Here is a 144,179-nt window from a genome sequence, read left to right on the forward strand (position 1 = left end):
TGCTGTTGCACTGCCTTTATTATCACCAGAGTCACTGCCATAACTGCACTTTCAACCTCTATGCCTGCCTTAACCGCTGGCACTATTACTAGAATGATTATAGCAGCACTGACTATTCTGCCCTTTTTTCCCAGCCTTGTCTGTGACATGAATTTAAAATGGTTTATTCTGCCTGCATCCAGGCAAGAGCAGGCACTTCCCTGTAGCGGAATAAGAAGCCCAAGCCAGCTCTTGGTTTCTTCATATCATGGCCAGTCTGATGGAGGATCAAGACAAGGCACAGGTATTCCTATGAGTCTGTCTTCTTCACTGCTTATGGATCAGGCAGGGCACAGCTGAGCCAACACCTTCAATTACCGGTTACTGATGATAGTACTGGAGAAATCTGCAGAGCAAGGAGGAACTAAAGGATTAATTTCAAGTTCACCATTAAGCATGTAATGAATTGCTGAACGAAGCATTATACCACCACCTTTAACTTAGGTTATGGGATTTCAAAGGTGTGCTTGGGCCCATATGGTGCAGAAATATGAATTTCAGTAACCAATGGCACAGTGGGAAATTGTCACTGGAAACACATCCAGCTTTCTCTGGCTCATCAGTAGAGTATGACTTTATCTGTGTGCCATACAATCACAGTCTTGGTTATGTGTCCTAAGAAAAGCTTGAAGTCTTATTTAACTCTGCAACAAGAAATCCCTAATCCTCTGTGAGCATCCTTCATCAGACAGGTATAGCTCACATTTAATATTAATATTAAATTGATTAAATTAAATTAATATTAATAATTAAATTAAATTAATATTAATATGAAATATATTTATTCTTCCAAAGTTCACACCCTTTAGACTTCTTCCAGTATGAATGAAAACATACACAAGAAAGATTAACCCATCAAACAAAGTGAAATTTGTTTACCTTGCTTTATTTGAGTTAATAGTAAGGAACCCATGAAAAAGAACAGCTTTGTTAATAATATCCCATAAACAGGTAATCATAAAATTGTGCCATTTTAATGCTCAGAGATACCAGTCAGTAAAATACAGAAATTAATAAAATTGGCAGTTTGATGTGAAAATACATGAAAAAGCATATTAATTTGTTAATATCCTGTTGATTGCTTAGAACAAAAAATACAGTTACTTAATGTAATTTGAAGTAGTTTGAAGACTAAAGCTTTTTAACTTGGTATTTGAAAGAGGAACATATGAATAATAACACACTTTAACATTTGTGTGGGTCAGTTTTCACCTCTGATTACGAAGAACCAAAAAGAAACAAGGACTATTTTTATGTGAAAAATATTGTAATTCTGAGACTGAGATGGTAATCTGACTCTTGCAGTGCAGAGAGAGACATTTTTTGGTTGCTTGCTTGCTTTTCCAAAGCAGGTTAAGCGCAGCAAAGGACAGGTGCTTCCCCCTCACCCCACCCCCCCCCCCCCCAAAAGATGGATATACAGTGCACTTCAGGTTTTTGCTAAAAGCCAGTGTAGAGTTTCTAAAACTTAACTGATAACTCTTTAAATCCTGTGGATTAAAACTTTCAGTCCTTCTGATACTGGCATATTTTATCACAGGATCAGAGCATTAAAAATGCAGAAAAAGCTATTTATGCTTTCAAAGCTGCTTTCCATCATAATCTTTCATGATGTACCTAATGGTAGGCCTCCACTTCTTTTGCCACATTCACTGTTACTGCAATACTAACACATTGCTTCCATTATTCTCACAGACATCCCGGTAATTTTCAGGACAACCTTTAGTTCACTTTTGTTCTCCTGTATGTCTTTCCAGGAGGGCCACTCCTGCTAATTTTTAATGAATTATCTATGCTTTAATCATAAATGAGTTGAAGATAACTCTCACATACCTATAATGATTGACTAAAGAACACTATAGATGAACATCTCACACAAATTCATTTTTTACTTGTATATTACAATTTTTTCTTCTGTGTTACAACTTCTGCAGTCATCCTTTTTTTTTTTTTCACTCCAGCTGTATGTTTCTAGACAGTTTGTACCTTTGTATGTCATTCAGAGCATGTCTTCCAAGAGAAACTATCTCAATGGCACACAAATATTCTAATCACTGCAAGAGCAGTACATATGTAAAGGTCATCATACACATTCATGATGTACTAAGAAGTAATAATCTTTGTACATCATGTTACTTCGGAGACCATTATTTCTATTTTTCATAACAGCTAGTAGTAAAAATATGTCAACAGTTTGGAAACACGTGGCAATGTTTTCTGCTCTTTCACTCATTTTCTGTTTCAACTCCTCAGGTACCAGCTCTGTTACCAACTTGCTTACAGTATGGACTGCATAGCTGTTTAGACTGAGGGATTCCCAAGTCATGGTAGCACTGCCCAGAATTTTTAGAAGATAATCTCATTACTCATTGATTTCTGAGGCATGAGCACTCTCCTGATCGATGCCAAATAACAGAGGTTGCCATAGTTTTGTCTCAGCTGACATGAAAATAACTAATGATCTTATTAAGAAAATAGATTAAAGGTGGTGATAATCAGTGAGAGCTTACTCTGTAGTGGCATGTGTATTGATGCATTTCTTGTGCCTGAAACACTAGAAAATTTTCTTTTATTAAATGGAGTTAAAAGAGATTAACAGTATCCTGTTTCCTTAAATGTGTTTCAGGGAGCTCTTTCTAGCACTGTAAATGGCACGTCAAACCCAATATTGTTTTCCTAACCAAATGTTATTAACACTAAGTGTTTCAGTGGTAGAGTACAGCAAAATGTGTTTCAGTGATACAGTACAGCCAGATGTCTGAAGGGCTGTGCTATCTATTTTATTTTCAATTTCATTTTCCACTTATAAATAAAACATAGCCGGAAGCTTTTCTTTATCTTGAAGCTGATTACATCATTTTATCTTCTAAGTACAAAATCATTACCTTCTGAGTGAACCACAACAGTGTTAGGTGTAGGGCTTTGGTATGTGACTAAGAGCCACACATACATTCAGAGTGTGAAAAATAAAATTATCTGGAGAAATTAGTTTGAATGTTGCCTAGACATTTGGGATCTCTAAGGTCAAGGGTAGTAAATGCACAGGCTAAGATCACAGCTTTGAATGAGATACATTCAGAAATCACAATATTCATAAATTCTGGTTTTAATCTCTTGTAGTATCTGCTCTGACCTTCAGCTTCAGCCATCACAGTTGACTCAATGCATTGCCTGGGAACAAGCTGAGAGCTCTGCCTACAACACTGTGACATTAAGCAGACTTCCCTTGACTTTTCTTCATAAATAAACGAAAATTGGAGATGTAATATAGCTTGAAAAAAAAGAGTTAATTTAGTAGTAAGGACAGTTCTCTTATGGTAACAGAGCGACTAGCCAAAAAAAGGAAAAAAACAACAGCAAGTCATCCTGCAGTGAAATCTTAGATTAAATTTACTTTATTTTTGCCAGAAAAGCTCTGATATCCTCAAGAGCCCCTACAAATACAAATGAATTTATAGAAATCATACACTAAGAAATACAGTAATACAACCCAACCCCTAGTAATATTACTAATTCAGGGTCATCTAATTAGTTACGGAGGTGGACACACATTATTGTAGTGATAACCGCTGGACCCATGACATCTTAAATTCTCATATGTTTCTTGCTAGAACATTATTTGGCAAGTAAAGCCTGGTTTCTGCTGAAATAGTACTTGATGGTTTATGTTCAGTATATCAGAAATGATCCAGTGTATCTAGTGAATGAATTGTGCAAACTTTGGTAGATATGCTCTTATGAATTGTTAGCAAAGTTCAGCTAAATGTAATTTTAAGTAATGTCAGTCTTCACATTTACCTTTTAACTTACAGCAAATAACTCAAGACATGATCATTTAGTTTTTGTGTCTTTGCTACTCATCACTGTAACAGATAGAGGTAAGGATAGCAAGAAGGCTATGAGTAGCCTACAACAAAGGAGAGCATTTTCCCATCTCTGATCACAGCTGACACCTTAGGAAGAGTCCCAGCTCTCCATTAAGACCATGTAGATGAGTAAACATTTTTGTCATTACCAGGAAAAGCAACAGGCTTTGCACTGACCTGGCTGTGCCAGGACCTGATACTTACCTGTGCCTCAGCCTGAGCTGGTTGTAGCTTGGTTTAACAGCTGTGCAGTGGTCAGTGGCTGCTGCCTGACCTATTTTAGCCTAAGCCCTAGGAATACCCAGTGTGGTAAAGGCCTGAGAGGCAACCACAATGCAACAAACAGCTCCCTGATTTAACAGGGCTGGGGGTAGCCCACAGGGCATCTTTCAAACTTCATCTGGAAAGCAATGAGAAAGAAGCAAACTGTTAAGAAAATGGATAAAAAGAACCCCTGTAAGATCATATAACCAAAAGGAAGAATAGGATATCAATCACTCTGCTTTACTGAAAGAAAATACAGGTACAATTCATACGTGGCTGGTCTCTCTCAGAAGAGATCGGAAAAGAGGAGGACAAGACATTCAGAGCATTGGGACTGCAGGATGAAGCACTACGCATATCAACAGATAAGCCTACAAACAGCCAGACTGACTGAAAGAAGGAATTCACTCCACATAAAGATTGACCTGCATTCACTTCAGTAAAGGTTTACCTTCACTAATTAGAAAACTTGTTTGGAAAGTAGCTCCCTGCTTATTAAATGGAAAGAGACAAGTAAATCTGACTTTGTCTACTACATGACAACATGAACACCTTCCCCAAGGTCACATAGAAAGAATGAACTGAACCCACCTTTTGAAGTCCTCTATAATCATACATATCATACATTGGTCTACCTTGACTTCAGCAAAGCGTTTGACACGGTCTCCCACAGCATCCTTGAGGCTAAATTGAGGAAGTGTGGTCTGGATGATCGGGTAGTGAGGTGGACTGTGAACTGGCTGAAGGAGAGAAGCCAGAGAGTTGTAGTCTATGGGGCGGAGTCTAGTTGGAGGCCTGTAACTAGTGGAGTGCCTCAAGGGTCGGTTCTGGGACCAGTATTATTTAATATATTCATCAACGATTTAGATGAGGGAATTGAGTGTACTATCAGCAAGTTTGCTGATGACACTAAGCTGGGAGGAGTGGCCGACACGCCAGAAGGCTGTGCTGCCATCCAGAGAGACCTGGACAGGCTGGAGAGCTGGGCGGGGAATAACTTGATGAAATATAACAAGGGAAAGTGTAGAGTCCTGCATCTGGGCAGGAACAACCCCAGGTTCCAGTATAGGTTGGGGAACGACCTGTTAGAGAGCAGTGTAGGGGAGAGGGACCTGGGGGTCCTGGTGGACGACAGGGTGACCATGAGCCGACACTGTGCCCTTGTGGCCAAGAAGGCCAATGGCATCCTGGGGTGTATTAGAAGGGGGGTGGTTAGTAGGTCGAGAGAGGTCCTCCTTCCCCTCTACTCTGCCCTGGTGAGACCTCATCTGGAATATTGTGTCCAGTTCTGGGCCCCTCAGTTTAAAAAGGACAGGGACCTGCTGGAGAGAGTCCAGCGCAGGGCAACTAAGATGATTAAGGGAGTGGAGCATCTCCCTTATGAGGAAAGACTGAGGGAGCTGGGTCTCTATAGTTTGGAGAAGAGGAGATTGAGGGGTGACCTTATTAGTGTATATAAATATATAAAGGGGGAGTGTCACGAGGATGGAGCCAGGCTCTTCTCAGTGGCAAACAATGAAAGGACAAGGGGAAATGGGTACAAATTGGAGCACAAGAGGTTCCACTTAAACCTGAGAAGAAACTTCTTCTCAGTGAGGGTGACGGAACACTGGAACAGGCTGCCCAGGGAGGTTGTGGAATCTCCTTGTTTGGAGACATTCAAGACCCGCCTGGACACGTTCCTGTGTAACCTTATCTAGGTGTTCCTGCTCCAGCAGGGGGATTGGACTAGATGATCTTTTGAGGTCCCTTCCAATCTCTAACATACTGTGATACTGTGCTAGTGTGATACATCATTTAATGAACTTACCATCTATGACACCATTGTTCATCATTCACTGATGCTGTAACTGCTGCTCAGGGGTGTTAGTTATCATCTTGTGAAAATTTCCCACTTTCTTTCCTTTCTTTAGTTGAATACCACTATGACTCTGTAGAGCTCAGCTATGTACAGCTGCTAAAGCCTTGTCTCTGAACAGAGAATACTCAAATAAGCAGAAATCTGTAGCAACACAATCTTTAATTCTGAAACTCCACTGAAAAGTCTTTGCAGTTTCATCTTATTTGTGAAAAAAATCCCAATCAACATATTGTGCATGGGTTAGTTTCCTTAACATCTTTTCATACGGGTGGTACAACAAATTTGACAGGCTGGACCTATGTGGTTTAATTATGACTATTCTCTCCTCATGCAGCTAAAATAAAATAGATTTGCTTAAGGGTTGTGCTGGAAGTCCCTGAGGTCAGCCATAACCCCATTCTAGATTTATTTAGGAGACAGACACATAGCTGCCAAAAAGCAGCTAAATTCTCCTTGACCTGAGACTGCTCAGCTAAGACTAGCCAGGCTGAAATTCTTTTTCCATAAGACTATAGGGCTGCTAGGAAGGCTCCTCTCTTGCAACTAACCTGTAGTGCCCAGATGAGGTAAGACATGTTGAGAAATCTATACAAATCTTGCCTTTTCTAAAACCAGGTGATTGTTTAGAGACACTGAGGATGTCATAAAGCAGTAGGATGTTCCTAGCAGGACAAACACATAAGAGAAGGTAAGATTTTTAGATTTTTTAAAATAAGCTTCAGTGAAGTAGCTGTTTGCACTATCCTATGCCTTTACAACCTACAGAGTAAAAAGTTTTTGCTTCTATTCCCCATGCATGCACCATTTTGTGAATCTGAAACACATATAGGCAGGAATCATGCTCATTTTGGAAAGTGACAGAATACATGGCTTGAAGGATACTGAGGGAAGTTAAACAAGCAGTCTGCATTGCTCTAACTTTGCTGTCTCTGTTCCATGTCAATCACCATCTGATACAGAAAGATATGAGAGTAACATCATAACGAATGATGCCCCTCGTGTTATGAAACTTATTGAATCACTTGCTTACTTTTCTAAAAATGAGGTATTCAGTACTTAACCCCATGACTAATTATCTTTGGTGTTGGAAAAAAATTTCTGAGTAGCAGCTTCAACATGAACATATAACTAAGAGCCAGGTGGCTTCACCTCAGCTTATGAAGTCCACACACATAACCCTAACTAACTCTAGTCTGGTCCCAGAGGATAACTCATCATTAACTTTTACAAGCCAGGATAGGCAATAAGGCCTTTCAAACAATCTGGGCTAAGATTCGTTACTATCAAAACACCCCTTTCTTACCTTTCTGCCATGTTTTAAGGAAACATGGCTGAGCAACACAAGCTTCTGCAGTTTTCTGCAAGGATCAAAAACTAATTTCTCTCTTTTCTCAATAGTGGATGTAAAAGCAGCTATCCTTGATTTCTCTATGGCATTGGCATGTTCCTGGCTCCAGAGTGTGCCCCCACTAAGGTCAATAGTTCCTCATTCAGCTGAGCTGCAGTGAATTGTACATGTTGAGAAAACACGACATGCCAGGTGAATTCAGGAAAGTGCTGAGCAAAGACTCCAAAGTTTGGTTATCAGCGTTAACTTATAAAAATGTTGCATACAGTGAGAATGTATCAAACTGCCTTTTATTCCTCTGGCTACTATGGCCACAGTCACAGGAGTCCAGGGCAGCCACAAACCTAATATAGGGAAAGAAGCCAAGAAGTTTCTATGATATTTCAGAGCCAATATGCTTATATGTATGAAACAAAGACTTTTAAAAAATATCAACAAAGAATTGAGAATATTAATATTGAAATAAAATTTGTGTGAAAAGTCATTTCATCCGGGTACACGTCATGACAAGGGGATTCTGGATGTGACCAGGGATTTGTAGTCATACACACACTTGCAGTAAAGTAGAATTAGTACTAGTACCTAGTACGTAGGTATTTTCACAGTTTCCTAAACAACAAGTTTCATATATTGTGTCTACCACACCTATAACCCCATTCAGCATCAAGAATTAAAATAGACAGTGAATAGAATTAAATGAGAACATTGTGTCAAAAGGGGACTGCAGTAAAAGTAAGTAATTTCCTTTGGAATTCATGCCTACTTGAATGTGTAATTTTGCACAGATGGAGATTTGCTTGAGTTTAATAAAGAAGAGCTCCGTAACGGTGATCTCATGAGGAACAAAAGAAAGCCAGTGTGGTTTCCGTGTATAGAAATTAAATCACTAAAATACTGAGCAATAAAAATTTGCATAAGCTGTGGGTAGCACAGGTAGTTTACCATTTCTTAGGTTTTTGTATGCTGTTTCAGGTCTTCTAATCTTCCTCACTTAGACACTCTCACATGGAGACGACATGTGAGCTTGTGGCATAAAGCATTAATGGCACCAATGAGAACAGTTGTACAGAAGAGCATACGACTCACACTTAAAATCTTTTGTCTTTGTCCCTGGTTCATGAAGTGACATCCCCATGTTCTTAAATTCAACTTTATTCTGATCAGTATTTAAGAATGCATTTCACTTTAAGCATAAGCTTGAGTAATATTGAACTTGAAAAATTTAATTTGTATGGTCCTAAATAGAGATGATTTTCTGACTCTAGTCGCAAGTCTTTAGAGTAACAGCTCACAGAGGTCTGTCTCTGCCTAACCTAAGTCACGAACTGTCTGTAAATCACACCACAAATCTCAAGTGCACAGTACTGTAGAAATACAAGTTCATGTTCTGTATGTAATAATCTATTTTGCTTTGCTATGTTATCACCAATACCTAAAACTGACTTCAGTTATCTAAGGCTTTGTAAAGGCAGCATTCCATGGACTATTTACTCTCATGTGGTTCTCTTCTACCATCCTGAAGCTGCAATTTGAGTCTTAGGAAGTCAAAAACCACAGCTAAAACTGCTCAAAATATAGCTTGGCTATTTTGTTCCAATGATTTTTCCATAGCTTCTTTTAAAAGCAATCAGGAAATTTTCTCTTTTAGTGATGCTCTTTCATCCTACAAAGGAGAGAGGCAGGTGATGAACAAGGAAAGTAATTGTATTAAAAATTTGTCATTCTAAATATGAAATCAACTTAGGGGCCATTTATATGGCAAAAAAAAAAAAAAAAAGTTCTGTTTTTTCTGGAAGCCCCAAAATCAGTTCTTGTTGATGCACAAAAAATGTTTTGCCTTCAGACCTTACTCTCTCCACTAATTTATATATTTATTTTATATTCTTCAAAGTCATGCATGTTCACTTATGTTGCTATGTTACCAGTGTAATATATGTGGTTACTAAGGCAACAGGTAATAGTACTGTGTCTATAACACATTAATAACATCAACACTCTAAGCACAGTATTGGAATGTAAACTTACTTTAAAAAAAAATCCAGATTTTTACCATTTTTCATCTTTTCAAATTATAAATATTTTACATCCAGGTGGTAATTCACATCTCAGACATGAGATTACCATCTAGGGCAAAAAATCATCTGTATCATTCAGTTGAAGGTGAAGATGTAGAATGTCATGTAGACCAGTAGTTTCATTATCCTAACTAAATTTACTTTACAAATGCACCACTGCAATTTTAATTTACTGCACAGAGCCAGTGATCCAACCTTCAGAAAACAAAAGCAGAGTGAGAGTAAGCCTGAGAAACAGAAACAACATCCTACCACTAAATTAAATTTGATCCAACAACAAAGATATTCATGATACTCTGATGAATGTCTTCATCAGCCTCCTTTGAGGCGCCCACCTACTCCACCATGGACTCCCATGGGCTGCAGAGGAATCTCTGCTTCAGTATCTGGAGCACTTCCTTTCCCTCATTCTTCACCGACCTTGGTGCCTTCAGGGTTGTTGCTCACATATTCTCACTCTTTTCTCTGGCTGCAAGTGCTGTTGCACAGCTCTTTTCCTTGCATCTTTTATGCTAGATGCACTACCACCATCACTGATGGGCTTATCTTTGGCCATTGGGAAGCTTTTAGCAACTGCTCACAGAAGCCACCCCTGTAACCCCCTTGCCACCCAAACCTTGCCACACAAACTCTATACAAGTAAACAGAGTTAATCAGTCTAATAACTGGCCTCCACTGTCCTTCATTATGTACCCAGATTAGAAAGCTCTATAGTAAAGAGACAACACAGGTTATAATGCAGGTCTTAGTTTTGGATATTAGCCTGGAAGTGCTGTTACAACTTCTAACTAAAAAATGAACAAGCAAAAACAAAACAGTGAAAATATGAAGCTGATCCATTTGTCTCTTGATACTGCACAGATACTGAAAATAGTACCTTTCCCAAGTATTTTTTTCCCTAATAAATACTGTCAGAATGCACTTGAAATAAGTTTAAAAATGTCCTGAATTTTGTAAAAGATTAAACAGACTGAGAAATCAGTCTTGGAATATACTTAAATTATTTTTCCTTCACCTAATTTTTCTGACCATGAGAAAGATGTTATTTTCAATTTACATCTGAAGTTAGTCTTAAAGATCATCCAGTAAACACCAGTGGACTAGTTTCACCATAAAGCAACATGGGAAATACTTTGTCCTCTCAGAAATGGAGCATGTATAATTTATCATTTTTTTCTTTCTAGGAATAAACCATCCTGGCTTGTTTTCATCAGCATGTTGATCTTTTGCCAGTAGGATGATCTAATTTAATAGTGCTTGTCACCTGCTCATATAGCTGAGAGGTAATTGAGAAGTAGGACTGTGTTCTGGACATGGAAAGGCTCACACAAAAGGTTTAAAAAACATCCGCTAAACACATTTCCAGATATAAAAGCATATAATGTACAACCACAATCAGCTCTTGTACAATTTGGCTTGCATTCCTCGAAATACACAGCTCAAACAGCAAAATTCTGAGCTTTTTACAAGAAGAAATATGGGAGTGACATAATACTGTGAACATGTGGATCTGTACATGCATTCTTATCTCCTGTGAAATGATGATTACCTTTGCCCTGGTTTAGAAAGAAAAGTCAGTTGCCAACTTTGTACAACTGCAAAATGACTGCCAGAGTCTCGGGGGAGATTTTGCAAACAGAACAATCAGGGCTGAGAGAACAGGATGAAAACACTTTCCATCTCAAGGCAAACACACAAGGAGAAGTTTGTGGAGGCCCATCCATTCAACAGACTGTCACTAGACAAAGTTTTAAGGTAATGACTGTGGAACTACTGGCAGATCCTTCATAACTGCAGGATGAAATGGAAGGGGAGGAAGAATATGATAACAGTATGGAAAAATAAAATCTATAAATATTCTAATCCAGATATTTATTCATTTGCAGGACAGGAAAATCTCCCCTTCTCTCAATGAAAGTGTGTTTATTACAGAAAAAATGTGGTTATATTTTTTGAAAGAGGAAAGGTATCTGACTTGGACACAAGTGTCCCCAAGAAATTACTCTCATTTTTCACTGCAGATTTGGGTTGTTCAAGCATTTCATTACATACTGACAATAAAGAGTACACTCTCAGAACAGTATTATGGGAGAAATGGCTATTTGAAAAACCAGCAAATACCAGGGGGAACTATAAATCCCCAGGATATCTCTGAATGATGATCTGTGTATTCACTTCTTAATTATACTGAAAGATGTATGAAAACTCATCTCACCTGTATCTATAAATTTCAGTATTGCCTAGACAAAATTCGCTTAGGCTCTGAAATATTCCTTTTGGCAAAGGTATAAAATAAATCACCTTCCATAAACTGGTATTCGATCCATCTGCTACAGCAACACGGTTTGAGACAGCTGCACATACTGTCATAGATGATCTATGCCCTCTTATTTTTGAGATCAGTTTTCACACACCTGAGAAATATGCAGAAGTCTAAAGGATGACAAAAATAGTAAATCAACAGCAAAGGGCTATTGTCAGCTCTGACACAAATTACTTCCAATTTTGAAGATCTGAGGCTCTGTGTCTGGCAGAAACCTAAGTGAGTGAATAGTGTCTCATTCATCAGCACTACATTCATTAGGTAGTTTAAATGCCACAGGTGGCCTGGGTGCTTTCCAGTGAATGTATGAAAAATCAATGTCTTCACAGGAACAAGCGAGCACTGGGCTGTGTAATTTTAGACTCTAGATCAATTTGTGGATGTGTATTTAAGCGGATTGCAAGGAAGATATTTACAATGGTATAGCAATTGTTATTATGATCAACATAAACAGCTGATGTGACATTCACAGGAAGAATATCTTAGAAAGTTCACTTACCAATTTAAATAAATTCAGTGTTGTTTTAAATTAACCAGGTGGCAATCTTTAACCTGTGCTTCAGGCATGGCATCATAGAGCCCACATCAAAAACAGGGACATGTTTTGGGTCCAATTTCTTGCTTTTTGATCACATTTCAGTTCACCAAGCAAGCTATGATTGCAGAATGAACACTGCTGTGTCTGCACTCATTCTTCAGCTAAAATACAAAATTACAAGAGGACAGAGTTTTAAAAGCTTTGTGCAGGTTGACAGTCACCAATGCATTTCTGAAACAAATTTCTACTTTTTCCATTTAGTTTTGTTGATGTGCTACTCCATGGCCTTCTGATTCTTACAAACTTCTCTTCTAAAAAGGTATTGATAGGATAATGATTCTATCTACAGCAGCTTAATTACAGGTAGTGAGACTCAAAATGCTTTATCTTATGGTGAAAATGTATCATGAATGAGCACTTATATGGCCATAATTGTTACAAATTCAACTAAGTTATATGATGAACTATGTCAAAATTATCCATATTATTTAACCATTAGCATATCCTCTGGCATAATTTTGGCCCATGACAATGCTCACAAGCAATGCTTGGACACAGTTCAAGAGAGAGCACATCTGGTGGCTGTTCCCAACAGGCAATTTGGACTTGGCTGTCCTGTTTGGAAGCAGAGAGGGGAAAAGAGTGCCACTTATCCACAGGGCTAAGGGACAGTCTCTCAGCAATACTAGTAATAAAAATAAACATGGCTAGATTTAAAAAGCCAAACTTCCCTAAAGCACAAGTCCTACGGGACTGAGACTGTCTTTCAGAAGACAATCAAGACAGCAGAATAACTGCACAACTCACAACATACTGTAGCAGCCTCCAATTCATTCAAAAACATGAGACTGAAAAACAAATCCCTATCACATAATGACTGCACAGCCAGTTTGGGGCACCCATAGCACCTAGGAGCAACGACCAGAAGATCCTGCAGCCCAGGGAGGGGAAAAGGCTAAAGTGACCATAGATGGTCACTTGACATTGGGTGAGAACCTTGATTCCCCTCAAACCAGTGAGCAGCCTCCTTTTAGGAAAATTAACAGATCCCTATAGATTATTTGAGTAAAGGAGGTTTTCTTCTCTGATTAAGCCCCTTGTACCACACCAAAAAGAAGCCAAAAAGGTTATTTGGAAAAGAAAACTTCAATCTGACCCAGCATTCTAGTTTTTAAGGGTTTCAGTTGGGAGAAGGCAATCCTAAAGTTCAGGCTTTGCTGCTTGAACAGCTCATCAGTTACATGCAAACTCTAGACTAACGCAAAACACCAAAGCAACCTCTGTAACAGGCACAGGTTTCTGTCATATGCCCCTCAGGGTTCCCACATCTTCCCCAGCCTGGGTGAACCACAAAGATATATTTCACAGGCTTCTTTCTTCTCTCCAGCTCTTTGAACACAAACATTCAAAATATCATTTCAGGAAAGCAAGACAGTAGATGTCAGTTCTCCTGAGCAAAGAAGGAATTAGGGATGAGGCTTGTGTCTCTGAGAGCACCACTCCACCAGCCTGCCTTGGTGACAGAGCACAAAGTTGATCCTCACAAGAGTGCTTTGGGTTGCACACACATCCTTCCCTTCCCTTCCCTGCCCCAACATCCTAACCTCCTTCAAGAGAGACACAACTGAGCAAAACGCCTGAACTTTTTTATTTTGTAGCTCATGATGACGTCTGACACTGCCTTGGGTTGCCCTGAGCCCATCCAGTGAAGGGCAGAACTGCCTGCCATGCTGGCACAGCAGCTTGCCTGCCTCGTGGGGCAGCCTGACACTAGGACACGGCACCCAATTATCACCAGAAGCAAAGTGCAGACTCATTTTGAAACTATGCCTATGCTGCCAGCCTTCATTCTCCTGCTTTGCAGAGATTTGCAGTCAGTTAACTCGATCAAGGCATTGCAGTTTTTGCTTTCCTTGGGAATTGGGCATCCCTCTTGCCCTGCACCACTCTCAGTATATCTCAGCTTTCTGTTCCCCACATTTTGGCAGTTTTCCAGAGTTGCAGGAAATCACATTATTTCCACAATGGAACAGTAGCAGACTGGAGGAGCAGCAATGGGAGGCGAGGTTCCCTGGGGAGAAGGGGGGGTGAAACATGGACAGAGACCTTGGTGTGGTCAGGACCCAGACAATGCCTTCAAAGCCCTAAAACTCACTGCTGCCTGGGCATCTGCATTCGATTTCATGGTCTTGCATAGGAGCAGCATTACCAGTAAGAGATACATGACCTTGCTGGCAATGCAAATGAGGGAGGGAGCAGCTGAAACACTTTCACATTTTCCACTCTTGAATGATCTGTTGAGGTTGAGACAAAAGCTCTCTGGAGGAGAAAAAAAACAACCCTTACATGTAAAACTATATTTTCAAGGGAGGTCATGGAGTTTCAGAATACTATTTTATGAAAACAAAGTGAAAAAGATGTAGCAATGTGCACAACTGACTCTGTGTCAACAAGGACAAACCAGTTATTGGAATCTATCACAAGGGTGCAATAAGTTCCAGAAAATGCCAAGTACTTTTGTGTTGAATGCACCATTTGAAAATTTTGGGATGAAATAGTGTCCTGGAAGATGTACCTGAGAAATTCCCCAAAGCAAGAAGTAACTCTCTGATCCGTTACTCGTCACATGGCTTGATCAGCTGCAACCACCTCACATCCCTAAGGGTGCATACAATCTGGGTGTAGTCACTGCAGTCACAAGGGATCAAACTTTTTTGGGGGTCCACAGTATAGGAAAAAACTGCAGTAAGTCACCTCTGGCGGGCTATAGATAAGCTTAGATGAGTCTGTCTGCAGGTGAGCAGCACAAATGCGATAAGAGCATTTTAATCATAAACTGGATAAATTGTGCATGTATACAATGTGATGCACAAAATGTTGGTTTGGTTATATTTTTCTCTTAGACAGTTTTTCAGTATACTAGCTATAATGCTTATAAGTTCAAGATTTTTTTTTTTAGTGATTCTTTTTTTTTGTTCAAAATATAAGAATAATCAACTCAAGAGATAAAACAAGCATTCAGATGTTACAGAACTTCTCCCACCCCCTCAGCCAGAACTACGTAATTTTCTTTTCAAGATACTCTGATCAAATTTCTGAGTTCAGTTCATATGAACCAAGAGCAAGAAACCAAATATCATCACTATCTGCTTTGCTGGAAGGGGGTGTAAGGTTGTATTAGAGGTTGTAAGAGACACAATGAACAAGAGAAAGAGAACAGCCTGTGTTTTAAAATAAGACTAAGAATAGTCACAGAGCAATAAATGGCACAAAAAAGCAGTATGTCAAAAGGGGGACAGAAAAAGAAATGCCAACAGAAACACACACTAAAAGCCCCCTTAGCACAAAAAGAAAAAGCAAAGGCTGAACTTGACAAGGCTGAAAATAAATATGACAGCCTTAGACACAAAATGGAAGATGACCTCAGCTACACTGATTCGAGTAAGCAGTTGTACACAGATGGCCAAACCGAAAAGAAATCTGTGTACTTCCAAGTATAAAATATTCCTGGGACTGTAAAGACAGCATTTGCTGATCATAAATGAGGTCTGAAGAGTCAAACTAGATGTTGCAATGTAAAAAATGCCAAACATTATCTTCAGAAAACAATCTAAAACGTCTTATCACAGTCTAAACACACAAAAAAAGGTGTCACTGAGAAGATATCCAGCCATAATAACTGATATTCAGAGAAAACGAAAAGTAATAGAGCTATTGTTATTAAAATCCTTGGTCACCTTTGGTATAATAATAAAAAGGATATGTTTGAATGACAGTGAAAATTTTATCATGCATTATATCTCTTTCTGCAATTGAATTAATGCAGGGAAACTACACAGTAGCATTGGAGGCATTATGTATTCATTTTTTATTAAAAATAATGATTTAGAATAAAGCAGACTAATTGTAGCAGTTTACAAGAGAGGGGAGGGGTTTGACTCCTGGACCGCTGTTCTAGGTGTCCTCAGCTATGAGGTACGTGAAGTGTTTTGTCTAACCTCCCCAGCCTTGCAGTGATCTCACTGGGCAGTTTTCTTAAGCAGCACTATAAGCCATGTTTTCTTTTGAAACTGCAGGAATACTCAAGTGTTTCTTGCATGTCTCCCTGCTACATCAAACTCATCACCAAGTCTGTTTGGATTTTAGAGGCCTTCCATAAAAGAGGCTTTCATGTTGCTCAAGTTGTCATCAGATAGTTAGATCAGCTTCAAGATAGATGGGGATACAACTGCTATTATCACATTGCCTGGAGGTGTGCAGACTTCAAATAAATTTGGAATCATGACTTCTGTTTTTCTCCCGTCTACCGAACTGCAAAGGGCTTTTTATGTTGGAGAAACATTTGACTTACAGCTTTCATTTATTAATTAGAAATCTGCAAAAATAAGAGGATCATTTTTAACAATCGGTTTGCTGAATACTACTCCATAGTAGTGAGCCCTCACATTTAATCATTCATTATATTCTGCTCATTCAGTCTGTGGATAATGTGTTTATTTTTCCACAAGAGTGACTTGCATTACTAAAAATGTTCAAAAGAAAAAAAAATCAATTAATATTTCATCTTACATGTGCTGTTCATTCTTTCTTTAAAAATAAAAGGTAAAAAAGACTGCAGAAGTTGCATACTGTGCAAGTATTTTAAACTTAATGGAACGTTCAAGAGTATATCAGAAGCAATTCTGCTTTTTCTTTGATAAAAACTCATGAAAATTTTTTTGGGTCCCTATAACAAAAACTGAAATACTTTTCAGTACAATAACTGACTTTTTAGGTCAAATTCCTTTAGATTTATTTGTAAGGCAACTTTGCATCATCTGTATGTATCAATGGTATCATCAGTTTAAGCTCTTGGCCACTGTATCAGAATTCTTTCATTTGTTCAGTTCAGAATGAAAAATACTTTCAGCATGTTTTCCATTTTAAAATCTATTTCGTGGTGACTTAATTAAACTTTCAATTGTGTTTTACATTATAATTCTAAAGCTATGCATTATTACAGTTGAAATGACCATGGCTAACCACAGCTTTCCAATTGTGAGTGATGAAACTGCAACTGCTGCAAAAATCCACACCCTGCAGATAACTAAAAGAAAATAATGTCTTCAGATGTCAAACTGCTGAAGGGTCCTGGATAACCTTCCCCACAGCCCTACCAGATGATATGTTTCTGTTTAAAAAAAAAAGACTCTATCAAGCATTTAAAGCACCTGGATAGAGATTATTAGAACATAATAATGGTAAAAGACCTGTACTTTTCCTACAGCTGATCAGGCTTTGTAAAAGGAATCACAGAGATACACATACATGCATGCTTGCACCAGAAAATAGTACAGGTAAGGGTTAGTGCTAGTTCAAACAGAAACAGAAATGAGAAGCATGGATAAATACCAATTATGGAGCCTATGCAAAAAAATAAAATTAAGAGAAAATCATACAGTTTGCTGAGTGGGTTGACACCTAATCCTAGTGGCAAGATGTCTGGCAGTATGATATGAACATTCTTACTGAAATGGCTCAAATCAAGATTTCTGCCTCCTTATTCTTTCTTGGGGAAAAGAGAAGAGGAAAACTGAGGACAGGGTAGGATGGGGAGGAGACAACTACTATTAAAGTTCCGTGTCTGGAGGATCAAAGCACAAATGACATTCTGTATTGATGTGAGCGTAACACTTGCATTTTGAGAGGAAAAGTGGCAACAATGGAAGTCAAAACCAGAATGCCACACATCTGTAAGTTCTATTGGATTTTGCTGCTGTTAATTATGACTATGCATTTTTTTAATGTATATCGAGAACTAAAAATAAAAATCATATTTTGCTACTCTGGCAAACCCTCAAACTTCTGAGATGAAAAGCTGTGGGATTTGGCAGGGGGGTGTCCCTGTAATTCTTAACAGAATGTTTCTTAGGTCTAAGAGCTTTCTACAAAACTCTATTTGCTATAAATTTTTACATATTAATAAACATATTTGTATCACAAATTAAATATTCTTGTAATTATTTCAGTGTTTCTTTTTATTTTTACCATCCAGGGACAGAATTTCCTAAGCATTCTTGTGCTTTAAATTCACAGATTAGAGTCTCAGTACTTCTCATTTTGAATCTCTGTTGCTGTTAATATATTTGAAATTGCTTCTGCTTTTGCGAGGGGCTTTCCTACAGGTCGAAAGTCCAGAGGAGTTTGTAAGGAAGTTCTTTTGGCTGTAACAGTCTCCTACCCAGCTGTCATTCTCACTCTCCTATATTTTTTGTTAACAAACAGAGATCAAAACACATTCAACATTAGTAATTTCTCAAAAGATAATAGCTGTTTCATAATGACATCTGAACATAAAAGTGGAATGCTGTAACCAATGTTTGATAGTACAACAAAACATTCAGTCTGTCCATGACTGACATTTCTGATGGTTGGGCCAATTTCTGTATGTGAAAGCTATGAGAAGTTACTGTCCATTACACATTTTCCTTTAAGAGAAAAAAAAAACAACTTTACTTGTATCCAATAATCTAGATTTTCAAAGCATAAAGCTGAATTTATTTAAAAAAAAAAAAACACTTTTTTTCAAGGTTTGCTGTCATACTTGGGTATATCAGACAGTTTTGTCTGGCAAGAAAAATTTAAGAAGAATGACCTGCTAAAACCAATTATTGTTATCTAATACAAACTGTTCCTCTTCAGGGCATGAGCCAGCCAAGTCACTTTGAATAGGAATAAACATTCACTTTGGGGTTTCTGTTTCCTTCAGCTAAACATCCAGATCCTGCTCTTTGCTCATGACAGTGTCTCAAATGGAGACATTCCATGTAAAATACCTGTCTCATAAGCAAATGAGACTGAAGAGATAGTGAAAGTTCTTATGTTTGCTTCATATGAACTTATTTCTACCTCTAGTTGAGGCAATGAATTCCAAAGTGTAATTAACTTGTGTATTTATTTGTTTAAATTGTCACTTATTTACTGAATTGAGCTTTTCTTGTACTTTTTGCTAGAATAAAAAGGAAATTAGGGTCACCTGATTTATCTTATTTGTATAATCCATACCTTTGTAGCAATTGAGATCTAAATTAGAAAACCACAGTTGTGTATTACTTATTACATGTTGTATCAACGAAACAAGGGAAAGATCATGTTTCACTACCCATGCTAATTCTGTTCATTCCAATATTGCCTGGAAGACTTAGCGCACCTCATCTCCTTGTTACCACTGGGCCACTTGTACCTAAATCAATCCTCTTTTGATCTGTCTGAGAGAAGAAAATGAACAGTCTATGTAGGTAATTATATATAATCTCCTAGATAATATAATACAAAGATTACATAAACACATACATAAAACCAAATGAATACATATATTCATTTATATATATCTATACCTAGGCAAGAGTCAAAATATGTTGTATGGCGATACACAGACACATGAAGATACATAAGATACTCAAGAACCAATGAAGATTTGCTTATTCTTGAAAGTCAATTAATAAAGTAGTTTTTTAAATCACAGTAAATAAGTATAAATGGCGCATACTGCAAAATTAACTCCACTAGGAATATCCAGAATTTGGAGCTACAAATGCAGTGACACCCACAATGTACAATATCTTCTCCAACAGCACTAGAAAGGCAAAAAAATGTAAAGATGTGTAAAACAAAATAGAAAGTTGAGCTCTAATGACAAAACTGACTGCCTAACCTCTTTTCAGACAGATGCACAATGAACTAAACCATCTAATCTGCCAGCTTTGGGAAACGCGGTAATTAAGACGTATGCTAATTGTGTGTGAGAAAACTGCTTCACACACAGCTCTTAAACATATGCATATATACCTCTCCATAGTTTTCCACTGAGGAAACTGAGCTACTGAAAATATCCATTGTGTAATGAATATTTCCAACTCAAAAAAGGGAGCTTGTCCTAAGAATTTGATTATTTCCATTGGCACCATCAGAGGCTTTATAATCTCCTGTTTCTCAGGGGTTTATTTACTTTGCAAACCTCTGAACAGATCAGAATATGACATTTACAGAATGACTTCAATGAGTCATTCTGCAAATCACTTCTTCTTTCAGCCTCTCTAAGATAACCCAGCCCTGCATTCCAGAAGGGAAATACAAAGAAATAATCAGCTGTGTTTCCTGTCATTGTGATGTTGACGTTGACTGCAGTTCCACACAGAGGTCTCAGACAGTGATTACAGACCTGTTTTACCAAGCATTTACCCAGTGTAATACACTAAAATGTATTTTTACATTTTTCTCATATAAAATTAGTCTTTTTGTTTCATTATGAAGCTACCTAGTATTCACTTGCCTTTTTATCATTTGATGCAAAAACAAAGAGGAAAACAAACAACACAGTGTTACCACGGACTGAAGTGTCTCTATACACACAAGAAATACCGTGGATGTACTCTGTTGTCATTCTTTGCCTTGCAGAATATAATTCACTTATTCATTCACCAGGATTAAAGGCTATGAATGTCTTTTCTGCATTATCTGTATCTTACTGCATAGAAATATCCCTTTGAACATAGAATAAAATCTTCCCTTTGTGGCCAGAGCCATGCAATTACATATATTTAATGTCTGAATTCTTAGAGTCATGCTCATTTCTAATTCTCCAGAAAATAGGATAAACATCTGTAACATTAATATCTGTTATCCACCTTTAAAAAATAAGTTCTCATTGACTACATCCATTCAAGCACTGACTGGAACTTGCAGCAAGCTTTATTTATAAAAAAAAAAAAAAAAAAGTCCCAAAATAGTTTAAAAGAAATAGTGGTTTCTGTTGGAATCCTTTACATTATCTTTCTATTTCTGAAATAACCATTTATAATACACGTCCCTTTTCTCTTGTTACCTTTTCTTTATATTTGCCTCTTCATCTTCCCAGTCGTTTCTCTTTTCCTTTGACTTCCACTCTTCCAGGGTAACATTTGTTGATCTGATTCTGCCCTGATTTAAACTTGTGGTGGCCTTGCTTCTTTTTATTCAGGATACAAAGCATGAGCATCACAATTCCACAAAACCTGCAGGGAACAGCCTGCACTGCAAAGTGACTTGCACTGACTAAAATACAGCTGCTGGGGAAGGGGAGGGTGCAAAAATTGCCCCTCTTTTTTTCCTGCAGCAAATGTTACTTTCTTAGATTCTGCACTCAAAAGCAGCATCTAATATCTCCTTATGTCCCTTGGTCTGGGTGCAGCAAACATTTAGATACTTGCTTAACCTTATGCACACAGTTTTTCAACGGAGTGCTTTATGTACGCAAATTGATTCCTCATTCTTACATAAACATTCTTAATTACTTGTGGCAAATTACAAGTGCACGTATCGGTATTGGCTGAGATTATGTGTATGCTCCTTCTTGGGAGCTGCCATTTCTTACCACAATTAATTTAATGGAAAATTGCAATCTGAAACAACTCACAATTTCATATTGCAGTCAATGAATTATTAAACTTTAATTACAGTTTCTTTAGCTTTTTTAATCATTCAAGTAAATGCTTGTAGTCTTAAGTGCTACACACATCTTAAATATTTCATCTGTTGATAGCTCAAATTAACACTAGAGCTAAAGTCTTCTAAGGCACTTTGCGAATTTTAGAGCATTCATAACAGAAATTACCTAGAGGGCTAAATGTGTCGTTAAATCCTTTATGCGTTGTGCCTGTAGCTGAGAAAACAGCATGGTGCTATTTCTCAGAAGAGGTTTCAGACAATGCTCCTGTCGGAAAAAGAGGCAGTACCATAAAATTTTCCATTATTTTTCTCTCTGACACAGGAACAGAAAAAGTCATGGCTAGAAAGTAATGCATTCTACCAGTCTTTGACAGTGTTCAACATGCTTTGATCTTCACAGCAAACTGTCAGCTTTGCTTTCTTTCCTAATATCCAGCAAGTAGTGCTCTGGCCACCTAGGGATCAAACCAAGAAAGTAGACTTTCTCCAGGGAAGCCTACTAAAGCTTGTTTTAGATCATGCAAGGCTTAAAAAATAGTCAGATAAAACAAGAATTTTGAAACCTCAGCTTAAGGTTTCTCTTGATCTTGGGCTTTGTGTCATCTTTATCTGCTAGACCTTGTCCATCTTTGTTACAAATCCTTCCATTTCTTTTGATCCTCACCTCCCTACCCTGTGGAAAGCCAGGGCACTACTTCACCTGGTGTTAGAGAGAGTGAGTCACAACAGAGATCTCTCTGTTTCTCCAAGTCTTGAATCAAAATCCCTGCTCCAATAGAAGGTAGGATTTCAACCCTAGTTTGACAATCTTCTCCCTTGCCACACAATAAATCCTGAAAGTGTTAATTGTTCGGTATCTTCAAGCCAATGACCTTCATGGTTTAAGTACTTCCTAATGCTTCAAACTGTGTACAAATATACTTCCTTTACTACCTTTTGTGTAATATTATTTCCAGTCAGTGGCCAGCAATCCAGATGTGCTTAATATGCAATATTTAACATAAATTTCATTAACACCACACAGTAAGACAAAGGTATCCTCAGATGTTAGGGCTCTCTCCTCTGTGTTCTGAAGGAGACAGTGTGGTAGGAAAGAATAAAATAGTGCAGAAAGCTGCTGCCTTGGAGAGGAAATGAGAAGGAGTATTTGGCGCAACAAGGAAAGGTTCAGATTTCTTTGTGCTGTGAGCTATGCTAGTCACAAAGGTTTAAACTACACTCCTTTTGAAACTCAGCTGCGCAGTCAGACCTGAAAGTAACTTGAATTGAAAATGTGAGGTTAGTCCAATCTTGCTAGGATGGGTGGCTAAATTATTTAGAATTTGCTTTTCCTAAAATTTACAGCCATGGCTCCTCAAGACTGCTAAAGTAAAAGCTATGGGATTTACTTTCTCCTCTCTTGTGAGAAAAATGAAAGATGCAATATGACACAGAATCTGGAGCTCCAGATAAAATACGAGAAATTAGTCAATATAAGTTTTTACATTCACCTTTCTTCTCCTGTAAAACTAGTATTTAAAGCCTTTCCTTGCTGATTTTCCAAAATGAAGTAGTTCATTATACAAACTACTGCACTTGCTTGAGAAAGTGTGCTACTTACTCAGCCCCAACACAACCAGTCAAAGTGGCAGCCACTTCACATCCCTGGTGTAGTAGTTGAAACAGGCTGAGTTCAATTGAATAAGATGGTAGCTCTTCTGGTCTTAGCACTTCAGCTGTGCCTGGGAGATATGAAACATATCTGAAGCTGTTGCAACAGACTGTGAACAGAAACAAGATTACCAGGATTAACAGAACACTGTGGGGTGTTTTCCTACAAAGTGAAAATTCTCATTACAAAGTGAAATGTTTTCTTTCTGTTCAAGTGTTAATTAAAGAATTCACAAATTACAAAAGTTGATATTATACTGAATGCATGATCCCCAGGGAATTGAAACTGGTCATAAAATAGACTTAAAGAAGATAGCATACTTTAAGGTGAACTCATCTATGACCATTTCATGTTTATGAAAAACAACACTATGTTCCTTTCACTTCAGCAAAACAGTGGAAAAAAACTCTTTATAAGAACAAGATTTTCTTGGTTTCAGTTGGGGAAATTATAAGTTCTGTTGACCGTTTTAATGCCTGTAGAAATGCTTACAACTTTATTAACTAAACTGAAAAGTAAGCAGGAACACCATAAGCCAGAAATATCATAAACCAGAAAAAAATATATCCCAAACCCCTCCCATGCTTATATTCAGTATCTCTCTAAGATTTATTCACTAGAATAGAACACTTGCACAAAAGCGGGGATGTAACACAAAATGCTAGTGCAGTGTTGTTATCTATTCAAACTCAGAAATAAGAACATAAAAAACATAGAGGTCAGGCCACAGGCAAGAGTTTTAATCCTTGCAATGCCCTGCAATTTGTATCATGTAGCATATGCTTCAGGTGACAGGGACAGCCCTATGCTGATGACATTTAATGATACAGGAGCCCTCCCAAGAAGGTCAGGTCCCTGTTCCTCCCCGTTCTGTGAAAGGTCAGCAGCTTCCCTCAGCAAATTACCCTTTTGAATCCAAAAGACTTTTTTGCATATTTAATAAATGGTCAGAATGAAAATGAAACATATTTGATTTACCAAATAAATTTGCTAAATTTGCACTGAAGTTTGACCTGAATATCCTTTTTAAGTTTGGTTCATGTGCCAAGGGATTAACCCAACTATTCATACTGCTTTACTGAAAGCAGTTCTGTTGTTACCCTAGTTGTAGAATCACAGAATGGTTTGGCTTGGAAGGGATCCTAAAGATCATTTAGTTCCATACCCCACCACATGTAGGTGGCACTTCCTCTAGACCAAGATGCTCAAAACCCCATCCAACTTTTCTAAAAATAGCAAACAAGTATCTTTTGCCTCAGTTCCAAAGACCTGACATAACCCCCACATTTCATGAGAAACATGCATGTCTTTGATTTCTACGTGATTCCCAGGATAATAAGGTACATGTTCATTATGGAGATGGAACTACACATCCAGAGCAGGACCTCAAACCATAGAGCCATAGAACTGGACCTCCGCAAACATTTACCAGAACTTTTTAAAGGCATGTCAAGGAGCAACTAATTTTTTAACTAAATAGTATGAGCTAAAAGGAAAAACATGGTTTATACCCTTCACATTTTCTTTCACTTCTACTAGCCCACCGTATTCTCTCCTGATCCTAAGTTCCTCCTCCTGCCTTTATTTGTACGTATTTTTAACAGAGTTTGGTTATAACCAGGACACTCGGACCTATTGAGACAGATACCCTGTGTCAGATTTGATAAAGGGCTTATGTACCTAAAAATCTGTCCAGATTTTGGGAGTACATCTGTTCATCCAACAACGTCTATCAGACCATCTTACAAATCTCACCTCTTTTACATTATCCTGCCATAATGTTCAATATGTAAACAAGAGATAGAGGCAGGAACCAAAAACTTCCTTTGTCTCCCACTGGCTTAGGGGAACAAACTTCTCATCTCTTCTCTACCACACTCTGCTTCACAGTGACCTGCTGCAATGGGCAAGAGAGCATTTCTTCCATGACATGTTTAGGACATACCTCACAGAAGTAGGCCACATGATTTCCAACATGTTCTGATTAGGAGGACATGGATCCCATTTTCCATTTTCCAGATAGGTTCTCTGATCCCAAGATTGCTACCTATCTATGAGATGGCTAACTATTAAGAAGCAGCAGAAAGTCCGGTTTGTGACCAGGGAAATTTTAATGGGATTCTGTCTCCACAGACAGGCTTTTTAAGTTTTAATTTTTCACAGTTCTTTGACAGTTCCTCATGCATGTGTAAATCTTGCTGCATGTGCCAACACTTGTTGTTAAACATATGCATCGGCTAAGAGGCCCTCAGCTTCAGTCATGGCAGAGGGACTTGTAAAGCACTCCAACTTTGTTTGTCAATTTGTAAGTAATGGGAAATCAGTTCCATCCATCCCTGTGTATGTGCATTTGAGCAGCATACTTGCATATGCAAAGCCTCATAGTCTGATCTTGTCAGTGCAATGTTTGTTTTCCTGTAAAGCAGTTTATTGGGTGCTCAGAATTTTAATTAATCATTAACTGTCTTTTCAACTCATTCTCTTTCACAGACACTTCAGTAACCTTTTTGATCGTGCTAAATAGTAGGAAAGTTTTGTCCCCCAGTGAACAACTGCAAAAGAATAGGTATTCTGTATGCCTGTTATACTCTCAAGAAGCTATTTACTGATCAGGGCAATCAAAGTGGATTGATTAAGGGGTTTAGATTACTAACATTTAACTGAAACAGTCAGTTCCAGCCACAGAAATGAAATCCAACTAAACCTGAGACTGCAGAATCACGGACTGAATGTGTCTGGACTGTTTATATAATTTATATTATTAATTATAGACAAAAAGCTGTCTATTAATAAATGCACAGGACGCATCCCACCACAACTGTGATCTACTATTTCAGTTTTCGCAGCCTGAATCACAGGTGTCTCAATATTTGGTGTTGCTTTGAAAGCTGGAGTCCTGGTGTGAGAACTGCTCCCATAAGAACAGTGCACAAGTAGTGCCTAGCATTTAGAGTTACCAGGTAAAAATGTAAACACAAGCATAAAAAGATTGTAAATTAACCAAATTCAAAATGAAAAACAAAAAAGTAATATTTTGAAACCAACCTCAGTATTTTGGTGTTATTTTTCCAGTGTTGTAATAAATGAAGAAATCTTCTGCCCTATTTTCAGCCTGTCTTAATCTGCCATTCTGCAGGATTACGAAAAAATACCTCATTTTAAGTGATATCCTTGAAAGTCATGCTTATTCAAGCTAAAGTTTTCTACCCTAGTAATCAAGGACTCCCTACATGCCTCAGAGTGTCTTCAGGAAATTTGGTGCTTCCAAGTTAAAACAGATTCCAGAAACATCAAAGAAATCCAGAAAGGATGAAAAGTCTTTTTTTCGTATATATTATTCCTGTCATTGTCCATTAAGATTTAAGAAATGAACAAAGAATTCGGGTATTTTAAATTTGTAACTGTTTCTTCCAGTATCAGAGAAAGAAAGCTAGGAACCCAAGGAGTGATGGACAGCAGAAAGGAAAGGAAGTCTGAATTTTCTGGATATATATGCAACTAGATAACTGGGTGAACTGCTCCTTTTTTAAGCAAACATGATTAATTGTAATTGGAATATGATCCCACATTTGTCAAATAAAATATGAATTCATTAGTTGAAGGACAGCTTTTTGTACTGTGTAGCTGGGGAAGATTCAAATAGACTGTGTGTTCTATAATTCCCAGGGATTTGTAGGGGAAACAGATATCTAAATAGTGAGAATTAAATTACCACACTTATAATTGCCATCTGGGTTTCTATCTCATGTGATCAGAAAGACTTCAGAAAAAAGCTGGCAGCTTATCTCATGGTCTACAGATGCAAGAACTCTGACTTCATTTACAAAAACGAACATTCACACAAGCAAACACAAACCCAAAACCTCAAACACACATAGCACCTCTTTTACAGAGCTTCTTGGGTCTTATGAGACAGAAAGAACAGCAGCCAACACACATATAGTCCATTGTTTGTTGTGAAAAACATTGGGTTTGGATTTTATGCAGTTTTTTGGTTCATGTAGATTTATATAACAATAACAAAGTAAAACAAGTAGATCCTTTGGAATCACTTTGATTTCAAGTACTGGCATTCAGTAGGCTTTGTATTATCATTCATATCTCTTCTTATCATGACGATGCTAGAGAAAGCAAGGACAGGTGGCCTGGGAAGAGTACAAGGATGTTGTTCGGGAAGCTAGGGACCAGGTTAGGAAAGATAAGGCCCAGCTAGAATTAAACTTGGCTAGGGATATTAAGGATAATAGGAAGGGATTCTACAGGTACATAGCAAATAAAAAACAGATTAGGGAGAACGTAGGCCCCCTCAGGAAGCTCTCAGGTGAACTAGCTACACAGGATTTGGAGAAGGCTGAGGTTCTGAATGACTTCTTTGCCTCAGTCTTCTCTAGCAAAGGCTCTGACCGCACCACCCAAGTCTTGGAAAGCAGACGCAGGGACTGTGAGAATGAAGATCTTGGGCCCACTGTAGGAGATGAATTGGTTTGAGACCATCCTAAAAATCTGAATGTGCACAAGTCCATGGGTCCTGACGAAATCCATCCGCAGGTCCTGAAGAAGCTGGTGAATGAAGTTGCTAAGCCGCTGGCCATCATATTTGAAAAATCATGGCAGTCAGGTGAAGTTCCCAACGACTGGAAAAAGGGAAATATAACCCCCATTTTCAAGAAGGGATGGATGACCCGGGGAATTACAGACCAGTCAGTCTCACCTCTGTGCCTGGCAAAATCTTGGAGCAGATTCTCCTGGAAGGCATGCTAAGGCACATGAAAAACAACAAGGTGCTTGGTGACAGCCAGCATGGCTTCACTAAGGGGGAATCCTGCCTGACCAATTTGGTGGCCTTTTACGATGGGGCTATAGAATTGATGGACAGGGGTAGAGCAGTTGATGTCATCTACCTGGATTTGTGTAAAGCGTTCGACACTGTCCCACACGACATCCTTGTCTCTAAATTGGAGAGACATCAATTTGATGGATGGACCATTCGGTGGGAAAAGAACTGGCTGGAGGGCCACACACAAAGAGTTGTGGTCAATGGCTCAATGTCCTGCTGGAGACCAGTAATGAGTGGTGTCCCTCAGGGATCAGTGTTGGGACTGGTCTTGTTTAACATCTTCGTCGCTGACATGGACAGTGGGATTGAGTGTGTGCTCAGCAAGTTTGCCGATGACACCAAGCTGTGTGGTTCAGTTAGTACACTGGAGGGAAGGAATGCCATCCAGAGGGACTTTGACACGCTTGTGAGGTCAGCTGATGCCAACCTCATGAAGTTTAACCATGCCAAGTGCAAGGTCCTACACCTGGGTCGGAGCAATCCCAGGCACAGCTACAGGTTGGGCAGAGAAGGGATTCGGAGCAGCCCTGTGGAGAAGGACTTGGGGGCATTGGTCAATGAGAAAATGAACATGAGCCAGCAGTGTGCGCTTGCAGCCGAGAAAGCCAACCATATCCTGGGCTGCATCAAAAAAGGGTGTGACCAGCAGGTCGAAGGACGTGATCCTGCCCCTTTATTTTGCTCTTGTGAGACCTCACTTGGAGTATTGTGTGCAGTTCTGGTGTCCTCAACATAAAAAGGACATGGATCTGTTGGAACAAGTCCAGAGGAGGGCCACGAGAATGATCAGGGGGCTGGAGCACCTCCCGTATGAAGATTGGCTGAGAAAACTGAGGCTGTTCTCCCTGGAGAAGAGAAGGCTGCTTGGAGACCTCATAGCAGCATTCCAGTGTCTGCAGGGAGCCTATAGGGATGCTGGGGAGGGACTCTTCATTAGGGACTGTAGTGATAGGACAAGGGGTAATGGGTTGAAACTTAAAGAGGGGAAGTTTAGGTTGGATATAAGGAGGAAATTCTTTCCTGTTAGGGTGGTGAGGCACTGGAATAGGTTGCCCAGGGAAGCTGTGAATGTCCATCCCTGGCAGTGTTCAAGGCAGATTGGACGAGGCCTTGGGTGAGATGGTTTAGAGCGAGGTGTCCCTGCCCATGGCAGGGGGGTTGGAACTAGATGATCTTAAGGTCCCTTCCAACCCTAACTATTCTATGATTCTATAATTCAGTGCTTACACTGCCTGTACAAATGCCACCAGAATGTCAGATAAGCTGCAAGCCGTAGGACTGTGTAGAGGAGGAGAGATCAGGAGAGAAAGATTCCAATCTTTTTTAAAACGTGCATATGATTGCCCCTGCAGTTCTTCTGGGAGAGAAGTTATTTGAAAGGATTTTCTTTTTTAGCACTATAGCAATGGAGTTTTCTTAAAAAATAAAACCCTCTTTGGAAGACTGTGAAAAGACGGGGATTTTTTGACAAGAAACATGATTCATGTTTAAAATTCTGATGTGATTTCCAAAGCTGAAATATGCAGGTGGATCCGGTTGGCTTCTAGGGAGAAAAAGGGGGATAAATGAGGCAGAGATAGGAACAGCTTATGGCAAAAGCATATCCCTCATAAAAAAGAAGAACTGCAAGATAGAGGGGGAATTATTTTCACTGAGAAAAACAGCTGTAAGATGCAGCACATTTTAAAGTTACAACTTGTATCATATGTCACATGGCTGTTACTACATTTCTTCAAGTATTTATTTATTACATTTATTTACAATCATTACATTCACAACACTGTGAAAGGTAGTAAGGATCCCCAAAAGCTTCAAAAAGCTTTTGAAAAAAAAAATCTCAAAAACTTAACAGGTATAAATAAGCCATCCAAAATTGGTATTTAAAACTTAATCTGGTATTAATGTACAGTGAATTTAAGAAAGTTCCCTAGATTCAAATAGTTAAAGACCAATAACATGCTTCAGGTCTTTTTACTGAGATGGTTATTTCCAAGGCATTTATCAAAAGACAATCGTTTTAAACACTCCATTACAGCAGCCCTAAAAAACGCTATTCAAAATGTAGTTTTTAAGAATATAGAATCATAGAATCATAGAATGGTTAGGGTTGGAAAGGACCTTGAGATCATCAAGTTCCAATGAGAACACCTGTGTGATTAATTTTTCCAGACTAAGCCACCATTCCAGTAAAGTTTAAAAAGTAATCACCTGATAACTCACACAGTCTTGTAGCCAGATAAATCTTTAGGATTTCCTTCTAATACTATGAATGTTACATTTCTGAATTGTATTACTAATTATCTTTAATCATGCATAGTGAAATTTATTCACCAAAAGCCCTCAAAACCATCCATGATTCACAATTTTATGTTCTTAAACTAATTTCAGTGCTGCTGAATCTCGTGAAATTATCAGAAGTCCCATAATTATTTTTGTTGTTTCTCTTTATCACACAAACTTCTTTAGGCATAGGAATAGGTAAAGGGTATGCCTATAAAGTAAATATTACATTAGAGCCAAGGGACCCACAGGTACTTCCAAGCTCCCACACTTTGGAAGCATAGCACAGGTTATGTCAGGATGAGACCTGTGGACCAGCCATTCCCCTCCTACCTGCTCAAGACCTGGTCCTAGTCTCAAGTCCAAGGTCTCTCTGTCTTATTCAAAGTTTCTTCACGTTTTTAAAGATGAGGAAGACTTGACATATGCATCATTATGTTCAATGGGGCATTAAACCTCTGAAAAGTTTTTAACAGCCATCCCATGCACAAAGGAAAATCTCTGAAGTTAGGTTTTCAGAGAAGATGGCTGTCCTAGGTCAGATACATAAAATATCTTGGTGAGATGTGGAGACTTTGAGCTAATTCCCTTCATCCAAAAGTTATACCATACTTAGTGAAGTGTTTAGCATTAATTTTTAAAGCTTACTTCAGTGTACTATCCAGGTGAAATTGAGCTGGTTCAGTCAGGCACCTGGCTATTGACATAAACTTCTTAATTTCCAAATGCAGTTCAGTTATCAAGTACAGAAGATATGAAAAACATGTATCTGAGGACATATGCTATATCATCCAGGAACGGATTTAATTATCTCTTCTCTGAATTCTTAAAAATGTTTCTTGCACTTAAATGTACTGTAACAGCTAACAAATGTTCAGTTAAATGAACATCCAACTTCTTCAGCCAACACAGACAAGGTCAGATGAAAGACAGAAGCTCTGCTGAATAAGTAATGATGAAAGTTTGTGTGCTGAGAAAGATAACTGATAAACTACAGATAACTGAAAAGAGACACTTATCAAGCACAGCTCATGGTTACTTGTGTAGGCAGTGGGGAAGGTTCTGCGCTGTAGGCGTACTGGTGCAGTGCAATTTAGTGTCATGAATAAGCACCCAAGATCTGAATAAGCACCAAAATAAGCAAGTGATAGTTCTGTTGCATCAGGACTGTGTTGAATAGAGACTAATTAGCCTTGCTATTCAGCGAAACTAATTTACTCTGGAAGAGCGCTAAATTGCCCCTGGCCTTCAGGGGGGGCCTTTGCAGCACACTGGACAGCCCATGGCACCAACCAGACATTCCATCTCACATAGACCTGGCTCAGGGATCATTTATAGTAACACAGACTGCAGCCCTGTCCTGTAATACAGCAGAGCTTTTATAAATCATTATATTGATGCCACTTTGCAGCATAGAGAAAACACGGTATAATGTCTTGCAGAGAGAAGCTCTGGCCTCACCAAAGGTAGAGGTGAGCAACTCACTGGCTTGAAAAAGGCCAGAATTTCTCTTTCTTTATAGTGAGTCCCAAGCTGTTCAACTCAGCATCAGCTACTTTTATAGTCATTAGACTTTACCTGTGAATTCGCTTCAGCTGGAATGTTCTGCTTAATATATATGGATCATCTCAGTCACATCTGAAGTGCTCTGACTCTTTGGGTTGAGAGGCCACAACATCCATTTCTTTCTTACGGCATCTCAAGGCTGGCTTTCAGACAAGAAATAAAAGGAAAATTTTTCAAAATAAATTTCAAATAAAAGGTAGATGAGGAGAATGAAAATGAAGCCCTGGCTGAAATGTAACTGAGGCAGTTCAAGTTGGCATCTGTATGTTTTGAAAAAGTGCCAGAGGAACCACAAAGCTGTGGTGCTCCTTATTGTGCTTCCTTGAATGTTGAACTTCCATCAGCAAAGTACAATTTGTACTGCTACTCTTTCATTTTCTCTCTGCATTATATATGTTTATATATTTACTTATATAGTCAGGCCTCTGTATTTTTTCTCTATTTAAAGTATTGCTTTTTCTTGTGCTTATGGAACAGTTAAAAGTCCAAAAGTCTGCAGTACTTCATCTTCTCCTTTTGCTTGCCTTATTGTATGTTTGCATACTTCAACTGCCAAACTGTATTTAGCCTTCACAGACCATCCCTTTTCTTTATTCTCATCAGTAAATTTTTTTTTTCTTAAGCTCTTTCATCAATCTTCCCTTGAGCCATAAATTTTAATCTTTTCTACAGTTTAAAATTGTACTGGAAGGGCCAATATTTCTACATGTACTGCTTAACATAAGCATCCAGTTCCTTCTAACTCTCTCTGATATCAAAGAGGTCTGCCAATCTCCCATTTTATCTTTAAGAAATAATTATTACAGTAGATACTTATTTAATCCTCTCAGACAAATGTTTTTGCTATGGTGTTTACTGTCTCCATAAACTCATATGGTAGCGGGTAAGCAACTCAGCCTCTCAGGTATAAGGAACACTTTGATTTAAAAAAATGGTCTTTTAGTTGAGGGTGCTAGTACTAGGTGACAAAGTGATGACAAATAAAAGTGTAGAAAATTGAAAGGTTATTTAATGTAGTTGTCTAGGCTTATATTCTTACACCTGCATGCAATATAGAGAGGAGGAGTTTATCAAAGACCACAATGACTTTACCAAATAAAAACTATGCAGTCAAAGCTGAGACCTAACAGACACACTGAAAATCTGACTTTCCACATACATCACTCAGGTGTGGGTTTTTTTTCTTTTTTTGTAAGTCAGTTGTCAATAGCATCACCGTCTGCAACTTCTGTGCCTCAGGTGAGAGCTGTTCACAAGCAGGCTGTGAGGCAAGCAAGAAGCCTGCTCCCATCTTTGGGTAGCTGCTTCATAGTCCAGTATTAAGAAATGTTTAGCATTTATTAACAACCATGTTGTGATTGAAAATTCAGGGTTTCTTGTTATCCCTTAGAGGGCTCATATGCATGCATAATGTGCTTACCTGAGACTTGTGGGTACAGCCAGAAAAATAAACACATAAGTAATAATGGAAATTTGCCAAGGTGGGTTCCAAACAAGATTTTGATGGCATTTTCAAAATGTCAACTATTTCCTGCACTAGGAAGTACACAGTCAGGTGTTCCTTGTTCAGCAAAGTGGACAGAATAAAAAAAATTATAATTTATGAATCAAAACATTACCATTTTTTTGCCTGAAGTCTTTGTAGAATAAAATCTGCATTTAATAATGAGAAACAACTGAGCAACATCAAAATTTAAAAAGAATGATTCATTAAAAAAATATAATTCTACAATAGTTTGATCTATTCAGTGGCCTGAAAAAAATGACACTTCTTAAAATAAAACTGAGTTCAAGTGGTAGGAAAACCAACTTTATATAAAATTAATATTTTCTTAATATACCTAATGAAAATGTCATAATCTTCTAATTAACATTTCCAGTAAAAAAAATAAAGAACATCCAAAAATCCACTTTGTTTTATGCTTACCTTCTACCCCACGAGCCTAACCACAGAACACAACAACAAAAGCTCATATACTGCCATATCTAGAAGAGTTAGCAGGTACATTGATTCAGTTATCATCTCTCTCAGTACTTAATCTTTACTTAGAGATATTTTTTTTTCTGTATGCTCCTCATATGCTTACAAATTTAACAGGTAGTGTTTCAAAGCAAATGTTGTCCATAGATGTTACAAAGCTGGCTGGGCTATGTATTCATTCTACAAATTGCCATGACCCCTTTTTCCCTCTTTACCATGCTTAGAAAAGCCTTTTGATTTGTGGGTAATGTTTCATACACTAAACATTCATGAAATGAAAAACTAATTACCCCAACCACTAAAAATGTCTTTGACTGTGCATTACAAAGAAGATGTTTAAGCAATGCTGAACAAAGCAGCAGATCTATTATTTACAAAATTGATCACAGCATCTGAAACACAAGTCCACTATTCATCTCTGATATATACTTCAGTAAAGTAGCAGCAGCTGATTTAATATTGATAGTTTAATGTGCATTCTTATGCTATTTTCTGAAAAATAATAAAAATATATGGACTAGTTATTTTCTGCAAAAGATGCCAACACATGCACATGCAGAACTTGTTCATTACCCTTTACATTCATCCATCACTTCTCTTTCATCCTAGTAGAAATAATCCATTTTATTACAGAATTGCCTATTTTATAATAACCTAGAAAATTTATTCATTTCTTTTGTTCCTCCAATCTATCCTAAGGAAACATAATTGTACCTCTATTTGAAACACATTTTTAACTCATCAAAAGCCCTTCACTGCCCCTTCAGCTGTCCTTAAAACATTTTTCAATCCTGTACATAGAGATGAACAAAACAAGAATCAGAATCACAAGAGTTAGAGAAGTGAGCTGTACTCAAAGAGTACCCATCAGTACCCATCAGGTCCAGACACAGATTTCTTCAAATATGGGGGAATGTCCAGCATGTGATGTCAAGTTCAACAGTTAAGCTTAGTCCATTCATAATGATCGGTTATACTGTAACACTTGGTATTACTAAGAAATTACATTCTTAACAGCATACTAAATCCTTTCCATTAAGTTCATAGGATATAACCTAGATGTTTGGTAGAATAAATCAAACATCACGTGTTAGGTATGCTACGAAGTAACCTTTTGCACTGCATCAAAATATGCACCAAAACCACAGCTGTTTTGGTGCCACATATGTCTGCAAGCAATGAGATCTGAAAGCAATTCACTGAAAAAAAGTGTCTCACTCACTAGGAAGGCTTGAGTCATTTTGCTGTGGGTATCTCCTGTGTTCAGACAATGCATTTAAGGAATATGAGTTATCTCTCCATAATCTTGTCTGTCCTAAAGTATTGTAGATGGTCATCACAGTGTCTTAAGTTGCTGTGGTTTAAGCCCAGCTGGCAACTCAGAACCAGGCAGCCGCTCGCTCACTCCCCCTTCCTCCCCACTATCCTGGAGGGATGGGGAGGAGAATTGAAAGAATGTAACTCCCACGGGTTAAGAATAGTCCACTAACTAAGGTATAACACAAGCCCACTGCTGCTACCACCAATAGTAATAATGATAAGGGAAATAACAAGGGAAGAGAGTACAGCCACTCACCACCCACCAACAGATACCCAGCCCAACCCAAGCAGTGATCTAACCCTTCCAGGTAACTTCCCCCAGTTTATATAGTGGGCATGACGTGCTGTGGTATGGAATACCCCTCTGGCTAGGTTGGGTCAGGTGTCCTGTCTGCTTCCTCCCCAATTCCCCTCCTCCCTGGCACAACATGAGACTCAGAAAGTCCTTGGTCAGAGTAAGCATTACTTAGCAGCAACTAAAAACATTGGTGTTATCAGAGCTGTTCCCAGGCTGAAAGTCAAAACCACAGCACTGCACCAGCTACTAAGGAGAAAAATGACTGCTGCTGCTGAACCCAGGACACACATGTGAAAAACACAATTCGGATTCTCTCCATCAAAGCACAGAAACAGCAGCTGCAAACATTCCTATAATTACCTAATGATAAAACAGTGTTGTTATTTACTTTGGAGACTTCCTTCAGCCAGGCCAAAGCAAAGAAGTGTAAAAAGGCATCATAAGTGATAGTCTTGAAGCAAAGAAAGAGTAAGAGACGTACTTCAAATAATCAGCTCTTTCAAATCTCAATTTTAATTGCAAGATTAACCTTACCTATCTCTTTTCCACGTGTGCTACTCTCAAGGTAATTTCATCTATCTTTATTCTGGATACTGTTGATAGAGTTCATTTCAGGAACAGAAAAGCAGTGCAAAACACTGGCATATCATCTGTGGCTTGCCTGTTGAGGCTGCTCTCAGGTTTAGAGTATTTCAGCAGTGTACATTGACCTTAGAGAAACCGATGTCAGTGACAAATTGTTTACAAAGTTCTGTGTTATACCTAAAAGGGAATGCCAGAAGTTCAGGTCAGATTTTGCCAAACTGAAGTTCTGATGGAACATTTGGCCTACATTTTTAGTTTAGGAGATTTACCCTTCATCTTGTCTTAAGATTTACATAGTATTGTCAGTGCCACACACATGACAGGTGAGAGTCAGATCTCTGAAAATAATGGAAAAAAGTTTTCATATCAGGAGAATTTTTGTCCAGAAAAACTGCTTTCAAATACTAATGGTAGCTTGTAAGGCTGTAGGATTGCCATAAGTCATGTTTTTCAGCTTTTTTCTCTGCAACCACAGGAGACAGAAATGTACTTTCTATGTACAAAGGTGATCTTCCCACCCAGACCTATTCATCTAGCAGCTGCAGCTTTCAAAGGAATCTCAAATACAAAATATTCTGTAGAAAATTAAAAAATAATGCATAGTACAAAAATCTATAAGTCAATATCAACTGTATTTATAAGAACCCTATGAGTTATTTTTTTTACCAATGTTTTGTCATTAGGTAACACCAGGAAGCTAACAAAGATGAGTTTCCATTGTGTTATGCATAGTAATCTAAGAGTACAGAAGTAACAGAAAGAGTTGCAAAAGAAGTGATTTTTGTTGTTGTTTAATGAATAAAAATACTCCAAACTAAAGTTCTGCTACCATCTTCAGAGGGTTTTCTACTTTTTCATTGCATGCCTCCATAACCCAAGGTAAATATCCATTTACTTAGTACCATATTGAAAAAAGTCTTGTAGTAGGCAAAAGCTGAGGCACCACACATGCACATTCAAAATATATTGCCAGTCCAGCTAAACAATCTAACAGCTTAATAATCCATGTGTTCCTATTAACACAGAAAAGCTTCATTAATAACACAGGAAAAAATGCTGTAGAAAGAAAATAGGTCTTCTATAACGTAATCCTTTTCTTAGGTGTGTGTTTGTCTTTCCCATGTTCCCTTGAGTCCTAAGGTCAATGGTTTCAGGCTTTCTTGAGAGGCTTTCAAGGGGAGTAGTGTGGATAGGCGTTGTGTGTACAGCAGTCATCAGCATCATCAGTCCTTCACTAGGAGGAGAGTATGATGTTCATGGTGGGGATCCCAAAGATCCACTTGAAGTTATCTTTTTATTCTTTTTATCATAGTCTGCTTCTTTCTCTTTGCTTCCCAGCTGAAGTTTGAAAGATGCCTCCTCAGCCCTTTTACCTCAAGCAGCTGTTGTTTGTTACACACTGATTCCCTATGGTTCTTTAGCCCTTACTGCAAACAGTTTTGCATTGCTCAAGCTACAACACGTCAGAGAGAAATCACTGACCACTGCGCGGCTGTTAAACCAAGCTACAACCAGCTCAGGCCAAGACATTTACTGAGCTAGCAAAACTAACTCATGTCTTTATATGACTCATGCTTAGGCCTATTTTATCTTCTCTTTATTCTTTATTCCTTTCACTTTATTATGATTTTAAAGGAACTTGAGGAACTGCAGGGAAGGAAAATAAGTCCATAATAAAAATTTTTGTGTTCTGCAGGAGAACGAAAGGACTAAACCAGCTAAAGAATGGGTAAGAAAAATAAACACACAAATATTCCTCTGATGGTATTTTAAGTTCAAAAAGACACATGTATTATAAAAAAAACCCCAAAACAAACAAAAACCAAACCCATGATTTTGTATCATTGTTGATGAACACAATCAGCAGCTGGAAGGAAGATTTTTCAGTCTACCTCCCCTGTGCAGGCAGAGCCAGTTACACAATAGTGTAACCTAGCCCTAAATACTTCCACTGATGGAAGTTCCACATTATTCTCAACTGTCCCCTGCTTCACTCTCTTTACCCCAGCCAGTTTTTCTTGCTTTAACTTAAGGCCATTAGTTCAATTCACAAATATCTCTAAGCCTTTGGTTTGTTCACTGATGCACATAAAGAACATCTCCTTCCTGACTGGTGCAAGTTTTACTAAGATCATTAAGCACTTTGAAGCAATAGAGTTGTAGTGGAAGAGCAAGATATTATTTACCTTTCTGCTTCTTGAGAACCTGTAGCACATAGGACATAAGCACGGTCCCCTTTGGTTGCATTCTGAGCAAATGCTGGAGATTAATAGCTCAGATTGTAATCTCTACCCAATGGCAGGACAGGGACATGAGCAATTTACTCATTTTAAACAATCTCACTATGGATTTCTCCAGGCATGACAATCTGACAAAGAAATTCTTAACTGCTATATTCTTGGTCGTGAAGGACCATTTATATATTATTAAAATACAGTTTAAGTTTGCTTTTGACTGCGAAGCACGGTAGTGTGTGAGGGCCAAGCTCACACATAGCTCACCCAGCTGAGGTTTCCCCCAGTTCTGTGACTCAGGGCCAGACGAGTGAGCCATGCCCAGCTGGCCTCAAGCCAAAGCACCCGAGTGAACAGATGTGCTCAAGGCCTTGACTATGGCATTCAGTGCTTTTGATGCCTATTTATTAAAATGTGAAATACTATGGGGTTCCACAGGCAGTGAACTGTGGGCAAATAGCCTCGCTTATCTTGATTTTGTCAGTGTTCATGTCCTCCTCTCTCATAATTTCCCTGTGCCATGCAGAAAAGTTGAGCTAAACATACCTGCTGTCTTTACTCTCAGAATTCTACAAATGAAGATACTAATTTAATTATTCACTGTTATTTATCAGCTATAGGAATGAATGTATCCTTCTTAGGTGTACTAATCGCACTTACTTTAATCAAAGCTATACTAGAAAAGGTTCATTTCCCTGCCATAGCTTTCAAACATAAAACAAATTAGAGCAAAAGTGCCACCTAGTGAGAAAACTACTGAAAGTTAGTTTAGAATTCATGAAAATGCTTCTCTTTTTCCCTGAAATTTTAGCTGAACATGCAGAGAATGTTAAAGAAACCAGAGGCTTACTGAGAGCCATACAAACCTTTCTGCAAATAAGCAGCACAGCTTTACTACAAAGAAATATACAACCTCTTTATTCCATCTCTTTTTCATGTTTATTGTTATTTCAGTGCTTCCACAAGCCTATTCTGCCCATCTTAAAATTTTAGACTCTTGTCTAAAGTTTTGGATTATATGTGTACTCCAATACGAATTATGTGGTTTTTTTAACTATTCACCACAATTCTTCCAACAAGAGAGCTCATAAAATTAGAGGTATGAAGTTAATGGCATGAAGTCAGCAGCAGCCAAATCCCAGGAAGCCCAGAAAAAAGAAGCACCTCTAAATCTGACATACCTTTGTCTTTTCCCTTCTAGACCATCTCCCCATCCCTCATGGGATGCTCCTCACTGCTCCTCCCTCCTTCCCCAGTCACACTGGGTGATCTTTTGAGTATGTTTTGCTCCTTACTCAAAGTGTTTGTCACAAGTTCAAAACCAAAATGCTCATACTTACAGTTACTCAATGATGAACCATGTAGAGAAGAAGGATGTTACTCATGGAGCAGAAAAGCTTCAGGAGTGCTATAGATGGCATTTGCGTAAAAAGAACCTTTCCATAAGCAGCACTCAACCAACAGGAATAACTGAAAAAGTGATGCTGTACTAGGGACAAGCTTCAGGGAGTCTACATCACACATTAACATCTAAGAATAGTGGTTTATAGTGATTTCTCAAATTTAGTAGAAATAGCAATTTCCTCAGATGTCCTAAGTACAATCATACCATTCTACACATCTGCCCTTGCTGTTCAGAAAAACCAAGCCATCTGATGTTAATATTTGAATAAACTCAAGAGAGATTTTTAAGATATACCTCTATGTGTCTTTGTGTGTGTGTGTGTGTGTGTGTGTAAATTAAGTAAGTGTAGTAAATCCTCAACATAAAAAGGACATGGAACTGTTGGAACAAGTCCAGGGGAGAGCCACGAGGATGATCAGGAAACTGGAGAGCCTCCTGTATGAAGATAGGCTGAGAAAGTTGGGACTGTTCAGACTGGAGAAGAGAAGGCTGCATGGAGATCTCATAGCAGCCTTCCAGTGTCTGAAGGGGGCCTATAGAGATGCTGGGTATGGACTATTCATTAGGGACTGTAGTGATAGGACAAGGGGTAATGGGTTAAAACTTAAACAGGGGAAGTTTAGATTGGATATAAGGAGGAAATTCTTCCCTGTTAGGGTGGTGAGGCACTAGAATGGGTTGCCCAGGGAGGTTGTGAATGCTCCATCCCTGGCAGTGTTCAGGTCCAGGTAGGACAGAGCCTTGGGTGACATGGCTTAATGTGAGGTGTCCCTGCCCATGTCAGGGGGGGTTAGAACTTGATGATCTTAAGGTCCTTTCCAACCCTACCTATGCTATGATTCTATGATTCTATTGACTCATTTTGCAAATGTTAAGATCTGCCTTAAAATTGCAGGCTGCTGCTAGGTGAAAGCCATGTAAAAACCCCCTCTGAGGTGAATTTGTACACTTACAACCCTTTAGATTTAAACCATTGTCCAAGTTTGAGAGTAAGACTAGAGGTTGTCACACTTAGGCTCTGTTGGTACTTTAGAAAGCAAGGGAGTCTATTCTGAACCTCATGACTCAACAGGAGGATTTCCTTTTTCCCTGCATCTCTTCTATTAGACACGCACCATTGACCAACTCTGAGACTAAGATTGGACTCAGCTGCACCTAAGCTCCACCAGGAATTTCAAAAGCAGTGGGGTCCACTCTGAACCTCATGACTCAGTAGGAGGGTCTCCCTTACTCTTTCACACTTTCAGTTTCTATACACATAATTTTAGATTGATGTTACCTTGATTTCCCTTTGGTCCATTCCACTAGGCAGGAATCTGACCAAGTCTGGGGTTATGACTAAACCTAGCACACTTAGGCTTCATAAGGAGCTTAGAAAGCAAGGGGGTCTGTTCTGAAACTCACAACTTAATGGGAGGTCTCCCTTACTCTTCTGTGTCTTTGGTTTCTGTATTAGTCATTTTAGCTTGATTTTACCTCAATTTTCCTTTGTATGTACCATCCATAAGTACTAGAGTGAATCTTAGAATCATAGAACCATAGAATACTTAGAGTTGGAAAGGACCTTAAGATCATCAAGTTCCAACCCCCCTGCCATGGGCAGGGACACCTCGCTCTAAACCATGTCACCCAAGGCACTGTCCCACCTGGACCTGAACACTGACAGGGATGGAGCATTCACACCTTCCTTGGGCAACCCATTCGAGTGCCTCACCACCCTCACAGTAAAGAACTTTCTTCTTATATCCAATCTAAACTTCCCCTGTTCAAGTTTTAACCTGTAACCCCCTGTCCTATCACTACAGTCCCTAATGAAGAGTCCTTCTTCATCATCCTTATAGGCTCCCTTCAGATACTGGAAGGCTGCTATGAGGTCTCCAAGCAGCCTTCTCTTCTCCAGGATGAACAGCCCTTGCTCCAGTCCCCTGATCATCCTCGTGGCCTTCCTCTGGACTTGTTCCAACAGTTCCATGTCCTTCTTATGTTGAGGACACCAGAACTGCACACAATACTCCAAGTGAGGTCTCATGAGAACAGAGTAGAGGGGCAGGATCACCTCCTTTGACCTGCTGGTCACGCTCCTTTTGATGCAGCCCAGGATACGGTTGGCTTTCTGGCCTGTGAGCACACACTGCTGGCTCATGTTCATTTTCTCATCGACCAGCACCCCCAAGTCCTCCTCCTCAGGGCTGCTCTGAATCTCTTCTTTGCTCAACCTGTAGCTATGCCTGGGATTGCCCCAACCCAGGTGTAGGACCTTGCACTTGGCATAGTTAATCTTGCCATTGAACTTTTAAGTAACTCATTTATGAAATCATATTAAAACTACTGTTGCTAATACCTTTGATGACCATTCTTTGAGCAATCCTAAGCCTCTCTCCTTGTGACAAGTTGGTGTAGTTGGCAGGATGGCAGGTGGTATCACTGATTGCTTATAAAAGCAATGGAAAAAATCCAAGCCCCAGATTCTCAGAATAATGGGCGCATGATAACTGGCATGATTGGAAAGCTGCGGAAGAGCAGATCTGAGAGAAGAAACAGAAGGCAGAAAGGGAGCCAAATTATTACTATCTTTGTAAATTGAGCAGCTGCAGAAACAGTTACAGGAAGAAGAAAGAACTAACGTTGGAAGAACAGCTTGTATGATGCTCATGAGCCTCCCAGTTCCCCTGACATTGTACAGATTAGGAAATGAATTGTGAAGAATGGGATGGGAACATAAGGGGTGATCCCAACAATAGCAAACTGTGGGAGGATGATTCTTTGTTTCACTCAGATTCTGCTCAGTGTGAGGTTAGAACTATCATTAAAGCAAAATACATTCCAATTCCACTTAGGCCTCAGTGACAGCTGGTAAAATTCCTCATAGGTGTGGGAGCACAAATTTCAGTATTAACACAAGAGGACATCAAGATGCTGGGTGTATAATCTGGACATCAAAGAGTTAAAATCACTGGCATAAAACAGAGCAAGTGTTATCTGCCAAACTGCGAAAGATAATTTATGGCTCCTGGGCAAGAAGTGCATGTCATCTGCTTGTTTCATGGTCAAAGGTCACAATGGAAATAACTTGGTTGTTCTGTGAATAACCAAACCTGGCACCTTACTGATGGCAGCATGTGGTTTTTTGGATCAAATGTTGACCTTAATCCTAATGAAAACTGGGAGGCAATGATATACCTGCTCCATGCAGCACCTGCACTCTCTGATTCGAAGATTACAGGTGTACCACAATGCCCAATTTCTGCTGCAGCATGAAAGGGAATTTTTGAAGTCATAGCTGATTTGGAGAAATGACAAATCATCTCCAGAGCCCACTCCTCATATAACTCACCAGTTTCACCAGTCCAAAAACAGGATGGGAGATGGTGACTAACAATTGATTATTGGTGCTTAAATGCCAATATAACCCCCCTAACAGCTGCATTATCCAATATTGCAACCCTAACAGCCACACTACAGGAACTACAAGCCACATACCCAACGATGGAAGTGCTAGATGTAAAACGTATGCTCTATGTGATCCTCTAACAGAAGGATAAAAGAAAATTCACTTTTACTTGGGGCTATATACAGCATAGAATCATAGAGCCATAGAATAATTAGGGTTGGAAAGGACCTTAAGATCTTCTAGTTCCAACTCCCCTGCCATGGGCAGGGACACCTCGCTCTAAACCATCTCACCCAAGGCCTCGTCCAATCTGCCTTGAACACTGCCAGGGATGGAGCATTCAAAATCTCCCTGGGCAACCCATTCCAGTGCCTCACCACCCTTACAGGAAAGAATTTCCTCCTTATATCCAATCTAAACTTCCCCTGTTTAAGTTTCAACCCATTACCCCCTGTCCTATCACTACAGTCCCTAATGAAGAGTCCATCCTCAGCATCCTTATAGGCCCCCTTCAGATACCGGAAGGCTGCTATGAGGTCTCCATGCAGCCTTCTCTTCTCCAGGCTGAACAGCCCCAACTTTCTTGGCCTATCTTCATATGGAAGGTGCTCCAGTCCCCTGATCACCCTCGTGTCCCTCCTCTGGACTTGTTCCAACAGTTCCATGTCCTTTTTATGTTGAGGACACCAGAACTGCACACAATACTCCAAGTGAGGTCTCACAAGAACAGAGTAGAGGGGCAGGATCACCTCCTTCGACCTGCTGGTCACGCTCCTTTTGATGCAGCCCAGGATACAGTTGGCTTTCTGGGCTGCGAGCGCACACTGCTGGCTCATGTTCATTTTCTCATTGACCAGCACCCTCAAGTCCTTCTCCACAGGGCTGCTCAGAATCTCTTCTCTGCCCAGCCTGTAGCTGTGCCTGGGATTGCCCCAACCCAGGTGTAGGACCTTGAACTTGTCATAGTTAAACATCATGAGGTTGGCATCAGCCCACCTCACAAGCATGTCAAGGTCCCTCTGGATCGCATTCCTTCCCTCCAGCGTATCAATTGAACCACACAGCTTGGTGTCATCGGCAAACTTGCTGAGGGCGCACTCAATCCCACTGTCCATGTCAGCGACGAAGATATTAAACAAGACCAGTCCCAACACCGATCCCTGAGGGACACCACTCGTTACTGGTCTCCAGCTGGACATTGAGCCATTGACCACAACTTTTTGTGTGTGGCCATCCAGCTGTACCTTTAACAGACTTTCACAGGCATACAAACATTCACCCACAATTGCTCATGCTGCACTTGCTGAACTTCTTTCTACAGTCTCACTTCTTTAGAATGTGAAACTGTACCAATGTATAAATGATATTCTAGTTGGAGGAGGTTCCCCTGAAATGTATGGGAAGCAGCAACATCAATGTGGCAAGCACTCCATAAAGCACAAGTTGAGATCCCACCTGAAATATATGAGGAACCAAGTAGAGAAGTAAAATTTTTAGGTACTAGGTAAATTGCAGTTAATGCAGCAATTCCACCAGACACCCTAAATGAAATAGAAGACCCACAAATGTCCTGGTCTAGGAAAGAAATACAACAAATTACAACAGTTAATGGGAACTATAGGATATTGGAGGAAACATGTACCTGCATTTTTTTATAATAGCTTACCTACTGTAGTCACTTTTATGAAAGGGAAACCCATGGAAATGGAAGACAGAACACGAGTAAGCAGTCAAGACCCCATACCACTAACTTCACAATACACTGTACACGTCCTCTGGGGGCAAAATTGAGCAAAGAGGTGACTGGGAGACAAAATCTACCAGTTTGTAAAATCAGTGGGAAAAGGAGTGGAATTACAGTCATGAGGCTGAGAATTTGGACTGGTACATCCATGCAGAGCAGCAAATCATAGCAGAGGTGTATGACAATAAGCTCAAGTCTGAGTGCAGCACATTCATGTTAGGGCAGCGCCTTGCTTCAGACAACTCTACAACATATTAGCACACGAAAAGCTGAATAGCCTGTTTCTGCATCATACTTCATTAATCTTCAGTCCCTGGGATACAGTGGCATGGACCTGGAAGGGGTGTCTGGGGTGCTCCATCATGTTTTTAGTTCCAGGTGCCCAGATGAGTACCTACCATTTGGGCTTGTCTTTCTTCCACTTGCACTGATTTCTGTTGTTTCTTCCAACTCTTCTCTCAATAACTTACTTCAGCTTTATTGCTTATCATCTCCTCCTAATCTTTTCTTGCAAGCCCTGTGCATATAGTACTCTTACTTCGGAGTCATCATCTGCCCTTACTGGTCTTTACAAACAATCCAGCTTACAAAAAAGTGGGAACTGAGTCAAAATTCACTAATATCACACTGTGATGTGAAAAGAGCATCAAATATATGAAGGGTGACTACAGAAAGTGAAAAAAACCAAAAAACAACGACAACAATAAAAGCCTAACTTCTCCTCCGCATGTTTTCCATTTCCATGATATTGGAAGTAGCACAAGAAGTTACTAGAATTAAACTGCAGGAAAGATTATTTAAGTCAGTGACAAGTGAAAACTTTGTAGGCGTAAAGATCATTGAGCATTGGAATAGCTCGTACAAGGTGACTGTAGAACCTCTATTGCTAGAAGCTAGAGAAACTCTAGTCATGAATAACATAGGGGTTCTTGATCGTGCATGAGGGCAGGATGGTGCACTACTTAATCTCTAAAGACCTTGTCCATATGTCTTTTCTAGGATCTTTTGAAAATTAAGAAATAGGTCTCACAAGAACATGTCTTGTAACATATAACACTCCACAGTAACTCTAATATGCCTATATATATCTATAACATGTCATACAACAGAAAGACCACATGAAAAACAAGTAATTTACTATTCAGCAAATGTTTGACTATAAACATGTAATACTTAATATCTGCAATTATTGTTCAAAGAGGCAAAATAATATTGGCATCAATTTGAAGTGGAAATGCATTTTTAAGAAGTCATAAAGCAGATATTTCATCCAAAAAAATGAGCTAGCAATAATTTTCCAAATAATTTTCTATACATACTGGAAATTTGGCATTCACATTTTAATTTAACTGCATGAATTCTCCTACTATGAAGACCACCACCATGAATTATTTTCATTCCATCCAGTTCCTTATTTTTCAGCACTTAAGATGCATTTTTCATGACAGTATGTCCTGGGTTTAGCAGTAGCAGTCATTTTTCTCTTTCTTGGTAGCTGGTGCAGTGCTGTGTTTTGACTTTCGGGCTGGGAACAGAGCTGAAAACAATGATGTTTTGGTTTGGCCAAGGACTTTGTGAGCCTCATGCTCTGCCAGGGTTGAAGGGAAGCCGGGAGGAAGCAGAGACAGGACACCTTACCCAAACTGACCAAAGAAGTATTCCATACCACAGCACGTCATGTCCAGGATGTAACTGAGAGTTACCTGGAAGGGCTAGGTGGACTGCAGGGTTGGAGGAAGTATTGGTGAGTGCTTGTTTGGGCTGGGGGGCGAGTTATCGGTCGGCTGGTGCTGACCGATAACTCGCCCCTTTGATAACTCTCCCTTTGATAAATATTTATAAATTTATCGCATTATTTATTTATAAATTTATTGCATTATTGATAAATAATGAGCTATCATTATTTATCAATAATGATAAAGGAAATTCCCTTGTTATTTTCTTTATCATCATTATTATTGGTGGCAGCAGCAGTGATTTGTGTTACACCTTAGTTACTAAACTGTTCTTATCTCAACCCGTGGGAGTTACATTCTTTTTGATTCTCCTCTCCGTCCCTCTGGGAATAGGGGGAGGTAAAGAAGGGGGGGGAGTGAGTGAAAAGCTGTCTGGCTGGGGTTAAACCACGACACAGTAGAATTACAGTTTTCCACAGAACAACTGAAACTTTCCCCAGGAACAGCTAAGTTTCCTTTTGCATATTGCTGTCATGAGGTATACATCTGAGAAGCAAGAGGGAGCTTGAGGCCTACAGGATGTTGCTGAGCTGCCATTCCTCTTCATTACTCCAACAGCCAAAACCTGAAAAGCTGCAGAAAACAAACAAACAAAAAAAAAAGAAAAACAAAAGAAAGAGAAGGGAAGATGGGGGCAAAAGAGGGGGAAGAAAAAAGGAAATGTGTGCTGTATGCATTTCAAAAAGAACCTGACATCATTATTATAAGAAAGCATGAAAGGTTATTGGTTTGACATTGGATATGCTCTTTTGGCAAATATACAGCTTGAGTATTGGCAGACAGATATTTTGGATGGTCTCCGGATGATTATTTAGAGAGTTTCAGTCTCTGTTTTCATACTGAAGCAATTCCTTTGTTTCTACCGCAGCGATTTTTCAGTTCTATTCCTTTCCCATGAGGACAGAACTACATTTGAATGCCAGGAATCTTTCTTCTTTTGCTGTGTTGTGTTTTGGAGGCTTTTTTTTTACTTTTTGCTGTTCTTTCTCAGTCTCTTATTTGAGTCTCTAGGTTTTTGACAGCATGTCTTATGTTTGCTGATATTTTAAACCAGTTGTGGATTAAACAGGGCATGGAAAGGATATCAGCTCCCACCTTTATCTCCTATTCTGCTTCTGTAGTGCCAGCAAAAGCTCCCAGCACAGTGATATGCCCTCCCTCTCCCCCTTGATCCAATCCCCACTTCGCATGTCAGACTTTGCCTGTTGGCTTTCTGAATATCCACAGCCTGCACTGGGATTCCCAAAGCATGAGATGTTCAGCACTGCACACCACTTCTTGATGCAGTCCTCCATCCCCAGGAGCCTAACGTAGGGTGGAGGGAAGGTAGGACCCTTCTTTCCCAAGACATGCTTGCAGCAACACCATTCTCTCTCCCGTCTTGGTGCACTTAGACTGGTTTTATCCCTGCTTTAAATTTTCATTCTTTAAAAGACAACCAAACAAAACCAAATCCCCAGACTTTGAATACAGCTTTGGAATTTCAGGTGTGTCGTTGACTGAGGTCAGCTTAGTACTGTACACCCTGAGAAGCACTCTGACCTCAGGGGCTTTTTGGACAGTTAGGCACAAAATCAACTGTTTGTAAGCTTGCGGTTGTGAAATTACATTTTTCCTCAATGTTATTTGCAAAGAAAGCATCAAAAAAGATAAACCAAGAAGTCTTTTTCAGCATCTTGATTGCTTTCTCCCATAAGTTTTATATGTTTAATTTCAAATTTTTATTACCTCATTACTTGTAAAACCATTCCTGCTCTTTACCTCCACAATATACCGAGGGTGACAGTGTGGCAATTATGAATAGTAATGTAGATGATTAGGAAACAAGCTCATTAAGACTGGCAAAGACAATGCCACATCCTGCACCTACCTTTCTGATACAGTGTGAAATGCTGCTTCCTTCTATTGGAAAGTAATGAATTTTTGACTGATAAACCCAGGACAGTTTCTTACTGTTAATATTGGCCACAAAACATATTTGCTACTTGACACAAAATAAGGAGAAAGGATAAAAGGGAAAAAAAAAAGGAGACAAAGGAAATGGAGAAAGCTGTTTCTTTAATGAAGGACAGCTAGGGATCTGGGAAATAAAAATATCTTGTGCTAAAGAGCAATGACATATGATGTCCCTAAAGGGGATGATTCTTTTATTGACTTTCTGGATATTCTGCTCCAAGGGAACCTACGTTATCATTCTTGCCACAGAAGTTTCCACAGATGTTCGAATAATGTTAGTGAAAGCACTATTAACATACTTGCAAAAGTGTTGCTGAAGAGCTTGCCTAGGCCTCTGCTTTTGTTTTCTCAGTTAGTACTGACACATTTTTGGTGAATTCCATGAAGAAACAGGGTTTATACAACTGTAGAGACTTCTTCACGGCTCATCTTCCTTTATGCAAGCCCCTTAGTAACTTTGCAGCCAACTGTCCCATTTCAACCAAATTCAGCCAAGGGACAGAAATCTCTATCACTGTGTCCAAACGTCAGAAACAGTTTCCAGCTCCTAGGTCCATACATGCCCTGCAACCTCTTCTAGTCCCACTTTATGCTAACAAGGACAGAAGAAATCTATAGTTCAGATATATGGGGTTTTTTCCTCTGCCGAATCAGTGACCACAGGGTTTATTTTTATTACTGCTTTTTATTTAATAATGTCAAAGTTCATTCATTCCTGCTTTCCTAGTTTTTCAGTCAAGTCTCTTACATTGCAGGCTAACAAGAAATACCATTTACAAAATCTAATACACTTCATCACATTGCTCCTAGGCTTATTTTTCCACTACCTCCCGTTGAGTCAGTCAGTCATTCCCATGCTATGCAGTTTTTTCTAAAATCCAGTCTGAATACTCAGCAACTTTTGTGTAGACACCTGGCTGCCTGCGGCGAGCACATCCTTCACCCCAGCTTGTGATGCCCACCAGATACCACACCTCCTCATGCTTGCATGACAGCGGCCCTCCTGAATCCCCCTGTGCCACAGGAGAAAAAGACACAGAACACAAGGAAAAGCACTCCTCAATATTTCTCTCTCACAGAAAGCCTTAATTAAAATCAGCATCATTCAGTGTTAACACCAGCATACCTGCCTAGATTTCAGTCACTTTCGCTTTAGACTAATTAAAAGAGTACTGAAGCATTTTTTCTGTTTTTCTAGTAAATTGACCCCTAAATACTTTCCAGTTCTTGCAATAATTTCCACTTTCCATGAAAGGTTCAAAACTACCTTTTATTTTTTTTCTTTGTTGGTTTGAATTTTTCTACATACACTGATTTAAAACCCAATGAATACTACATGCGCAAGTGAGAAATACAATAAATTTGCCAGTGTTTTCTCTTATAACCCTGGTTTCAGTATACAACCTGGTTGTAGTTCTCTGTGTGGCTTATCTTGTTTGAGGGACTCTGCCTCTCAAAAGATAAAACAACTCTCTCTCTTCTTTTTCCTATTCCTAACTGATCTTTCTGAACATAACATAATGCTCAGTATAGCTGTTATGAGTTGTTGAGACAATAGCAAGTGTGTTATTTTTCTAAAGAAGCATCTCCATGTTATGGTACAATGTACCAAATAAAGAAAGCTTAACTGGCATAGAGAAAAAATTACTTCCCACATCAAAATATTTTGACTCCTAATTATTCAATACGGATTACAGTAACGGTAACATTTTAACATAAAAATGTTAACTGTCAAACACTTAAAGTGAAAATACTGTATCAGCAGAGAATTAAATCTTACTAATCAGACTATCTTTTCTTGCATAAATTAACTCAGAATATTCGAATTAATGGAATTGCACGAATTTACACCTGAACAGAGGATTCAGATCACTAAACTCACAGTGCTGTGCCATTTTGAACTCTAATAATGAACAGACCAGTCTGTTGTCTTTAGTGTTCCATTCCCCATGCATTTTAATATCCTCCCTTCTGGTTTGTACACAGTGGAAGTTTTTAAATAAGCGTTCATGTACTGTATTCCATATCAAGTAATAAAAACCTGTTTTAATTGGAGAAATGCTTTGAGATACCATACTTGCTTTCTTTGGATTTCTGATACTTCAAAGGAACACTGGCTTATTCCCTAAATAGATGAGATATATCTGCACACACTCAGATTTTTTTATCTATAGAATCTACCCACTATAATTTCAAAGTCACATATGAAATGTTTTCCATATACACTGATTTTCAGTGCTTTTGACATGCAAAAGTGACAAGTTAATTACAAGCTCTATTGATAACCGTATTTTTTTCTAATGATAATTAAAAATAATCACAGTATTTAGTCATATATTTGAATAAATGGTTGGAATATATGACTATATAGTGCCTCATTACCTTACAAGCATCCCTTCCGCCTTCATCATAGCCAGCACAGACCACTTTGTCCCCTATTCTGTGTTTTCGGTACCTTGCCTGGCATTCTTCTTTTGACATGAGGGGAACTGTAGCCTTCTGAAGAATATCTTGTACACGACCTATGGAATAGGAGGTTAAACAGATAAATATTTGCTTCTAGCAAAATTAAATTTAAAACTAAACTCTAGAAATACCCATACAGTGATATTACAAAGTTAGAGGCCCCTGATTTTAGAGCGCTGTTATATGTTCATGACAATGATTTTCCTTTTTTTGTGTGTTACTGAACAATGTGAGTTGTCTGGTAATTTGAATAATTTTGTAATGCCTTTTCATGGCTCATGTCTGGGCAAATTTCAAAATTCCTCTGTGATTTGCAATGAATCCTTGTATGAGTATGGCTTTCAGAACAGTGGCCCTTGGAGCATAGCAATCAAAAGTATTGCTTTGTGTTACCAACAATTACTTCTGGTAATGTGTCACAATAGGCTTGGAATCCCCCATTTGCCGAATCGGTGTCGCTCCATGACCTAATAGTTTAGAGGATGGAGAAATTTGCAGATAGAGTAAATAACAGTATTTGAGAGCATCCTATTCTTAGAAATTAACAGAAAAAGTCAACCTATATGATATCTACCTAAATTTGTTTGATTTCATATTGGAATCTAACCTTCAAATAGGAAGGTGTATAGAGGAAAGAACACTGTTTAAATAGGTGTGTATATATATATATATATATATATATATAGCTTTATAGGGAAACACGCATTAATAGTGCACACATAAAAATATAACTAAATACATGCAAAAACATACTTTGATAATAAACAGTTGTTTGGCCTAAATCCATGTAAAATCAGAGGAGTTGAAATCCCAGGTACTACCAAAAACCCAAAGTTATTGGCATTGTTTATAATCAACCTTCAGTATCATAAAAGCAACATACTTCAATCCACAATTTCTAAAGTCATATGACTACAATCAATTTAAAAAAACCATGGGTTATGCATAAACTGTAATTCAAAACCTCACAGTACAATGGTAAGACTGTTGGCTTTTTTCATCTGGGAGCATGAAAAGTGAGTGTGCATTCCAGATATACTCTGGGCTTTGCCAGTAGATCAATATAGAATCTAAGAAAAAGTATTTCAGGTTTATACAGGATATACTTAAGGTTGCATTCTTGCACATTCCATATTGTATCAATTTATAAAATTCAATTTCTGTGTCAAAACATGGAGTTATTTAATGATAACTTCATAAGTCTTTCATGTATGTGATGTCTTAATAGAAGTAGATTCTAATTTATTATATTACAGTGTTAGCCCGATAGCAATAATGCTAGCCAAGAACTTGCAGCATTTTCTTTAAAAAAAAAAGAACACAGGTTTCCTTCCTTTTTTTTTAAAAAAAGGGAGTGTGAATTTTGCAAGTAAAAGAACTCAGTGTTTAAATATTTATCTGTACCTTTTTCTTTTCTGTAACCCCATCCAATTACCCAACAATCAGTATAAAGTATGTTAGTGTCTTCTTTTGATGGCAGGCAAATAGGCATTTGAAGATCTAAAACACAATAGAAATATTAGTTTGACCAGCAAAGGCAACTGCAACATTAAACTTTTGTGGGCAACCTACACAGTCCCTGAAGATAGGCTCCATATAACACTTTGCTCTTTGCACTACATATCATTCTAGTAAATAAATAGAAATAAAAGCCACCCATTTTCTTTTCAAAGCCAGAAGAATGAGATTCTCCTCAAACCCCAGTAACTGCATGTTAATGGAAGTCAGCCCAGGCGTCATGCGTATCCATACCAATGCCAGCCCTGTGTGATCCTGCACATTTTCAGAATTCCTCTGAAATACACTACATACCAGTAAAATTCATAGGCTTATCAAGTTTCATTAAAGCAATGTCATATCCAGTCTGTGCGTATTTATACTGAGGATGAACAATTATCTCTTCCACTTTGAAGAAGGGTGTGTCCGCATTTATTTCTGATTGTTTTAAAATACCAGCATAAACACGCCAAATGTTGGGATTCTCAAGACTGAGGGAAAAAGACAAACAGTCAGTCTGTGGCAAAAGACTTGCATTGATTTAGAGTTTGTGTGCCGATGCCAATATCTTCCCTTACTCCTGAGCGTGCAGTGAATGGCACTGAGGTCATTGTTTCAATTTTTTATTTTCATGCTCTCAAAACAAAACAAAAGCAAGGTTTGCTTTGTCTATCCCCTCCACTTCTTCCTTGTGTTCCTCTCGTTATTCATATTTTCATTCCCACATCCGCTTTCTTCTTTATGTTCAGGCTCTCATTGTCCTTATCTTTCTTCATCCTCCTTCCCCTTCTGCCCTCTATTATTTTCCCTTTTTCTCCTCTCATATATATACATATATATACACACACACACATAGATATATGTACTGTTTTCAAGGGCATAAAGTAAACCCTGAAGTAATACGAGATTCTTTCCATTCATTACAACACAATAGCTTTTTTAGTAATGAAAACAGGGTTGGGAATAGAAATTCAAGTAGAGTCTATCCTGACAGTTATTTGTTAGGAAAATGACTCTAGCCAAGTAAATATAAAATATAACGTCATAGACCTATATGACAAGTTCCAGGTAATCTTCATGGTTTTGACTTTACTTTGAGTAAGTTTAAGGGGTATTTCACTGTGATATTCTACCATTAAGGCTACCTAGAATTTCTGGTATATGCAATAAAGAGGATGCAAAATTTATCTTAAATAAACTTTCAAAAATTTTTGAAGATTTTATATAAAAATTTATAAATATCAGTTAGGCTTGATACTTTCCAATTAACAAAGTCTATTTTTTATGTTTTCTTTTGCAAACATGTCTTCTATCTTTGCCTTTTATAATACTGGTAACTTCTACACTGGATAGCAGGTAGAGAATATTTTTCATATGGGGTTTTTTAGAAACTCACAAACTTTGCCACTGGAGGCAAAATATTGGCAATACTGTTCCAAGTGAAAACAATAGGGGGTAACATACTACACTGTATGAGTAAAAATAACTAATTTTTGACCAGATTTCTGGGTCAACATCCTCTTTGAAATATTTTCTCTCCCTATCAGACTGCATTATAGCCTTACACCTTCTATTCTGTAAATGACAGGATAACCTAGTTTACAGGTGATGAAAATCTAACAAAATAAGTTAATCATCTGCATGACAAATCATATCTTCACAAGTAATTTCATGACCCAAATTTGATGGTAATTCAATTAACAATACAGACTATTCATCAATGTTAACATCTGCATTTAAAATAGGTTATTAACTGACTGACTGATAAATTTTAGGAAAAAAAAAAAAACAACAAGCCAATCAACCAAAAAAATTGTTAAAGGAAATCCAGAACAATTGGAATCGGGATATTTCATGTAATGCAGAGATAGTTAGCTCAGGTACCAAAATAAGGCTAATTGAACCACCATAGAGATTTGTGTTCTGATCAAACAAACAGTTAACTTGCACCCTGCTGCTGAAGCTATCAGATTAGCACCATTTCTCAAGTGCCATGGAGAAACCTCTGAGATAAGTGATTTGAAGTTTATGAAATGGGATAACCTAACAACAGATTTTCCTTGATAAATGATACAGTATTACAGTAAGAAGCTTATATTACATGAGAATGTCTAAGTTTCCATAGGTTTCTGATATCTGCTTTAGGATTTCATCTATATTCATTAAAATAATTTAGCATCAGCAGTACAGTACTATGTTACAAAGGGAGAAAGTATGGAGTTCCAGTTACATTAAGGATATGAATATTTTACCTTAGAATTTCAGCTTTTGGTTACATAAAAACAGTTTATTTTATTCTAGTCCTCATTTTTATCTTTCTTAAATGTAGACCTCAACTGATCTCACACTGTATGACATTTTCAGGTTTATCTGTGCATTTACACTTAGGCCTCACCTCATGACACAGTGAGCAGCTGTAAGAATCCACTGTCTGCTGATGATAGAGCCCCCGCAGAGGTGTCTCTGACGAGACAACTTCACATGCAAGCTGACTTGCCATGGCCATTCACCAGGAGCAGAGTCTGTTCCTCCAACAATTCTAATAGTTCTTGCAGAATGCTGCATACACACTAGAGAAATAATTTAACTTTTCTTACAGATAATTTGCACTCACCAATAAGAAATGATGACTACTGCTGATCCCTGAAGAAGGACCAACCATTTGCAAAGAAAGTGATACCTGATGCAGTTTAAAACCTTTATGACATTTATGGTCATAAAGTCTATTGAAACCAACTTCAAAGTGTTATTGTAGCATTTACAATGTGCAGACCTGGCCAATGTCACATTTTCAGAGTACTCTACCTTTACAAGGCATCCCACTGGGACAGTGCAACCAATTCACTTAAAAAAGAACAACAAAAACCAACCAAACAGAAGAGGTTTTGGCCTCCTGTACTGACATCAGTTAAGCACTGTCTCTTTTACATGAAAGAAATTTTACTTACCCGTACTGGCCTTTTTTTTACATAACCTTAGTGAATATCCAGAGATCCTTCCTGGCCCATGTACTATTTCCACTGGAGATCCATTCAAGGACATTTTTAGGTGACACTCACACTTTCTGCCAATGAATTCGTGCAAAAATTCCATTTGTACTTTTTTCTTTTTATGCAGAACACACACGTCCCCATTGTACATTGCAAGTCTGTGCAATGATTATTTCAGCAATCCTTGAACATTTTAAAAAACATATCTCACCTTTCCTCATTGCATGAATCTTGGAGGGGATAGTAGGTAAAAAACTGGCAGCGGATCACATCTGTGCAAGCCTGCTGACAGGCTCTGTGTCCTTTAGTGTAAGTGACATTGAGTTCATCTCCCAGAAAATTCATATGCATGTAAGTGCGAGAATTGCAGGCTGTAAGAATGAGAGCATTCCAAGCATCAGAAAAATCTAACAATTTGATTAATTCAAAATTAGTATTTTTATTGTAATTTATTGTTTACCAGGAAATGATCTTCTGCAGTTTAGGAGACCAAAGCCTGATACAGCATTTTCTCGTGAAATAAGCGCCTCTGGTATCCCACTTGTTGATGTCTTCAGAAGACAAAGATTTCTAAAATGAAATCCTTTTTATAATAACTAAATCTGTCCTCACAGTCTAAAATTCATTGGTAAGGAAACATTCTTTCTTTAACGTGTTTTTTTCTCCCAAGTCTCTATATGTTAAAGTATTTCAAATGAAAAGGCATTCATTAAGATCACTAGTTAACACTAAATTGAGGGGGCTTTTGCAGTTTTGTGAAATGACAGGTGACTGTACTACTAAAGGTTGTACAACGTTTACACATATGTAGAAGTGGTGATTTTAGATGATACATGCCATCACACTTTTGCTTCTCCCTGAAACTCCTTTGAAATTTTATACCTCTGTTTTGTGTGGAATGTAGATTTTTACCTATCCTCACTACTAAGTATGAAAGAAGAAAGCTCAATAGCAATTTTATTAAACCTGTTAAGTTTATAAAAAATCTTTTCAAGTGAATAATACTGCTGGGAGACCAGATGACTTTTCTGATAACTTCATAAAATTCAGCTTTAAATCATTAAAGCAATCTGGAGGTTCACTGTTTCTCTGATGCATATAAGTCTTTTCAGATTATCACCAGATGTGCAGCTGATCCCTGATCACACTGGAGAACAGATGAAATGCTCACAGAAGATTATAAACTTATAAATCCAAAACCTAAAAAAACTGTGCTGTACTGAAAATAACCTTTTAACAAAAATTCCATAGGTATAAAGAAAATAGTGGTTAAAAAAAGACTGTGTGGATGGGTTTTTTTTTAAAGTCTACTTGGAAATTTAAAGTTAGATATCATACTCACCTTTGTGACTTTATTTGCCATTCCCTGGTAAAGAATGTAAAGAATAAGCACTTTGGAAAATATGTACAAATAGTTTGGCAGACAGAGATATCCGGAGTGAAAAAACTTGTAATATTCATTCCTGAAAATTCTTGATCTTCAAAAATGTCCATCTGACAATCTGTATAAAACAAGAAAATATGAAAATTCCAAACATTTCATTATGTCATCAGAAGATTAAGGTTTAGAAATTATTAATTTCTATCCTTAGTCACATTTTCCTTCATTTGTGACTGATAAAATAGAAAAATAACAACAAATTTTAACCAAAACCTATTTCTCAAGAACATTTTTGAGTGTGTAAACTCGTGGAGAGGACTGCTGATTAGGGATAAGATTCATATAGAGAAGAGGACAAATCACAGAATCACAGAATGGGTTAGGTTGGAAGGGATGTTAAAGATCGAGTTCCAGCCCCCCTGCCCTGGGCAGGGACACCTTTCTCTACCGCATTGCTCAAAGCCCCATCCAACCTGGCCTTGAACACTGCCAGGGATGGAGCAGCCACAGCTTCTATGGGCAACCTGTGCCGGTGGCTCACCACCCTCATAGTGAGGAATTTCTTCCTCATAACTAACCTAAATTTACCCTTTTTCAGACAGAATACAGATTTGTTAATCTAATAGGGATACTTTCAGTTAGGAGCAGTGGAGATCAGTGTATAAATTCACAGGTATGCATAAATCATTGTAATCTCGGCAAAGCCTATAATGATTAAGGTAATGGGTATATCGAAAAGGGTCATGAGAAGATTAGAAGAAAAATAATGGGATCATCATTTTTACACTTTAGTTAATGTTATTTGAAAAGTAGGCAGAATGAGCAGGAGTAATGTAGTCTACCCTCTGACATTACCAAAATAACAAAGCAGAGGCTTGGCAGGATAATTCACACAACCAGACTGTATAGCAGCTACAGGAAATGCTAGCATGTTTAGAAAGAAAAAAATGAGTTGCCTCCTTCAATGACATACTTGAAGTCTTAGCCAAAATCCCAGTGGAACAATGAAAAGAGGTTAAGAAAGGAAGCACCAACATGGAGGATGTTTCTTGAAACTATCAAGTTGTCAGGACAGTAAAAACTATTTAATTATCCAAACACAAGACTGTGGCAGCAGACAACTACAGCCATTGAGAAAGTACAGTAGACAAGACACTTCCCATATACTGGGAGCGTCTTACAACAAAAAAGGGAAAAAGAGTAAAAAGGAAGGTAAAGCTTAATGTGGCTCCTGTTAATTTGGTGAGGTTTTCAAAAAACATAAGTATAGAAGGACAACAACACTGGACAGTAATTACACAACAAAAAAAGGGGAAAAAAAACCAGAGCACTAGAAAATAAGGATCAATGAATTCTGAGAATGAGTAGGTAAGATGCCATGTTAAGGGGAAATCGAAATCAGGAGAATAGATGTTTTCTAAAGGAAATTATATTTAAAGCGTAAATATGGATCCAGAAGCCCAGGGAAGTTAACCCATGATCTCAGTGGTCGTGTTCAGTGATTGCTTGTTCAATATTCAGTGACCTCAAGGAAAGTACTTTGAAAGAACAGATATACAGATTGCTACAGATGTGCAATAACATGCGTGTTTGAGGACTAAATCAGAAAGGTGAAGGCACAAAATAGAAGGCCAGATAGGAGGGAACAAATGAAACACAGAATGCCATTCAGTAGCACTAAGAAAGGAGCTCATGTTCTGTTCAAGGGAGAATGAAAGCTAATGGCAAACAGCATAAGTAAGGTTAAAGAACTACCTTTTCTTAATTTTGCCCTCTTCTTCATGAAAACAAACTACAGTTAGATGGTCAACAACATTAGCGTTACTGAGCAGACAAACGAGGGCATGGAAAATCAGGAAACAAAAATCCCATATTGATGATTTCAGTGGCCTTAGAATCTGACTGAAGAAACGTCTAATTTTTTAGGTACAATTTAACTTTTGGTGTTTACAGAAGACTGCTGTGATTCCATATGCTCTGAAAGGAGAAATGTCTCATTTTGCAATGAGGACACTAGAGCATACACAGCAAAGGACTAGTCAGCCTAAATAGAGTCAGAAAAAAGTCTAGAAGAAATATTTAAATAAACCCATTTCAGATATTTGCAACACAACAAGACAGAAGGCAGCACTGAGATTTAATGACTGCATTTGACAAATCTCTGTCTGGATAAGTATAGCTGATCTGCCTTGGATTAGGACAGATGACCAGGAAGACTGGTAGGAACATGACTGATGTCCACATGCTTTCAAAAACCCTAATTTAATTTGTGATGACTCATTACTGCCTTATCATCATTGTCATAAACCATAACATCTTCGGTAAAGTCGCAAATGGCTTTCAATTTCTTTTTTTAACTTAAAAACATATTGTTTGTGTACATGCGACAGTTCTCTGATTCTTCTCAAAGCCAGTGAGCGGTACCCCCCCTGTGATTTTTCTTTTGACCACAAATACATGTCATTCTAGTATATCTTAAATCAAGAGTTTAGAAAAAAAAAACAATCTTCCCTCCATTCTTTCTCATATATATAGTGAGGGAATAGTAAATTTGTTTTCTCCTCCTTACAAACCTTTTTCTTTCTTTCATCATTCTTCACATTTAAAGAAAAATGAAGTGTCTTCATTGTTAAGATCTGAACAAAACTACTTTTTTGATAGTTTCCAAGGATTATTCCTGCAGTATGACTAACAGAATCTGAAGGAAATGTATTGATATAGAAAAAAAGATGCAGAGTGTCTACAAAATGTGATTTATATGGAAGAAATAGATTATCTATGAGCTAAAATAAGGCTATATCTAGCAGATCATCATTAAGAAGGAAAATACCACACAGCAAGGCAAGGTGGAGGTAGATTTTCTTTTTTTAAAGGTGTTTAAATAGTGAATAAGAAGGTATAATACACACTGTTTGACCTTACACTTGAGAGTTTTGCCGGAGTGACGATTGCAGGAACAAGCACAAATACCGCTTTCATTACAAATCATCCGCAAAACACAGATACATCCCTCTGTATTGGCTAGTTGTATTAAAAAGCTGCAGGTCTTCATTAATAATTTCAAATTGCATACAAGATATGCAAACAGAATTTAGAAAGCTTATAGTATTCTGATCTTCGACTTTGATGGGATTTTATCTTTCATTTTTGTATCCCTGTTACAAAGATAACATGCAATTTCATCAAGTTAATCTTATGAAAGAGTTCTTTAGATCTTCAAAGCAGACAGCTGTTTTTGTAAGACAAATGATAAAATGGGAAAACAAAAAAGATCTGAGCCTCCTTTGTGCCTGAGAGTATTAACTATATTTGCAAGTATAAGTTTATATTGGAATGATTTTACATAATGAAACATTTATACAAAGGACAAATGTCAGAGAGAGACTGCACCTTGTCATCCACAACCCTTAAAACTAAACTGAATCAGAAATTTTAAATAGTTACCTATTTCAGAAAGCTGGCATGGTTTTAAAGAGAATCCAGACACAACCTCATCAAGCACCTTTATGCTGGTTGGAGTTCCTACACTGGTATGTTTCAAGAAGCATTTTTTACTGAGCAACAAAGAATAAAGAAAGTGGTAAGAGAGAAGGCCATCTTCCTTGCTCTACACCATCCTCCTGGCCCCATAATTCCATGGTGCATGTTCTGGCCATAGGCCAGAGCAATTTTTATTCTCCAGAACAAACTTCAAACGAGGAACAGAACTAACTGAACAATGCTTAACTTTTAAAATTGTTCAGAAAAACAGCTCAAAAATAGGGCTGATAAAAATGAAAGAATGCCTCTGGCTGCTCTGATGATTCTCTTTTCAGAGCAATAAACAGAGCAAGTTTTAACAGACCAACACAGAGTTGCACACCTAGTAATATAATTTGCATGTAAGTACCTCCAAAAGATTTTGATTCTATTCAGTGCTATGATAATGAAGTTTGTCTTTCTCTTGTCTCATTTACTTCAGACATTTTCCTATCTGTAAGTCTGAAAAAACATTGCAAGGATGACAAGTCAGAAAAAATAATTTTCTTGAATAAATTCTCACACCTTAGACTGCTCTGAAATCTACACTACCAAAGCACAGCAATGTCCAAGGAAAGGGATCAAACTTGTGTTTACCGAAAGCTTGCATCATGAAATATTTCTGAGGCATATGTAAAAAAATGACAACGATTGTCATTGGTACATCTTTTTTGACACTGTTGATAGCTGTCAGTCATAGTAACATCATGAATTTGTCCTTCCATATCCAGTCCTATGTGGACGTCTGGACTGCAAGCTGTGGAAAAGAAAGAGAGACCAAGTTTTGAAAACATACTTCTGTTCTCCTTCCCATCCTGAATTCCAAGCTGCCAAAAGATAGAAGTTCATATGACATAGCCCTCACAATCCAGATTCCATCTCCCATGCTCACTTCAGTTACATCATATTTCACATATACTTCTAGCAACAAAATCAGAAGTGTAGGTACAGTATGGTACTGCATGTCAGAGCAAAAAAACAACAGACTTTGACAGCACCTCTGCCTACATGAAAGATGAGCTCTGACAGCTACGGCTGAGACCAAGATGACATTAAGCAGCGCAAGAACTTGGGATTGATTCTAAGACATACTTTCTCATTTCCTAACCCATAGAGCAGTTTAAAGGTGAATTCTGCTATCATAAACAACAGACGTCTCCTATTTGAGTCAGAAGATGTAATTTACACTCCACAGAGGGAGAATTGGGTCTGTGGGGTTTGAAATAGCCCTCGATGTAGGATGCATGTGTTGCCTCATGGTCAGTGGGGTCTCTTCACAGAGCACAAGTTAGTCGAACGCTGGAGGCATTTTTAAACATATATGGGTATATTTCCCTTTTAGCGACATTAATCTGATTCTAGAGTAACTCCAGTGATATCAATTAGTCTATATAGCATAACAAATAACATCCTGTTGAAATCTATCTTGCTGGGCCAAAGCTACTCTCAAATATGAATGTGACAGGATGTTGGCAGGAAAAGGCTTTTAAAAGTCCTGACTGCTCTGGAAGGCAAGTGGCCAGAAAAAAGCAAGCACAACTGATTTGTCAATAGTTGCAATAGGGAAGAACTTGCATAAAGTAAGAAAGTCCCATTTAGTCCTGGCATATTGAGGTGTTATACTGATAAAACTGAAGAATTAGCTTAACACCCATATGACACTATTTGGCCTCAAAGTCAGGAACTGAATAAATGCATTCTTATTCTGGTTTTCTGCAGTACTGTGCTATGCTTTAAAGCTGATCTTCTCTTATTGACATCATTATGACGGTAGAAGTTTATATTTAAAACAAGGCATTTAATATGCTTTATATATGCTTGCTGGTAACTTGCAGGTATAGCATGCTGACACTAAGACTCTGCATAGCACACATACACTGAAAAACTGAGCTGCTAGTAAATTATTGCACAGAATCATGAAGGTAGCAAGATCACTTTGTGACTGTGCAGTTCTGCTTTCCTGGGCATCTGCTCTACAAAGCTGCAAAGCAGGACACCATGAGCAGCTTGCTGGAGTTGAATTGTAGTGGTAAATTAATCTTTAGAACTGAAGCTGCTAGTTAAAGCACATGCTCCCACCTGCCTCTAGCAAATGAAGCAGTGACCCCAGGAGCATAATTTCACTGTTACCTTTTCTGGGGACCCTTGGTGGTGAATAATTGGGGATGAAGGGTAAAACCAGTAGAAGATTTTGTAAGTTGTGTTTGAAAGAGATCTAGCAAAGAACATATATAATACTGCTTGGCTGCTTCCGTGATTGTATTCCTGTTTCCAAAAACTTAATTTTCTAACATCTGCTACATGATAGAAAGCATAAAATGCATAAATGTGAATAACTATATCTTACCACTAATTTGGACATCACACTGTTTTAAGGAATGTCCAGAGATAGCTCCTTCCATGTCCACTTTTGGCAGCATTTCTGTTTCACTATCTTTTAAGTAGCAGGAAAACCTGTGTTTTAAAATGCAGGAATTCATAGCTTTTGCAGTACAGCACAGACTTTCATAATTGATACTCGGATGAAATGCAGACTGCCAAATATCCCTCAACGTTAAAGATTAGACAAGTACAGTTTGGAGAAAGATAGGGTAGAGCTGCATCTGCTTTGTTGGCACTGCTGGTAGGTGAGTTTACTCAGTGTATGTGAGAGCTCCAAGAGGTGTCATTAAAGCAAGAAGCAGCTCCCAGGTTTTGGAGGACAGAAATGCAGTAGGCATAGAGAGGGAGGACAACCTCATCCTCTCAGGCTACTGAAGTCCTTAATTATTAGAAAAAAATGCTAGAGAGAGAAAGTGAGATACAGGAGCAAGGATCACTGGAGTTATGAAATTGCTCACATTGCTCCCCAACAATAAACACATGGCACAGAGGAAGTGCATGGTCAGTTCTGTTTCCTTGAAAGAGTTGGTATGCGAGTGTGAAAGATTGGGCATTACCACAATTTATCTTTTGAATTTAAGCAAATACTCTTTTAGATCACCAGCTTTAATTAAAGACTCATGACATTCTTTTCCACGGCAACCCTTTAACTTTCCCTGTGTGTCTGTGTTCTGTCAAAACATTACCAAGTTCCTAAACTTGGAGACCAGCAGAAGCCATGTGTATATGAACCTACCTTTTTTCAGGATCTTTAGTCCATGTTGCTGGCAAATAGGTGAAGAGCAGACAGGTAGGATGGAAAGTACACACTACTTGGCAGTAATTGGCACTTGGTGTAAAAACTGTGGTGAGGTCTTCTCCTTGGAAGTATGTATCTTCATAGATCTGAGTCACACATTCTGATGCAGAATAAGAAAATGTGTACATTATTAGAGATTAGAGACACACAATTCACCAGGAGAGGGAGAAGCCACTGATCCTTTTTATTGTTGAAATTGATTTTAAGACACTCCAGCAGAAGAGGGTGAGGAGGCTGAGTATCACAGTATCACAGTATGTATCACAGTATGTTAGAGATTGGAAGGGACCTCAAAAGATCATCTAGTCCAATCCCCCTGCCGGAGCAGGAACACCTAGATAAGGTTACACAGGAACGTGTCCAGGCGGGTTTTGAATGTCTCCAAAGAAGGAGATTCCACAACCTCCCTGGGCAGCCTGTTCCAGTGTTCCGTCACCAGTAGCACAGTTCCTCTGAGTCTTATCTTTGTCTTATTCCTTCTGCCTATATGCTTGAGGAAATAAAATTCTCAGAGGTGTCTCCCCTTTGTTCCCTGCCTTGTATCCAGTGCTGGAGCAAGGCAGCTTGAGCCAAGGCAGAAGCCACAGCAGCAGAATGTGCCACAGGGCAGATCTGCATGGCAGAGAGGAAGGGACCTTCTCATGGCGGATCTCAGGAGGAGCAGAAGCATCTCCTGAGAGAAACCAATACGGAACACCATTAAAAGGAATACCAGGAGAAGGAATCACAGAGACCAAAAAGAATCAGCAGGTTGCATGTCCTATTTTGTTTAGGGATGGTCTGAGACCAGAGTCCCAGGCAGTGCCACTGTGCACAGCCTCAGTGGCTCCCAGCATCTGTATACCTTCAGCTCCCTCACATCCACCCTGAAACCACTCTGACTTGTTTCACAATAAAGAAAATGCTGTTACAGGGGTGGTGTCTCAGGAACTGTCCAGAACAAAAATTAGCCCAAGTACTACCTTGCATCTACAGGAATTGATCATCAAGCTCTTATTAAACTCTATAATGAAATCCACTCTTGCTGCAGAGCCATACATTGAAGATACCTAAACAGCAATCTGTTCCCATCTTTCAAACTGAAGGCATTTGCAAGATCTCCATATTAAAACACACAGGAGGGCTGGTTTTCCATGGGAGCCCACTCTCTTCTACTATTTCGCCCACCAAAGGGGTAGGAAATTAGCAAATATGTCAATTTTTATTCCTTTATTTACAAAAGTGCTTTTCCTTAGCTAAAAGACAAAGAGAAAATCCTGTATTTTTACAGAACGGGAGGACACCCAACTGAAAGCATTGTATTTAGCTGCTTAATCTGTTACTACAAAGTGATTCTACTTTATCAAAGGCTGTTTGAAATGAAAACAAATGGAACTATTGTATTGTATTTTACAGTTTTAAATTTTTAAAGTCAATTTTATTTGTTAATGTTATTCTAAACTTTATTTAGGTAATTCTATGTTCCCTGTACATGGGTAAAATATATAATTTACCTAAAAAAAAAGGAATTATTAGGCACATGTGGAAGATACGCTAATATATTTAAAGGTCTCTTGTTAATACAAAATTTGCATTTTATATGCATCCACATTTTCTGGTTTCTATACTTTGAGGATCTTTCTCTAAAAATCTGTATCTGTTGGTCTCAGTAGAGTTTCTTCTCTCAACTTTGTCATTAACAGAAAAGCATTTTCTGTTAGAAAACTCTAAGTGAATTTTAAAGTCAAAAGAAAATAATATTGCTATTATTTGCTTTATCAGACATTTTGTATCTTATTTACCTCCTCCTAGTACAAATTAACACCAAAAAAATAATTTACACTGTAAAACCATGTAAAACTGTAAGTTCTGAAAACTGTAATTTAATAAAAATATGTTTTGTTTCCTAGGCCTCAGAAATGTTCCAAGATTGTAGTTTTGCTGAGATTTTAAACCATGTAAAACATTTCCTTAAATAATATTACATTTGTCAAACAGATTTTGCTACAAAGCTGTTAACAAATTGTCCACCAAGAAAGCAGTTAATTCATTACTGCATGCAAACTTGTGCTAGGCCTGAGTTAGAATTTATCAGCTCTGCACATGGAACTTCAGGGAAACGCAAGGCAATTTTGTAGTTTGATTTTTGTTAACTGAACTAAGTAAATCATTAACACAGACTGACATTGAAAAACAGACACAATCACTGATGTTCCAGTGTACCAAGAGAATTAAAAAAGTCCCCAACATTTACAATAAACAACTGGTTCGGGAGTTATGCACATATGCTGCAGTAGTCTTTCAAGCATGATGGCACATAGGTGTTTGTTAGATACTTCTTATATCATTAATTTCACACAAATAGAATGTGTGAATAAGACTCAAGGGTGGTGGGGTTTGTTTGCTCAAAAAATATAAAAAGGGCTGAGTGTGTCACTCCTGCCTCCTACCCCAAGGGCAGCCCCTGGGGAAGGGGCTAATGCTCCTCTGCAGCCAGGAAGAGGCAGCCAGTTTACCCCAGCACTGCCACAACAGACTGCAACAGCCAACACACATTACTGTAAAACTTTAGAGAGCTGTAATCTGTGCTTGGGGGAACCAGGTTAGTGCAAAGTCATCCAAGAAGAATGGGACATCACCCTGCCTCCTGCACACCCATCTACTGCAAAGGGCTCCCTTCCTATGCTGCTGCTAAAGCTGCTAAGCTTGCTGTTGGCTGTAGGACACTGAACATCACACCAATTCCACAGCTATGAGCTGGATGCAGTTTCAGTCTGACAATGAAAATTGACTATAGCATGGCCCCATGTATGCTAGATGAGGTGACAGCACGGGGGGGGGGGTGGGGGGTGGGGGGGGTTGTGACAGGGCAATGTCTGTAAAGCCCCGTTATAATATTCCATTAAAGCAACAGGGTTATGTGAGTTACCCAAACTTGACTGAGCACAACCCAGCAGAATCAAGACTGTTCTTGGATGACCATACTGCAGTTACTCATCATCTACCCCTCTAAAAGTTGCATTAATCTGTGTGCCTATCTTAAGAATTATATATTCACTTACCACTGTAAACGGAAGCAAGTAAGAAAATGAAATAAAAAGTCTGATAAATCCCAATCATCCTAAAAAAGACAAAATCATTCTTTAAGATACGTTTAACAGAGTTATAATTAGTTCTATAAAGTACCACATACTGATTTACAGTTGTACTTAGTGTCATTAGTTCAAAATGACATTGAGAATTACAAATTACAGCTGTGATATGCAGTCGAGGGGTATATAAAGTAATTTATAAGAACAACAAAAGCTTATTTTTACTATGGTTTCAAACAAAGCTTATAGGCACTCCGAGAACCTCTGCTTTGTTTACAGCAGAATATTTATTCTTGTTTAGACTGGGAACAATATTCCAACAAAATGCCATTATTAATACTGACTCTGTCCTGTTAGTTAAGCGGGTATTATTAGCAATTTAGCAAACAAATAACTTGCATTCACTGCTTCTGGTATATGTTATATGAATTTTAAATGTTTTCTCCATATGATGCAATTAAGCTACCAAAGAATCAAATAAATTAACCACACAACACAATCCATAAATCGATCAATGTACACTGTCTTCTGGCTATGAAAACCTTTCACTGAATATCACTTGTGAAGTTGCAATAATGATTACATACCTGAACATACAGCAGGTCTGGATGAATGGATAAAGCTTATGCTTTAAAAAAAAAAAAAAAAAAAAGAGCTCAACAGTTTATGTTAAATATTACTGTGTCTGCAGTGCTAACTTATCTTTAATATTTACTTTGAATGGGTACTCTTTCTGTCAATATTGTTACTGACCTTGGGCCATTTTCAAAGCATACATCATCCAGACTGCACTGAAATCAATGTCCAGGTTTCAAACCAGCTGAAGATCTGCCTCTTGATGACATCTGAAAATAAAAGGCAAATCCCTGGGTCAGAACAAGCCAGAGTATCTACTACTAGTGCAAGAACCTACATAAACAGGGAATGAGATGTCAAGAGTAAATCCTGAGTTGGGGCAGGGGGAAATCCGCATGAAATCTGTAAGACTAGTGACTCAGACCCAAGCAAATGACACCATTAAGAAACTTCTATAACCAAAGACAGAATCATCACCTATGTTTTCTTACTATAACACCATTTTCTAGATACATTCTCTTGTCAAAAAGAGACAGCTATATTCTTCAATTATGTATTTTGTGCTGCCTTTTCTTTCTCAAGCTCTTATTCCTCCTTTTCAATACTCTGCATAAATTGTCCCATCTACATCTTCCAAGTAGTTTTACTGTGGTCCTTTCTATGCTTGTAAGAGCATCTTCAGTCTGCTTGAAGTCCATGACTTGTGAGCCAGGAAGGTCTTCAGCTCCTCCTTGTGAAGGAATAGCTGTCTCAAAGGAAGTCTTCATACTCTCCTGTGTATCAATTTGCTTTGTCCTGACATGCTTGTAGGACAGGACTCAAATATTGTCAGCACAGCAGCTTCCATTTCTATGTGCTGTCTTCTGTTTTAATGTGTTACAGTGACAATGGAGAGTGCTAGAAGGCTTTATGGCAAAACTCATTAATAGTTTATTCCTGTAACATGAAATGTTTTGAGACTAAGATGCCTGTAGAGCTCTCACATTCAGCTCTGAAGAGGAGCTTTTCCATCAGCTGTGAGATGTGTATCATGGGAGCACAGCTCTGCGAGAGAGTTCCAGTCAACATGACTGAAGTCTTCCTGTGCAACCACAGGTATGTCACTTAGTGTCTCTTTTCTCATCTGTAAAAAGATGATAATCTTTTACAGCTCTGTAAAAATTACCACTTTTACTTCAAATTACAGAATTTTCATAATCATGAAAGTAATCACAAAACCCACCATATATATTCACAGATAAAACAAGCTGACCTTTTATGTTTGTACTTCTCAACCTGCACTATTATTTGATTAAGATATTTTTTTCCTTATTTTGTGAGTGTGCATTTCACTTGGTGACACAAAGGAATTAGAAATTCTCTCCAAGGACTTCATTTTCATTTCTCATCCAGGCTTTCCAGCTTAGCTATAGGGAAGTGTTATTCCAGTTCATTACTGTCTTATTAATAAACAAAACCCCAAGAAAACTCCAATCTCACACTTCCAGAAAAGTAAGGTATGCAGTTCAAACCTGCAGAAAAAACAGCAGATTTGTCATAAATTTCAGCAAGACGATGTGTCTCGTCATACAATATGCAGTCATATCCATTCATCAGAAGCTTCTGTAAGATTTCATTTTTATAACACATTATCCCTGTTCTGTCTCAGGAAAATGAACCTTTTGGCAATGCCCTTTTGTTTCATAAGCAAACTAGTGTGTGGGGGAAAGACGAAAAAGACTTTCTTAGAGTAGTAGTTCTCACATTTAGGTATCACACTCCTTCAAAAAGTCTCAGTCATGTTAACTGCATTTATATGCACATCAGCTGGATTTGAAAATCTGAGAACTAAGGGAGCAATGCTATTCAAAGAGAATCACAATGAGCACGCTCATGTTGGAAAATAAATGCATTTTCTCTCAGCGGGCCTGCTACTCACATGACAAACACTCCCCTGTCTACACAGCTGCACTGCTGTTCAGATCAGCTTCTGTATGGAGACAAGAATGTGTTACAAACTCTACATTCATGAATGAATTGTTACTTATTATATTATATGATATATTTACTACAGGGCAAATTATAAAATATGCTGAGACAAATTCTCAGCTGGTATCATTTTTCTGAGTTTCATTGAAATCCAAAGAGATTACACGATTTGAATTAGGAGAAGAGCTAAAAATTCGAAGTGCATAGAATACCAAAACCATTTAATACTCCTTAGGCTCATAAAGGCTCCACACATAAGATTACTGTTGTCTGAATTCCCTCATTGTATTCATTTAGCTATCAGTAATATTCTGGCACCCAAATCAGGATATTGGAATTAAGAATCAGTAATTCAGATGGCAGAGTTAAAAGAAGAGCTTATCAAAACACTGATAAAATGGAAACATTTTTTGGTGATACAAGTGCAGAATATAGATCAATCATCTGAAAGAAAAAGGATTGCTTGTTTCTACTTTGAATGTTGCATTTTGACTTGGCATTTAAAAACAAAACAAAACCTGCTTCAGCTTAACATGTCACCAAATTCTTCAAGATTAAGTCTCCCTGGCAGTGCAATCACCTACTAGATTGATGCTGCTTTCTGCCTGTTCCCACTGTGATTTATGCAAAATCTCATTCATCTGCAAAGGTGTCAGGAATTAGTGAATAGTTTCACCTCAGGAAAAGAATAAATGGACATTACTCTGAGTCAGGTCCAATTCTGCCTCATAAAACAAAATCCCACATCTCCTAATGGCAATCCTATTCAAAAAGCAGCTTCAACATGGGAGGTAAATCTACTTTCTGTGATGAGATACCTGACAGTCACAACACAGAACAAGAGGAAAAGCATCTCAAAGGGCATGAGGGAAGGAAGCTATCAGCAAGGCAAGAACAACACAGGGTTTCATTTTGATATGGCTTTGTGGACATCCTTCCATTTGAAAGAAGATGCCATAATAATATGAACCTAGTTCTGAATGCAGTAGGAAAAAAAAAAAAAAAAACAAAAAAACCCCAAAACCTGGAACAAACCAAATAGTCTAAAGCATTCTGTGTATCTTTAATTCTCCATGGCTATAATGATGTACATAACAAAGAACAGAGTGAAATAGTACTGCTAAAACAAGTTCTAGAAATTAAATCTTGATCTTTCCTTAATACAATCAACAAACTGGAACCTTTTCATCTAAGTCCAGATGAAACTGTCTGAGTGAAGAATCCACTCTCGCACTAAGCCAGTGTTCTTGTGTTGGACTTAATTCCACCCAAAACGGCTGCAAAAAGATGACAAGAATAAGTTACTCAGCGATTTTTAGGATGTGCTGGATTGCACATTGTACTGAAATAAAAGAAGTATTGTAGTTCTATATCCTGCAATTACATGTCAATAGCAGTCTTACTAGAAATACAGCCCAGAAATAACCACACCAGATGCCAAATAAAATCAATCCAGACAAATTTCAGGATAATATTAACATTTATATATTTTTATATATTTATATATATAAAGACCGTTGCAAATATTAAGCAACAAATCACTGGGGGGTTTTTTTGCTTGGTTTTGTAAAAGGGCTTCGTTTTTTTGTTATAAACAGATAATCACACTAACTGCACACTAACTGCTGCTTTGTAGCTAGAACACCTGCTGCTGGTTACTGTTAGACATTAGAGAAGACAGACAGAATGTTTCAATGTAGGAGAGTCCAGTGTCTCAACCATGTCCTGTAAATTGTCAAACGGCAACACTTGAGCAAGTTCTATGTGAACTGGGATCCCAGCCTGGACTTAGGTCTGCAGGCTTGGGCATACTGACTGCCTCTCTTTACTCAAAATAATTTGATTTTTCAACGAACACTTTCCATCACCACAAGCTACACTCCAGGCACGGATCAGAACAGCCCATTTATTGAGCAAAAGATGGAGTTATACTTGGGAGATAACTCCCATTTTCAGAAGAATCTGATATTTTTTTTTTTTCCTTATATAAAGTGAGTTAATTTAGATTTTAATCTATGCAAACTATGAGGATCATCTTCCAAATATGACCTGACTATAAATTGGGGCAGTGCTATACTGGGAGGTCTGGCAGCGGATGGCACCAATACTACTTTTAGGAAGGAAAGTGGGGTAGGATTCTGCAAAGGCTCTTTGAGTCTTTTACCTGCTGGAAGAGAAGTATGTCAGATGACATGTAAGATCACGTATGTATGAACCTACTACTAACACCTATATATGAGTGTTTGTCTTCAGCATGAGGATTAAATTCAGAAAGTCAGATACCTAGTAAGCAGTCCATCTCCTGCATGTCTCCCAAGCATGTAGCTTTCAGAGCCCAAAAAGCAGTCTGTGTAAAGATGGCTAGAAACCTCTAGTGTCTCTGGAGCAGCCCTGAAGACATGTTCAAGTAACACCACCCAAGAGGTCATGCAGGGCGTCTGTTGTCAGTTTTCTTCATAAGGTCTGTAAACCATGATCCAGAAACACACACTCTATTTCATCATCCCAGTACAAAGCTGTGTCCTTTCTATCACCATAGGACAGGGATCTTTATCCTTTTGAGACAAGGTTATCAACTTCTTACAGCAAGGCACTCATATTTCAGAAACAGAATCAGCACTACCCCGTGATTAGCACCCAGATTACCTTATATGAACCATTACTCAGAAGTAATATTTGGGTTTAGAGTTCAAAGGTGTCCTGGCTTTAGCTTTAACAGCTATTTTTCTCCCTCTTAGTAGCTGGTGCAGTGCTGTGTTTTTTACTTTAGTCTGGGAACAGTGCTGCTAACACACCGATGTTTTTCGTTGTTGCTAAGTAATGTTTACTCTGATCAAGGACTTTTCAGTCTCATGCTCTGCCAGTGAGGAGGGGCAAAAGAAGCCAGGAGGCAGCAGAGACAGGACACCTGACCCAAACTAGCCAAATGGGTGCTCCATACCACAGCACGTCATCCCCAGTGTATAAACTGGGGGCAGTTACCCAGAAGGCCCAGATCACTGCTCAGGTCAGGCTTGGTATCAGTTAGGGGATGGTAACTGTATTGTGCATCACTTGTGTTTATTGTTTTTTTTTCCTTTCCCCTTTTAGTTTATGTTCTCTCCCCTTGTTATTTCCCTTATCATTATTATTATTGGTTGTAGTAGTAGTGGTTTTGTGTTATACCTTAGTTAGTGGACTGTTCTTATCTGAGTCATGGAGAGTCTGCTCTCCAGCTGTGTGGATTGTTGCAGATTTTGACCTGTCCTGAAGGTACAGTCAGAAACTTTCCCAGGTGCTTCATTCCATCATTGTAATTCCTTTTTAGCATCAATTAGCAAGAAATTCTCTGTGTTGCCTTCAGGACCACAGAAGGCAAAAGCGGATTGGCACATTGATTCAGCTTTAACTAACACAGTAAAATCTGGTCAACTGATCACCCTAGAGGAACTGATGTTTAGAAATAATTTACCTGAACCCAGACGTGTGATTTTTACAGATATACTTTCATTCCATATTGAGGCATAGAAGTTTATTTTCAAATTTGTAATAATACAGTGTTTCTGTCAACATGAAATCCTGTCTGTAATTTGTGCACTGTCTATTTCATGGTATGATTATATGGATTAATGCTTATGGTACACTTTGTTAAAAAATAATTCAGAGCACTCAGTGCTTAAGAACTACTGTAAATGCTTCAAAAGAGAGGTGAGATTATCAGAGATGTCTGTTCTGTTTTCATAGATGCAAGTCATCCCCAAAACAGATAAACAAAATTTGCCAAGTGGAAGAATTGTTTGCTTCTATCTTTCAGAATCAAAGAACCTTGAACAGTATTACAAAGGTTTAAGACTATCAGTTACCTCACAAATATTATAGAATATAACCAGATCACTTCAGCACGCTCATTACTGGGACTACCCTAATTTAAAGTTTTTTTGCACTCTTCTAAAAAAGTAATTCAATTTGAGCAGATAAGGCCCTGAGATTTGATGTTTAAACACTTCCACTACAAAGATGAACATTAAGTTCATATGAACTAGAGAAATAGAGCAATTTAAGGCTATGATATTTTTGCTAATGAAACAATCAGTAATGGCTTTAGTTTCAACAAATTGCTGGACTGTCATCAAAATACCCAATTTAAAAACATTTCTCAGCATAGAGTGTGTAAGTTTTTAGAAAAATAAAATCTTGAATTTTCTCTCATTCTGATCCAGCATTTTGCCTCCTCTTCAGCTTAATCCAGATGCCATTATTTGGGCGAAGAATCAGTCCTCCAGTTATACCAAGTTCTTCCGGCTTTTGACATGACTCCACCCAAAAGCGGCGCAAGATGAGAGCTAGAAGGACTTTCTCCTCCATTTGTGCAAAACGCTGACCTGCAAATTACAGGGCAGTAAAAAAATAAAGATGTTATTGTCGCGTTGTATCAAAAGTTGCTGCATTTGCATGCTCACAGTGATACCCCACGGAACACATGACAGCAGGAACTGTGCCTTGAGAACAGAACGTGATTTAGGTCAAAACTGACTGCTCAATCTGGTACTTTTTCCTGCATGACAACACCGGCCTTCCTGGGATAATTCACAGCACACCTCCCTTCCCATAGTACACAGAACTCAAACAGCAGAGAGTCAGCACTTTACATGGAACTAACACAAAACACAGCCTTGTCATGCCTCTTGGATGGACTTGATAGGAGGGAATGAATGCAGGAGAAGATACAGCATAGGGACTGTGAGAAGAGAAAAATCCATATTTGCAGAGAAGCAAAGGAGATACAACTCCAACAGAATGACAGACATACCTTCCTTCAATGAACACGAAGCACCACACAGATCAGTGATTTGATAACACAGAGGGCAAAGTTCATTTTACACTTCAGAGAAAGGTGGAGAAGGAAAAGGGAGAACAGAGAAATGTGAGGGAAAGCAAACAGTGTCACCATAATCTAGGCAGCTCATTTAAACTACACTGAAAATAGGATCAGGACACAAAACTCAGTACTCAAAACATTTTTTGTTCTCCCCTCTGTATAAGATGCACAGATGGGTATCTGTACATATGTACACAGTGATTTATTACTGCAATGATATTAGTGAATCACCTCTCCTACACGTTCCTGTACACCCAGGAACTAGCTAGGCATGTAAAATTAGACTCCTCTTTGAAACATGGGCAGATCTAGTCTGCTGTTTTTATGGGAAGGGTACCTCCTCCCAATAAGCCTCATTAGAAATAAACAAACAAACTCCAACAACCCCACACCCCCCAAAAAAGAAAACAAATAAAACAAACAAACAAAAAAAAAACCAGAAGAAATCGGATTTCTTGTTTTGTAAGTGGCATAACAATTGCTGAATGTTCCCCACCTGCACTTAAGATCAGTGAAGGGAACAGTCTCTTCATGTGTTCTGCTATATTAATAACAATGCCCCTACTCTGAGCTCAGACAAATGCCAAGTATCTCAGTGCGACCTGAAGAGCTAACAAGTTCTAGGATGCCAGTGAAAACAATAGAGCAACAATGGCATCAGAAAGAGGGAAAGAATACATCGGTTGCAGACTGCATCTTTGGGACACCCAGATGAGAACATGAGACAAACAGATGAGTTGTTTACAGAGCAAAGCAAGCACAGGAGATCTGCCTTCCCTCGCTCTGTCTTTCTGGCACTGAGAATCAGAAATTTGGAAGCAATCCTTTCCTAACACAGGAGCCCATTAACATGCTTCCAGGCTGCACAGGCAGTGAGGAGGAAACAGCAGCATGATAGACATTGGCCCTGGGAAGAAAGGAAACCCTGGGGAAGAACCAATGTGGCAGCTCAAGCACCAGGCTTGCAGGGGAGACAATGCCCAGAATTTGGGGTGGGGCTGAGGCAGCAGCCTGGGGGAGAACAGGACATGAGCAGTAGGCACATCAAAACTTACATTTCTCATACACATGCTGCTGCCAGTTACCATGATACACACTGCAACTGTTTCCTCTTCAGTACATACCAATGCAGTTCCTGGGACCAGCTGAGAAGGGCACATAAGCATATGGGTGCCTTCCCTTGCAATTTTCAGGGAAGAATCGCTCAGGCTTGAATTCCTCTGGGTCAGGGAAGATCTCAGGGTCTCTATGCAAGGCATAAGTTATAACAACAACATTTGTGCCTTTTGGTATTTGATATCCTCCTAAAGAGAAAAGGGAAAGGGTTAAAACAACAGCAAATAAATGACTTTCTATATGCAACGGCACGATGAAAAATAAAACAATGCTGCCATTTACTTGGGAAATACTTTGGGTTGGTGCTAGCAGGATAGGACTGGCAGACTCAGGAAACTACTTACTAATAGAGCAATCCTCTCTCAAGGCACGGGCAAACAGTGGAACTGAAGGGAAGAGCCTAAGGGCTTCTTTCAAAACACACTCAAGGTATCGAAGCTCCTTCAAATCATCCATTGTAACAGGACGCTCAGTGTTGCCTGTCCAAAAAGAAATACGAAGATGAACAAGACCAGAAATCCCCATTTTTTGATTCAGAAAACTCATTCCAGCTCCCTCCAGGAACTTTCATCATGCACCAAGACCACATAGAAAAAGGTGATACACATTGACTAAATGTGCATGCCTTGCCCCAAAGACATAAAGTTGGTTGTACTCTCCTACAGACCTTCTTGCATGCATCCCAATCACCTCTAGCTATTGAAAGCTCCAGAAGTGCCCCAAGGCATGTTCCTACCTCCCCTTCTACATCTAGGCTTATAATGTAACACATCCCCACTCACAAAAGCAACCACCACCACAACCACAATGAAATGGGAAACAGAAACATACCAAACACCTCATCCAGTTCTTTGTGAACCTTTTTCTGGGCTTCAGGATTATGTCCAAGTAAGTACAGGGCCCAATTCATGCCAGCGGCTGTTGTATCATGGCCCTAGAAATCCAGATTTACAAAAAGACATTCACTTCAACACCATTCCTGTGTACAAGTAAGTTTTGTAAATACCTACATACACAAGTAGTAAATGATAGAAAGCGACAATTATTAGACCCATGACCACCAAAAAAAAAAAAAAAAAAGAAGGCCAAGAGTGTAGAACTCTACCCAGCACGCTGATTATCAGGCTGTAAGACAACCCATGATTCTGTCACACTGAAAACTGAACAAAAGGGAAAAGTGCTAAAATAACCCAAGCAAATGAACCTCTCCTCTGCCTTCCACAAATTACATGAACCATCAGTATATCTACACAATGAAACAGATGTATATGCACATTTTGATTAAAGAGGGGCCAAAGACTACCACAGGAGAAATACAATGGACATAATCTGCAACCTTTACAAAACTATCCAAAAGAGGGTCTAATGAGACACAGTACACTGACCATAGGAGAGAATACTTTTTCATCTCCTAAGAGAAGTGCATCAGCTATTACTGTTCTCAGCCCCTCATAAAAACTTGGAAAGGAAACGAAGGGAAGGGGAACCAAGAAAACAAAAACAAACAAACGCCAAATCAAATAAACAAACACATACAGGAAAAAAAAACCACCAAAACCAACCAACAAACAATCAAACAACCCCCCCCCCCCCAAAAAAAAAAAGAAAAAAAAGAAAAAAAAAAAACAACAAAAAACGACGGGAAAAGTTGACCAAAAAGGATTTTGGTTCTAAAAAGATGGACTTGTTGGGAAGTTCAAGATGCTGCACCTCTTCAAAGTCCAGCTATAGAGTAGTACAGGAATGTTAAGATATAACCTAGAGAAGCTCTCTTCCCATCAGCAGTAATATGACTCTGAATTAAGGTCTTCTGAGATGGAATGCAGGTCCACATAATGGAGGTGTGTGGAAGACTTGTGAAAGTCTTGTTTAGATCCTTCACTGGACAGGGAACCAGACGTGAGAAGACAGTACACCAATCCACAGTTGATGACAGAACCAGGAGGTTACAGTCAACATGGCAAGGAACAAAGTGTGAGGAGAATTGACAAAATGCAAGGCAAAACACTAAAACCATTTATAGCCCTCTTTCACATTAATAAGGTTTGTAACAGGAGCTCAGAATCCATGGCCTACATCAGCTATTAAGCTCTCACTACTCACCTGCTATCATGAATAGAGCCTGCTCACACAGGCAGGGCCTGCCACATATATATTATACAATATTTTGCCAGTTTCTATCCTACAGATATTTCCTCTTAGGCTTCCAGGGCTAAAATTACTGCATACTAAAAGCAGCCTCCTGAACTACGGAAGAGTCAGTACCTGCAAATGGTGAACCTCAGGATCTCAGGTTTTGGGGAGAGACAAAAAAACAGAAAAAAAAAAAAAGAAAAGAAAAAAAAACCCCACGGCAAAACCCTCCACAAACAACCCTCCTCGCAATCAACAAACCAAGAGGTTCCTTGGGTACCTCAAACATGAAAGTATCCACTTCCTCACGAATATCATTGTAGTCCAATTTGTTCCCTTCATCATCTGTTGCATTCAGCAGCATGTCTAGGAAAGCTTTTCTCTTTTTGGACCCACTTTCTTCACAGCTGCCATCAGTATCACATTTCTTTTGCTTGGCATTTTCAAGTTCTGCAACTTTTTCCGCAATGACCTGAGATTAGAACCATTACATTGGATATGATGCATGCAGCACATGTGCAGTCTACATCACACAGGTTTGTCCTAACCTTGAACAGCCTTTGTGAGACCAAGAAAATAGATAGTCAAACCATGCAAATAACTCATTGATCATCAAGAAGTGTAAACCTATCCAGAAAATCTGGACCAAGCCAATTGTGAAGGCCAGCATTACTAACAGCAAATCACAAAACATCGCCATGATTTGAACAGACTTACCATGAAGAAGACGGTCTCTATCCAATAACTAAGGAATGGACGACAGACCAAAGAGAAACCAGGACACTCCACAACCCTACATCTGGACCACACATAGCAAAACTGGAACTACTATATTAATGCTTCTCAACTTCTCTTCAATATGACAGCAATGCTTGAACTTCCCTTTTTAAGTTGAAACACAGCCCCAGGACAGAGATTTCACGTTGTCACCACCGTTGTCCTAACAGCAGAACAAAACCCTTCAATAAACTGATACTGCTCTCAGCAACTACAACATAATTTAAAAATAAAGGCTGTAGAGTATGTAATTCTATTCAAAGAAAGCACTGAACAGGAAAAAAAAAATACTGCTATATACACACACAGTGTTTCCCTCACTGAACGTATATATATGAAGACACATTTAAACCACCTCTTGTCTCAGTGATACATTAGGTGATATTATTTACTGCTCCTTTGTCTTCTAAGGGATATTATTATTTTCTGCTCCCAAATTTTCTAAGATCTGGCTTCTTATATTCAGTGAACCAACCCATCATGGAAAGAAAGCAAGTGTTACCTTAGGTCCCTTTAAGAGCCTCTCTTGTGCCACACTGGTGCAATTCCCATTAAAAAGAAGCAAAACATGAACTACGCAAAAACAATGCAATGTGGATCATTATGTGTAGTGAAAATTCAGAGATTATTTCCTTTGTTGTGGGCATTGATAAAATGACATTGTGGGATACATACATCTCTTTCAGGGAAAGCAGCTTCTCTGGTAACATTTTAACAGTAGATTTGGGAAGGCAACGATTGACAAGAATAGCATGGGAATTAATTGGTGAGAAAAAGGAGTGTTACATGCACAGTCCAATATGGTGATAGAATGATGTATTTTATGCCAAGTCACTGATATATGCCTAATGGTTTCTGTGTCAAAGCATCTTACTACTGATGTGGGGACCTCCATGTGTTTGTTCATCTCAGCAGTTCTCCAAATAGGGGAAAATGAATACAGACTTCAATTTCTAAGAGCTGGATCAAGTGGTATTACCACACAGGACCCTATGCTTACTGCTACAGACTTGGCAGTGAGCTGTTGCAGGCAATTCAGTTGTGGAGGATCTGAGGCAGAAAAAGAGTTCAATGAATTGGGGTTGTTTGTTTCGGTTGTCAAGGACCTGCAAGTCCTTTTACTCCCTTGGAGTTGCATACTCTTTTGCTTAAATACAACAGAGTTGCTGACAGCAAAGTCAGCTGCTGTCTTCTTTTCAGGGAATTCCTCAGCATCCAGAGTGTTCTCCTTTTAATATATGCATATTAAGGGAGCTGAGCCTCACCATCATTTGGAAACTCTACTGAGTACAAGACTTCATTCCAACAACTAAAATGTACCATTAAAAAAAAATAAAAATCTATACTGTATCTGTAAAATTGTGAAGGATCTTGAGGTTCTTCTCATGCTCTCTTCCTTCCTTGAACAGCGAATATACAAGATCAGGCCAAAGCCACGGGCTCATCTGTCGCTGTTGGATTAGATCGCTCATCCTATGGACACAATAATTACATCATGGAACATTCCTTGACCAAAAAAAACACCCCAAAGCCAAATTTACAGCACACTTTCAAGAACAACAAAAACAAAAAGTTCTACTTCCCCCAGTGAAGTGGAGCTTAAGACACTGCATGGGTTTAAACCCATTCATCTGAAGGGAAGGCTGTTCATATTTGTTTCCTGATTTTAATTGTCATCTGTCCCAGCATCACCATGGTTTATATTGTTATGCATTGATCTCTGAGAGTGTGTTCTCATTTAGTTGGAATCCTCTTGAAACAGACATGTTCAGCTCTCCAGTCCAGTCCTACTCCATATCAGTAAAGCATTGATCATGATGAACAAGATGTGTACATCCTGAAAATACTACTCATGTCAGGGAGTGTTCCAAAATATCTTCCCCAAGACCTCAAACAGCCCTCTGAAAGCATTATATTTCTACTTGACTGTCAGATAATACATATGCCAAACAGCAAATGGAAAGTACTTAAAGAATATGAAAATTCACGTATGCTTAAACAGAACTGGAGTACATTTGGAAAGGCTGATTTTCATTGCTATTCAGCTCTTGCACATACTTTTGGCTACAAAAAGAGACTTTGAGGAGTAATTATTAAATTTAGGCCAACTTTGGGCCCACATGCAGTACAATTTGGGAAAGACCAAGCAACGATGACAATTAAACCCTCTAATTCCACCCGTTTTTTTGTTATACACCTGTCTCAACAAGCCCCATCAAAGGCTAGGGGTGAGATCATAGACTTGCTTAGGTTGGGAAAGACCTTTAAGGTCATCCAACCTTTAGGAGTCCAAACATTAACTTAGCACTGCCAAGTCCACCACTAAACCATGTTTCTAAGTGCCCCACCTACACTTCTTTAAAGTACCTGCAGGGATGGTGACTCAACCACTTCCCTGGGCAGCCTGTTCCAGTGCCTGACTATCTTTTCAGGGAAGAAATTCTTTCTAGCATCCAATCTAAACCTCACCGGCACAATTTGAGGCTGTTTTCTCTTGTCCCATTGCTTGCTACCTGGGAGATGACCCACTTCACAACCTCCTTTCAGGCAGTTGTAGAGAACAATAGGATCTCCCCTTCTCCCCGAGACTCTTTTTCTCCAGGCTAAACAACCCCAGTTGCCTCAGCTGCTCCTCATCAGACTTATGCTCTAGAACCTTCATCAGCTTTGTTGCCCTTCTTTGGGTATGCTCGAGCACCCCAATGTCTGTCCTGTGGTGAGGGGTCCCAAAGTGAACACAGCATTTGAGGTGCAGCCTCACCAGTGCCGAGTATAGGGGGATGATCACTGCCCTGCTCCTGCTGGCCACATTGTTTGTGACACAGTCCAGGATGCTGTTGGCCTTCTCGACTGCCAGGGCACAAGCTGGCTCATGTTCAGCTGCCAATCAGCACAGGAAGATAAGGGGAGTGGTAGTAGTAGTTTTTGAGTGTTTCATTTGTTTCTCAGAATTGGGATATTTACTGAGACTCAAGGGTATGAATTCAATGTTGCCTCTGTGTAGCAGCTTGTACTGAAATATAGTGCATTTTACTGAGGCTTGGAGCATTTCTGTGGAAGAACTGAGTTTGTGGCTCACAGCAGATGAAATCTTGACACCAGTAGCATCAACTCCAGCCCAACTACAAAGCAGCCAAGGAAAATGTCCATTTACCTGTAGACAGCACGAACATAATCAGAATCCTTATTCTCCTGAGAGCCCACATTCTTGCCCATTGCTGTTTCTGGGAGGAGGAAATCATCAATTGTTCACGAGTACAAAGTGGAATGCAGAGTCCCTGTACAGAATAAGTTACTACTGCTCTCAGGTTCTGATAGTCACCACTTCGTCCTTTGAGCAGGTGAATACACGTATCCCTTTCCAGGTAATGAGTTTGCTTTATATTTACATTCCCAGGAACTCTGCTCCTCAACACAACCTCACTTCCGACTGCTACCTCTGCCCTGCCCATCCCACAAACTCACCTGCTCAGATGCACACCAAACACCCTAGGGAAAAGGATGGCCTTGGGAGGACAAAAATGCATTCACACAATGTGCAGCAACATTCCTCTTCAACCGTCTCCTCACAGGACACTTGAGGCACAGCTGTACTCATGAGTCCCTGCATCATTCACAGCAACACAAAATAACTGAAGAGGACTTACCACAGATGATATCAAGGGCACACAGAGTGATGTCCAGAAAGACATCAAATGGTTCCTTGTCAACATGTTTCTCAAGTTTCTCCAATAAAATTGTTCCTTGTTCATTCATAACCTCTAGGAAGTCAGTTAAGATTGTAAAGTGGAATGTGGGAGTTATCATCTTCCTCCGCAATCGCCACTTGTCTCCGGTGCTGCAAAATTAACAAGGAGAAGGAAAGGTTAAAAACTCCAAGGCAAAAAAAAAATCCTCACCATCAGAGGAAGTATACAGTAAAAAAACTGCAGCCTGAAACACCTTCACAGACAGACGTGCTGTAGATGGCTCTTCAAGTTGTCCACAGCACTTCCTAGAATATAAATATTTCTTGTTCCAGCTCTCATCAAAGCACAAACTACCATTTCTACAGCTGCTCTCAATAAAAGGAGATGCCAACAAGCCTTCAGGCAATACAGCCTCTGGTTGCTCAGTGTATAGGCTCTTCTCTATAGAAGGATGGAGTAGAACTCATCGATAGGACAAACCAGCTATTTAGGATCAAGACCTCAACTAATTGCATTGCCTCTGTGAATCACCACTCATACAGCTCTTCATCCACTGACTAGGAAATGAGGATTGCAGAGAACTAAAGTAGTCCACAGGCATTACCAAACTGACTGCCTCAAAGTCTGATTACTTTATATCTTGGTCCCATCACAAAGCACAAGGAGTTAATCTCTGAGGGCCCCAAACCGGCAACAAAGCTCCACTGCTAAGAGGAGCACCTTGACCTTCTCATAAAAACACAGAAGAGGCACAAGTCACCAGAGGCACTTTACACCAGAGGCACCTTGCTGACTCTTTAATATCTGCATCATCCAGACCAAACCCTACTTGACCATCCCAAGACCAGAGGACATCAAACCCTTACATCACTGCTCCTTCCTCTCTTGACTCCTGACTTGCACTCTCACCCAGGCTCACCTCTTACAAGCCTTCACTTCATGAGGGAACTGAAAGACAGAGTTAAGATACTCTCATCTGACCCCAAAGTATCACCAATCTCAGGCCCATCCTACTGGTTTGCAGTGCCACCAGCTGAGATAAGAAATGCACATAGTTGCAGTTCTGCCACAGTCCAACCACCTCATATACGTCACAACATTCAAAACATCCATCCCGTAGCACTGCAGACTAAATGACACCACTTGCCATAGGATACAACCTCCCAAAATCCACATTCATTTCAAACCTTTGAACAAAATACAACAATGCCCAAATTTGCCAAGAAATACATTATGCCAAAAGATTTTTTTTATCAGACATTAGCTTCTAAACAGAAATCAAGACCACCACAAGGAATAAGAGTTCTACAGATATCACCTTCATCTCTGTCCAGAGATACACAGAGCATTCCTGCCAGCAAGTCCTCTCTATGTTATATAACCTGCAGATTCCAAAAGGACACCAAGACACCTGCAATTCACTCTACCTTGTCAGAAGTCCAGTGGCCAGCCAAGGCTGCAGGAATTCATACATGTATGATTTTTCGATATACTTTGAGCTGTTCAGAATGACCTGTCAAAAAAAAAAAAAAAAAAAAAGGGAAAAGGAAGAAAACATTACTTGTTAGATGGAGAGAGATTTCTGCAGCTAAGATTACTTCACACAAACTCAGCTCCTCCATAGAAATGCCCCAAGCCTCAGTAAAATGCACTATATTTCAGTACAAGCTGCTATACAAGGGCAACATTGAGTTCACACCCTTAAGTCTCAGTAAATATCCCAATCCTGAGAAACAAATCAAACACTCAAAAATTACCACTCCCACTCCCCTTATCTTCGTGAAAAAGATAAATTTGTGTTACAAAGTCACAGGGAGAGCTCAGAGGAAACCTAACGGTTTTTAGCCTCAACCAAACTCACAAGGGAAGTACCATCTTTTCAATAAACACTCCAACAAAGAAACAACTCTATCTTCCCAGCTCAAGGACAATCATTGTCAGTAACAAAACTAACAACTATATTTCATACAACCAGAACAGCCCGACCGAGTTCTAATGCAGTTAGACACAAGGCACCTGCAACCTGCATTTCATCATGTCCTAACCCAGTATCAGTAGTCCAATCTTCTAGTGTCTGCTTCTCTGTTCTGATCTTGGGAGCAGAAGCTTTCATACAAAGCTAAAGGAGATGCTTCTTCATATAAAACCTAGTGAGTTGGTGGTTTCATTTGCTGGCCATCTTCAGTATTTATTTTTTTCTATGGCTAGACTTTTTCTATTCTTCCACTTTCACCCTTTCTCAATAGAAGCTAACAGGTTGGACACTGCTTTGCATGTTAGTAGAATAGATAGGAGACTAGCACACTCACCTCCACACTGTCAGGATGATACAAAAGCACAAGAGGCAATGGTCCTATCCAAAGTTTCAGCAATGGCAAACTCCTGAACTCTTCAACATAAGTTTGTAGCTGTTTAAAAAAACCTAAATGAAAAAAGCAGATAAGAATTTTTTAAAAAAAGGTTTTGCTGAATAAGCAGGACTTCTGTAATGAACTGTTTTTCACCATATGCCCTGTAATTATGTTTTTATTGTAGTTTTATCTTGCTACTATGACCAAGCAGTGTATTTTGCACCCAGCTATCAGCTCTACTGGAGAAGTGTTTATAGCTGCATGCACCCTTGAAAGCACTCTATTCTAGAGAAACCTCTCCTAGCTGTAGATAAGACAACTTGATTTAAGCAGTCTTCAAGCACTGTAGCGTGGGCTTTCTGTATCGCAATACTCTTCGTAACGGTTAAGAGACAAATCAAACTTTATCAAGGCTATGCTTACATTTTGGCTTATCTGACACTAGCCAAAATGCTATATCGAGATACTTCTTTACTTTCCAAATACAGCATCAAGCCTTTTCCCACCTGAAGCCTCATTGCCAGTACCACATTTGTGGTGCACATATAAGTGATGTCATGAACAGTAGTGGCAGAGCATTGCACGTAAATCAGTATCACTTGAAATGTGATACTGGGCACAGACTCACATGGTTATTTATGGTACACACCACCTGAGAGATACCACTGTTACCCAGCCTCGAGCTGGACTTCATACCAGTGAGATAAGCAATCCTGCCAGTTCTCCACCCATGTTATTATCCACTTATCCAGTCTACAACTTGTCAGTTTAACTATACCAAAAGCATGGGAGGTGGTAGAAAAGACCTTGTTGAATCAAATTAAATGTCATCTAATGCTCTTCCCTTGCCCACAGATCCAGCTATCTTATCAAAGAGGGCAACCGCATTCACTTTGCAATTATAGAGGAGGTGGCAGCTACCAGGATGTTCAAGGATTAAACATGCCTTCACCTTTTCAGAAACCAGATTAAATGATACATGAGTCCTTCTAAGTCCTCTGCAGAGCTGAAAAGCCAAAGGTCCCCCCAGAAAAATGAAAAAAAGCCTAGTTTCCTAATAGACACCCCAAAAGCAGTCCCCAGTCATAGGCAAAGTTCTAATGACACCTCATTCAAAAGGCTTAAGACTGTCAGATTATTTTGCTGGTTTTAAAACATTTTCCCTGACATCACCATAATTAAAATATCATAATTTCACAGCTTTTTTCTACCTATATCAATAAATAAAATCGCCATCAGATGACAACTCATTTTTCTTTCTGATAAAAAAACTTCTCCTTTTTTCTAAAACCTATACTTCTTAATTGCTACATATTTAATGAAAAATATTATAAACCACAAACTTCAATCATTTTTGCATAACTAAAGGAGAACAAAGACAGGTGGTCATGGGCTTAACTGAAGCATGGATGCTATGCAACTCCTGCTAACAAAGGAGATGACAGACTTCATACAACATAAAAGTCTCCAACAAATTGTTTTTTGGAGAAAGAAGCAACGGGTGGGTTTTTTTGTTGATGTTGTTATTATTTTTTAATTATTAGTTATTTCTAAGAAGATTTTAAAAGAAGGAAAAAAAACAGGAAGAAAAAAAGATTTGTGTCATAGTCAGGCTCATATACACATCCTGACTATGATCCTGCTACTGTTTCCCCAAAGTTACCTTCAGGGAAAGCTGCTTGCCCTTATACAGGATGGGATCTGGAAGAAAGATGCAAGCATGTACCCTCACGAATACAGGGATTACAACTCAGCACGCGTCAGCACTGGGCAATGTGCATGCCCATGCTGTATTGGTCCTTGGCTTTGCCATGTTCCCATGTCGCAGCTGCTCTCTCTTCTGGCAGCATACCTGGAGGTATGGCACAGCCAGCAACACATGTGAACGGCGCAGACTGGTATACACAGGCATCACAAAACACACCCAGAAGAATCTGCTGGTCCACTAACAGCACAGCCAGAGCCACTTTCATACCACAAACTCCTCAAGGGTTATGCTCCTCTGCAAAACCAAGTACCAAATGAAAAAAAGAACATGCAGCTCATTGGAGCTCTCTTAAGCTCTCCGGCAAAAAGAAGGTACCGTTCATCAGTGCAAGAACAGAAAGGTTTGCTTTTGAGGGATGTACTACAAATACTCAGCAAGTTCTTTTGCATCTAATGCAGAAAGCTGAGGCATAACTAATTCTGAAACTGACCCAGCAATTCAGCATGCTAAAGTCCCTCGCACATGCTCACTTTGAGGAAGATAATTAAAGAAACATTTTTCCTTCACAAGCTAAATCTTTGTTTGGATCACAGCCATGGGTACACAGTACTTTGCACTGTGAAACAGCACTTCCTCAGAGAGCATAGTGCATGCTTCCCTATCGGAAAAACAAACTCCACAGCATTCATGCTCCACCCCACCAACAACTGGGAATAAGTCTGAGTCCAGCATCAGCATCTGGAAGCCACATTTAGACTGAACCTCCAGCCAACCTTTGCTGGTAACAACCCCACATTTGTGCAGCATATATTCTTTCCCTCCCATTGCTCACTTTTCACACAGTTCCCCTCTTCAGGTTGCCCAAAGGCCCAGAGACACCTAAAGGCAATGGCACACCCTACAACCCCCCACAAGCCAGCCACGCTGCAACCACCCAAGCACCTCACCAGCACTGGCTCCTCCAGCAAAGCCTCACATAATTCAGGGACACCCCCCCCCCCCCCCCCATACCTGGGCTACGGCATGAGCTATCCTTACCTTCTCCCTTCCGCTCCATGAGTAGAGCATTTCCCAGCACAGGATAGCAGGGGCTGACACCCGGTATCGGCTTCAGCACCCACCATCGCCTCCAGTAATCCATCAGGGAGGGCAGGGAGCTCACAGCCACAACTGCCAACAGCAGAGCAATGACCCCAGCCCCCAGCTGCAGCAGCTGGGGTCCCCCATCAGCTCCCTGCATGACCCCCATCATCACCTCCCAGCCTCCTGCTGCAGTCCTTGATCCCTACTGGAGAATGAGTGCTGCCGGTACTGCGGTACTCGCCTTTGCCTTCACCCAGCTGAGCTTGCCAGGACCAAGGCATCAGAAAAGGAGGCGGAGCTGTCACACAGGCCCTGAGGGCAGCTTCCTGCCGGGAAAATAAACAGAGATCTGAAAAACACGTGTGTGGAGAGGCTGCCTGCAAGCACTGCCTGACAGCAGAACAGCCACAGGGAACAGTGCTGTCTCCCTGCCCTCACTCGGTTCCTCTGACTCAAGTGAAGAATGAGTAAGTTCTTTGCAGGGCCGTGCAATGTCACAGAAAGAAAAGACACAAACTGCTGCTAAGAGAAAAAACCCACCTTTTTGTTGTTTTGGAAATGGTGGGTTTTCTCAAAATTGCGTCTCTACATCTTTTTTCAGGTGCTCAGGGAACACCATTTTGCCATACATAACTGCTCCAGTGATCTTGAACATGATGCCTGAAAGGTTTCAAATGCTTCAGGTGGGTAGTACCTTCCCTCAGTTGGGTGGATGGCTTCAGTGGTTTACACAAACCAGAGCCTGTACAGACCCACAATCAGGAGCACCACTGCAAAGCACGCTCGTGCTTCATGGCTCAAATAGCCTTTACTGATCTCACTGTTGAATTCTCAGTCACAGGCTAAAGGATGTCAGTAACACAACTGGTAGCACCAGCACCTGTGCCACAACTTGCAAAGTGCTTGGGCAGTGATGCCATACACACCATAGGCCCTGCTGCCCTTCCTGCTTCAGGAGGATCCAAGATCTCTTACTGCTGCAGGGCTGCTGATTGCATACTCCTCAAAGCTTCCAGTGCTCAAAAAATCCTTGTGACCAAACAGAAGTTTGGTGAAAAGACACGAGGTCTTCCTTCCCTGAACATACCACAGAAGTTTCTTACAGCCATGGTCATGTTTCTGCCATCTGCTTTGTACCAAAATCGACTGCACTGGCATTTCCAGTAAACCAGCAGCAGCGACCTTAAGGGAAGAAACACAGAGAAATCTTAGAACATCAGAAGTAAAAACATCAGAGTAAATTTGGGCACTTTGTTCCTGCAATTTCCCAGCAAACACTTCATCATAAATACTGACTGTTGCAATTTTTTGCAATGTAAACAGCTGGAAATTAACTCTGTCATTCTTGCTGTTATTTGCAATGGTTTATGACAGAAAGTAGCAGATACATACCCTGTCTTGCTAACACATAAGGTAAGCTACGTGCCATCAGTCCCCTCTTTTGCTCAGGTGACTTCCCAGGAAGGAAGCATTCATGCAGGATTAAGAGGCTCACCTTTTGTATAGATAAACTATGTAATTATGCTCTTCTTTATAAAAAACCTTGCAGTTTGTTGCCTTCATGAAGCTGATAACTAGATGAAGTTGTTAATTGTGATTCTGAGTCAAAATCTGTGTTTCTAACTACTCATAACTCCTTCTGTAGGAAAAAAAAATGAGGAACAGTGAAACAGCAGGGACAGGGAGAAAAATTCACAGGGAAAGCAGTAGGGAGCGTATCTGAACAAACATTGCAAAATCCTGTCAGCAGCTGGCAGTGGTAATGCTGCTAACAAAAGGCAGCAGCTGTACTGGAATGAGATACCCAAGAAAGAAAAAATGAGAGGTCTGGTATATGTGAGGCCTAATTACATCACGGAGACTTGCAATCACTACAAACCTTGGAGGATGTTCTGTAGGAGAGGAGTTTTCTACCAGATTCTGATTAGCACTCCTTTTTCACATGGAGAGCTACTTGCTCAGTGTTGAATTTCAGTTTGTGAATCTTTGCTTTTATAAATGCATTTAACAGAACTAATCTGTTTTTACTCAGCCTTTCACCTAAGTGGAAATCCTACCTGCCCATGCCACAGAAGGCATGCATTCTGTCAGGCTATGTCAGTCTACAAGCACAATGGCAACACAGACTTCTGCTGGTCCCTAGAATTCACATCTGGATTCTTTGATAAGGAAATCAACAAAGTCTTCATTGCCAGCAAGAAAAACAAAGACCTAAAGCAAGGCTAAAATGAATGTGGTACAACACAAGAACAAGAGTACACAACACATTCTGAAAAACTGTGATGTGCTCTTTACATTAGTTCTTTGCTCCAGCCAAGGAAAATCATGTTATCATCCCTTGCAAACACACAGCATCTGCACTAAGCAAGAATAACCAGTTACTAGCTTAGTAATCACATTTAATTTGCAGTTATGAAGGGTTTTTCTTAGGAACATGATTAAACTTTCTACATGATTTACTTGCACGGAAAAAAAAGTGCCAGATGACAAACAACTCTTCACTGTGTGGTCCCACTTCTGCCATTACAGAACCAAAGCACTGCATGTTCTTTTAGTTCACAATGTAAGAACTGCCATGGATTTAAAGGGACACATTTTGCCCTTGATCCTCTGCATTTTTGTCAATACATACTACAGGCAGGAGCACTCATGAGAGCAAAAGTGCATTTTGGACAAACCGCTGAAGATGATGGTGCGAATTTCAAACATTTTGAAGAAACTGCATCAAACTGACATGCAACTGTATGAAATCAACCTGCAACTTCAAAGCAAAAGCATTCTGCTTTCTCAGATACTATACCATAATATCACCAGTGAGTAAACTTAGCGTAGCCAAAGAAAAATACTAAGCCAAGAAAGTAATTTCAAAATGCTTTCATTTACTCAAAAGAATGCATCACTTGATGACCATTTACAAAAACCAGAACTCTGATTAACAGTACAGAAATAAAACATACATTACAGATGCTTTTCCTTTCATTACCAATGCTTGAAAATTCATAACAAGCACTGAGGAGAACCAGTATTAGTTCCCAAGCAGAAGAAACTGTTCCTGTTCTTAACTGCACAATTTGGGCAAATAATTGTTTCTTCTCCTCCCTTTCCCTTTCAACAGCTCTTAAACACAGCTACTTAAATTGCTGTCTTTCTGATGGGCAGAGGAATTCCTGACTGTGAATGCACTCAGTGCTATTAGCCAGGGACCTGATCAGGGCTGTGATCTTTGGGAAGAATGCAGTCCCAGTCTCCTCTTTGATCTTCCTGTCTGGGTCTACACAAAGAGATACAAAATAATGCTTTCATCAGTTAAGTACGTATTTTTCTGTTAAAACTTTGAAGGCTTGGATATTTCAAAATGTGATTAATTTGCCAAGTAACAGTCACTATTTTATATGGAATGTGAACAAGTAGGAACAGTCTTACCAACTTGTTAGTACGCAGGTTCAATTGCTCAGCATCTACAAATACATTTGGCCTAGCAGGTAAAACATTACTTCCTATAAACAAAGTTTATCCCAGCAATTCCCATAGTTAACTGACAATTAGAACAGCATAAGTAGAAGCAATGAATTAATATAATCTCAAAAGAATTAAAGGAAGGAGAAAAATTTGTGATAGACAACATTTACAAGAAAGCCACTGCAGTAAGTAGACAGACTGAAAAATGGAGTAATGCTAAAACAGAAGTTAAGATAATATACCGCAAACTACTGCTTAAAAGTACATATTTTATGTATGACTGATATTTGGATAGACTAGAACATCTTGAACAGTGAGGAAACACGAAAAGGTGGGAACAGAACTTCATGGTCTGAACATAACTTATTTGCTTCTATGGGAAGAATAATAATTCCCTAAGGAAGGATAGAAAAAGGAGGAATGCCTGAGAATAAAGTGCAGCAGTAGCAGCATCTTGACGCTGCAGAGTGGACACCTCAACCATTTATTTCATTTTGCTCTGATTTTTAATCTAACCTCTGGTCAAACAGCTTTTAAAGAAGGCAAAGCAGGCATCCTGAGAATTGAAAGGCTCAGCAGAAACCAGCATACTGCACATGTTCTTTGTTACACAAGATACTAGCTGGCAAATTTAGCAGTTCAATCTTCCATTCAGTGCAGAAAGGTTCCGTTTCTTCCTAAAATGAGTTAAGAAGCAGTCTGAAATCTCTTCCTAGAGGTTGGAGGATTTATCTGAAAGGATCTGTACTAATGCTGTAAGCCTAGAAAAGATAAAATATTGTTTGTTAATTGTGGCAGAATCTGAAAGATGCTCCAAGACTGCATGAGAGATACTTCTATCAGCCTGCTTAGATCAGTGTTTGCTAATGCACCCTTATTCTTACATTTTCTATAATTATGAAAATCATATCATTATGTAAACTTAAGGAACTTCCAAATTAATAAAAATTACATACAAGCACTCAAATATCTCAGGAACTTGACAGTCAGCTTTATTGTAACCATGGAACTAAACAAACCACACAGGACTGCTCTCTTTTTTTGGTGTTATAAATGAAAGTTGCAAATCAGTATTTATTTTCTCATTTATTTTTCTACTTATGATAAAAAAGCAAATTTTCAGTTTCATTTTATCCCACATTAAAAAGTTGACTCAGTGAATTTATATGGGGCCTAAAATAAAATTTATGTCATTAAACAATTCTAGTATGTATCCGAGTTGCTACTCTAGCAGCTGCAAAACATCTAGGCTGTGGACCATATACTCTTCCCATAACTGTAAATATGCTGAAATCTTTAAAAAAATATATATACTAAGATGAGGGGGAATCCTTTACCTTCCACATCATAAGAATGAAACAAAGATTTGCAGGATTCCTAACAGTCAGAGTAGGGCTGTCTCATACAAATAAGAAGGAACTTGAAAACCAAACTCAAAAGGTCTTGAGCAAAGCACACCTGTTGTTCTTTGATGCCAAGATGGCTCTCGCTGAGTGCTTCCTGACTATACAGTGGGTTAATAGGTTTTGCTGGCCTTTTGCCTTCCAAGTAGTTCTTACTTTGCCTGCCTATTAAAAATCGTTGACCTGTCCCTCTGTGGTTAGCAAAATCCATGGGAGTCAGTGATCTCTTCTGAGGTGTGCCTGTCTGTAAAATGGAAAGACATATGCCCTGAGTTCAGCAGTAGCAGTCATTTTTTTCCCTTCTTAGTAGCTGATGCAGTGCTGTGTTTTTGACTTTCAGCCTGGGAACAATGCTGATAACACCGATGTTTTTAGTTGCTGTTCAGTAATGTTTACGCTGACCAAGGACTTTGTGAGCCTCATGCTCTGACAGGGAGGAGGGGAAGCCAGGAGGAAGCAGAGACAGGACACCTGACCCAAACTAGCCAAGAGGTATTCCATACCACAGCACATCATGCTCAGGGTGTAGAACTGGGGGCAGTTACCAGAAGGGTTAGATCACTGACAGAGTCGTGCTGGGTATTGGTTGGCAGGTGGTGGGCGGTTTTATTCTCTTCCCTTGTTATTTCCCTTATCATTATTATTATTGGTGGCAGCAGCAGTGATTTGTGTTATACCTTAGTTACTGGACTGTTCTTATCTCAGTCCATGGGAGTTACATTCTTTCGATTCTCCTCCCCATCACTCTGGGAGGAACTGGGGAGAGTGAGTAAACAGCTGCATGGTACTGAGTTACTGGCTGAGCTTAAACCACGACAGCATACTAATGTTTATCTGCTGAAATAGTTTGATTACAGTTTTTATGAACAAGTCCAGCAGAGTCATACCAAGCTGCAAAGCTCTAAATAGTAGTAAAACTGCACACTTATAGTGCATAGACACCCTCAAAGGAACTGGTTGATGCATTAGACTTGAAAAAATCTCTTCCTCATACACTAATCCTGCTTCTCAAAGTCCCACACCCTCCCAAAGACTTTTAACATCCTCCTCTCTACAAGCAGTAGGAATTCCTCTACATCAAAAATCAGGAGAGAACCAGTAAATGAGATCTTCCATAGACTAACAGTGGGCATGAATGGCAGCTTCTTCACTTTTCCATGTCCCTACTTGCATTGCAACATACCCTGAATGTATGAGTTGTGTTGGGCCTTGAAAATTGATCAGTAACAACAGTTCTTTCTCTGAGTGGCTGTTGCTCTCTACTGCCAGGCACTGCACTTGACACTCTGCTACGAGCATATCGTCCTCGATGCTGAGAGAATTAAAAAGAGCATTAAAAGAATGCAGCAATTGAATTAGTTATAATAAAAAAATTTCTGTTGCCAAACAAAACAAACAAACAAAAAACAATCAAACCCACAAAAGAAGAAGAAAAATATGTTTCCACTAACCGAAAGCACCGATTTAAGGTAATTTAAGGATACTCATGTTTTGCAGATTTGAGTGCCTCCTAGTAGTTTATAAAGCCCAAAGATTTCTATTAATTAAAATAATAGATGTTATGCATGTCTCAATTCAAAATACTACTCAACATAATTCAAGAAATTATTATTATATCTCAACATGCCAATTTATTATTTCCATATCCTTCGAAAATAAATATCAGTCAGATTTATCTGTTTTTCCAGTTGTCATACTTTTCTACTTCAGTCAGCGTAGTTTTCTACTTTTTATAACCTAACATTAGTGAATAAAACACTGAAAAGAGGTAACCAGCCAGCCAGATAGTAACCTTGCACTTATTTGCCTCTGGATTTTTCACATACTTTTTTTTTTAACCAGATTTTTCTGTTGTCAGAGGAAAGTCTTTCCACCATGATTTGTTTGTGACCTGAGGTTTTAAACTGGCTTCTCTTGCATTCTAATAGTAACCTAATGCAACTCACAGAAGCATTTTAAGACCATGTATTAAATATGAGCCAATACAACCTGTAAAACTGCTCATTTCAACCAGTGACACAGAGCAATTTATTTCCGAATAGCTTGAAGTTCGTCACAAGTACAAAAAACCAACACAACTTACAGAGTTCTGTTGCAGTCGAGGTACTGAAAGACATTTTTCAACAGCCTCTGAGTTTATTGGTGGTAATTTGTTCCGGGTGTTAGATGAACGAGCAGAAGATAAACGATCTGAGCCAGCACCCCTACAGAATTTAAAGGGTTCCTCTTTTAGGAAAATTCATATTCAAGACTTCTTCACTGAAGTAATATGAAACTATTAAGCAGTATATTTCTTTATAGAGCTCAGCTACAGAAAGTAACAGTACTTGACAGAACAACAAAACAAAAAACCCGACAAATGCTTCTCCCCAAAAAACACTGTTCTGCTTGTTTTCTTTTTCTCCCTGAATTCTAGAATCAATAATAAATCTCAGGTTAGTTCTCAACTATTTTGTAAAAATCTTTCACTGGTGATATTTCAGTAAAGCTCTGAAGAAAGCAAAGAATAAAACGAAAAAACTCACAATTTAGTCCCCCTAAGGATTTCATCATTGTATATATTAGGAGCTTTTGAGGAGAGTTGGTCAGAAGTGACAGAAGGTAACCTACAATGGCTTGGTAGCTTCCTAGAAGGTGCCAGCAGTACCCGAGATGATGAGAGAACATTGTTACGGGCAATTCTCCCCAATCTAGCGTGCACTGAATTTGGAGCACTAGAGCCAATTCTATGCTGTTTGTCTTCTTGCTCATTCCTAGGGAAAAAAAAGAAGGACAAGAGAGGGAGCAAGGATTAAGGAGAAAAAGAATATTTCTTAACACAGTATCATTGCAAGCTCTACAAATCATTATCACATCAGTGATACACACAAAGGAGATTATTGCCTTTTCATAATGGCAAAACATTTTCTACATAATATGAATTATGCTACATTTTGAAAATGTCAATACCAACACCTACTGTATTTTTTCTACTGTGGCAACATGTCTCTGTTGGAGTGGTTTTGCTTGAATTGTCATCACACCATTCAAATCACTAAAGTTGCTGGAGAAACGGTGAACCTAGTAAACGCACAAATAAGCATTAATCTTTACCTTTCTTGAAGAAGACCTCAAAAAGCACATAGTAGATGCATTATATACATAGTTTTGCTTATTTTAAACAGATTCCTACAAACAGAACTTGGATAATTTAGTTACAGAATTACAACTCAATTTGCAATGTAAGTGTCAGTTGAAGATGAGTCTGATTTTCCAAAGCACAAAATAGGAGCCAGGGGACAAAAAGAGGAGACAGCAAGCAGGACAAAAAGGGGCAATTTATCACTATACACATGAGCTTCCACAAAGGGAGTGCACTGGTGCATGTACTGCAGGGTCCCCTTTTACAAGAGGCAAAGGAAATAAAAAGGAATGCAAGAGTCTGAAGCTTGCAGGGTTGTGAGTAAAGTACTTCAAGTTGCAACTTCCCATCCTGCAGGCCAGGGAAGAGCCTGATTTGTTCTCTTGATTCTACCAAGAGGAAATGACTGGACCACAGTAAAATCCCAATTATTTTCAAAGGAGAAGAATACAATCTAACAAGTGGATTTTGTAAACCAACTTCAGCAACATCTTAGTGGTAAACGGCACCTTTAAGAACCACCAAAGATGACATGATAGTAACCAAGAAATGCACATTTAATGAACACTAAAAAAAAACAGGAAAGAAAAACAAAAAAGCGCCTTTTCTATATTCAGCCAGGACTATCCAAGGTCAGCAGAAAGGAGAACACCGTCACCTGTGAAGTTATTTTATTTTTACCTGTGAGGAAACAAAATGAGATCCAAAGGATACACTTTGTGCTTCAGAGCCTATGGAAAGAGGAACATTCCCAGCATCTGCCGTAGTACGAATGACTGGCAAATGTGGCAATTTTGCTGTAACAGCTTTCAGTTTTTGCACCTGTTTGTCACACTCTGAACAAGAGTAAAAAAAAAAAAAAAAAAAGAAAAGAAAAGAAAAAAAGAAAAGAAAAAAGAAATAGAATAAAATGTATTTGGTATGTTTACAAGACATCTTTTCTTGGGATTCAAACAACATTACACTTTACAGTAAATAAAGATGTTCATATAGCTTTAAGTTTCCATGTTATTTAAAAACCTAACAAATTGTGTGTTCCTCAAAGCATTTCCATTTGTTTATGCAACACTCTGACACTGACAAACAAGATGGTTTATACAGGTAGAGTTGGAGGGGTGTGTTTTCTAAGAAAACATTGCTAAGACTCGTGGAATGTTATCTTTAAATTCCCAAAGACTATTTTTTTAAGCAGGTAGAAAAAAATTATATATATATACACATATATATATACTTCCATATATATAAATATATGTATAAAGTCTATTGATCCTAATCTTTGCTTGACAGCAGCTACACAGCTTCATTATGGGTATATACTACCATCTTCTTCCTACTATAAACCCAACTTCTTTCACATTCCTAGATGAAATACTTTGGTTAGCTATCAATTTGCCATCAGTTTATGCCCTTCATGAAGATAAAAGAGCACACCTATCATATTATTGCTGAACTATCCTCCATAAACTATCCTCCCTATACTTAATATTGTGCTAAGCAACCCACCTGCTGTGTGAAAAGCCCTTTGATACTTCAGTAACACCTGAAATGTTGTGACACTGCGAGTATTCTGAGAAATTTTGTCATTTCTCACTTTGTTGTAGACTTACATTTCAGGTTGAGTGTTCCTTACATTTGAGGTAATTTCCAAAACCTATCCATAGATAAACTTGTCACTGTCCTTTTAAAATACATAGAAAGAAGAACTGAAATTTCTCTCAGCTTGCAAAGGCAACACATGCACACTGAATAGGATTTCATTTCTAGTTAATTTTCCTAGCTTTTTCTTTTTCTCTCTACAGTCTGTTAGAATACGAAAACATAAAATTATATGCATCACCATTTCTTCATCCTATGTTAAACTCCACATTGTCATCAAGACTCTCTCTTTTTAACAATCTGACTACGTAAGGAGTTTTTTTATTAACAGAGCTCAAACAATGAGGACTAGGATACTTTGATTCCTATGTTCCAGATTCAGATCATGTCACCAGTGATCCCTTGCCAACAGCATCAATGTGCATCCTGAGCCAGCAATTCAGATTTTAGTCTTAAACTTGCTCTCCTGCAATTAAGCTCTTTCAGTCTATATTCTTCCCTTTCTTACACCTCTCATACAAAAATCCCTGAAAACTAGTAGGAATGTTTGTATTTTAGGTGTGGGTGGGCGGGTGGGTGGGTGGGTGGGTGTGTAAGTGTGCACACACATGGCAAGTTATTACGTATCTTCTAGTGCTTTATTACCAACATGGTTATCTTAAAACACACAGATTTCCTAAGCTTTATTTACAACAGGGCTGGTGGGAGGGGGAGAGACAGCAAGGAAATCATTTTAGTGAGTTAGAGTCAATAAATACCATATCTGAAAATATCAAATACCTGTGACATTAGTGTCCCAATTTTTTTTAATCAGTTCCTCCAATATTCCAATTATATTGCTCCAGATACAATCAAAAACCTCAGAAGCCACAGCATCTTTGATACAGGCATTGGGAGAAACAGGGGGAATGCCACGTTTACTCCTCTTCTCAGCGAGGCGCATTTTCTTTTGTTCCCAACTCTCATCATCACTAATAAAGAAAGCAAATTCAAATGAATTTTCTTCCCCTCCTTCTAATACGCCAAGTGAATAGAAACATACATATGGAAGAAGAGCCAGTCAGATGTAGATAACAAAAAAAAATCAAGTTCAAGCATACAGAGTACCTATGGGAACAGAACTTACTGAATAAATATAATGATCTTTTGCTTGCAGGTGAAAAATCAGAAAATTCAGTCGGGACATTACAACAAAAAGATCTGCAGGTCTAGAAGGAACAGCTTTATACACAGCACTTAGTCATTTGAGACTAGATCCTATGCTTTTAAGCACAACTTAAGGGAACTACAGTCTGCTGCAGTTAGCAGACAGACTATCATATATAATAGTTGTTTTTCTCGTCCTGTTTAACTGCACACATCTGCAACACTCTACCACTGACCAAAGACAAACAACTTTAAAGGATTTCTGCGGACTGCCAAGAATAGCAGAGCCCATAGCCTTACGCTTACTTCATTCCCTCCCACCACTGTGTGGACACTTATATTTTTACTTTCTTCCCCTCCCTCCCTAGGGAAGCAAAGTGTAACAACATTTTCTAACTTGATCTTCTAATACACCTCTCAGGAAGAAAACTTTAACCTTTTCCTTCTTTTAATGCCTTTTTTTCTTTTCTGAGATTAGAAGGATGATCCTGAGAATTCTTAAATCCAAACCCAAATCCTTTCCAAAAAAGGCAGCCACCCAGGCCCCCCCTTTCAAAAACAGGACCGAAAGGATCTCAGTCTGGTTCTTCTGTTTTTCAGAACAATCATGTATTTTAGCATAAAAAGCTCTGCTTCTGACCCACTAAGTCCTACCACAGTTTCCCCCTCATAAAGGCGTTCTAGAAAACAGCACATTATGGTCTTTCATCCACCCATTAGCCTACTTGCTGGAACATTAAATCAGCTCACAGGAAAATTGGGTTGCACTGTGAAGTGGACAGTTCCATGATTCCTGCCACTCACAAGAATGCTCTAAATGCAGGTTGTATCCTGCACCTCTCCTCACAAAGCTGTTATACACTGCACAGAAAGAATTTAATATTCATTAAGACAGACAATGAGAGCATGTACAGTGTAATGAACCTAAACAAACTGGTACTCAAGGCACTTACTTGAGGGGAACGGATTCCTTCATTCTACCCTCAATCTTAAAAATCAGATAGTAATTTTATTGAATCTCCATGCACAAAACACCTCAGAACAATTAGTTCCTCTTACACAGGAGATGTGAATTTTGAACCACTAGAAAGACAACATACCTAATCTTCCTGCCCAGTGAGTGCTACCAAACACAAGGACAGAAGAAACTGTATCTTACAGAGGAGAAACACAGCTTATGAACACAGACTGGGTTCACTCATAAGTTTTTCATTATATTCTTCAAAAAATACATGTATCTGTTATTTACAGCTCCTTGTTGTCAAAAGCAAGATATTCTTCTATTTTTCCATCCACATCATAGATTTCTTCTTCCAGGAATGAATATATGGCTGAGTCAGAAGCAGAAATCCCAGTGGAACTTGAATCCAGTGATTTATGTACTGGAGATGCTGTTGAAATCAGTTTAGAACCTGAAATGCAGAGCCTGAAAAAAAAAAATCAATAAAATGAAAATTAAATACTCAAAGAAAGAAGAAAGTGCATTTTTAGTTATACTGAAATATATAATTTCTGTATAGTTTCAGTAATACAAAAGTAATTATGTACGTATTTCTGAAGAGGGAAAACCAATACAAAGGTGTTAAAAAGTGGACATACTCCTTTATGCTACTAGTACATTCACGAAGGCCAGGTAAACACTTAGTATCCACATGGGTATCACTTCTGCTCTGAAAATGCTGAAAGCCTTCATCTTTCGGCAACAAGAGTTGCTTTCCTAGAACCCTGAATAAAAAGGAGAGAGCAAGTGATATCTTAGATGAAAATTCATTCCATATAGAAATATCAAGAATACAAATACCTGCAAACAGTAACCAATTCCCCTTTCACATCCCTTATTATCAAATGACACAGAGCTCCCAGATTTCTTCAGCTCATTCTCAACCTCTTGGACTTTAGATTTGAATCAGAAAATCGTTAAGTGTAGGGAATCACTTAGAAATTCCACTCAGTGAAAATACTCTAAAAATACAGTGAAATGACTTAGTATTTTGAATTAATTGCACATCATAAAAACCTGTCTCCATTTTATGCATGTTCTGTTAATTTTTACAGTATCTAAACAAGGCAAAGCATTAAGCAAAGCATGGCTTAATGCTAGTGAAGACTGCCACAGATTTATCACTTCTTTCCTGTCCTCAACAAAATGCGATAAACTTTGTTAGTTGATTTTAATTTATATTTACTAGTAACAAGCCTCTGCAAATTATCTAAAAGCATTCCATAGCTTACTGACAACATTCCTTCCAATGGTGTAACACTACTGACAGACATGCAGATCTACGTTTAGATCTATACTATCTATAGCTTAGAGTCACCACATCTCAAAGTGACATGACATCATTTATGAAGGCAGGACAGTACAACACAGTGCAACACTGGCTGCAGTACAACATTGACTGCTGACCCCTGTGTTACATGAAGCAGTCATCAGGCTACACATCTATGCAAAAAAATTGTAATTAATCATGTATGCATCCTTATATCTGTTCAAATAGTTATTGCCAGATTAATATCACACTTTGTTTTACATTGATTTACACTTCCTAGGAAGACATGACAGCTATGCAGTATATGTGAAGCATGTGATCACCTTCGTTTTTCATTTCTTTTTAGAACAATCAGTAACAGAATTAATACCGAATTTCTTGGAATTTCATAGTATTTTCACTTACAGTAAAAACAAGTGGGATTTTTTACAAGATGTATTCTTTATTTAGAAAAAGTTATTATGAAAATGGGGCATTACTATTTTCTCTTTATATCCTGTTGAAGTATCCTTGCCTGCAATCATTGTGTTAAGAAAAAATAGATCATTACCTGCTAGTGCACCACCATCCAGACTTACTGGGTAACTATGTCACAGCTCTGAGAAGTGTTGTGATGCCATACATCACGAGCTATTCATAAGGGGGTACCCCAAAAATTCAAATTAGAGTGATAGACCAGCAAGAAGCTTCATTACCTTAGATGAGGAAATTGTTCAACCCAGTCTGCACATTCTGCCTGCAGGCTCTCTGTTTGGGAGGTCACTTTTCCTTCAAACAGCATTTCATCAATCTCCCAAAATAACTGATGCACTCTCTGCGTGTTGGCTTTATCAAATTCCTACAGATTATAAAATTAATAGTTGTTAGCAAATATGCATATTTACTAAAAAAACGACAATATTTAAAGAACAGGACAACCTGGAGCGATTTGGCTGAGCATCTCAGAATGGATATTCAGACTACCTACTTCGGACACACTATATACCACAGTGCAAACAAAAATAGCTGGCTTGAGGCTAGCAAAAGCCATAATTGGAAAAATGGCCTTCCACACCATTTCAATGAAGATATAACTCAGTGCAACCAGAAACAGGTGAGTGCAGTGGCATATTAAAAGAGCAGAGAAGCACCTCACTAAGGACCCAAGCACTTAACTGAGGGTTCCTCAGCTGGGGCACTGTTCAGAACTATGTTTGCCACTTAGATACTTTAATACTCTTAAAAAAAGTGGCAATACCCTTGAAAAAAGGGCCCAAATCATGTCTATTTCCTTCCAGCTGAGTGCCCCCACTTCAGGCTACAGAAGAGATCACACCAAAAAGGAATAGGAAAATAACTCTCCTGGAGGGCTGGCAGGGACAGATAGGGTCAGTAAACTATGCAAAAGGTATGATAGAATTACCACTACCAGCCATGGATGGCTTTTTAAAATGAAAGTGGGAACAACTGCAGTGTTTTTGGATTTGTCCAACATTGCCTGCCTGAACCAGCTGTGCCACAGAGGTCAGCCTCCATAACGGGTTTAATCTTTTTCTGTATCATCTATGAAACAGAACTAAGCTTAGGTAAGAGCTATACATACTGATATTGAGACATTTACATTCATGTTCATGAATGCACTTTGTGACTCAAAACACCAAGAACAATTCAATTTAAACATAGCCACCATTATACAGTATTTGAAAGCACTGTGTTTTATCACCTTATTGGACACAGAAACCTAAGCCTACCTTCTTTGGTAAGACAACTTTGTTGTCCCCAGATTTCATAATTTTACATTTTTATTCCATTTTCCTTTGTTACACATCAGCTGCACAGATACGAATGCAAATAAAACTGTTTGGTTTTTTTTAATATTTAATTAACACAATCACTAGGCTCTTCTGACTGAAAGTGGTTAACTTCTACAGGAGGTGCTGCATGTCCATTTTCTGTAAAAAAGCTGATCTTTTCTACAATATTTACAGAAAGAGTATTGTAAAAGTTTCTGTGACGTACGTCATCCCTCCAGGAGTAAGCTGAACTTTCGGTAGACAAACCAGTAGTATAGCTCTTTATTCCAAACCAAGATTTATTCAGGTCTGTGGGTGTTGTACAACCACTAGATGTAATTGATGAAAGTGTTTCACTGTGAAAAGACAACAAATTTAAATGAAGATCACAATGGCTTTCAATATAAACATTCTGAAAGTAATACAATTGATCACATAAATGAACACTGACATACATTCATAGAATCATAGAATGCTTTGGATTGGAAGGGACCTTAAAAATCATCTACTCCCAACTGCCCAGTTTAGCTAATGGGCACATGAAAAACTACACATTAAAGATAACATAAGCCTTCTTTAACTCCATTAGAAGGTGTCACAAGAAAAATCTTACAAAACTGAACACAACATCTCTACAAATGTTCCAATGAGGATTGAGTTGTATGTCAATACGCCGTCTTTTAAGCTGTTAGACCTGGTGTACTTTAAGCCTTGTACTCCAGAATACTAGCTCTCAGAAAGATCTACCTGGTCTCTGCTAGCTACCACCAGTCCTCAGATGCAGTGAAAGCAAGGCTTGTCAGATGTGCAGGCCATGCAAAGCCTAACCGGTGCCAACTGGAATAAAACTTTTTGAAAGTTAACTGACCGGCAATGCTGGTGAGCATGATTTGCATTTAACCATGAAGTTCGACTTCCCTTCCAGCGTTAATCAGTGCTCTTAACTATACTCTAGAAATACACAAATCCATAACAAACCAGGACTAAAGTTCAAACCCTCTAAACAATGGGTTAGGTCAACCTGCATTATATCCTATAACAGTTGTTATCTGTAAGAATGATCTTTAAATACCTATTTAAGCCAAGAGTCCTTTAAGGACGTACTATTCCAGAAGTGCATGCATACCAAGTATAATTGTTGATGGCTTCCTGTACATTTCTCGCAAAAACTGCTGGAAGAGACTCTCCACTTTTTCCAGAAAGACACTGATTTGTGGAACCTCTGGACAGTCCCCTCCTATAAACACATAAACAAATAATTCCATAATATTAAATAAGGTTAACTTGCACCTCCACTGGAGAGAATAGACAACACTCTTGAACTTTTTAATCCTATCCATCAGCATAAATATTTGCTTGAAACACACTGCCTTGTTTTAAAATAGTTTTTATTTACCTTATTTACATAAGTATTTTGGGGGGAGGGGGAAATATCTGAGACTTATTTTACTCCACAGGCATCTTCCTTCAATTCCGTGGTTTAAAATTTGCCTGAATCACACACAAGTGGAGCAGCACCTCACTTTTGCAGGAAGGGAGCAAAGGCCAAACCCAGCAATTGTCCATACAGCAGATAGGTATTTTGGTACGTGTTTCTGTTCAATCATTAACATAGAGTCCACTTTCTCACATGTCTCTCTACATAAAGAGAAGTTTCAGATATGGTGCCAAGCAGACAGTGGTCTTTACTGAAACTATGAACTCGCAACTTGGCTGTTTTAAGTCAACCCAGATACTAGTACATCAGGAAACACACGCATAGTCTCAGTATGTTTACAAGCCACAGAGCATCAGTTTCTCCAGTAACAAAGACTCCTTAACACCTTCTCAAAAACCAAGCCACAAACTTCCTAGTGTTATGCCTTTCCAGCATAAGAAACACTAGAACTTGTCTTTTTTATTTCTCCAAATACCTGGACACATGCTCAAACTTTAAAACCATCCCTTACAAATCACATGGATGAATATTAAGATACAGTAAGGCTCAGGAATGCCTGCACTTCTATTACTAGCCTAAAAAGAATACCTTTCAATGAAGGAACTTTTTTTTTTTTTTTAATGGAAACTCTTTATAATCACACATCCTACTAAATTCTGTCATTAACGTGTTAAACCCACCTCTTCTGAATATACACTGTCAAATAGATGAGTCAAAGTGCTGCTCAGAAACACTTTTACAGCAACAGATCGCTTCAGCAGTGAAAGTTCCTATTTTCACCCCATAAATCTCAGGTCATAACTGTGACTAGCAGCATGACTGCATCAAAGTACATTTGTGAATCAGTAACTGTAAGGAAACAGTGCACAGTTCAAGAGTTTTCCTGATTTCTTTAGCCAAGAAATGCAGACTGGCCCTGCAACACTTGGGACTGCTCTATTTTCTTCCTATCCCTTCTGATACTTATCTTGACTTTACACAGAATATTGTATACATATGCCAAATCTAACTCTCCATTCAATGGACCACATCACCACTCCTCATCAGGGGAGATCCTGAATTGCAGATTGTTGGAGGCTGGTCCAACAGCAGTAGAAAGCATCGCTATGTATTTGCTCTAAATTTCTTCCCTATTCCCTAGGCACCTGGTTTTGGCCACCATCAGCACTCTAGTTATTTGTCTGTGCAAGAACCCTTTCTTTTTGTATTCCAGCTTTCCATTTACTTGACCGTCTTTTGGCAGCCCAAGATAACTGACTGGATCTCCTGTATCTATAAGGCTTTCTGACTTCTCAAAAAGAGCCGAGTGGGGGTTTTTGTGGCTTTGAAGAAAATTTGAACCTACAAACATGGGGGGGAGGGGGGACAGAAAAAAAGAAAAAGAAAACAATTTCATGGACTTCATCTGTGAAACAAAGCACAGGCATTATATGTAATGGCATAATACATGACATGAGATGGAGAAAACTGCCACATGGTGCCCCTACATGCTGTGGTACTACCCCCCCCGACTCCTTAGACCACATGCAATAAGATGAGCCAGGAAACAATCTCAATGAAATAAAGCAAACAAGAAAACCCCTCCCAGCGCATCCATAGCACGCTTCTCCAGCGCTGCCAAGCAAAGGCCAGCGACGGCAGCCCTAAGCGAGGTCTCTGCAGTTGCAGGCCCCAAATGATGACGGTACAAATAATAGCGCTGTCAGCCCACACCCGCGCGGTGCTCGAGCCGCCCTGGGAGAGCCGGCGAGCCGGGCCCAGCGCCCTCCCCGCGGCACGACACACTGCTCCGCCAGCCCTGTCGCTTACACTCACCCCACGACGAGGAGCCCCCGATCGCTGCCGCAACCTTCCGGGCCAGCGCCCCGCGACCGGCGCATCGGGGACCCCAGGGGCGGCGCGGCGAGAGCCCCAGACGGCCCCTCGCACCGCCCCGGCCCCTGCGGCGCGGCGAGGAGGCGGCCCGGCACCGCCCGATCCTGGCCCTGGCCACGGCCCCGCGCGGCGGGGGCTCTGCAGTTGGATTCCCCCCGACCCGCTCCCCACCCGCCCAAGGGCTGCCGACACAAAAGACCGACCATGAAAATTAAGCCCCAGCCTGAACGGAAGAGGTGCACATCTTCCCCTGCTGTCGCCTCCGAAATCGCAGCCATAAAAGACTCAGTTTAGGATCTTTCTGCCCTTATAAAGTTATGCAGTGCTGGACAACTGAATAAAGAATTTCCACTGCTAATTGAGTTCTCCTCAGAACTATCCCTGTGCAAACCACCAATCTCCCGGGGCATGGGTGACAGGGCAAAGCATAGGCTGCCAGCTGCAGATTTACAACTGACTATTCATCTCTAGCTCCAGTACGCAAATCCTGGTGTCTACGTGTTTTGCCGATAACCGCTAGCAGAGGAGGAAGTACATTTGCTCATAAGCAAGAAGAAAATAAAAGTATTCTTACAGAGAAAGAAGAAAGGCAACGTTGGAAATTGAGACTGAAAAATATACAGCATATGAAATCTCTCATTATAGGAAAATTAACCAGCAACATTCAAATGATATTTAAAATTTCATAACCAAACAAAATACTACTCACTAAGAAAGGTGTATGGAAAATGACTATGCATTTTCCCCATGACATTTAAGGAATTCTTGCCAAACATAGCTTTAAAAAAAAAAAAATCCACATTCTTGTGATCCAAACATCAAGAAAGATTTTATTTTTACACATGTAGCAGCTCTCTGTCCTTAGCAATCATTCTTCTATAAGAGCGTTTGTCCGACATCCCATATGCACACAGAAGAAAACCATAGTTCTTTGTCAAGATACACATATCCAACAAGCAGCTGAAGAGCTAGAACAGCATGTCCAGGTTAAGAAAACACAATTCTAGCTTCTAAATCACTGCACATATATATGTTTGTGGAACCTCCTGGACTGATTATGCCCTGTTGTGCTGTCCTTCTAACAGGTATCAGGGTGAAGACCCCCATGAGGACCAGGGCTTGTGAATGCAAGGCTGCACCTCTCTGTCTATAGAGGGCCTCACCCACTCAGTTTTCCTGGTCTGGTGGCCTGTAGCAGACCCCCACTGTAACGTCCTCTGTGCCTGCTGGCCTTTTAATCCTGACCCAAAAGCTCCCTGGCTGACTTCTCATCCATTGTAAGGCAGATTTCCATGCATTCCAGCTGGTCATCGCCATTGAGGGCCACATCCCATCCTCATCTGGCCTGCCTGTCCTTCATGAAGAGCTTATATCCTTCCATTCCAACATTCCAGTCACAGGAAACATTCCGCCACACTTCCATGATGCCAATGAGATCATAGGCCTGCAGGTGCATGCATGTCTAACTCCTCTTGTTTAGGAGCCACATAGAGGCATTTCAGTTGGGCCCACAGTGAAGGCAATCTGCTGGCTGGAGTGGTGAGAATTCCTTTGTGCTGCTCTTCAGGTACCCTCCTGCTAACCTGTGATCCTTCTCCAGGCTCTGAGCATCTCTCATTGGCACTGGCATCAAACTGGTAAGAGTGGGATGAATTGAGGTTGCTGTCAACCAGACACTTTAGTTTAAAGACCTCTTCACCATCTTGGCAAGCCTAAGGGGAAATCCTGCCTGACCAATTTGGTGGCCTTCTATGATGAGACTATGGAACTGACAGACAGGGGTAGAGCAGTTGATGTCATCTACCTGAACTTGTGCAAAACATTAAACACTGTCTCACACGACATCCTTGTCTCTAAACTGGAGAGACATCAATGTGATAGGTGGACCACTCGGTGGATAAAGAACTGGCTGGAGGGCTGCACACAAAGGGTTGTGGTCAATGGCTCAATGTCCAGCTGGAGACCAGTAACGAGTGGTGTCCCTCAGGGATCGGTGTTGGGACCGGTCTTGTTTAATATCTTCGTCGCTGACATGGACAGTGGGATTGAGTGCGCCCTCAGCAAGTTTGCCGATGACACCAAGCTGGGTGGTTCGGTTGACTTGCTGGAGGGAAGGAATGCCATCCAGAGGGACCTTGACACGCTTGTGAGGTGGGCTGATGCCAACCTCATGAAGTTTAACCATGCCAAGTGCAAAGTCCTACACCTGGGTCGGAGCAATTCCAGGCACAGCTACAGGCCGGGCAGAGAAGAGAACCAGAGCAGCCCTGTGGAGAAGGACTTGGGGGCATTGGTCAATGAGAAAATGAACATGAGCCAGCAGTGTGCGCTTGCAGCCCAGAAAGCCAACCATATCCTGGGCTGCATCAAAAGGAGCATGACCAGCAGGTCGAAGGAGGTGATCCTGCCCCTCTACTCTGTTCTTGTGAGACCTCACTTGGAGTATTGTATGCAGTTCTGGTGTCCTCAACATAAAAAGGACATGGAACTGTTGGAACAAGTCCAGAGGAGGGCCATGAGGATGATCAGGGGACTGGAGCACCTCCCGTATGAAGGTCGGCTGAGAAAGTTGGGGCTGTTCAGCCTGGAGAAGAGAAGGCTGCGTGGAGACCTCATAGCAGCCTTCCAGTATCTGAAGGGGGCCTACAGGGATGCTGGGGAGGGATTCTTCATCGGGGACTGTAGTGATAGGCAAGGGGTAATGGGTTAAAACTTAAACAGGGGAACTTTAGATTGGATATAAAGAAGAAGTTCTTTACTGTGAGTGTGGTGAGGCACTGGAATGGGTTGCCCAAGGAAGTTGTGAATGTTCCATCCCTAACGGTTTTCAAGGCCAGGTTGGACAGAGCCTTGGGTGATCTGGTTTAGTGTGAGGTGTCCCTGCCCATGGCAGGGGAGTTGGAACTAGATGATCTTAAGGTCCTTTCCAAACCTAACTGTTCTATGATATTATGACCAAGTACATTCACAATGCAGACAAATGGAAGTGAAAAGAAGAACAAAACCCTGCCCTTTCCCTAAATCCCAAAAGCTTGCGGGACAGCCATTTCCTGTAACAGTTTCTCAATAAAGAGGCACATTATATAACAATAAGTGTGTTTAAACTGGTCCTACTGTGCGTAATTGGTTTCCTTTAAAAGCAACATTCACAGCATGGATTTGATGCACAAACATAATGCTCTAGTAGGCTGAATAAACCTCAAACTGCTGAGCATGCTGCTTATTTCAGACTGCTTCAAAGCATTACAACACCTTTTGAAAGAGAAAATAATAGCCTCAAAACAACTGTGTCAAATGAAACAATATGGCAAACTAAAGGAAAATATAAGGCTGCTTATAAGTTTGAATAATGTGAATATAGACTGAAATAGATCAAAACAAGAACAGAAAACAGGGAGAAGGTCTGGGCATATGAATCAGCAATGTGTCTTCAGTTGAATTTTAAGATCTTTGCTTTGCATTTGTTTATTGCGAAGAGGCATGGGGGAAGTAGAGCCTTGTGGACAGTAAAAGCCTAAAATTTGGCCCATGTTACATTTAAATATTCACTGCAAAAAAATATTTTTTCTTTCCCCCCTCTTTCCTGAAGCAACATTTAGTTGTTCAGATCAAAAAGGGATAAACATGATAAGCCAGTTAAGCATAGAGGTTTTGCAATTGCATTTAAAAGTCAAAGTTCAAACTATGCTACAGAATTGTTTATACCATCACAGTATCACAGTATCACAGTATGTTAGAGATTGGAAGGGACCTCAAAAGATCATCTAGTCCAATCCCCCTGCCGGAGCAGGAACACCTAGATAAGGTTACACAGGAACGTGTCCAGGTGGGCTTTGAATGTCTCCAAAGAAGGAGATTCCACAACCTCCCTGGGCAGCCTGTTCCAGTGTTCTGTCACCCTCACTGAGAAGAAGTTTCTTCTCAGGTTTAAGTGGAACCTCTTGTGTTCCAATTTATACCCATTTCCCCTTGTCCTTTCATTGTTTGCCACTGCGAAGAGCCTAGCTCCATCCTCGTGACACTCCCCCTTTATATATTTATATACACTAATAAGGTCACCCCTCAATCTCCTCTTCTCCAAACTAGAGAGACCCAGCTCCCTCAGCCTCTCCTCATAAGGGAGATGCTCCACTCCCTTAATCATCTTAGTTGCCCTAACTTTCAACCTCAGAACACTGTACAGAAGTAAGAGTCTTTTGTTCTACACTGAGGAGGGCATCAGATCCAAGAAAAAGTAGACTAAACAACAAGGAAAAATGAGTCTGTGTGGACAAAATGCTTAAATAAAAAAAAGTATTAGAGCTTCAGGTTTCCTTTTCTGTTACAAGTCAGCAAAAGCTCAGGAAAAACATATCCCATCATACATGAAGTGCTTGACATGAAGGCATTAAAAGCAATTAAAGAGAGAAGTTCCAGGCTTAGGAGAACACAGTCAAGAGAAATCATGGACATGTGTTGTGGTTTAACCCCAGCCAGACAGCTTGTTCACCCACTCCTCCCCCCTTCTTGCTCTCCCCCTACTCCTGGAGGGACGGAGAGGAGAATCAGAAAGAATGCAACTCCCACAGGTTGAAATAAGAACAGTTTAGTAACTAAGGTATAACACAAATCACTACTGCTGCCACCAATAATAGCAATGATAAAGGAAATAACAAGGTAAGAGAATACAGCACCTCATCACCAGGCGACTGATAACTCGCCCCCCCCAGCCTGACCAAGCACCGACTGATACCTCCTCCAACCCTGCAGTCCTCACCCTAGCCCTTCCGGGTAACTCTCCCAGTTCCCTCCTGGGCATGACGTGCTGTGGTATGGAATACATCTTTGGTCAGTTTGAGTCAGGTGTCCTGTCTCTGCTTCCTCCCGGCTTCCCTTGTTCCCTGGCAGAGCATGAGGCTCACAAAGTCCTTGGCCAAACCAAAACATCATTTTTATCAGGTTTGTTCCCAGCCCGAAAGTCAAAACACAGCACTGCACCAGCTACCAAGAAAGAGAAAAATGATTGCTACTGCTAAACCCAGGACAATATAGAAGGAGAAATGTTTTGAAATTAATTGAAAAAGGAAAAAAAAAGAAACAAGGATGAGGATATGACCATCGCCTTAAGTGGGGTTTTAAAGACAAAGAACTTGAACATGGTACACAAGGTCAGAGTTCCTATGGGAGATAGGACATATCACATCATCAGTAGCAGATTATTTTCACACCTAATTTGAAATGTAATTACAAACCCAATAAAATATAAGATCTCTTTGGCATAAATGTACACATCTGTGGGAAGAAATTGGTTTTGAAATCACACCATCCGTTCTTACACTGGGTCAGGGAAAACTACCATGGGAGCCTCCCTCTCATTCTTCTTTGAACTGATACAATGAACAGAAGTTGTTACTCTACAAACCCAGCCTGCTTGATACTCCTCTGTAAAGATTACTCCCAGCACACCTCTGAAGAGCATTTTCATGGATGTAAATAAGCCATTCCTTGTCACTATCTTGTTCATAGACCAGAATGTACAAACTTCACTACAAATGACAGTTATCACCAATGCACACCTTTCCACATGTCCCTCAGCTCCATCTGTGGAGCAAGGAAGAAACAAACATGACATGACTACTTTCTGTATCAACAATAAATATTCCATGCAATGCCACATTGTAGTTGAATATTTATTTATACCACAGAAAGTACAAAGTTCATAGGAAATAACCACATCCTTTTCCCTCTAGGTCAGGTCCAACTTGGTTGCAGTCAACCATAGCACAAACTCTGTGTATTGCTTGACAAAACAGATTTTTTGAACAGACATAGGAGGTCTTGAAGAAGGTAAGAGCACTTTTACCCTCTTGTAATAACTTAAATGAACACAGACTGTCAAGTATGAGAGACGGTATTGAACATCACTGCCACATCCCAGAGGAGGCATATCTGAGAACACTGCCTTAACAACAGTGCTCAGAACAGATGTGATTAATACAACAACACTGAATTCTTCCTTCAGCAGTGTGGCCCTCTGATGAGGTAGATCCAGTGACTTTTACAGCTGTTTAAAGCAGTCAGTTTGGCTCAGCCTTTTATTACTTAATGCAGCAATACAAATTAAATCAAGGTAGATAGCAACAATGCCTGTTCCTGCTTACAATACCTATTCCTCAGCTTTCTCAAAGTCAGCTGTGGCATATCTTGAAAAGTCATCCCTGGAATAGTTTAGCTGAGGTAACCCCAGTAGGTGCACAGTAAATGAAGCAGAATCATGAGAAATTCAATAGATCTTTTGATTGCCTTCAGCTGTAATACCTTTTTGGCCTGTTTGCTTGGAAATGACATGGGTCAGTGAGGGGAAGAAAAAAAAAATCTGCCTTGGAAGATGGTATAGCAAACATGTACCTTCTAAGCTTCTAAGAAAGAATCTTTATCATTATTATTACTGAACATACCAGAGGCTTAACAGCTAGCAAAGATACACCCAAAAAAGTGATAGCACATGCCTTTGCTGATGTGTCACTCTAGCCCCAGAGATTATTTTCACTTTTCTCTTTTATCTATCAATAAGCATTGTCAAAACCATTTCAGTGCTTTCAGTCACCTTGGTCATTGGTCTGTGAAGTACTGACTTTACCTGAAGCTGGAAAATATGAATCTTTACCAGAGTTTTTCTATTGCTATTATTTAATCATACCACCTGATTAGGTCCTTTTTCAGAAATGGCACTTAATAACTCTGAAGCTAAAGACAGCTTACTGATGCTTTGATGATTAGACTACCTAGGAGCACTCATATGGTTGAATTGTTACTGAGTGTTATTAGTGAGGTGACAATGTCCAATCTGTCTAAATTAACATAATTCACCACAAGGTAAATTTTCTTATTTTGTAGATAAACATCTTCCTAAACATTCGTAAAAGCCACACTTGGTTCAAAAGGAAGACAGCTTTGAAACACTTCCTTCAGCTCCAGAGGGGAGGTAATCTTGAAAGACTTTGCCAAACGAGTATCATCACTCACCAGTGCAACACAGCTGATCAATAGACATCCTCATTATCTCATGGTAACACTGCAATGACTGTGGTCAAGGTAGGCAAATGGTCTCCAGGAGGACTATAATTTGATCTTAGTTTTGGGAAACAATCGCATAATGGCAAGGGGGGAGGGGGGGAAGAGAAGAGAAGAGGAGAGGAGAGGAGAGGAGAGGAGAGGAGAGGAGAGGAGAGGAGAGGAGAGGAGAGGAGAGGAGAGGAGAGGAGAGGAGAGGAGAGGAGAGGAGAGGAAAAGAAAAAGGAAAAGGAAAAGAAGAAAAGAAGAAGAAGAAGAAGAAGAAGAAAAAGAAAAGAAAAGAAAAGAAAAGAAAAGAAAAGAAAAGAAAAGAAAAGAAAAGAAAAGAAAAGAAAAGAAAAGAAAAGAAAAGAAAAAAAAAGAAAAGAAAAGAAAAGAAAAGAAAAGAAAAGAAAAGAAAAGAAAAGAAAAGTGGAATAAGGGAAAACCAGGACACTATTTTTAATACAGTAACAGGTACATACAGCACAGCATTTTAGGTGGATATTTGTACTATGTACATTGAAGTGGAATGCTTACTATTAGGCATTTTCATATTGAATCCTGAAATAGATGCAACACTTCTGCAGCCACAATCTGTGTTGAATTCTGCTCCTTTCTTTACAAGGCAGAGTAACAATAAACTTGTAGAGATAGGCTTATTCATGTATAGTCATTTTATTCTGCAAATTTTGAATGCATTTCAAAATTATAAAGCTTTTAAGGTGGCATAAGCTTGCTGAGTATTATCTATTTTAGTGTTAAACCTATTTCTAAATGTGATTCACTGTGAAAATGTAAACAGAAATATAATACTCAGTTCTAGGAAACAAACAATTTCTGAGTGCAAGATATGCATGTTAAGTACCTCTTCTCTTTATAGAAGTAAATATGACTTTTTAATATAAATTAGAATTATCTTTAAGAAAAATACAATCACCTTAATTAACTGCAATATTAAAGAATGCTAATTAGTGTCTTAGAGAAGGTGTTTTATTTCTTTGGATCTGATAGGAGGCATTTACTGCTGCAAGATCAAGTGTCTGAACACACAGGGAGGGAGTAGCACCCCTAACAAAACACTTGGAAGTGGTCCACAAGACTTTCCCTGTATAATCTTGTTACTGATATACATTTGGAAATTCAGTTAATACCTTTTCATAACAGATTTCTTTAAACAGTGTAATATCAGAGATCAGAAGTTCTCATTCTGTTCATTAACCTCTGAAGAAAATTGGACATACAATAAATAATTCATAACAGAAACAAAACTTTCTCCTCTCTGAACACTTAATTAAAAAAAATAAAAAAGAAAAGAAATAAAAAATTTGAAATGTTGCACAGCAACAGCTTTACAGTACAGAGTGAAGCAATGCAAGTGTGGGGAAACCTGAGTCTGTATATGCTGAGGTATACTAAGTAACTTTCTGCTTCCTCTACAACAACAGACACCCCTGGCTGGAGATGTCAAGATGTCACATCATTGTCTATAAAGCTTCTGTAATCTGGGGACATGAAACTTCTTCTCTACCCTTGCCATAGCATGACTTCCATAGTGGTGGATTGGAAGGAAAGCACCACTGGGGGAAAAAAGAAACAACCTCTCATCTATCCCACAGTCTCAACCACATTCCTCAAAAAAAAAAAAAAAAAAAAAAACAAAAACCCTTTCTGTTGAAATTTCCAGATTTCTTGATCTTTAAAGTTCACTACACCTGTTACAGAGTAACATGAACTGTCTATCTGCCTGCTTACACTACAAACAACTTTAATTTCAAGCAATGAAGTTATTCAAAAGTCCCAGTTTTAAATACCTTAAAGAATTCTGCCATAAGGTCAAGACACTGAGTTTATAATATTAAAAAGATAATCAGCACATCTAGGCTGCTGTTTAAACAACCAGAACTGTACTTTTGCTTACGTTGACTTAAGCCACCAGATAATGCTCAATACTCTATTTCATCTGCCAGGTTGCCATTTACATGTAGTACCAAACATCAGCAAGTGCTCCAATACTCTGCCAAAATATTACATGGCAGAAGCCTCTCCCTCCAACTCTGTGGCCATAAGCAACCAAAATAAGGATACAATCGAAATGCTGCTTGTACTGTGTATACACCCATTCTAGTGCTTATCTCAAGCACTAAACAATCTTGCAATAAATTTCCAGAGCAACACATACTTATTCCAATGTTTTTCTTTCACACCAGGAAACATTAAAGAGCGTATTTCACATATTTTAAAGCACAAGTGGTCAGTATGTAAATATACTGAAAGAGGTGTATCAGCCAGAGCAGAGGGATTACACATTGATAATGGGCAGTGTTTAATTAGATAACCTCTTGCTACACATCCACAAGAATTCCCTCATGCACACTGCCAAATTCTGATCATTAGGAAGAGCCATAGAGTCACCATGCTAATCTTCTATTCCTCACTGGTTGAAGCCTCTGGGACACAATGCCACTACATCGACCAACAGCTAATGAGCTTGCACCTCATGTTAGCACCAATGAACTGAATAAACATGCACTGCAGCATTCAAGCTCTGTGTCCATACACAGATCAACAGAGAAAGGCATAGGAAGAAAAAACATAGGAACATAGGAAGAAATAAAACAACAAAAAAACAGAAAAGTACAGGATGTTGTACACTTTATTGTCAGGTTACAGAAAGATAATACAGAAAGCAAAATTTAAGGGTTAAACAATTCATTAAAACCTCTGGCAGTTGCTGATATAGCATCATGATTTTGGATAGCAAATGAAAATATAGTAACCAATCAATATAGAGGAATTTTAAGGCTAAGGGAGGACATATTTTAACAACTATTAGTAGTTCAGCACAACTAGGCAGGAGAAGGAAGAGTAAGGGTGTAAAACCTATCAGTCATTCACAAAGTGTTATGAAAGGCAGTAAGCAGGAGAAAGAGGGGAAACAGCATGAAAATGAGAGGAAACCAATTAAGAGAACATGAAAAGCACTAGAAATACATTGTAAAATAGAAAGCAAGACCAAAAGCCTGGGTTCTTTGTGTCATGTGCCGTAATATCCTGTAATAAAGAATCCACAGGTATTCATGTTTTGGTGCAGAAAAGTTCCCATTATGCTTTGCTTTTTCACTGCTTAGGTATCTGGGACACATTTTGGTAAGTAACAACTACAGGCTATGGTAACCATGTTGATAATGTGTGATAGAACTTGGTTAATCTTAACATCCATAACCCAATATTTTCTACTGACTTACAAAGTACCAAGTCAAATTAAAATTCTCCTCTAAGCTCTTTTACACTTATTTGCAATGAAAAAAGTAGACCGCATTACTACTCTTTTAGATCAGTACAACAATGGAAATGAGCAGCTAAGTAACACTGTAATGCTCTATCTAGGTTAGTATGCATTTACAGCATGAAAGAGATCTATTGCTTTTAGTGGTTAAAACAGGAGACAGAGAATCTGAGTTTCCACTCTCCGATGCAGCTCAAGTTACTCATGCCCATATTTTCAAAGTTAATCATTCTGAAGGCCAAAACCTGAGCTACCAAGAAATAGCAGCTGGCAGAAGACAGTGACATTTCAACATCACAGATAAAACTACACATCTCATGCCAAGTTCACAAACACATTTGCCATGTATTAGAATTACCCTGAAAATGGGGAGCAGTGCAATTAATTTCTACAAACTATTACCCACTCCTAAACCATATAACTTAAACCTCATCCCCATATGCCTTTAAATCAGCTAAAGGCTGATACCTCCTTTAGTTACTGCAAGATTTTAGGATTGCAGTAATAATGTTTCTTAGAAAAAGAAACTATTGTATCTTGGCGTCCCCAGCATACTGCGGTAAGTGTAGTGTAAGTTATCTTACTATTCTCCCAAAGAATTCCATGATCTTATACAGCAGGATGTTTTTTCAAGCACTAATAAATGTGGATTTTTTTTTCTCCATTTGAAGAGATTTATTCATTATCACACCTTCAATTTGATTAGACAGATATGAAATCATTATGTAAATAAACTGCAAATGTGAAATCATACAGTACTGCTGTAGCTTAGCCCTACACAGTACTAGGACCAGTTGTTGGTAGTTGCAGAGCTCAGAAAATTGAGAATACATGGGAAAGATAAGAAGAAAACAGTGTCACATTTTTCAATACTTGGCACTTTCAGTGTATTTTAATTGCTTGTCTGCACCTAAGAAAGAAAGAAGAAAATAGTAAGATATAAAACAGATCCTTTCATTTCTTAACTAATTGCTCCTAGTTAAATTGCTGCTAATGAAAGTACACTGGCTATTGATAAAGTCTTCTGAAACATTTTAAACAGCAATAACACTTGTCACAGAGGAACTTTGGGTAAGCAAAAGCCTCCTACATGTTACTTCAACAATATCATATTCTGTAACTCACAAATTCAAATCTGAACTCTAGGCAACAAATAGTAAAGTTTTCAATATTTAATTAAGATGCTTGTTCTAAAAGCTTAAGTGAAACCATCTAATTAAAAAATGCTAATGTGGAGGTGTAGACTTTCCTTGTCAAAGTAATGTATCTTATTCCTCCTTCTACATCTTTCTGGTTTGGTTTTGTTTTTTTGGAGGCAGACAATACCTTATCAGAATAAGCTCAAGTGCTATGAATAAAATATTTGAAATGCCACCATGCATACGAAAGTGTAACAATTAAAGGATAATTAGGGGATAGCAGTTACAAGTGTTTTAATAGCAAGGCAAAATAAGCATTTTGCTGCACACAACCATTTTTAATATATATAGTTTCTTCTTAATAAAATCAGTTATTTTGTCCTAATAGTGAACTTAATTTATTTTTTTTTTTAAATGAAAAAGTCCTCAGCACTTCAACAGCAGTACCAGCTCATACAGCATTGTACTGGGCTTTATTTTTTGTACTAATAAAAGAAACAACTAGTGGGAAATTATAGGCAAATGACACTAATTCAGTTCTAGTATTGTTTGTATAAAGCATCAAACACATTCTAAATAGAATTCTCTCAATACACTCCAAATCAGATTAACCTCCCTATTCCAGCAAGGCCTCTCTACAAAAATGCAAGAAAGTCTAAGACGTTTAAGCCTGAAGGAGCTCAAAATTTCTTCTGAAACAAAACCAAAGACATTAGATGGGAGTAGGGGTAAATAAAAGAAGTACATCAGTGAGGGTTTGTGTTCCTACTCATATTATTTTCACAGTTTTACATATCTAAGTTATCTAGCAATTATAATATTTCAATTAATTTACTATTTGCTAAAATAAATTTATGTTAGGTATAAGTATGCATTTACAAATATGTATTGTCAATAGTTATCTCAGAAAAAACACTCACAAAACTATCAAAAGCACCTTTACGTGATGTTGACATTGTGACCAGTAGTTACAGTCCAGAACACAACCCTGGAGTAGTGATCATGGATTTAATATACAACCAAAGCTACCGATAAAACACTCTACCACATCAGGAAGGATTCCAAGACAGAACTGAAAAGTACCCCTTAAAAACAGTAGCTCAGTTTAAACAAGCATAAAAGCATTCTTTTTTTCTCCAAAAGAGAGCAGGCAGTGACTTTCAAGACACTGTCGCTTCTCAAGCTTACAGAAGCAAACACTACTAGCACATTCAAAAACAGATCAGACACATTCACAGACATTAGGCTCATAAGCTGATTCTAAAAGGACTAAATAGGTGCTTGCCTTCTAACATACCTTCCAACATATCTTCTACATTGCCTTCTAACTTAGAATTACATGGATGCTGGGAAATAAGCACAGTTTCCCTGACAGGGAAGAGCAAGAGACTGACTTTCATATCATATCATGTAAATATTATGCTACACGGAACAAACTAAAAGAAAAGATTATAAAATCCATCTGAGAGTTTAACAGTGTCACTAAAGAGATTTCAGTCCTGACGATTTAAAAAACCTAAATTCACAAAATATATTCATTCCTACCAATACCTGGCAGAATTAATGTTTTTCTGATTATCAACAATATCAAAGACAAGAATTGTTCAGTTCTAGAGGCAGCAACTAGATATTCATGTATGGTAACCTTATTTCACCCCACCAATACAATAATACAGATATTAGCTCACTTTAATAAGCTATTCTGCTTTAAGAAGCCACTTTCTGCTTCACTATACCTTTGCTTTAACAAAATATCAACTGAATCCTACAGCACCCATACTTACCACGCTTCTTCTATCTTCATCAAAACCTAAACGTTTCCAAGGTGGAGCTTGAAGAATAAAGAGAGGCATCCGAAGATTCACACCCGTTATTTTACAAGGCAGTGACTGAAATGTTTGCCTTGATGCACAGCTGCAACCCCGGAACAGGCTTTGCTACAACTCCTACACTCGTTTTAGGTAACTTTATCGGTCCTACAGAAGCTCGGCACCCGCTGCGCTCCCCCTGCAAGCCCGAGGCCCTGCGCCCCTCGGGACCGGACTCTGAGCTCCATCCCCCCAGCATACAGCCGCCCGCCTTCCAAACGCGACACTGAGCACATTCCATCTCTTTGCTTCTTGCAGGCACCGAAAACAACTCCCGTGCAATCCATCACTTTGCTCTTGGGAGGTGCGCCTTCCTAGCTTCACCATATCCCTGAGGGAAGGAAGCTCCAGCACAGGGAGATGTTCAGTACCTCTCAGGACAAGCAGAGGCAGAAAAGGCTGAGTGAAACCCCAGGGGATGGGGGCGCGCACACACAGTCACCACCACCCCCCATGTTTCAGGATCGCACTCACGCAGGGCGCTGCGGGCTGCCGGCTGTCTCCCGGCCGTCACTCTCTTCATCCATCACCGCCTCCTCCCCGATATCGGGCAGGGTGACGAGCAGGGCCTTGGCGCCCGCCCGGCCCCCGGGCTCCTTGTCCGCCGCGGCAGGGGCAGAGCGCGGTGGGCGACCGCCCTCTCCCCCCGACGGCACTGCCATGCCCGGACCGCAGCCGCCGGACAGGTGTCGCGGGCCGCGGCCCGGCGTGGCCGGGGAGCGGCTCATCTTGGCGAGCAGGGCGCCCAGCTCCAGCGCCGCCACCTTCATGGCCCTGGCGGGCGGTAGCCCCTTCCCGCAGCAGCAGGCCCGGGCGGGGCGGGCGCAGGCGGGCGTTGCTAGGCTAAACAAACCCCGCCGAGGCACGCACCGCCCTCGGTGCACCGCGCAGGCCAGCCCTGTGAGCAGAGCCGCGTGGAAGCGCGGGGCAGAAACCTGTTAGCGAACGAAATGAAGTGTGGCGTTTTCACTTTTTTTAACACGCTACCTGAGACTAAGGGGCAGAAAAAAACTCCATCTGCAGGGGCCACAGGGCCCTGCTTCACAGCCTTCATGCATTTGTGTGCAGAAAGAGTTTAAGACAAATAGGAACCCAGATGGACCCAATCCAGCACACCTCTCCACACCATGTTAGGCAGCTGCAGAAGGAAGCTGCGGAGGGACAGCAGCCCATGGACAAAAAGATAACAATGACAATCCCAGGCAGCTTGGAGAGCAGGAGAGGGTGTCAGGACCAAAGCCCTTTCACTCTTTCGGTACACGTACCAGCACCACTGGCACAAACCAGACCACTGGAGGCACACTAGTCAGGGCCGAGTCAAACACTCTCCTAGCTTTGCACAGGATTTCTGGATGGATAGAGAGAAGCTTGATCACATCAGCAGGAGTCTGGGGACACTAATGGCTGGTATTATGGATAGGGGATATGTGTCAGCTCAGAATATGACAGGTAGCGTGGCCCTTGGCAGGATCTGAAAGAGCAGCAAAAGTTGAAGAATAGCACTGTCACTTTATATGTACAAGCCCAGGAACATACATGAAGCAAACAGCTGCATTATCAGCTTAAATCTGTCAGCTGCTGGCAGACAACAACCAAGGGTATAAAGCTGGGAATTCTATCCCTGCCTTGTCTTCTTAGCACATCAAGTTGTGCGATGAGCCGGCAGAGCAGAGCACACATGACATCAAGCAGGGGACTGAGATTTGAAACTGGGACATATTTGGACTTTTTGTGTTACAAACTGAAGTAAATAAGTTCTGAACAAACCTTATGGGATAGGTCCACATAAACCTAACAGCAGCACAACCTGCATTTATTCCTCACCGTACCAAAAAGCCTTGACTGAGCCACAGTGAAAGCAGCATAATTGAGCGTGTTGGTGTAGTGTATTTATTTCAGCTGCAGCCCTGAAGCAACCCTGTGTGAAGACCTGGAAGAGAACCTATTATGATCATCACTCTGCAACTTGTTCATTATTCCCCACTGTTCAAGAACCACAGAACTAGTCAGGTTCTACCCCAGATCTACAGACTTGAGCATTCTGCCTCGCTCAAGTGCTTTAGATATTCTGTTTTCAGTACAGATGATTCCTCTTTAGTTCTAGGTAATCTCTCTAACACTACAAGTTTGGAACCATTTTTCATTCATTTGGTATCCAACTCCTCAGCAAAACAGCATAATATAGTCGGATGCTACCTGCTGCAATGAAAATACCCAGCTAAGATATAGTTTGTTAATCTTGAAAGCATTTACAATTCTTCACCATGGTAAGCCCATTTATTTACTCTCAATATTACTGTCAGACAAATATACAGGAGTAGAGCAGAAATAGGTAACTTTCAGACAAACAGGGAAAAATTCTATGAAAATTCTATGTCAAGTATAATTGACGATTCCCATTGGCCCTGTTTATTCCTTTTGCCTTTAAAAACAACAACAACAACAAAAAACCCAACATTAGTCTAATCCCCATTTTGAGCTTTTATAATGTTGAGGGGTTATTTTTCTGTTGTAAAATATTTTAAACTGAATGTAGGTATTAAAACAACTGCCTAGAATGCATCATCAAATGATTTTCACTCACCAGCAAGCACTCTTCATTTGTATTCTTAGCCATATTATAAAACTAAGCATTTATAACATAGGTTTTTTTCACTGTTCTGAAGTCCTATTTGGAGGCATTTGTTGTTACAAGACAAATCTTTATAGAATTCAGCCAAGCTGTCATTTGTCAGGTGTTATGGGCCATAAAAGACTATTTGATCATCTAGTCTGTCCCCTTGTATCACATTTGACCTCAGCATTTTTCCATACTTCCTCTGCATCTTTGTATATTTTTTAATACCCATGTGAATGGCTAACATTTTCTAAACAATTTATATTGATGTGGAATGAGAAATTTTGCTACTATATGTCATTACAGATTTAAGAAACATAGGAACCTGTTCACACATTAGTCTTTAAATAAGAGGAAGAACGCCTGACATAGTGCATACCTGGCACAACAACCTTACCAACTTGCCTCCTCACCTTTCATGGGCTGAACATGAAGAAAGAATTTGTCACTTCCTCTGAAAAGGTCAGAAAGATGAGATGAAAGCATCACAATAGAGATAATCCTATTACTGTAATTAGGGAATCATCACCTATCACTTCAACTGTAAACAAAGCCTTTTCTGTTTTCACTCAGGACTTACCCAGCAAGTGAAGACAAGTCTATACACCCTTCATTCTTCTGGTGTTTGCAAAATCTATTTAATTATTATTCTCATTTACATTTTTTATCATTGTGGGACATACAAACCTATTAAAACCCAAGGTTTTTCATCTATGCATATAACAAATAATGAGAAAAGCTGCTCACAATGGTAAGTATTGAACTGTCCAAAAGCTGTTTTCTAAAAAAGTAAAACAGCATTCTTAGAACAATGATGGTATTGAAACTGATGAGGGAAATGCTAGGGGAGCAAAAGGCAATTTAAATACCTTACTGAGATACTGAAGAATCACACACTTACTAAGTGTTTTATAAGGTCCTTGGAGCAGCAATTACATATTAACAAAAACACACAAATGACTGTCTAGTGTCTAATTTACAATAAATTGTGCTCAATACTCCATAAAATTACAACAAGTCTCGAACATCAGAAGCATCCTTTCAGAGCACACTTGGCTGGTGCTCAGCTCTCTCCAAATGAAGATACTACCCCATGTGCTTGAACCTTAATGCTTTGGCAATTGCCAACTAGCCCATGTTTTTGTAAAGTATGTTAAGGAAAAAACAAACTAGATTACAATATAAGAAATTAAACAACAGAATTCTGATTTCTTTACAGTTTTCTTTTTAGCTATCAAGGGCAAAACCATACACAATCATAAAGAAAAAGGAAACAAAAATTTTGAAATTAATCTGCTTTTGAAGTTTATCTGCTACTCTACCTGTAGTCACAATCATATTCCTGATCAGGTTTAAAACTCTTTTGCAGGGAGGGAGGGTTCACCAGTAACAAAGTTTTTGGTAATGAAATCACAGTAGCACCACCTTCTCCACATAGTTGTCTTCTAGTTATACTACAGAAATACCAGTGCCTTTATTCAGTTTATACAGCTGTGCCCTTAGCCATGTTTCACACTGATTTCAAGTTCTGTTTAAAGGCCTCCATATAATTTCACATGCATTCAAAGAATTAAGGTGACATCTCTCAGTATGAATGTCTTTCTGCGAGCTCTCTGAAATTCAGTAGGGAAGAGTAAATTTTTTTTTAATAGTACCACATTGATTAAATCAGTTAACTCATTAGTCAGAAAATTTGCTTTTGATTGTCACCAGTACCAGCCACACCCAGAAAGCATAAACAATCTTTCATGCATGTTCTGACCAGGCTGCTCACAGAATCACGTGGCTTTCTCTTAAAACAAAAGCTTTAAACTCACTTTGAAACTCTGCTTGTCCATGTTACTCACTGTGCTTCAGAAGGAATGCTTTCAGATTTTAATTTTACTGAATCTCCCCTTGTTTTATGAAAGCAAGCAGCAGTGTCCACCTACCTTCTACACAGAACTTGCTGTTTTATCATTGTGTTGTGTTTTGCATATCTCTTTAAAGTAGAGAGTCTATGACTTTGCTACTCTTCATTGGTGGGCATTTTTCCTAGAACTTCAGCCACTCTCACTGCTTTTCAGAATTTGCATCACACTGTTGATGCACAGGCTGAAATGACAATCAATCATGATGTCACTTCAGTGCAGGTCAATTAAAATATCAACAAAAATGTGACTATAGACACGTAAATTTAAATTATAGTGACTCATACATATCTTTCCAGCATGACAAACTTTTTCAGGTCTTCTTGAAGGCTTATTAATTTTCCAAGGATAGAAAATATGCAATAACATGACCCCATAATTCAAATCTGTATTGTCAAAATTCAGTGCACTTTACTATTAGATTTAAGTGCCATCACTAATTTCTGATTAAATGCACCGACTCGTTCTTTCTGGGCTGGCCAGTTCAAGATGCAGCGAGATCTGAACATTCCTCTTCTCAGGCGAAGTGCATGATACAACTTGTAATCTTCAATATCATGAAAAAAGATCAATATGATGGAGTCACGACTTTGTTCGATAGCTTGCTGAAGAGCATGATACACCTTAAAACTGAAGCAAAAGTAAAATAAGGACATGTTTTCTTTCATGTGGAGGGAAAAATGACAAACAGTTCTTCTAATAGCTCACATATTACGTGAGCACATTGCAAGCTCAAAGACTGGACTCAAATAGGGGTCTTAATGTCTATTCTGTGACATAAAATTGTCATTACTTATTTTAAATGAGTTACCTTCTAACTAAGGAAAAAAAATAATCCTTTAAAAATATAACCTAAGTCTACTGTCTTGATATAGCCTTGTTTAGCAAAGTGCTTTTCTTTTTGAGATCACTATGTAAGAAAGGTGAAAAGACTCATTTAAAGGCAAATAAAATTATTCTTTGGATGCTAGTGATCTCACCCATTATTGCTCTATTTCAAACATGTAATTCTAAGGAAAGCAATCTGCTTGATTGTTCAGAAAAATAAAATAAACACCACCATTGAGTAAAGATTCAAATTTCCAGTAGGGTACATGTGGAGCAATTAACTTCATTAACTAAGGTTTTCTTCTTAAATTATTATATATTAAGTAAATATATTGAAGTAGAATTTGCATGGTATTTTGAATTAAATAGTATTTTTTGATTAAACTACAAAAAGCAAAAAAGATTTTCCTGTTAAAAAAAAAAATCCGTTACGAAATTATCCCCTTACATATCAGGTTTTATATCCTACTCACTTTTTGCACCAGGGATCCTGTAAGAGGTGTTCAGTCACAACAAAAATAATCTTCCTGCTCATTTTTATACTATTAATTGTGGCTTCAATTTTAGATATGCCTGCTTCGAAGTCCCGTTCTTCTAAACAAAAGCTAATTCGAAAGTTTTCTTCCAGAGACATGAAATTCTTAGACACCCAATTCTTGTCCTGCCTTGCATGAATGATGTAGGCATCATAATCAAACTCTTCTTGTTCCCTGTCAAGTTCTTCAAAACCAAGTATGCGGCTTACTAAAATATTCCAGTAGAAGGCTATTCTCCACCCTTCAAAATGGATGATAAGAACAATAAAAATGAATAGTGTCACAGTAGTGGCAGTAATCACAAACAGAAGTTTAAATGGAGCACTGTCTTTGCAGGCTGAACTGTCAAAATGCAACACCAGGCTACCATGATATTTAGGGGGGGTGTTGCAAATGTACTGGGATTGCAGTCCAGGTATATATGCTTGGGTCACATTAAGCCAATCAGCAAACCAAGCAATGCTTTCACAGGTGCAATCAAATGGATTGGAATCCATCTCCAGAATTCTCAGGCTGTTGAAAGCTGGGCCAAACACTTTTTCTTCAACTGAGGTTATCAGATTTTTTTGAAGGTTCAGTGAGTTCAGAGAGGCTTGGTCATCAAACAGGGTTGCTGGAAGCAAATTCAAATTATTCGATCCTAAATCCAAGTTTTTTAATTGAAACAGACCCTTGAAAACTTGAACTGGAATCTCATCAAGCCCATTTGATTTTAAATTAAGAATATGCAAGTTGGGAAGATTTTTTAAAAAAAGAACAGGGCCGCCTGGATTTGCATGTTTCCAAAGTCGGGCTAAATTATTGTGCTGCAAATCCAGAATGTAAAGTTTGTGAAGTCCATCGAACAAGTCTTCTTTTATGTTTGCTATATTGTTATTGCTGATATCTAGGACAGTAAGATTTCGTAGAGGATGAAAAGGCGAAGGAGAAAATGCCAGATTACTGCAGCCTACCTTTCTCATCATCAGTTTTCTAAGGCTTGGGACAAAAATAAATGATTCACTTCGCAAATTCAGTTTTTTATTGTAGGAAAGATAAATATCTTGTATATTATTGAGACCTTTAAATTCGTGACCTTCAAGCTCTTGACTAATTTCATTAAGACCAAGATCAAGAATTTTTAGGTGTCCCAAGGAGGAAAATGCCCCACTTTCTATTGTAGATATTCTTGTCTTTGTGAGGTTGAGAACCTGCAGACTGGAATTAGCAAGTGATGAAAATGTTTTATTAGTTATTCTTTGTAAGTTTATGTTGCAGTTACAGAGACTCAGATACTTCAGGTTCTTCAGACCTGTGAACATATTAGGAGTTATTCCTGCAAAATTGTTATTATCCATTATAAGGTACTCAAGGTGATGTAACCAATGGAAGGAAAAATCTTCAATTTTCCCATTAACTGAATTTATCAGATTCAGATGTTTGAGGCTGGATAATCCATAAAATAAACGTGAAGATAAATGCATGTTATTATGCTTTAGGTTTAAGTATCGTAAACTTGAAAACCATTGAAATGAGTCATCTTCTATCACAGACAGAGAGTTTTGGGAAAGATTTAAAACTGTAAGATTTGTTCCATGCAATCCCTGGAAAGTTGACTTGCCAATGTATGAAAGTTTCACATGGCTCAGTGAGAGGTTCTGAATCGCTGTGTTTGATAATTCTGTGCAAAGTTTCTTTGTGCAATTTTCACCAAGGTTGACATTGTTCAGTACGAGGCCAAACAGGTTTCCAATTGCATGTAAACATCCTTTGTCAAACTGAAAGAAAAAAGAGTTTTGACCTAAACAAGGGGATTATATAAGAAAGGTGACCCACAAAGCCAAAATTTTGACAGATTTTCAAACAAGATTTTCAAGTAGAATATAACTGCTACACTCAGATTTCTTCCATGGACACATTCAGGAAAACGCTTCTTGGAGTTTATACTTATGTGATAATAGTTCTAAAATCGTAACATTATTATCATAATAGTAGTAGTACTCTTTTGGAAGAAGACTGAAAGTTGCTTAGTGTGGAGACAGTGTTCTCACAGGATAATGGATAATTGGTACATAAACTCTGAATAATCCTGAAAGATACAGCAAGGCTGTGAGAGGCCTGAGGAAGCTTAAGCAAGCAAGATAAGAAGCAGCTGTAATTCACTGAGTTATGAGTACTGTGGACTGTTGGCAAGCTTTTGAGGTCAAGTTCTCACACCTGTGCTTAACCAATTATGTGTTAGTTGCTAAGGGTCTTCAAGACATGTATCCAATCATAATATGCCAAATCATTGTAAGTGCCTGTAAGAAATGGTATATAAGGAGTTAAAGCTTTGTAATAAATTGGCATTTGCTGATCACATTGATCATTCCTGCATTGTCCATGACTCCCGTGTCGACAGCTTAGTGAGATGCAAGTTACTTGCAATTTTGTATCCAACAACTAAAATTCTTTCACTAGAAATATCTTAGAAGCTGAGATAATATCTTTCTTCAGATTTCTTTTATTGGTATCTGCTAGGGATACCAACATACTAGTGCAAAACCAGATATACTGTAAAAAAGTTATTTAGACCTTCAGACAGCCAAGAAGAAACCCAGTTTCTTTGTGTAAGCAGAAGCTACATTCTAGGAATATGATACTAGACACTTGCTTCCACAATACAAATACCAAGGCTCCATCTTGATGCTGGCTCCAAATCTTGGTTTTGGTATCAGCTCAATGATTAAATATTCCAATTGTCAGAATAATTTGAATTCGTAAGGCTTCTTTTCAGACAGCAATATTGTAAAATCAGAGCAGCTTAAACTAGCATAAAATAGCACTGCCCAAGAAAGAAGCAGTCCCATCTAATTCTCCACATTTTACCCTTCTGCTAATATGGCTGTACATGCAGTCACGTGGTGAACCAGAGGGAATCAGCCTGACTGCAAGCTAACCAGGCCAAAAACTCTGTAGAATTTCTCCAGTGATTCAGTGCATAGCCTTGTTAAACTTGTACCAGAAAGAGGAAGGGATGAAGAGGTCCAAGAGAAAGAGGACACCTCTAAGCAGTGGCACAAGCTAATGTCACCTTGAGATAGTCTTGTAATTTCAATTTACATGTTCTTTAAAGATCAATCAACTGGAAGAAAAAAATAACAAATAAACAAAACACCCACACAAAACCCCAAATGCAAGCAATTTCAATACAAATTCAGTATTCATACGCTGAGGGTCAATCAGTTTAGAACAGCAACACTTACCATCATTCTTCAAAGAATGATTGTAACACTGAGAAGCAGGTCAGAAAGAACAGTGAGCTAAATGGCAGAGACTTCTACCCACTTCTTTTTTTTTTCTTTTTTTTTTTTTGGAAGGAGTGAATATTATTTCTCTGTGGTACCCTGAAGAGAACATTCATTTGTGCCTGTGGTTAACTAGGAAGTGAGACCTACATTGTATAATTAGCCTTGCAAATGCTGCATTTTTTTCCCTACTTAGAAAGTAGGTCATCTATTCAGCTACAGCACATACAAGATAAACAAAGCCCTTGCATAGAAAATACCTGGTAAGGGTTCACAGAGCTACTTGATCTAGCTCTTGCTTGAGGCCTCTGATATACATGGAACCATCTCTCACTGATTACAGTGGGAGAAAAATAATTATGTGTATCACTACTAGAGGTCAGGAGTAGTGCTGTATACAACAGAATGGTTGTATCTTTGACATCAGCAGATCAATAATGTAATGTAAATGCTATAGAATTATAAAGAATAAATCAGGATAGTTCCATTTTATACTTACATCTGTTGAATTTCTGTTGAAATGATTCCTACCTCTTTCAGTGGATTTGATGACAAATCAAGACTGTTCAGTGAGGTGTTGCTAAGAAAACTGAAATCGTCCTTTTTTAACCGAGTGATTTGATTGCCATCCAATATGAGCTCATGAAGGTTCTTCAATTGTTGCTGCAATCCTAAATTTGCTGACTTCAAAAAATTATGAGACAGGTCCAAAATATTCAAGCTCTAGGGAGAAGAGGCAGACAGAAAGGTATAAAATTATTTTTATTTTATATAATACAAACCCATTTTGAAATATTGCATTAGAGTCTTATTGATTAGAAATTAGTTGCAATACTATAGTTAAAGTAAGTTTGTAATAGACAAATGACAGCTTTCAAGCTCCTGCAGAAAGAAGCCTTATGTACCTTCCACATCTTTAACTTTCATTGTGTTCATGGTCTTAACCTCCTAAAATATCTATTGCAAACCAAAAAATTACTTTATCTAAAAATCCTAAAGTCTCTGAAAGCCCTCCTGCTCCAGATACAATGATAAAAGCAAGGCCTAAGATGGCTGCAGTTACAGCTACTACAGTATTTAACCTTGTGTGCCACCCTCACTGTGGTCCACCCTTGCAAACAAAAGTGAGGAGGGTGAAGAGTGCAGAGCAGCCTGCAGAGATCAGTGCTGTAGACCTCCTAATACCACAGTTTATGCCCAGGTGCAGACTGCTCCTGCATCTGTAGAGGCAGAGATGTTACTTCAAAGGTGACTCCACAGAATGTGCCTTGATGTGCCCCAAGTCCGGCCTCTATCAGTAACAGGGCAGCAGCAAAGTGAGGGAGGCCAGAACTTCAGTTCTGTTCCCAACACAGAAATTGGCTGTATACATTTATATTTAGTTGAGAGTCAGCAGTCATACAATGTAAGCAAGTATATTTTATGTAACTGAACTGGAATACTGAGTTTAGCAGAAAAGTTCAGACTTGTTCAAAACAACATTCAAACTCATTAGAACATTGTACAACAGTCTACACATTGTCTCTATTTTCTTCTTTTTCTTAGGCCCTTCTTTTCACATGATTCCCCGCCTGGTGCCAAGACAATGGAATAGTCTTTTCCTGCCTCATGTGCTGGTCCCCTAACCTCACAGATGCCATAGAGAAGAACACTGAACCACATGTAAACTGCAAGGAAAAACGAAGGTAGGGTAAAAGTTTTTAGTCTTTTTCAATCCCTTCAGCCCTGGGAGAGCACATTCAGCCTAAGCACTGAATGCTACTTCATGTCTGAGAAATTACACCTTGACCTTGAGAATTTAGGCCAACTATTATTTTTAGACCCCAGGCAACCCAAATTCCATACCACCCACTTTGCTTTATCAGTATCTGCTTCTGCTATTAGCAAAAATCCTTCATGGAGAGGACCCTCAATGGGATGCAAGAGGGAAAAGGGGGTGGAGAGCATAAGGATGGCTGAGACTCCAGTGTATTCTAACACAAGAAGCCACTAGGCATTTTCTTTAGAAAAACAGTGAAGGAAGATTACGTGCTGGGTATTTTCAGATGCATATAGGCAGCTGTTCTGTACACACAGTTGAAAATACAGTAAATTCCTCATTTAAACTTTAGTTACACAAAAAGATGCATTTCTAAAGCTTACCTCCAGGGTTTTGAAAGGATCATTTTTTATATCTATTCTGTTATATCCTAGATTGAGCTCAGTCAAGTTGGTGCAGAAAGCAAAGGCTCTGTCAGGGAGCTTATACAACTCATTATGTTCTAACTTCAGAATCTGCAACAAGGGCACAGTTTGGCACAATTCTGGCTGCAGTTTAGAGATGCTGTTGTAGCCTGCATTCAGGTAAACCAGCTGATTGTACTTAGTCAGATTTGCAGGACCTAGCTGTCTTAGCTGATTATGAGAAATGTCCAAACCCGTTATATTGTTTGGGAGATCAGAAGGAATTTGAGAAAGCTTCAGATGTCTGCAGTCAGCCATTTCATCTCGGATCTGACACTGCTTTCCAAATGACACATGTAGTAGGAAGACATAGACCAGTCTGACAGATAAGCTGCTCCACCAAAGAACAGCACTTCCCATTGTTTTATCTGCAAAAGCAAAATGAACACAGTGCAAATGACAGTCATTTTGACACAACTTACATCTAAAACTGAAGGTTAAGCAAGCCAGGCTCAAAACCCACATAGTTTTATACTGAACAGCATTTTTCATCCATAAGGTAGCTTCTATTAGTGCCCCACTGCAATACAGGCTGTAGAAGGGAATTTAACCTTATTGGACTTCACAATAAACTAGAAGAGCTTCTCAAAAGAAAAGTGACTCCCAGGAATATGAGCTTCCTTAATTCTGCAGCTCACATTTTCACTTGCTTGGAAGCTATGTTTAATTAATACGATCTTGCTTTGAGTACATTAGATTATTGATCAATAGCAAACAATGAAGCACAAAATCAAACCAGCGCATTTGTACAGAAAATGAAAAAGCCTTATGAACTGATGTCTTTTAAAGAGAAGCATTTTTCTATTGTAACAAAACACTGAGGAACAGACATTGCAACCTACAGCCAAACAGGAGTTTAGCAGGTCAGACCCCATCACACTCTGTCTCTGTAGGTGACCTGCCTTTTTGCAGGGCATGCATTAGGGCTGCTACTGTGACAAAAAGCCACATTACAGTGGCCAGAGGGGAACCCTGTGTATACATCTGTGGGAGCAACCTGGCCACCTAGGGAGAGACACCAGTAAAATCCAGTGGGAGTGGGGATACAAGCAAGGGAAAGAGGGACCTAAAGCATTGCAAAGGCATACAAAAAGGACTGCAAAAGACAATTTATAACAAACATTAATGAAAAACTTAATTTCCTGCTGGGCACTGCTTGTGGGCCTGACCCATCTCCTGCAGCTCACACAGCCTGGCTTTCCACTCATCGGCCACTAACAAACAAGGAAGGGGAGGGGACAGCAAATGACTGAACCTGATGGTCCTGCACAGCCTAGCCTACTACAGGCACTGCTGAGTTTGGCACCCATGTCCCTGTAGCTGAGGAAAATAAAGTACCTCTTGTCTTGCCTCATTCCTTTGCACCCCATCTGCTGCAAGAGCTAACGAAAACAAAGGGGTTGTTTTTCTGTAACGAAATCCTTACCTCTGGCCTGCATCCTTCTGAGGATTTGATTTGAGAGATCAGGTAGCTGCCAGGTTCCTTGGCCAGGTCATCTTTGAGTTTGAAAAGTACAAGAAACCTACTGCACAAACACAAACCGAGTTCTTTGGCTGACTTCCAGTGAGTCACAGAATCACAGAATCAAAAGGGTTGGAAGGGACCTCAAAAGATCATCTAGTCCAACCCCCCTGCAAGAGCAGGGTAACCTGAAGGGCTGCCTTTTCCTGCATTTATCATTTCAGAAAGTCTGGAGTCAGACTTCAGGTGTTTCATGCTTTGGTTGAGGATCCAGTGAGGAAAGCACACACCCATTATCAAACAAAGGACAGTGTTACAGCATAATATTTAACAGGCAAAAGAAAGAATGGCAGTTTTAATGTTAGGAGTAAGAACTTTAAAAAACCTGGAGAACTTAGCTGTAGAGCCTGTGATATCTCCCAGGGAGGAACATTTCCATTTGACCTATATCAGCCATTGGAATGATCTACCCAGGGAAGTGGTGGATTCCCCAGCACTGGGAATTTCTATGATTCAGCTGGACAGGGTGCTGGCACATTTAGTGTAGGTCATACTTTGCTAAGAAAGATTGGAACAGATGATCCTTGAGGACCCCTTCAACCGGGTATTCTAAAATTCTATATTGCCCTTTTATTCTAAAATTCTATATTGCCTTTTTTTAAAAAACACAAAAATACCGCCTGCCAGCTGGGGACACTACATCCAGGCACAAGCACCAAAGCACAGACGTTAAGCAGCAGTGATATGACTTTGCTAACTTGCAAATTAAGAGAAATCCAAGACCAAGGAAGTTGTCCAAACTTGCCTTTGTACCTCCAATATTCTCATTTATTATCAAGAAGTGAAGAATGGCATTAACTTACCACTGTGGGCTTTCTCTCCTTCAGTTTGGAGGCATCGAGGCACTGCACAAATCTCTCAGCACAGAGAAACCATGAAGAAACAATCTGCCCAGAGCCAAAAGAAGTGAAACCGAAAGTAGGGACAGAGGGCCATGCCTCAGGAAGCCAGGGTGAGCAGCGGAACCAGTAGGGTGAGTGGGATGAGCATACCCTGAGCCGTGGCAGCAGCACCATTCTTGTTTCCACATTGCATTTCCCTGACCAGAAACATGTCAGAGGTGCTGAGGGTGGAGATCACTCCTTCTAAGCTAAGAGTTGAGATCATCACTCATGATGTGCTGGCAGAAATGAATTTAAGCACACAAATGTGTCACGGGTGAGCATCACACAATCCTGCTTATAACTTGATTTTAGCTTACTCCTAGCTAATTCCTGTGTCTCTAAAAATCCTTGGGGTTATATCCCAAAAGCAGATACACCAACTGACAGATTACTGTCAGAGAGATATTACTCTTCTCTTGTAGAAACAAAGCACAAAGCACCAACTAGTTCCTACAGAGCCACATGTAAGATTCCCTTATTAAATTCCCTTTTTAAAGGATAATTTATGTGGAAGAGTAATATATTACATTTCTAGGAGAGATAATAAAATATTTTCTATTGCATTAAAAATAAGAAATTGCTTTTAAAAGTCCAAGTAGAAGTTTTAGGTACAGCTTTTAGTTTTGTCTCTTTTCCATACAGTTTGTGAATTCACACATCCTGCTTTCCCACAGACCTGACCATAACTTTCCTGGAAATGACTTCCTCGGTATTTGACTTGCTCAGTATGTGCCAAAAGGTGCTACTACTTCAACTACATTGTCACTGATGAATCCTCTGCAAGGCTCATCCAGCTGCACTTAGGACACACCAACACCACTGAGTTAACTGCATTTTTAGGTACTCCTGAGCGGACAGTGGGTAGCTGGAGACTCACCCAGAAAAGAGTAAACTTGGCCTCTAATTCTTCATTCAAAGCATTTGAAATTACAGCATGCAGCCATGTGTTAACCACCCACCCATCAGGAACTCTGAGGAGGGACATCGGGCTGATTTCTAATCCTATATCCCATTATATCTGGGACTACTAGCAGATTTGCTGGGAGCCCAGGGAGGTAGGTTGGCTACACAAAGAGGTAAGGGCCCTTACTTCCTCCTCCTGCTTTCTGAATTCTTTCAGCAACTGTCTAATATAAATTAATTTTATTCTTGGAGTTGGGACACTGAAACTGAGACCAGAACCAAGCTCCTTTGGAGATGAAAGACTCTAAAGCCTGTTTCATTCCCATTTCACAATTAAACCTTCATCCTCCCCTTCACCTTGCTATAGGAAAAGGAAATTTCTGTTCCATGCTGCCCGGTGTGCTTCTGCACTGGACAAGGTCATTTCAGCAGAAGCACAGCCACCTGAAGTCACATTCAGTTACTTTGAGGAGAATTTTTCTCTTTGTGTCATGTAACTGCTGCTTTGGAACAGAAGAGATCAAAATGATGATAAAGAGGCATAATAATTAACAACTTTTGCAGATCATTATTCCAGCCAAGCAATATTGTCAGGTGTTTTGCCACTGCCCTGCACTATACTCATACTGCAGATGAACTGTGCTCTTTGATTTCACCTCACAGTTTGTTCTCTCTCAAACCTCTTTTCCCTATACATATAGGAGACTATTAGGAAGCTGGAGTTGTTTCAGGCATAATGGAAGAAAACCATCTGATGCTGGTGAAGCTGCTAATTTATTTTATTACAGAAAATTTCAAAGCAACAAAACTTTGCATTTTGCAGCGTGATTTACAAGAAACAGCAGATACTACTGTGCAAAGTAGACTCTAGGGAAATACAACCAGTGCAGGTTTAGCAAGTACAATATTTCTGAGACAGAGGACAAAGTGGACACATCTGTGCTTATTTCGGTGGTAGGAAATCATAACAGGTTCTCAAGTTGCTGTAACTGCAGTTTAAATTTAAATTTCTGTTTTCAAGTGCTGGAAAGAACATGGCAACTCATAATGGAGGGGAAAGTCAAGCAATCCACGTGTCTAGAGAATGATTCAGGCAAAAAACAGTGCAAAAACCAGGCAATGCTCCCACATCGTGGTCAGGGAATGAATGAGTTGGGTCTGAATGGTGACAAAAGACAGGAAAAATTCTTGCTATTTCACATACATCTTTAACAGCAGCATAACCAATTGCTGCACAGACCTACTTTAAGTTTATCCAGGCTATAAGCACAAAAGGATGGGGACATAAGTGCAGTGTCTCATGGAACACTCCCAAAGCAAACATGTCACCAAAACTTAGCCTAGTAAAAAAAGCAAAAAGAAAGTCTACTGATCTTAACCTGATCTTCAGATACAAACAAGTGTATTAATTTAGCACATGGCTAATCCAGACTGTAAGGAGACATTTCCTGTTATTACTGAATGGTGAAAGTACCATATGTTGTGGTTTGATTCAGACATCCTGTGCAAACAGAATTTAAAGATACCTGGAGACAGACATCTTTAAAGATATCAGGACAAAGAAAGCAGGAAAGAGCAGAATTGAACAGTTAAGATCTGAGGCAAGATCTGTCCCCTTTATAAGGGACAATCTGCAACATTAAGGTAACTAGATGGGAGAACAGTATGGCAGAGTTAGCTTGTATCTACCTCCTGAAACGGAAGAATAGATACTGCTACTGTGTTGTGATTACATGAATTCAGCCAAGTTTAATTGTGCTGTTGAAAAATCTAATAGGTCAGGTGCATTTTGGGTATGATAGTTCCTTTAAGACTGCTCACTCATTACTGCTAATTTACAGGTTGTGAAAACTGAATTACAACACAAAGTTTTTGTGGACGCAGAAGGGGAAAAGGGTATCTGAGGACTGACAGAACTAAGGCGGACTATGTTCATTAGCATTCTACCAGATCTCTGGGTGCTCAAAGACAGAAGAATTTGTTTCCATGCATTTCTTCAGCAAGAAGAAGGATGCATCACTACCAGTACATATGCTATGTTAATGCCTTTGCTTTCCATCCAAGGAATTCTAATACCAAAGAAAGAACCCTGTAGCTGGAGAAATGAGCAGTCACTTTGAAGTTAAACTTTTAGTCAGGGTTAGAGAGAGCAAAAATTCTTCATGATTTCAACTTCTTTCTTTTACAGAGGAATCACAATGTTTCGTGTTTACACCACTGAATTTAAGTGTATATATGTATATATTTTCCTATTAAATGCTCTAGCTTTTTACACACTGAAGTAGCAAAAAAGCTAGAATTTAGGACATGGGTATTTTTGTGTTGTGGAAATATTTTGTTAGCAATTTCTGCCTCTAAGATCTTTCCCTAAAAGGTGACAGTCTTCCTTCTCAAAATCTTGTTCTTATCCAGCTTTCACAGCTAAGCATGAATACTAAATATTTTTGACTTGCAGTAGTTTCTAGTTCCCAGCATCTCCCAACAGTATTTAATTTCTGGTTTCAGAATCCCTTCCTTTTTTTTTTGCTGTTCCCCCTTTTGCTGGTATGATTTTGGTGGGTTTTTTTCACTGTATATTTCCAACAGAAAATCTATATCCCAATGCAGATCATATACAACTACCCTCACACCAAGTGATTTTACTATGAACACATCAAAGTTCAATGATAAAGTAGAAATGGCAGCCTTTGATTTACACTCATGCTAGTGACACTGGTAGCAAACACTAGTACAAGTCTACAACTCTTAGAAATATTTTCCTGATAAAAACTATGCTTTAGGTAATGTAATCTCTAGCTTCTGAAGGTAAGGTGTATTTAAAAGAATCACAGCTGCATTTTATCTTTCCATTTACTAAAATCTCTATTCAGTTATATTCAGGACCTTTTGCATTGCATCTTTTCCTCAGTAGTCACTGTGGCCTGAAAGCCCTACACATTCAGATTCACCTCGAGCCCACAAATGGTAAGATGCACAGAAGCTAGTAAACATGTAAACACACCCACATGGCCCACGCGGTTTAGTTCCTCACACCAAGAAATATTTGGCTGTGCTGACAACTGACTTCAAATTCAAAATTACTTCTTTACAATGGCCCCTGGTACGTCTCTTGTCCACACCTATTCTCTGTTGTCTCTCTGTGCAAACAGTGGCAAAAAGTTATTCTTCAGGTTATTTTTTCTCACCAAAATAAATATATTTTCAACCCTATCAAACTTCAGTGGTATGAAAGGAGACCACATCAGCTGCCAGGTAATAAAAGTTTTCAAGGTGTATCACAACAGCCACATACACACAAGTTGCTGCACTTAACTTAACTTACAAGTACCAGAAAAATCATGAACATGCTTCTAAATGCAGTGAATATTCATTGAGAGCCTTCCAGAAATATCACTGCTTATGTGGTACCAGTGGACTTCAGACAAACGATCCTGTTTCTGTATATTCTGCCTAATGGTGTGGGACTTTTTGCAACGCTTTGTTTTATTGTGAAGGATCCAAGGGTGGTTATGCATTACTGCCAACAGGTGGTTGGGGTTTTTTTCCAAAAACTTGCCTTAGATTAACTAAAATTGTATTGTGTTTCTTTCAGTAGCTATAGCTCTTGGTTTGCTTAGAAGGATAGCCAAAGAAAATGTAATGGTGTTTAGAAAAACATAAGTTTTAGGGGAACAACTACTTGAACAAAGCTTTTGAGGAAGAAATACCAAATTATTCCAACTTTCTGATCTCATGTCGATGGGTAAAAATGACCCATATATTCTAAATCTAACAAACAAAAAATATAAAGCTGAATAAAAGTAAGTATGGGACAAAATAACATGATTCAGTGTTGTGAGACAAAACTTCTGTTCTACTGGTGTTTTAAATTTCAGTTTTTCATTCTGAATTGGAGTGAACCCAGCAGCCATTTGAATCCAATCAACAGGTCTTTTAGGCCATTGTTAACAGTGCCATTATGTAGCTCACCCTCTTTACAAGAGGAGCAGTGACAGTTAGGAAAACATTCAGAGAGAAGGAAAACAAGAAAGATCAATCATATCTGCCATCAAAACTGTCAGTTTTAACTATAACCTTGTCAGATCAAAAGCTGAGGACTGGTTCCCAATAGCAGCACATTAGATTGTTACTAAATTCATCTGCAAAGATTAAACATCTTGCTGTTATTCAAAGATTGAGATTGTGAAAGCTTTTATCTATAAATAAAGTGTGGAACAGTATCTTTCAATTCCTTCTCCTAGCCAGAACAAAGGCAAAAAATAGAGAAGTAGGTTTTATTGTAACTAGCTAAAAACAAAAAAACAGAAAACCAAACAAAACCCTCAGTTGACCCACATTTTCAACGTTATTCAATTTATAAGGCAAATTTTGTGTAAGTATTAGAAATAATACTTTTTTGGCAGCAGTTATACCTACAAAAAGCTAAAATCCAAGAAAACAATTTATAAACAAAATGTAAAGCCTTTTCAATTCTATGCCTTGAAATTAGAGAAAATTGCAGCTTTCTCTCTATTGCACTAAATGCATTCCCTACAATCAGTTTCCTTTTACCTACAGCTTAATGCTTTGAGCATAAAAAACACATTTGGAAATACCATTTTGCAAATAGAAACAGGTGTTTGCATACAAATGGTACAATCCTACCCATTGCAATAGCCATGCTGATAAAGGCATTTAATTACCTTATGCCCCAGTCATATGTGTGGGGAATTTAAAAGAATAAGAGTATGGCATTCAGACTGATTTCCATTAAGGAAAGTTAAAACTGAAGACCAATGTTAAGGAAGTATGGATTGCCTCTCTGTTCAGTACAACTAAAACAGCATGCCTGTAACATTGGAAACTGGTTATCAGTTGGGTTTCTATATGCTCAAGTATCAGGAATTAACCTGAGGATAATATATAACTGGGAAGAAAAGCCCAAAAGAAATATTCCAGTGCATTGTGCATCCATATAAATAATGGAAAGTAAGATGTAAAAATTTTACACTTAAAATACGGGTCTTCACTCTAGTAAAGAGACTTGACCCCAGGGAGACAGAAACTTAGGAAGCATAAGGACCAGGGATCAGCATGGAGCTTATAGAAGAATCCCATCAAAGACTGCCATCTTGCCTTACAGCAGGTTATGTTGGCTGAATTCTCACCTAATTTTCCAGAATTAAGGATTTATCATTCACTGCTAGTAACACAGGGAATGTGCAAGATGACTTGACAATGAAGGACACCACAGTTACTATTTAAATGTGTCTGATGAGTTGTTAATACCCATTTGAAACTTTGTATTATGCAACTGATTGCTGATTATTGTTAATTTAAAAAGATACTGACAGCCAGAGAGATTCTGAAAGAAATGATTTCACATTCTTCAGAGAAGCTTGCCAAGCCACACAGCCGAATAAAACGAACTGACAGCCCACGTCACTGAGACCTACTTCCTGCTTTTACAGACTGTTCAAAACCAGTTTAGATCAGGAGGATCTGTGGAACATCTGCACAGGTCACTGTCACAGACCACAAAACATCACCCACAGTGTAATGAACTTAAAACCTGTAGTACAAATTGAAAAACAAGCAGAATATTACACAGGAAAAGTACAGGAGTGGTTAACACTGACAGTGGCAGCAGCCTGCAATAAGAAAATTTGTTATGGGACTAGATCATCTACAACATGTACTGGACAAAGAAGGGCAAAAAAGCCAACTGATTACCCCATTAGCCTGGAACATATGAATGGTGTACTCCAGCCTGATACCTGAGCAGACTTGACATAATGAAAGCAGTGCATCTTGTCTGAACACTAGGAGTAACAAAGGTACAGCCCTAATGCTCAGTTAGAAGTAAAACATTCCTCTCCAAAGTGAAATGAGAAGATCCCATAGTCTGAAATCAGTTTAGTATACATATGTTAAGACCCAGAAACTGAAGGAAGGAGGTGTCAGATTCCGTATCTCTAAGCAATTGCCTTACATGCCTTCAGTAAATACTAAAGCTCACTGGCAGGAATGACAGATTTGATCGTGTATGGTACTATATGGCCAAATACCTAAGTAAATACTGAATAGGTTCATTGACATGAATTAAGGGGAAATCCTGCCTGACCAATCTGGTGGCCTTTTATGATGGGGCTACAGAACTGATGGACAGTGATAGAGCAGTTGATGTCATCTACCTGGGCTTGTACAAAGCATTCGACACTGTCCCACACAACATTCTTGTCTCTAAATTGGAGAGACATCAATTTGATGAATGGACCACTCAGTGGATAAAGAACTGGCTGGATGGCCGCACACAAAGGGTTGTGGTCAATGGCTCAATGTCCAGCTGGAATTCAGTAATGAGTGGTGTCCCTCAGGGATCAGTGTTGGGACCGGTCTTGTTTAACATCTTTGTCGGTGACATGGACAGTGGGATTGAGTGCACCCTCAGCAAGTCTGCTGATGACAACAAGCTGTGTGGTTCAGTTGATACGCTGGAGGGAAGGAATGCCATCCAGAGGGACCTTGACACACTTGTGAGGTGGGCTGATGCCAACCTCATGAAGTCTAACCATGCCAAGTGCAAGGTCCTACAGCTGGGTCGGAGCAATCCCACGCACAGCTACAGGTAGGGCAGAGAAGAGATTCAGAGCAGCCCTGCGGAGAAGAACTTGGGGGTGCTGGTCAATGAGAAAACGAGCATGAGCTGGCAGTGTGCGCTTGCAGCCCAAAAAGCCAACCGTATCCTGGGCTGCATCAAAAGGAGTGTGACCAGCAGGTCGAAGGAGGTGATCCTGCCCCTCTACTCTGTTCTTGTGAGACCTCACTTGGAGTATTGTATGCAGTTCTGGTGTCCTCAACATAAAAAGGACATGGAACTGTTGGAACAAGTCCAGAGGAGGGCCATGAGGATGATCAGGGGACTGGAGCACCTCCCATATGACCATATGAAGGTAGGCTGAGAAAGTTGGGGCTGTTCAGCCTGGAGAAGAGAAGGCTGCGTGGAGACCTCATAGCAGCCTCCCAGTATCTGAAGGGGGCCTATAGGGATTCTGGGGAGGGACTCCTCATTAGGGACTGTAGTGATAGGACAAGGGGTAATGGGTTCAAACTTAAACAGGGGAAGTTTATATTGGATATAAGGAGGAAATTCTTTCCTGTTAGGGTGGTGAGGCACTGGAATGGGCTGCCCAGGGAAGTTGTGAATGCTCCATCCCTGGCAGTGTTCAAGGCCAGGTTGGACAAGGCCTTGGGTGATATGGTTTAGAGTGAGGTGTCCCTGCCCATGGCAGGGGAGTTGGAACTTGATGATCTTAAGGTCCTTTCCAACCCTAACTATTCTATGATTCTATGACATTCCTTTCAGCTTTTGTGACCTATGACTATTAGTCACTGCCTTATTGTGATCAACGGCTGATGTAAACCAGGTTGCTAAAAAAATAATGTATCCAGAATATTTTAAGATGTTTTTACATTGCATTATTTTGCAACTGACCTAATAGCAGAACTATGAGAAATATTATATGTTAGGTTTTTTGATTATAAGAAAGTTAAGAGAAATGCATTAAATTACCAATTCATCTTTTCTACATAAGACAGTAAAATCATTTAAAAAGCACTGAATTGTTATCAGTACCATTTTTTGTCCCCTAATTAAAGCTTTTATAACAGAAAATGTGACATTTTATTAGATTTTGAACAGACTGCATCGAAGTAGCAGGTTAGCAATTGCACGTATTCATCAAGCCGTTAACATTTGCCAGGGGTTTGTACCTGCAGTAAATTACCACCAGATGTCAGCATTAACTTTCTTCGAAATAAAATGAACCGGTTAGTTTCTGTTTACGGCTCCATGCAAAGCCATGAAGTAGGTCATGAAGTCCGAAGTTCTTTAAGGGAAACATTTAACTTGAGAGACCAATTCCGTAACTGCTTTAGGATCAGGGCATACAGCTGCCACAGGGCTGCCACAACTGGATGTTAAACTACATTTATAACTACAAAGAAATTCCACATTCATATCCTTAATAAGCGAACATTTAATATATATAAATTGAATCACTTTATTCTGCTTCAGATAAAAGCCAAGCCCACAGCTCTGTAGACTCTGGTATATGTGCTGCAATCACTACTCATAAGCCTGCTGCTGCTGCTACTGAATTTACCAGGGTTTCATCAAAATAACATAAGGAGTAACGTATGGTGCTAACTGCATTTTAAGAGCTTTATAATAAGGTAATTCCTACAAAATTCAGACTTGCATCATTATGACAGAGATACCTGGCAAACATGCCTTATTACTCCTAGTATTCAAGCCTTAACCTTTATGAAGGCTGCTCACAAATTATTTATCGTTAGATTTTTTTCTCGTGGCTAATTCGTTAAAATTATTGGGGGGGGGGGGGGGTTGGTGAGGTGGTGGAGGGGGGTGTGGAACAGACCACCAAACAAGCAGAAAGCTGCAAGCACTTGAAACTTTTTTGGCAACTGACAGGTATCTGGGAACTTCTCTCCTGATTCAGTTGTGTCTTCCACCTGCTTACTTTGCTTACTGCCATGAGGATAGATGCCTTACTAAAATGCCTTTGACCTGGTTTTCCTTTCTGAACTCTTGTGCTTATTCATAGAAGCAGGCAGGTCTGAACACCAAATATGAAAGTCCACAGTGTAGGAATACTGGTACTGGAATCTAGATTTTTACACTGCTTTTCAAAGCAAGGTATGAAATTAATTCACACATGGTAGTAGGTTGTTCTGAATTTGCAGAATAGGTAGTGAAACATTTTTTGACATAGGTTTTAAGACACATTCCTATATTTAAGAGGAGATAGACTTAAGGAAACAATAGTGAATAATTTTATTTTAATACTTTTGTCCCAAACAATGTAAGCAAGAGATTAATGTTATTAGTTTGATTGCAGCTGAGTGGAAGAGCAAAGTGTGCTGCAGTTTTAGTCTGAGCAGGCTTTATTTACTACCCTTTTATCATTTTCCTTGTCCTATACATGGAGATGAAACTTATTGTTTTCAGAATTTTCTTTTTTTTTTTATAGCCTTAACAGCTTCCTTAAGCAGATTGTTGTACTGATTATTTCCTCCATTCTCTCCTGTTCCACTGAAATGGCTGTTACAGGCAGTTGGGTGTTGTTAAATTAAGTCCTTCGGCAAAGACAGTATCTGAATTTATATAGCACCTCACAACCTTAAACACTAGGCATTAGTGTTGGTTGAAAGATTTAAATCTGAAATGTTAAACCATCTGCAAAAGATCCAGAGGGCAGATTCTATAGTCCTTGACTTGAGAACACTTCAAGGTGTGCAAGAGCACTGCACTAGTTTACTAAGTTACAGTAGTTGACCACACATAAGCAATACTGAAGCAAATGGTGCTCCTTTGAGCTACACTGTTTAATCTTCATGTATTTTCTGCTGCCAAGGCCATTACTGTAGATATTCAGGAAACAACAGGGAAGAGACAACAAATTCTTCAAATTGCAAATAATATGACTTCTATTGGGAAGCAAGACAATTCACACAGTACATTGCTGTAAATTGTCTACCTTGTAGATGAAGTCAGGGTGAACTGCAAAAAAATAAAAATAAATGAGGGAGACAGACAAACTATTGACAAACTTGAAACAAAGGATTTCAAATCTTCTTTTAACTATTAAGTCATCTGGATTATTTTTGCTACAAATGGTTATCAGCAATAAAAGGGCAAATTTCACTGAATGTAGGGCTTTTGAGTTTTATACCTTGAGATAATGCTTGTTTTCAATAGGTAACTTAGAGTAAAAGTTGAACAAGTGCAAAAAAGAAGCTGCTGCAGAGAAGCACATTTCACCAGTACTGCTGATTGCAACCATTATGCACGCATGATCCATATTTCCAGAAAACCTGAACTTGCCTTTAAATTGACCTTACACCAAAAATAAAACTTTGGGGGTAAGAAAGCCTTATTAGTTTTGCATATTAGTCCAATTAAGTTGACAACTGGAAGCTCCAAACCAAATACGACAGCTAATGACCTTTCCTCCAAACAAACAGAGCTTGTTTTTAAGAAAAGAATTATTCTTGAAGCCATAGCCTGAAACACAAAACAAGCAAGAAAACTGTGAATCAGGGACACCAAATATGCAGAACATTTTTTAATTTGTTTTGTTTTGTTTTAAAATTTCTCATATGTTTTTTAATTATCTCATGCCTCCTGTTAGAGACACTTGCTTGCACATTCTCAGAGCAACTATTCAAAAGCAATTTCTCTCTATTGAAGCCATGCTCCTCACAATATTGACAGGGTCAGTAAGGTCCACAGGAAGTCATTTGCTGAGTAAGTGGTAGTCATGCAATTTACAGCTACTTGGATGAGTGGTTTTAATTTACAGCACATTTTTTTTCAAGATACTAACCTATTTTAAGGCAAAACACCTGAATTATTCCCATCATTTTTTTCATCCTCTCTATAAGTGAGACTGTTACAAAGATTTTTGCTGCTAGATACAACCAGGATTGTGTTTTTATGTACCTCATGAACTAAAATAGGCAGTAATGCCCACTTTACATAACTACAGCCACTTCTCATTTCTGTCACACCTAATATGAGATGAAGAAATAAGATATCACAGCTCTGAAAGCAGTTCAGGGACATAATTCAAAGAGTGTTAATGCTACTGCACAGAAAGAATCTTGTTAATCATTTGGTTACGGAATACATCATGGCTCTTTAAAAACACTTACAGTGAACATTAGAACACTGCTCTCTGCCAGTTACTCTGCCCTATTTCACAGGGGTTTTACTTCAACAGCTGTAGAAGTTGACAAGGGGAAGAAAAAAGATCAAAGGATATCAAAAAAGTAATTTTTTCTCTTAAGCAAATAAAATAGTGTGCACAAATCCATTCCTGTACATCACAGAAGGGTTCTCTAATAAAGTGATCATATTATTCATTAACATTTAAAAACAATTCCAGCATACT

At 39.1% G+C, this 144,179-nt stretch overlaps 4 protein-coding genes across 10 annotated transcripts; all 4 read right to left on the reverse strand.

Annotated features, from left to right (window-relative positions):
* Positions 1 to 49,428: 49,428 nt before the first annotated feature.
* LOC133222073 (coagulation factor XI-like) lies at positions 49,429 to 67,600 on the reverse strand. Of its 6 annotated transcripts, XM_061371416.1 has the most exons (15): positions 67,456 to 67,600; positions 66,839 to 66,897; positions 63,735 to 63,897; positions 62,964 to 63,070; positions 61,214 to 61,373; positions 60,542 to 60,651; positions 57,059 to 57,218; positions 56,177 to 56,286; positions 55,928 to 56,087; positions 55,675 to 55,790; positions 55,122 to 55,296; positions 53,042 to 53,217; positions 52,634 to 52,729; positions 51,146 to 51,285; positions 49,429 to 49,776 (listed from the first exon to the last, which is right to left on the reverse strand). In XM_061371416.1, the coding sequence occupies exons 1-15, from the start codon at positions 67,461 to 67,463 to the stop codon at positions 49,621 to 49,623; spliced, it is 1,896 nt and encodes a 631-aa protein (XP_061227400.1). In that variant the 5' UTR covers positions 67,464 to 67,600; the 3' UTR covers positions 49,429 to 49,620. The 6 variants fall into 6 exon arrangements, 4 of the variants coding, with proteins under 4 accessions (XP_061227400.1, XP_061227408.1, XP_061227421.1 ...); XM_061371424.1 differs by lacking the exon at positions 52,634 to 52,729; XR_009728188.1 differs by lacking the exons at positions 49,429 to 49,776; positions 53,042 to 53,217.
* Positions 67,601 to 72,923: 5,323 nt separating this feature from the next.
* On the reverse strand, positions 72,924 to 87,381 carry LOC133222086 (cytochrome P450 4V2). The gene is made up of 11 exons (XM_061371468.1): positions 87,083 to 87,381; positions 84,295 to 84,407; positions 83,413 to 83,498; positions 81,944 to 82,134; positions 81,451 to 81,520; positions 79,643 to 79,769; positions 77,800 to 77,991; positions 76,218 to 76,320; positions 75,731 to 75,865; positions 75,395 to 75,574; positions 72,924 to 73,773 (listed from the first exon to the last, which is right to left on the reverse strand). The coding sequence occupies exons 1-11, from the start codon at positions 87,294 to 87,296 to the stop codon at positions 73,598 to 73,600; spliced, it is 1,587 nt and encodes a 528-aa protein (XP_061227452.1). The 5' UTR covers positions 87,297 to 87,381; the 3' UTR covers positions 72,924 to 73,597.
* A 2,605-nt stretch (positions 87,382 to 89,986) lies between these two features.
* FAM149A (family with sequence similarity 149 member A) lies at positions 89,987 to 119,320 on the reverse strand. 2 transcript variants are annotated; one of them, XM_061371483.1, is made up of 14 exons: positions 119,010 to 119,320; positions 103,021 to 103,131; positions 102,121 to 102,250; positions 100,818 to 100,960; positions 99,452 to 99,577; positions 99,102 to 99,278; positions 97,487 to 97,677; positions 95,792 to 95,946; positions 94,949 to 95,049; positions 94,515 to 94,742; positions 94,073 to 94,193; positions 93,173 to 93,301; positions 92,045 to 92,233; positions 89,987 to 91,347 (listed from the first exon to the last, which is right to left on the reverse strand). In XM_061371483.1, exons 1-14 carry the CDS (start codon positions 119,303 to 119,305, stop codon positions 91,315 to 91,317), a joined length of 2,130 nt encoding a protein of 709 aa, XP_061227467.1. In that variant the 5' UTR covers positions 119,306 to 119,320; the 3' UTR covers positions 89,987 to 91,314. The 2 variants fall into 2 exon arrangements, with proteins under 2 accessions (XP_061227467.1, XP_061227477.1); XM_061371493.1 differs by lacking the exon at positions 119,010 to 119,320 and adding an exon at positions 105,148 to 105,305.
* Positions 119,321 to 123,015: 3,695 nt separating this feature from the next.
* Positions 123,016 to 130,283, reverse strand: TLR3 (toll like receptor 3). The gene is made up of 4 exons (XM_061371499.1): positions 129,835 to 130,283; positions 128,224 to 128,415; positions 124,364 to 126,183; positions 123,016 to 123,692 (listed from the first exon to the last, which is right to left on the reverse strand). The coding sequence occupies exons 1-4, from the start codon at positions 130,273 to 130,275 to the stop codon at positions 123,464 to 123,466; spliced, it is 2,682 nt and encodes an 893-aa protein (XP_061227483.1). The 5' UTR covers positions 130,276 to 130,283; the 3' UTR covers positions 123,016 to 123,463.
* Positions 130,284 to 144,179: the final 13,896 nt, after the last annotated feature.

Source organism: Neopsephotus bourkii, unplaced genomic scaffold (assembly GCF_033783945.1).
Source record: "Neopsephotus bourkii isolate Nb327-2 ecotype Australia unplaced genomic scaffold, CSIRO-AGI_Nbou_v1 NB_168, whole genome shotgun sequence".
Lineage (NCBI taxonomy): Eukaryota > Metazoa > Chordata > Aves > Psittaciformes > Psittacidae > Neopsephotus > Neopsephotus bourkii.

Coding starts and splice junctions, on each gene's coding strand:
- FAM149A (XM_061371483.1), bottom strand. CDS start 119,305: ATGAAGGTGGCGGCGCTGGAGCTGGGCGCCCTGCTCGCCAAGATGAGC. Junction 99,279..99,451: donor TGTACTAGTAGCATAAAGGA/GTATGTCCACTT, acceptor TTTTTTTTTCAG/GCTCTGCATTTCAGGTTCTA. Junction 95,947..97,486: donor TTGGGACACTAATGTCACAG/GTATTTGATATT, acceptor ACTCTTGTTCAG/AGTGTGACAAACAGGTGCAA.
- LOC133222073 (XM_061371416.1), bottom strand. Junction 56,287..57,058: donor TGGCAAATAAAGTCACAAAG/GTGAGTATGATA, acceptor ATTTCATTTTAG/AAATCTTTGTCTTCTGAAGA. Junction 51,286..52,633: donor GGGTTACAGAAAAGAAAAAG/GTACAGATAAAT, acceptor CCTATTCCATAG/GTCGTGTACAAGATATTCTT.
- TLR3 (XM_061371499.1), bottom strand. CDS start 130,275: ATGGGAAGTGCTGTTCTTTGGTGGAGCAGCTTATCTGTCAGACTGGTC. Junction 126,184..128,223: donor CATCAAATCCACTGAAAGAG/GTAGGAATCATT, acceptor TTTTTCTTTCAG/TTTGACAAAGGATGTTTACA. Junction 123,693..124,363: donor CAGGATCCCTGGTGCAAAAA/GTGAGTAGGATA, acceptor CTTTTGCTTCAG/TTTTAAGGTGTATCATGCTC.
- LOC133222086 (XM_061371468.1), bottom strand. CDS start 87,296: ATGATGGGGGTCATGCAGGGAGCTGATGGGGGACCCCAGCTGCTGCAG. Junction 83,499..84,294: donor ATCATCCTGACAGTGTGGAG/GTGAGTGTGCTA, acceptor TTTTTTTGACAG/GTCATTCTGAACAGCTCAAA. Junction 77,992..79,642: donor TTCACAATTTTACAGATACA/GTATAGATTTTT, acceptor TTCTAATCTCAG/GTCATTGCGGAAAAAGTTGC.